The sequence below is a fragment of the Lactuca serriola genome, chromosome 4, assembly GCF_051521515.1.
Source record: "Lactuca serriola cultivar US96UC23 chromosome 4, Lser_US96UC23_V15, whole genome shotgun sequence".
NCBI classification, from domain to species: domain Eukaryota; kingdom Viridiplantae; phylum Streptophyta; class Magnoliopsida; order Asterales; family Asteraceae; genus Lactuca; species Lactuca serriola.
The window spans coordinates 6716454-6860632 of NC_136411.1; the positions used below are offsets into that span (position 1 = coordinate 6716454).

Sequence of the window (144179 nt, forward strand, 5' to 3'; positions counted from 1 at the left end):
TTCCTTGAGTTGTTTCGCTCCATTATTGCAGAATCATCCAACCCAAATCATTGATGAGTCAAGGTATCAATATCATGAATTTCTATCTTTAATCCTTGATTTTAAAATAAATTACAAAGTTGATTTGATTTATATTGTACTTCTATTTTGTGTTTGTATTATTGATTCAAAGCGAGTTTCAGGGTAGTGTTTTTTTAGTAGTATTTTCTCTTTTTAGTTCTATCACCATGATTTGGGAAAAAAAGTGTAATTGTGGATTATTGGCATAAGACACATCAAGGAAGTCTATACATGGAGATTCCAGAAATACGGTGAGTGATGGCTTTCAAGTTTTTTTGGTGGAATTTCTGTTTTGGGGGTTAATAAGACTTTCCCATAGTTTTGCTATTTAGGATTTTGATTTTGATATGAGTTACAAAGTGTCATCATATTTCATTATTTCAAGCTATATATATATATATATATATATATATATATATATATATATATATATATATATATATATATATATATATATATATATATACCAATTCAACCCTCAAAATGTTAGTTTCTAATTCTCTGTTGATAATTACCCAAAATTTTTTTTGCATTTAACTTAGTGTTCTGTAATTAAATCCAAATAAACTCAGGTTCAAGGATGAAAATACCCTTCTTAATCATAACAAATTTGTTGTTTTTCAAAATTTGGTTAACTAATGAAGGTGTAATAGTGAGATTAGAGAGGATTGAAAGTAGAAGGATGCTCTGTATGACTACATGTAAATCTCAATGACATCTTGTGTTTGTAGATTAAATATTTGGCAACCACGATTTGACTATTTTCCAGATGTTCAAGTATTATGAAGGGAATTAACTTCGAGTTTCATAGAGGGTTGACAAGTTTCTAAATCACTGATGATCATGTGATAGGTTTTCAAGATTGGTTTCTTTCACACTAATGTGATCTTTGTTTAAATAAAGATAAAAGAAAATTCAAGCCATATCTTTATTGATTTCCAAGATAGATAGAGTGTTTGGACTCTGTCATAATGGATACTCATGAATTGAAACCTCTTTGCCTAGACATATTTTTTTGTTGAGAGAAAGACTCTAAATGAGGCCATGGAAGGGAAAAAAACATGTATATAAAAACCTTGACCAATAGGGTATAGTGTTTTTATATTTTTTTTTGTATCTATGAGTGGGAGAAGGATTGAATATATGTGAAAGGAAGCAATTTTTTGTGTTTTTATTATTGTTTGTTGTGTATTTGTTCGTTCTACAAAAGCTTTTTTTTCCTAAATTTTGAAGGTTTTGATCTCAATTACCATGATTTAATGTCGCAAGATTTTTACTTAAATTTGAAATTACTTTTTTTTTCTAAATTTTGATGGTTGTATTAGTTCGTTCTGCAATAGTTTTGTTTCACGTTATGTATGTTGTTATCATCTTAAAGTTGATCGTTAAGTTTGAAGTAAAAAATGACTATTTGATGTACAATGCATTCATAGAACTCTTTCAATGTTGTAAGAATATACATAAGCTTTGGGGAATATTGAAGATAGTTTTTTTTTCAACATGCTAAAAGGGATGAGGAAATTCTTAATAATTATTGATTATTGATCGTAATTTACTAGCACACCAAAATAAACTTTCTTTTTTTCATGATAATGATTGTGAAACGGGAAAGGTATTTGACTTTAGTTTTATTATTAGTATTATAATATTTATCTGCGATAATATCTGTTATATATCATAGCTTCACTTATGAAGAACTTGTGGCGACTACTAATCAAATGTGAACCTTTCGTCTTTCATATAAAAACTCTTCTCTCCCATGTTGCACCAGTAGCCAAGGAAGAGGATAGGGTTTCTTATTGGAAATGTTCAACAAACAAATTTCAATATATGGAATTTATTGTACTTTTATTTTTCGCTTAAGTTTTCAAATAGATAATTGATTCCAATGAGAAAATAATAAAATTTCGGCAAGAAAAATGTCAATTTTCCGTAAAGAAAACCAGTTAACATGATCGGACGTGAGAGAATTTAGTATCCCATGGAATTCTTGGACACGCTTAGTGTTAGTTGTTTTTCCCCTCACTACCTAAGACTGAAAGTTGGATGCCCGATAATACTCTTACGGAAGCCCGACCCATCAAATGGATTGTGTAACGGCACCCTATTGATATGTAAAAGTTTTTAGCACAATGTCATTTATGCCGAAATAGTTGTTGGTCAACATGCTAAAAAGAGGGTATTTTTGTCAAGGATTCCTCTAAGTCAGTCTGAAAATGACATATACCCGTCCAAGCCGAAGAGAAAAAGAATTTCCAATTCAATTATGGTTTGTGATGACAATTAATAAAGCTAATGGACAAATGATAACAAATGTAGGAATTTATCTTCCAAAATTGGTTTTCTTGCATGGACAACTTGATATCGCATTATCCAAAGGGATATCACGTGTCAATACAAAGTATTGGTGAAGCCTGATGAAGAATTCAATGACAGTGAAGACTATGCATTAAATGTGGTGTATAAAGAAGTGTTGCAAGATTCATAATGATCAACCACTCATGTGTTCATGTGCATTTGTAAAGAATCCAACTTTTCATTTTTAATTATTTCTGAATATGTTTCTGATAGCATGACTATTATTGATAATTGTTTATATGTAGTAAACTATTTGCGCAAAAACACTAATCCCCCATACGAACTAATTTCTGGAAAAAAAATCGCACCCGACGCTTGGCGCGGGTAAAAGACTAGTGTGTGTGTGTGTATATATATATATATATATATATATATATATATATATGAGATTGAAGAAGACAATATGAGATTGAAGAAGACAAGTCAAAGTTCTGAATCCTTCCAGTATGTTCATTACTTTCATTTTAAAATTTACAAAATCACATCATATGTAAGGTAATACAAAGATTTGAAATCAGGATTAAATAAATCTGGTATCATGTTGCAATATGTTATGTTGTTCCCTTCATGCAAACGGAATCCACTCTAACTTAACTTAACCCTTTGTTCCCTTTGATGCCTTCTTGTAGTTTGACAATTATATTCTTATGCACTCCAGATGTTTGTGAAATTGCTAAATTTTTTAACTTTATAGGTTATGAGATTCTTAAAGCTTGGATGTTTGGTTAATTGAAATGTACTTGAACTGATATAACATTTTTGGGACCATATTTTGATGGGTTTCGAGCCTCAATAGATCAAACATAGGGCAACTGAAAAGATAAACAAATATGATCTAGCACTCGAAACATATGGATCTAAAATCAACTAATCTATGCAACTTATTAGAACTCAATAGATAGAAAATATACCATAGATTTCTTGTAGATTTCTTCTTTTGACGATCCAATTGATTGGACTAGAGAACCCAATGCAAAGTTCCTCTCTTGTAATCGCACCCAATACACAAATCTCTAGTAGATCTGAACAAAACACCACAAAACAATCTCAAATCGATGATATTGTTCATCGTCACGTCGTGACAGAAGAGATTTCACGACATAGCATTGAGACTTCTGGTTTTCTAAGGTTTTCTTAAGTGTTTCGACTTTTAGTGTTACTTTAGAGTGTAGTCAAGACTGTGAGAATGCGTTTTCTGAAGTTGCTAATGAAAGAGTGCTTGATGAAACGGTGAAGATGATTGATGATCCCCAAATTGTTGTAAACAACCGAAAAAAGTTGTAATTTTAATTGAAGCATGGGGAGATTCTATTGAAGAGCTCAGTCATCTTCCTTATCCCATTTTTCCTCCACAACAAATTCCTCAAGAGATTCTAATTCAAAGCATGTGTGTGAAGACGAACTTCCACATATGAAGTCTGCAATAAAATTTGCCAAAATTAAAAAAGAATAAAAAACAAATTTTGGAATACAACAATTTAAAGAAGGATATAAATATATTCAAATCTTACAACGCATTGGCTCTCCAAATCTGCTCCTCTATTAAAAAAAAAAAAAAAAAAAAAAAAAAAAAAAAAAAAAAAAAAAAAAAAAAAACTTCATTCTATAGATTTGGTTAAGTCGGGCATTTCATCGAACGCTTGTTGTGCAAAATGAAAAACAATTACAAGTACTTTAATGATGTATACTGAAAATAAACCAATCTTCCCAAGTTTGAAATCCCTCGACTCCAGCTCCAATTCGGACTATAAGAATAAGGACGTCTTTGTTGATGCAGTCAAACTCGTTAGAGTTGGATGACATCGGGACTGCGATGTTGGTGACCGAATCAAAAGGCGTTTTGGATCTGAAAATAAGAAAGGATTGACAAGAGAGGTAAGCGCTGGAAGGTGGATAGATTTGGCAGAGAAAAATTGATCCGCCTGAAAACGGAATAAATGAGCGGTGGAAGAATTAGAAAAAGGTAGAGGTGAGATATTCGGTGGAGAGGAATGGCGGTGAGTTGTCTATTAGAGAAGTTGAGACATCTTATTAGATGTCGTTGGAGGTGATTGCCAGCAATCTGGCAGAAACAATGCGGTGCAAGCTTTGTGGAAGCAATCTGGCAAAGCAATTAATGGAGTGATAAAGGAAAAAAAAACTCATTGACCACCAAAAATAACTTGTACAAAATTTAAAAAATTAAAAACAAAATTTTTTTTGGACCAATGAACAAATAGAACTGTTGATAGAGGAACAAAGAATTAATATTATTAAGAATAATTACATTAAACCTAATATTTAAATAAGTAGAAAATTAAAAAAAAACACAAACAAAAAATCAAACAAACCACAACATAGAAAACATAATTAATATCCTAATTAAAAAAAACCAAAATATGTCACTCGGAATCATCGTCCTCGTCATCGACCTCATCATCTTCATCATTCTCCTGAACGTCACTCTCATCATCGAAATCTTCGCTCTTGACGAACATATCAAAATCCTCGTCTGATGCGTCAAACAAATCATCATGACAATACTCTATCGGCGGCTGAATATGAGCCCTATAAACGTGCTCCACCAAATCAGCATGAAGGGCATGATGAATGTCGCGATTGTGTACTTCTCTTCTATTTTCCATATACTCTTGTGTACCAACGGTTACTCCTTCGACATTTGACAAAACTTCATTTTTGTTGTACCGAAATATCGCTCTTCCTTCGTCTTCAAGAATTATATTATGCAATATGATACATGCATACATTACGTGTTGTAACCTTCTCACTTCATATGACCTTGCCCCGACTGCTAGTACTTGCCAACGCCTCTTAAGTATACCAAATGTTCGCTCCACATGGACCACATCCTTCCTAGTTGACTCTTGCGCCTCTTTAAAATTTTTCTTTTTCGGGTCGTTAGGACATGTAAACGATTTCACAAAAACAGACAAGGGAGGATATATACCGTCAGTAAGATAATATCCACTCTTATATGCTACCTCATTTGCTTGAAGAGGTACATCGTGCGACTTTCCAAGATAGATATCGTTGAATATTGGCGACTGGTCTAACACATTGATGTCATTGTTTGCACAAGCTAGACCATAGAATGCATGTCATATCCAAAGATCATGTGATGATATAGCCTTAGAATGATCGTCGACTCTTTGTGGTCGCCATGTACCGGCCATGTCATGCGTTGGGGCATAATGACCAAATCCAATGCATGTAATCGATACTACCTAACATTCCAGGGAATCCATGCTTGCCTTCATGCATTGTGTACAATTGGTGGATATCGTTCATAGTTGGTTTGCGCAAATATCGTTGCCCATAAACCAAACAGATCGCTTTGCAGAACTTGTACACACACTCCCGCACGGTACGCTTTGACGTCCTAAAATACTCATCCCATTTGTCTGCACCTATGTCGTATGCTAATTGACGAATTGCAACCGTGCATTTTTGAATTGGAGAGAAACCTTTTATCCGTCTCGCATCCATTTTCCATTGGAAATATGGAAAACGACCTTCCAAATGGCCAACAATACGTAAGAATAGTTTCATCCTCATTCGGAACCAACGTCAAAACTTTACAACATAGATGACGTCATCTGCAAAGTAGTCTTCTATAAGTCGATCGTGTCCGGCTTCACAATTTCTACGCAACGACGAGTTTCTTGGTTTAGATCGTGCACGTGATGTTTCGCCTAGTCGGTCATGAAAGTATGCAACCGTTTTCGTCATGACGGAACCGATAAGCTTAGCCTCCTCTTGAGTAGTCGAATCGGATGATGAAGATGATGACATTTTGATTAATATTTTTTGGAGAGAGTAAGAAGGTATGAGTTGAAAAATGTTGGTGCTGTGGTATTTATAGTGGGGGAATAGAATATATATATATATATATATATATATATATATATATATATATATATATATATATATATATATATATATATATATATATACACACACAAGTAGGTTCATGCAAAAACATAAATATCTTGTGAAAACGCGAAAACAAATTTTATCTTATAAAACTCAAACACAAGTACTATAAAAATTAAATTTATTAGCAATAAATTAAAAATAATAAGTTCACATTGGATTGTGTTATGATAATATAGATTTAAAGACGGTTTTAACAACTATTTTTTTTCACGTCCTTAACCAATGTTAAATTCATTTTTTCATAATAAAAATGTCAAAAATCATGTTTTGCTACTATGAAACAATTTCTCATGTATCATCGATTATCATCATGTAGTTCAAATTTTGGATAAATTATTGTCAAAAATATAAGGTTAAGGTGGCACAATCTCATAGTTTTCTCTTGTTTTCGCGATTTCGCAAATTATTTGTATTTTCGCATTATATATATATATATATATATATATATATATATATATATATATATATATATATATATATATATATATATATATATATATATAACTGTTGGAACAAAAAAGATATTGAACAACTCAATCAAAAGTGGAGTGAGAATGTTGCAACCCCTCCACCCACCTCCTCCCCGCGCCTCCTATCCCGCACCCGTGGTGTGGTGTTCATCGGAGCAGGAAACGTCTCGTCCCTCCTTCCTGCACCGGCTCCGTCCGGCCAAATAGAGAACCATGTTATTCCCACCATGGGTTCGTTTGGACTTAAATGGATACAACCATGACATGAACCTATTCAAACAAACCACACAACCTCCTTTTGGATATTCTTCCACGAACACAGGGATAGTATTCACACCTAACCCATGCCTTTTATTTGCATATTGAAACAAACAAATTTATAAAGCAACTCCAAACGGTTTCTTGTAAAATAGAATTTCTTCAAATGTCGAATTTTAATCACAAATTTATAAAGCAACCCCAAGTGGTTTCCTATAAAAATAAGTATCACCAAATGTGAAGCAACAAAATGTCTTATTTCAAAAAGTAATTTATAATTTTAACCATTTGATTATTAAACTTCTATGGTTTATGTATGGTTATTGTATTGGAAAAATATCAGTTATAGACATTTTTTGGGGTTGAAATCCAAAAAATAGATAAAAAAATCGGATTTCCGGGTATAGACATGAATTTCGCGGAGGTGAGCTCTGAGGACTCAACGGAATCCATTGTAACTCTGCGGAATGACAAAATCATAATTATATCAGGGGTATCAATGGAAAAAGGAAAAATCTCTATGAACAGTTCCGCGGGGTGCCTTCGTGGACCTCGTTAGCAGCTCCGCGAAACTGTTCATCGAGTTTTTTTTATTTTATTTGATTTTTTTTATGTTAATAGCCCTGATTAATCGTATAGGTTATAATTATTACAATTATCCTCATTATACCAAAAGAGGGAATAATCTCATTATAATCATCCGATATCAATAAGCGATAAACCTCCTCGTTATATTAATCTGTTTTATAATTATTACAAAGAAAATAATAATAATAAGATATGTTGACTTAGTGGGACCAAAAGAGGGAATAATCCTCCGATCTTAATAATATATCTCATTATAATCCTCTAATCTTAATCTGGGTACTTATGAAAAAAAATCAAAAATTAAAAAAAAAAAAAAAAAAAAAAAAAAAAAAAAAAAAGACTCAATGAACAGTTCCACGGAGAAAAAAAATACCCCTGAATTATTTACGATTTTGCCATTCCGCAGAACTACAGTGGATTCCACGGAGACCTCAGAGTTCATCTCCACGAAATCCATGTCTATACCCGGAAATCCAATTTTTTGTGTCTATTTTTTTCGAATTCAACCCTAAAAAATGTCTATAACCGATATTTTACCTATTATATTTTGACTTTTTATACCCTTGAGCTTATTATAAAATATGATTAATATTTTTTTTTTGAAAATTGTCATTTGTAATTTGAATTAAATTCTTAAAAATGATTTGGATTATGTTCAAAGGAAGGGCATACAAAAGAGTGTTACAATACAAGAACAAGGCCTAAGTCCATGAGTTTCTCCAAACTTCGCATAACCCCTCTTCATTTCTCTTCACATTCATGAAGCCCCATTCTCACCAACGATCCATCTGCTACCCTGTCTCCCTCCTCATTGGTATCATCCTTTATTTCTGGCTCCTCTCGCTTATGGCTCCAAACATCTTGGCATAAGCTATCACACCGACAACAAACCTTGTACACGACCCAATCCAACAGATGACATCATCCATTTAGAGTTGGCAATTGTTTAAAATTAGATTGAGTTCAAATTATTATATATACTAATTGCAAAGCGTAAACAAACAATGTATTTTTGCATTTCAGATTTTTATCATAAATATTTTGGTTATTGAAAGATTTAGTCACTATAATTTTGTAATTTACAGAAAAAATCTTTGTAATTTTTTTACAGAAACAATCTATACGTTTAAAATTTTTGTATGTTTATATGTTTTGCTCCTATATAGAAAATAAATTAAAAAAACTATCCATGTAATTTACACAAACATCCTTGTCCGGTTTTATTTTATAGAAATGGTCTATATATTTTCAAAAATTTCAAAAATAGTCCCTATCTAATATAAAATTTGCAATTACTCCCTCCGTGTCCCCTTCAATGTATTGCTATGTTTCGTCCTTACAAATTTTTAGTTTCACATTTTGGCCAAAAGACTTTTGTATATTTAAAGGTTTTCTTCGACACTTTTATAGTTAGACAAGTTTGGTCCCCGTGAAAGGATGTAGTAATTAACTAGTAACTAACTAGTTCAACTTAAATAGGTTGAGAATTTTAACTCAACCTAATCTTTTTAAATAAGGAACGCCACCAGATCCTTGCTTTGCTTTTCTAGTGAGTGTGTGTGTTTTGGTTGAAACAAAGAACCAAGATTCATACCTGATCATCTTTCCATGGCTACGTGCAGGTCTGATCACACATGCCCAGCACATTCTTTTTTCTAAAATTCTGGCGGGAAAGAATTACCGATGAACAGCTCCCCTTTTTCTTACTATGGAATTTTGACTTGCAGGTATAATCTACGTGGAAGAAATCGAGAGCAGGTGTGGAGATGATGGGTTGCGATGTTGGTAGGAGCGGCGATGGTAATGTTGGTTGAGATCATGAAGATGATGGTGAAGCCGATAGGGCTGTCAACAGTGGTGGACGCATACAGTTTTAGTAGGGGTGTTCATCGCACTTCAAGTTTGTGCACCTAATAGGAAAAAAAATTACACTACGTGCCGAAAATTGAGCAGTGGCCCGAGACCCCTAATGCTCCACTAAGGTCCGCCATTGGCTGTCAAGATGAAGGCATGTACAAAGCCAAAAACAAGAAAAGGTCAAAAGAAATCCCATATATTTCTACAATTCAATTTTCTTTTTATGTCGACCTCTTTTCACTTTTGCAGTTGGCTACGTTTCTTTTGGTTCAACATGGGCTGAAAATTTGGATCCACAAGGCCAAGAAATATTTTGGGCGTCTCTATCTTACAACCTGATAAGTTGCTCGCTTCTCGTTTTCTTTGCATGCATTGTTGAAAGGCTTCAGGCTTCAAATCATATTCCACATCTCCACCTTTGTCCCCCCCCCCTTAAAAAAGTAAATTGATATAAACGTTTATGTAAACACCAAAAATTGTATTTTTAGATTCTTTTACTAGGTGTGAGATCTAGGTATTAAACGAGTTGATTAAGAAAAGTTGTATGAAGATATTAATATTAAATATTTTTTAAAGAAAATGTTAAATATCAAGGTGTAAATATTAAGTTTTTTAAAAGTAAAATTTCAAAATATATAAAAACAAAATGATGAATAATAAATAATTTAATTTATACTAATAAAGCAAACTACGGAGAAATAATTATATTTGCACCATATAACTTTTTTTTTTGTAGTTTTATCAATGAAAAACAACATAGCTCGATTATTTTTCGTGTGTGGACCATTTTGCCTAAAATGACAATGAACTTTGAGAGAAAACATGTCAATTTTAAATTATATATATATATATATATATATATATATATATATATATATATATATATATATATATATATATATATATATTAAGGAAACATATTAAAATTTGAAAATATAAGGAAAAAAAAATAGAATAGTTAATTAAGAAAATCGAAAATTACCACAAAATAACAATTGTAAATTAATTTTGTAATAACTAACCACAAAATTACATGTGTCAAAATGCATGAACATGTGACAAGTGGTAGAAATGATTTTTCTTTATTAGAGTACAGAAGATGTCCAAAACATTATTGTTTAGCAATACGTCAATTTATGTTTAATATTGATTTAAAAGTTAAAATTTCAGGATAAAAATTAGCATTTTTGAGCACTTAAGATTTAAATGCGTGTTTGGAGCATATTTTCTGATTTTCATGTACTTTTAGCATTCAGGTATTTTTTTTTAATAGAAAAAGTTCAATTTAAACGAAAACTCAGTTTGAAACTATGATCTTTTAACTTTTAGTTTAGAACTTACTTCATGTAACGTTTAAGAAAGAACTATTATGCTTTTTTTAAACAATTTTTATAATTGCCTATAATATTAATAGGCATTATGAATCTTATTCTAGACAGGTTTCTTTAATGTAATTCTACATATTTAAAAAACTTCCAACTAGTTTTACCAAACACTCATATAACAAATAAAAGATACAACTTTCAACAACCAACCACCAACTTTCTACTACCAGTTAGTTTTGCAAAACAGGTATGTTATTGTGCAAAATAACAACAATATTTCCCAATATAAACACTCTACTTTTATTGAATAGATCAGTTCTTTTGACAACTTGTACACATAAACCTCACTACATAAAACCTATATACTCTCTTCTAATCTACACTCAGAAAGTGACGAACAAGTACAGATTAACACTGCAATAACAAGAAACTTAGATCGTACATGAAACCCTTGAAGAGAGGAAGAGACGTTTCTAAGGAGCGTGTGTTATGTGACAGCACCTATCACATCCACTTTATATATGATCTAAGATACAAATGAATCAACCATTGGCATACTTAAACCAACTCAAACTGTAGCACTCAACGGAACCCACACCTTTATAAACATAATATATACAAATACCCAAATAAAAAAAGACCTTTTTTATAAACCAATTTATATAAAAACTTTAATAAATATAAAAAACATATATATATATATATATATATATATATATATATATATATATCAACTTTCAGTTTGAAATACAAACATGTTATTCAACGCCTCCTCTCAGACTGAAAGTTGGTATTACCAAACTAAGTAAAAACTTGAAAAGGATCTGTAACACCCCAAAATTTTCAAACTTTAAAATGCTATGGTTTTAAAATCTTTTTGGGTAATAAGTCATTTAACAAAATAACCGGTCCCACAAAAACATTTGCAAACATTGGGCGTTACCATTAAGCACCATGCAAACCATAGCAAGCAAATGAGGATTACATCAATACAATAAATAAGGAACCTAAGATGTTCCACTCCATTCTCTATCTCTTGACTTCTAATATTCACCTATCATCCTCTCTCCTTAAATGAAACCTAAAATACATAGCATTTAAAGAGATACGTAAGACAATAATATCTCATGAGCTACGTGGGTTTGTGACCATAAAATATAGTTTTAGACCATAAAATATTTTCTAGGAAAACTCCTTTCATACGCATCATAAATATCATTTCATATCTTATCATTTCATTTCAAAAGACATCTTTCTACATTTCTTTCTCTTTTATCAAGGGCTAATACCAATATTAAACCGTTGCCAATTTTTAAACTTAGGGTACCCCTAAGTCTAGACCAAGGAGAAAAGAACAAATCAATCAACCAAGGCATCATGCTAACTAGGACATATACTTCACGAAGGGGAGGTGTCACCCAATAGATTCTCTAGACCTCTTACGAGGCATCATGGCTCGGATAACTTTCATTCTTTCTTCACTTTCCAATTCTTGTCATTACTTTCGTCTCTTATCACTATTTCCCATGATTTACACATTTCATACTTTAGCATCACAATACTCATTTCAAAAGTATAAAACATCTATACTTCAAACATTTCAAACACACTATCAACACATTCTTTCTTTCAAAAACATTCTTTGCTCTTAAAACGTTCTTTCTTTCAAAAACGTTCTGAAACATCCCAAAATATGGTCCCAAAATTTTCATTTTTAAAAATAGATAAAATAGTATTTTCCAAACATCATTCATACATATCAAAATAACCAATGTATCAAATGTCATAAAAATCAGAGTAAAATATTATACGCGGAAACCCAATGGTGTGCACGATGCAGTCAACCCGAGCTCTTCCCTTTGCAACCGGAAGTACCTGAAACATAAACTGAAAACCGTAAGCAAAAATCTTAGTGAGTTCTCCAAACTAGCTCATAATAATAAATCATACAGTGGGACCCACCCGACATCGAGCCCCGCTCGGTATATAGATCTTTTATTCTCAGGCATCGCCTGTCACTAGGCCTCGCCCGCTATACACATACAATCAATATCACATAATCATGATAACACATATAATGATCATAACACTAGCATATGTTCCGGTCCTTAGGCCTCGCCTGGCATCGAACCCCCCGGTATACATAGCAACACATAACACATGCAAGGGTCACACAGACTCCAAGCATCCTAACATAATCAATATGGGCCTGCATTGGTGCCTTAGACCCGCTAAACCCAATGAGGAAACTCGCCTCAAAATACGAAGGATAGCTGAATAGGTCCCGACTCCGAATATCAACTCTACCTGCCACCTAATAAACAACCAATGACCAATCCTTAGATACACCTCAGATTACCTCAAGTACCCCTTACGTCAATACTTAGATACAACCCTAGAGCTGGAAGACCACGTAAAGTTGCCAACTTTACGTTCATGCATGCCAAAGAGAAGCTCTAAAGCTCAAGAAGGGCTTAATGCATGCATGTGACCTAGAATCTTACAAAGCCTGCAGCTTTAAGCCAAAGGAGGTCACAAAATGCTCGAATCTAACAATACAACCCATGAAACAACTTAACTTCTTAGACAACCCAACAATGAGCCAAAAATCATAGCAAAACCCTAAAAGAGAAGATCTAATCAACAACAAAACATCATATGAAATTGATACCTCAAGGAGACTGCAACAAGTGGTAAGATTTTGGATCTATGGCCTTCCTTCCAAGCTAGGCACCTTCAAAATCCAAAGTTCCTTCAAATGAACACGAAAATCCACAAGAATCCACTCAAAACCTCAAGAACACCACCAAGAAAGCTCAATACTCGACTTAGGGTTTTTGATAATAAAGGAGGCTGGTAAGGAGGTTGGTCAAGGGGACACAAGGCCTTTAAATAGGGTGCAACACCCTAAAAATTAGGGTTTCCTTCCCAACTGCCAACACGCCATGTTGGTTCATTAAAATTTATGGCCAAATACATCTTGAAACGCCGTGTTGGGGCTCCAACACGTCGTGTCCCAAAGAGTAAAAATAAATAACTTGGAATTAAAATCATAACGGAAAATCAGGCGTTACAATTCTCCCCCACTTGAATCAGACTTCGTCCTCGAAGTCCGTCAAATCAAATAACTTTGGATAATGCTCTCTCATCTCCTCCTCGGGCTCCCAAGTCCATTCCGACCCCTTGTGGTGCTGCTACTGCACCTTCACTAGCACTACAACCTTGTTCCTCATGGTTTTCGTCTTTCGATCTAAAATTGACACCGGTCTCTCAGTATAATTTAGGCGGTCATCCACCTGAATATCCTCTAATGGTGTAACTGCGAAATCATCCACTAAGCACTTACGAAGCTGAGAGACATGAAATTTACTATGAATCTGATTGAGTTCGGCTGGAAGATAAAGACGGTATGCAACCTGGCCCACCCGAGCCAACACCTTGAATGAACCAATATGCCTGGGGCCCAACTTTCCCTACTTCCTGAACCCGATAACACCTTTCCAAGGTGACATCTTCAGGAGGACCATATCTCCCACCTGGAACTCCAAGTCTGAACGGCGTCTGTTAGCATAACTCGTCTGCTCTGAGCTGCTTGAAGCCTGCTCCGAACCTGCTAAATTAGCTCAATGGTCTTGAGTACCACCTCCGTACTCCCCATGACTTGTTGACAACCTCGCCCCAACAAATCAGGGTCCTGTAATTCCTCCCATAGAGAATCTCAAAAGGAGGTCGATCAATCCTAGCGTGGTAACTATTGTTATACGAAAATTCCGCTAACGAAAGATACGTATCCCAACTCCCACTAAAATCCAATACACACTCACGCAACATATCCTCAAGAGTCTGAATAGTCCACTCACTCTGACCATCGGTCTGCGAATGAAATGTTATACTGAAAAGTAGACAAGTGCTCATCTTGTCATGAAACCGCTTCCAAAATCTAGAAGTGAAACTAACATCCTTATATAAAACCACTGATACCAGCACCCCATGATGTGCCACCACCTCCCGGACATAAATCTTAGCCAACTTTTCTGTAGAAATACTCTCCTAGATAGGAATGAAATGCTTGCTCTTGGTCAAACGATCCACGATGACCCAAATGAAATCCACTCCACGCGCGGTCCTGTGAAGCTTCATGATGAAATCCAAGGTGATGTCTTCCCACTTCAATACGGGAATCTCCAACGATTGCATCTTGTCGTGAGGTCGCTGATGTTCAGCCTTGACATTCCTGCACGTCAAGCACCGCTCCACATACCCTGCCACGTCCTGCTTCATATAGGGCCACCAAAAATCAGGAGAAAGATCCCTATACATCTTCGTCACCCCAAGATGGATGGAGAACCTCGAATTGTGGGCCTTATCATCAAAACCTGGCGTACACCACCCCAATAAGGAACCCAAACCCGTTGATGCAGCGTCAACAATCCACTGCTATCAAAATCAAAGGAAGCTACCTAAACCACAATGCGCTCAATCTTCCGGTGCTCTTCCTTCATAGCCTCAACTTGAGCCTCGCAGATCTGCTCCAATTATGGAGTAATCACTGTCATCCTCAAGCATATATCTCTGATCGGAGCCGTGACCGCCTTGCGGCTGAGAGCATCGGCCACCACATTGGGCTTCCCTGTGTGATAAAGGATCTCACAATCATAATCCTTCACCACATCCAACCAATGATGCTGCCTCGTATTCAGGTTCAACTGATCCATCAAATACCTTAGGCTCTTGTGGTCCGTGTAAATACCCGACGTAAGATTTGGAGTTGGTGGCCATTGTTTTCGCCCTCAAGATTTGGCGGCATTACCTTTATGGGGTTTGTTGTGCTATTTACACGGACCACAAGAGGCTTCAGTTTCCTCGAATCGTAAGCGATCACGCGACCCCACTACATCAACACTGCCCCCAAACCCGTGATCGAGGCATCACAATAAACCAAAAAATCATCAACATCCTCTGGCAAGGTCAGAATCGGCGCCTCACACAACCGTCGTCTAAGAGTCTCAAAAGATCCATGCTGCTCAATCCCCTAACGAAATGTCACCGACTTCTTAGTTAGTCGGGTCAATGGAACATCGATCTTGGAGAAATCCAGGATGAATCTCCGATAATAACTAGATAAACCAAGAAAGCTTTGAATCTCAGATGGATACCTCGGGACCTCCCACTGCGTCACGGCCTCGACCTTGGCTGGATCAACAAGAATGCCCTTTTGGTTGACAAGGTACCCTAGAAACTGCACCTCGTGCTACCAAAACTCGCACTTGGAGAACTTCATGAAAAGTCTCTCCCTCTTCAATGTCTCCGGCACTTCCCTCAAGTGCTCCTCATGTTGCTCCTGAGTCTTGGAATAAACCAAGATCTCATCAATAAATACTATCACAGACAGATCCAACATCGGTCTGCACACCCGCATGTTGCTCTTGAGTCTTGAGATCCATGAATGCGACCAGAGCATTGGGGAGCCCAAAAGTCATCACCACGAACTCATAATGACCATATCGAGTCTGAAAAGTTGTCTTCTGCACATCCTCATCCCTGACCCTCATATGATGATAACCTGATCTCAAATCATCAATCCTCGGGAGGGGATAATGATTATTCACTATTACCTTATTCAACTCCCGGTAGTCGATACACATCTGATGAGACCTGTCCTTTTTCTTCACAAACAGAATCGGGGATCCCTAAGGAGAACTGCTCGACCTAATGAATCCCTTATCTAACAGCTCGTGTAGCTGTGTAGACAACTCCTGCATCTCGGGAAGAGCCAGCCGATATGGTGCTTTGGCTATCGGAGCCACACCTGGAACCAAATCAATCCTGAACTCCACCTGCCTCTCTGGAGGTACCCGCAATAAATCCTCCGGGAACACATCCTAATAATCCAACATGATCAGCACATCATCCACGGTCGCATTACCCTTATCCCGAGTATCCATGACAAAAGCGATCAAACTCGAACAACCCTTATGAAGATAACGTCTAGACCTCGCTGCAGAACACATAACCGGCCCACGTTGTGGTCTCTCACCCTGAATCCCTAACTCTCCCCCACTTGGGGTCCGAACCCACACTAACTGTTGTTCACAGTCGATCACTGGCCCATTAGGGCTCAACCAATCCATGTCCACGATGACCTTGTTCCCACGCAGAGGGACGGGAACCAGATCAACCGGATACTGCTCGTTGAATAACTAGAGAGTACAACCCCGATGAACCCTCGCAACCCTAACCGTCCTATCATCAACAATCTCAATATCAAGAGGACAATCCAGCTCCCCCGGAGCTCCAGCAAATCTCTTGCTAAGCGCATGCAATATAAAAGTTCGAGTAACTCCAAATCGAATAATACCCTAGAAAAGATATCGTTTACAAAGAACGATCCTAAAAGAAAACACATAAACATAAGTGACAATTCAATATAAATAAAGAGATAATGGCAAGATACATATCCGTCACAACATCAGGAGCTGCATGTGTCTCCTCTTCCGTCAGCCGGAGAGCCCTACTCTTCGCTGTAGGCACGTCTGCCTGGCCCTGAAGGCCGTCAATAATCCTCACAGTCGTAGGAGTGGGTGCTAAAACCGATCCTACTGCAACTAAATTTAGACATTGGGCCTTCTTGTGGACCCTCTAATTGTAATGAAAGCCAATCAAATATGATCCCTGGTTGGTGGAAGCAGTACAATCCCTGCTATAATGACCAATCCAGCCACACTTAAAGTAGCCAGAACCACCATCACTACTACTCTTGGACGAACCCTTGTGCTTCCTGCCGCACTTGCCACAGCGGCTACGACATTGATGGCCCTCGATCTAGAATCTGATACCTTGGGCCTCTTGCCTGAACCCCCCGGATGTCTGAACCTTATCTAGCTTCCTCTTCATCTCCATCTCTAGGTCAATCTCCCTCTCTCTAGCTCGAGCGATCATGTCCTCCAGCGTCTTGCAGTTGGATCGACTCACAAACTGCCGGATGTCACTCCTCAACATCTCATGATAACGGGCCTTCTTCATCTCCTCGTCCGCCAGATATGGCAGAACCAGAAGCACTCTCTCCCTAAACATAGTGGGGATCTCAGCCACCGTCTTAGTAGTCTGGAGGAGATCCTGGAACTCGCACACCAACTGCTGCACCTCAAGAATCGATGCAAACTTAGCTAGAAACTTGGTTGAAAAATCATCCCATGTCATCCCATCAACCGCATTATCAGCCACAACACTACCTACCTCCTCCCACTAGTCTCGAGTCTTGTCCTTCAAAAGGCAGGAAGTTAGTCTGACCTTGTCCCCCTTGGGACAACGACTGGTGTGGAAAGCGTTAGCAACATCTGCTAACTAACGCCTGTTCACAATGGGGTCCTTCTCCTCATGATAGTGTGGAGCTCCACAAGCCCGGAATTCCCCGAATGTCAAAGATCGAGCTCCTGCTATAGCCATCATCTCAGAATGAAACGAGCTCAATCGCTCCTCCAAAACCTCCAAGATACCCTCCTTGACTGATCTGAAGATCACAAGAGTTTAATCGAGCATGCAACGAGTAATCTTTGACGAGAGAAACTCCCTAGTCTGCTCATCGAGTTGCTCGACTCCAGATCCTGAGCCTGATCCCTCTCCAGCACCTGAACTGCCGACTGGTCTGCCCTGCAATACCACTATACTAAAAATAGACCACAAAACTATCAGAATACACATCAAAGTATAATGGGGAATTACAACCTTACAAGCTTCCTAATTTTATCGCAGCCCTCCTCGAATCGAGTACGGATCCTTTACTTCCAGTAGTACGGGCCCATACTACCTTCCACATCTATCCGTACTTTCCTCAAGAATTGATTTGACTCAACCACGTTACTCTAAATCCATCTATCCATTCCTCACAAATAAGGCCCCGACACTAGATCTCATCCTAGGTTTTCCTAAGGCAAACTCCACACCACTCTCCACCATCAGCTGTAAAAGGAACTCCTGCTAACTTCCTCTAAATAGCTCACAAATACAATTACATATTACTACAACCAGATAATTTCGAAATATTTAGTTCCCATAATATGTAACTTAACATATTTGTTTACCGGTTAGCTGAAACTAGTTAGAACTCCTAAAAGCACAAAGCAAGCAACATTCGAACATCACGTAACTAGAACCAAGCATAACCTAATCAGGCCATCTTATCTTGACTGATTGGTACTAGCATGCAAGTCTACAAGCTCATACAATAGGCATACAAAGGCATATTTCTTAGCATTCTATCATGCAAAAACTGAGCAGATCCTTAGCCCTAACTAGCATGTTATTCACAGTCTCACAAGTTCAAGCATATCAAATAACATGTATGGGTAATTTGGAAACACTTACTTGAGCTCGGCCGATTGCATGCACCACACCCTTTCTTATTTTAGAAAATCCCCCTTTTTCTTAGAAATATTTTTCTTTTGGAAAGACTTTACCAAACCCTCAGTTTGAGTTTAGACACACTCGATAGTGTGCCCAAATCCCTCAAACCAAGGCTCTGATACCAACTTGAAACATCCTAAAATATGGTCCTAAAAATTTCATTTTTAAAAAGATAAATAGTATTTTCCAAACATCATTCATAAGATGCAGTCCCAATGGTGTGTGCAATGCAGTCAACCCAAGCTCTTCCCTTTGCAACCGGAAGTACCTTAAAACATAAACTGAATACCGTAAGTACAAAGCTTAGTGAGTTCCCCAAACTACCCCATACCATACATAATAAATCATACAGTGGGCCCCTCCCGGCATCGGGCCTCGCCCGACATCGAGCCTCACTCATTATATAGATCTGTTATTATCAGGCCTCGCCTGTCACTGGGCCTCGCCCGCTATACACATATAATCAATATCACATAATCAAGCTAACACATATAATGATCATAACACTAGCATATGTTCCAATCCTCATGCCTCGCCTGGCATCGATCCCCGCCCGGTATACATAGCAACACATAACACATGCAAGGGTCACACAGACTCCAAACATCCTAACATAATCAATAAGGGCCTGCATTGGTGCCTTAGACCCGCTAAACCCAGTGAGGAAACTCACCTCAAAATACGAATGATAGTTGAATAGATCCCGACTCCAAATATCAACTCTATCTGCCACCTAATAAACAACCAGTGACCAATCCTTAGATACATCTTAGATTACCTCAAGCGCCCCTTAGGTCGTACTTGGTCAAAGACAAAGGTCAAAAGTCAAGGTCAACAGTGCGTGTTGACCCAACATGCCGTGTTGTCCTTCAACACGTCGGGTTTCTCCATCATCTACAAAGTCAGAGAAAACCAAGCCAACATGTTGTGTTTACCATTAAACACGTCGTGTTCGACTGAAATCCAACAACTTAATACATTAAGTTTTCTTCATCGAATCTAAGAGCTCCACAGCTCAGATCTCGACCAAAATGATATCTAGAAGGGTAAAGTTTCCAACTTTAACCCTTGGGACCAACAAAATGGGTCCAAAACCTAAACCTTAGGCTTAATAGAGTGAGGACTTAACCATTAAGCACTTAATCTTCAAGACATAGCCCCAAACGCAGATCTAACACCCTAGAGCTAGAAGACAACGTAAAGTTGCTAGATTTATGTTCATGCATTCCAAAGAGAAGCTCTAAAGCTCAAGAAGGACTTAATAAAAAGCATATTGCATGCATGAGACCTAGAATCTTTTAAAGCTTGCACCTCTAATCCAAAGGAGGTCATAAAATGCTTAGATCTAACAAGACAAACCATGAAACAACTTAAATCCTTAGACAACCCAACAATGAGCCAAAAATCATAGCAAAACCCCAAAAGAGAAGATCTAATCAACAACAAAGCAAGGTATGAACTTGATACCTCAAGGAGACTGCAACAAGTGGTGAGATTCTGGATCTATGGCCTTCCTTCCAAGCTAGGCACCTTCAAACTCCAAAGCTCCTTCAAATGAACAAGAAAATCCACAAGAATCCACTCAAAACCTCAAGAACACCACCAAGAAAGCTCAAGACTCAACTTAGGGTTTTTTGTAATAAAGGAGGCTGGTAAGGAGGCTGATAAGGAGGTCGGTCAAGGGGACATAAGGCCTTTAAATAGGGTGCAACACCCTAAAAATTAGGGTTTCCTTCCCAGCTGCCAACACGCGATGTTGAGGCACCTCAACATGCCGTGTTGAGGCACCTCAACACGCCGTGTTGGTTCATTAAAATCTGCGGCCAAATACATCTCGATACGCCGTGTTGGGGCTCCAACACGCCGTATCCCAAAGAATGAAATTCTCTTTAATCAAAGGGAATTTTCTTCCAAATCCCTTCATTCTAGGCATCTGGAATGTTACCTGATTAACCAACTATTGATTAATTCACATTCAACCCTTCTATTAATTAAACTGTTAATTAATTCCCAAATTGTTTTCTAATTAATTATTAAACCATAATAATTAATTAACTAATTGCTCCTATTATTTATTCTACTCAATTTTGATTCTTGAGGGCAACCCAAGAGGACCCTGCTATTATTAGAAATATCACCAACTACTTAATGACCTTGGACACACTTCCAACAGTCTCCCACTTGGAGAAGCCATTAACTAGGTATATATATATATATATATATATATATATATATATATATATATATATGGTTCTATATTTCTCTAATAATCAACAGAGAGAATGTCATCCAATGCATCTGCCGAACTCTGATCTAATCAGTTTCAGCCCTCAAATAAGTGACCAACTATTCCTTCATCCTCATGATATATGTATGAATTCGAGACATGGATAATGGTCAATCTCATAATTCAATATTATGTTTCTCGATATAGATTTGTAACGACTATATTTGACTACTAAATCGAACACATCAATTCTAGTCAGCACCTGGCCAGGCTTTTAAGATGTCAGCACCAAATCATCGAGGGGCCCATAGATATCGCTTCTCCTATTAAGAAAGAAGGGATGAATAAACTTTGACTACATAGTCTTTGTCTATTTCATCATGTCACACATGAATACACCCGTTACAGCCACCAGTTACGGATAGCATTGGAGTATACCAATGCATAACAGAATCTTAGAGCAAAGCCCCACATGTATCTTGGTTTGAAGAATAGAAGATATTATCATCTTAGAATTATTCTTGACTTAATCCATGAAGTAATCTCTAAGTGGGGGTTGATCCAATACTTAAATCACTATTAAGTACTCATAATTGTTGACACAATCACTATGTTATGCTCAATCAAAATGGTCAATCCATCAACACTCATGATAGTCTAGAATCACTACTTACTTCCAAGAGTATGACCGACTGTGGAGGTTTGAGTAAATTAATGCTCGGGAAGTGGGTTCTAAATATGCAAAAGCGAAACACAGTATTAAATTAATAGAAATGATAGAAACACCAGCACTTTATTAAGTCTCCACAAAATAAACACCAATTCTATTACAAATTCGTACTGCTAAGTGTTTCAATATTTTATCAAACTAAACAACTAAACAATTACACCATATCTTCAGCAAATTTAATGCCTATAGATCTAGTATGACTATCATGCTTGATCCTTGATAATCGTTTAGTGAACGGATCGATTGGATTCTCCTCCGACGACACTCTGCTCACGACAATATCCCCATCCTCGACTGGATGTTTCACATATTGGAACTTTCTAAGTATATGTCTTTAGTTACCATGGTCTTTGAGTTCTTTAGTCAAAGCGACTGCGCCCTCATTGTCACAGAAGATTTCCAAGGGATCCTTGATGCTTGGAACGACACCAAGATCATCAATGAAATTCTTCAGCCATGTAGCTTCTTTCACAGCTTCACTACCCGCTATATACTCTGACTCGCACGTAGAGTTTGCCACTGTCGACTGCTTGGAACTTTTCCAAGTGACCGCTCCTCCATTGAGCAAGAATACCCATCCCGACTGTGAACATGAGTTGTCCCTATCAGTCTGGAAACTGGCATCTGTATAACCTGTGAATCTCAACTCATCGTTACCCCTATATACCAAGAACATATCCTTTGTTCTTCTTAGGTATTTCAAAATGTTCTTTACTGCCGTTCAATGACTTTCTCCTGGGTTGTCTTGAAAACGACTCACCATGCTCAGAGCAAATGAGACGTCAGGATGAGTACATGTCATGGCATACATGATCGATCCTATAACAGAAGCATACGTGACTTGAATCATTCTTTCTTGTTCATCACTAGAACTAGGACATTGAGTCTTACTCAATTTCGTGCCATGTTGCATAGGTAGATAACCTTTCTTGGAGTCATGCATCTTGAATTTCTTCAAGATCTTATCCAAGTATGTACTTTGGCTCAGTCCTATTAGATGTTTTGATCTATCTCTATAGATCCTTATACCAAGTATGTATGCATCTTCTTCTAGATCTTTCATAGCGAAACAACTCCCAAGCCACGTCTTAACACCTTGCAATGTCGGGATATCGTTTCCTATAAGGAGTATGTCATCCACATACAACACTAGGAAGACTACATTACTCCCACTAGCTTTGATATATACGCATGAATCTCCTTCACTTCTTGAAAAAACAAACTCCTTGATCTTTTCATGAAAGCAAAGGCTCCAGCTATGAGACGCTTGTTTTATTCCATATATAGACCTTTCAAGCTTTCACACTCTATTTGGATATTTTGGATCTATGAAATCCTCAGGTTGTGCCATGTACATTTACTCTGTGAGTTTTCCATTAAGGAAAGCGGTCTTCACATCCATTTTCCATACTTCATAATCATGAAAAGTTGCTATGGCAAGTAATATCCTAATAGACTTGATCTTGGCTACTGGTGAAAAAGTTTCCTCATAATCAAATCCTTGAGTCTGAGTGTAACCCTTTGCTACTAACCTAGCCTTGAACGTGTGCACATTCCCATCCATTCCTGTCTTCTTCTTGAAGATCCATTTGCACCCAACAATTTTAGTGCCAGGTGCAGGATCAACCAAATTCCAAACTAGGTTGTCATGCATAGACTGAATCTCCCTCTCCATGCTTTCCTTCCACTTAGCAGCCTTAGTGCCTGCCATCGCTTCCTTATAGTTGGATGGTTCATCCATATAAACCAGTGTACGATCACTGATCAATACGTCTCCTTCTGTGCTCATACGGAAACCATAGAACTCAAGAGGATAACGAACTCTATTGGATCTGCAAAGGGGAGGTGGAGATATATCATTTTGCTCAACAGGTTGCTCAGCCCCGGGTTGAGGTTCCTCAATGGGTTGTTGCACCTCAGGTTGAGTGCTAGTGTCTACTAAAGGTTCTTCTTCATTTGTCTCTAGAAGCTCTTCAAGGTCTAGGTGGCTCCCACTGTCCTTTTTGGAAATGAGATCCCTCTCAAGGAAGAATACCCTTCGAGCAATAAACACTTTGTTTTCCGAAGGCTTGTAGAACAAGTATCCAAATGACTTTTATGGATAACCAATGAAGTAACACTTCTATGACCGGGGTTCAAGCTTGTCATTCGCCTCGCGACGAACAAAAGCTTCGCATCCCCAAACCTTTATATGTGCTAGAGAAGGACGTGGCCCACTTCACATTTCAGATGGTGTTTTAGCAACCTTCTTAGTAGGTATGAAGTTTAGGATATAGGTGATTGACTCTAAGGCATACCCCCAAAAAGATAACGGAAGTGTAGCTCGACTCATCATAGATCAAACCATGTCTAACAAAGTTCGATTTCTCCTTTCAGCCACACCATTCAACTGTGGTGTTCAGGGAGGAGATTATTGTGAAACTATTCCATAATTCTTTAGATGATCGTAGAATTCAAGACTTAAATATTCTCCACCATGTCGGATCGGAGCATCTTGATCTTTCTGCCCAATTCGTTCTCTACTTCATTTTGAAACTCTTTGAACACTTAAAACGTTTCTGACTTATGCTTGATTAGATAGATATATCAAAATCTACTAAAATCGTCAGTAAAAGTCTCGAAGTATCTTTCTCCATGTCTTGTGGCAGATTTGAAGGGTCCACAAACATCTGTGTGGATAAGGTCCAACAAATCCTTGCCTCTTTCACAGTGACATGTGAATGGTGCTTTTGTCATCTTGCCAAATAAGCAAGATTCGCATACATTGTAACACCTAAATTTTCAAAACAAAATTTTCATTTAAAATACTTTATCTCTTTAACACTTTTCATAAAAATCTCCCTTTTGTTTTAATTACAATACATGACTCTTTTGTTCAATCAATTAATAAACTAGGATCCTCAAAACAAACGCTTCCTCTGGTGTGTACAATCGAGCCGGTGCCATCACATGATCCTTAGAAAACCTGAAACATATAACACAAAACACCGTAATCACGAAGCTTAGTGAGTTCCCCAAAATACCACTCTAACACATATTAGCCACTCAATGCTATAACTCTGTTGACCCTCTGGTCAGTGTGTCTAAGTGGGATCCTCCAGTCCCAACTCTCTGTGGACCTTCCGGTCCTAACTCTATGGACCCAAAGGTCCAAACTCTGATAACTCTAAATCATGCATATCACATATCACAATAAATCTCATAAAATAAATAGCATACAAATACACTGGCACATAACTTTAAACCTAACTTTGTGGACCCTATGGTACTAGCTTTGTGGACCTTCCGGTCCTAACTCTGATATACACACAACATAAATCACATAGAAATAATGCAGTGCCACACATCGCATAGATAGCATATAATAACTCTGTCACATAACTCTGTACCACTCTAGGTAAGGTATAGTGAGAAGACCCACCTCAAATGTCCCAATAGATCTCTGACTCGGTAGAAATATGGTCTAGCCTATGCCTAATCACATAAAGTAAATACTCTCATAAATATAACTCTCGAGACTAGGCTCAACCCTCTCTTAGCATCCTCGGAAGGGTAAAAGACCATTTTACCCCTCTCATAACTCAAAGGCTCCATTGTTGACCAAACCCTAAAAGTCAACAAAAGTCAACGTCAAACTTTGACCTGACTCGTCGAGTGCACTTGGGCGACTCGGCGAGTCTACACGTGTCCACTATCTCTTTAGTCTCGCATGACACGTCGAGTCTTTCCCCTGCTCGACGAGTTACACCTGGCATGAATCGCGGGGCTACCTCGACTCAACTCGTTGAGTCCCATGATGAACTCGGCGAGTTCCGCCTGAAACTCTAGTCCTCTAACTCCCTCTGACTCACCGAGTCATTCTCCCAACTCGGAAAGTTACTCACTGAGTGAACTACGAGAAACCCTAGACCTACTCGTCGAGTCTGCTCTTGGGACTCGGCGAGTTCATGCCATGCTTCAACATAAATGACCTCCTAAGGTCAGATCTACTCCTCTAACCCATAGATCTGCTCTCCTTGATCATAATAAACATGTAAAGTTTGGATCTTGACGCCCATGCAAAGACCCAATGGCTCTATTTGAAGAAATGGCCTCAATATGCCATCCAAAACTCATATCTCTCAATGACACTAAAAAAAGAACAAGGATTTAAGGTCTCTGGACCTCTTTGGATCCAGATTCAATGCCTCAACACAAGAAGGGATCATTTGCTTCACAAATCATACTCAAAAAGGGGCTAAAAACCCTAACTCTCAAAGCTTACACCAAAACTAAAAGAGGGTCAAATATTTACCTCAAGATGAAGTCCCTAAGCTCTGAAATCCACAGATTAGCACCCTCTTCAGTTTCCTCTTGCCTTGGACACCTTCTCCTTGCAAAAACACCCACACATGGATCAAAAATGGCTTCCTTTCTCTTTCAAAACGTTCACACACTCTGGGGTTTCTCTCTATCAACTGGTAGCTACAAATGAAGGCCATAAGGGCCTTTAAATAGGTCTCAATCCACGAGAATTAGGGTTTCATTAAACAGGGCGGACTCGCCGAGTCCACTAATCGACTCGCCGAGTCCGGTCATTAACCCGGATGGAAAATCGGGACTCTACTCGGTGAGTCTAAGCATCAACTCGCCGAGTCTCTCCAAAATCTTCAAAATAAACGAATAATTAATGTAGCTGGGAATCCGGATGTTACAGTTCTCCTCCACTAGAATCAGACTTCACCCTCGAAGTCTTACTCCGCAAACAACTCTGGATACGGCTTATGCACCTCTCGCTTCGGGTCCCAAGTCAACTCGGACCCTTTCCGATGTTGCCACTGGACCTGCACCAGGGGCACTTCCTTGTTCCTCACAACCTTGATCTTCTGATCCATAATCGCAACTGGTCTCTCAACATAGTTCAGGTTCGCATCCACCTGAATATCCTCTAATGGTACCACTGCCGACTCGTCAGCGATACACTTCCTCAGCTGTGATACATGAAAGGTGCCATAAATCTGACCCAACTCTGCAGGTAGCTCCAAATCCAGTAGGCTACCCTGCCTACCCTCACAATCACTTGGAATGGACCAATATATCGGAGTCCCATCTTGCCCTTCTTCCTGAACCAGATCACTCCTTTCCAAGGAGTTACCTTCAGGAGTACGAAGTCACCGACCTGGAACTCGAGCTTTGACCGCCGTCTATCCGCATAACTCTTTTGACGGCCTTGGGTCGTCAGCAACCTCTGTCTGACCTGCTGAATTTGCTCGGTCGCCTGAAGCACAATCTCGGTACTACCCATCACACGCTGCCCTACCTCTTCCCAGCAAATGGGAGTCCGACACCTCCTCCCATACAACAGCTCAAAGGGTGGCATACCGATGCTCGAATGATGGCTGTTGATATGGGAAAACTCAACCAAGGGTAAATACGTGCCAAAACTCCCTATGAAATCTAATACACATGCCCAAAGCATGTCCTCGAGCGTCTGAATCGCTCGCTCGCTCTGAAGTGTCCTCAGACATCACCATGATAAGCTCTAGCTCATTTCTCATATCCCTCTTCGATACTGAGCACCAGGTCAGCTTTTGACTCCACAGCTGAACCTCCAAAGGTCACCCATAACATGATCCAAAATATCTCGCTAACTTCCTCCCCTGTCCACTATCCCGACCGAGTGATACGAAAGTCACGAAATTCTCTTTTCCTCATACGAAAAATACAATCCAACCAAGGATCGACTCAACTCTAACCTCTGGTGTCTGCTACGCATATCTTCTGCGCATCTCGCTGAATCTCCCGACAGATACGGAGACCCCAGTCTCACCCCCGGTTCAACCACCAGGCTCCAAAAACTCAATACTAGGGCTTCTCAAGCCCATAACTCTTCCGCATCATACACTGATCGGAGAACACCCCATCATCACACTCTCTTGCTGTCTAGCGAGTACTATGGCTCCCGCAACATCACGATAACCTCTTGATGAATAGTGAGTACTACGGCTCCCCGTAGTATCACAACACCCTCTGACTAGTGAGTACTATGGCTCCCCGCAGTATCACAACACCCTCTGACTAGTGAGTACTACGGCTCCCCGCAGTATCACAACACCCTCTGACTAGTGAGTACTATGGCTCCCCGCAGTATCACAACACCCTCTACGTCCACTAACTCATGCTTTGAAGACTATCATAGATAGCTACACATACTCGACCCGAATATGCATCACAGACTCTGGCGGCAACCATCATAACAAAATACCTACCTCTGCGGAGATCCACTTTCTTAAATAATCCCTCTTGATGCCAATACTCGAAGGGCTCCCACTGGAACCATAGATACATGATACACCACTAGTCGGTTCAAACTCAAGATTCAAAATAACTCTGAAATCGGGACATTATACCCGGGTATCACGGAACACCAATACAGAACATCACAATGTCCTATCTAAACCACTAATTTCCTACTCCCAGCACCATACATATACAACAGTACATTTCCTCATAACCCCATAATTAATTCCTCATTTTACCCAATGCGCAACTTCGGTGTATCCAAACACTCCATTTGGAATACAAACAAAGCGCTATCTCTTCAAAACACGCTGATGATCCTCTGAACCCTTCTACTGCTCAAAATCCAAGCAAGAATACACATACCGGCCCTGACCGCCACCAGATTCCTGAACATTGACCACCTGCCGTGGAGACACTCATCCTTTCTCAGACACGTACCACATGCATTATCTCGCTCTGCACCTCTCCTTGATCACTAATGACCATGGTCTCATGAATTCGAGTCGTAGGTCTCTGAATCCAACCCCTATCCGTTCTTGCACAATTCTATGGTTCTCTCAAATAAATACCCAGTTCTCCCCCCACTTAGGTTTCGAACCATCACTAATTGATGTATCAACAATCTACCCCACAGACAATTTCCACCGGAAACATCGCACCTACGCTTGGAAGGTGCCACACAACGTCCAATGATCTCCCCGCATAGGGATCAAGAAACCTCAAATACCCTAAATCTCCGATGAAATCCTTAGGAACTTCTCATCACGACTGCCTCTAGCCATTCGAAGTCTCATACCATCCTAATACTGAACATCCCAACTGTCCGGTACAATCACTGTCTCTTAGATTGAAATGATAACTCATCATACTCCTCATCCTCGACTTCTCAACCCCCGCTCCAACACGTGAATCATCACGAGAATAGGGACTCCACTGCCATACTCAGTACCCATCATAGACAGAAGAGCCACCGCTCTGATATACTCGACTAGATTACCCGCTGATACCTCTACCACACGCCCTACTATACTCAATTAGGGTGTGATGTGGTCCTTGACCATCCCAGTCCCCACTGACTACCTGCTCATGGTAGATCATTTCCTTACGGCAAACATGCTGCCTGATACTCTGGTGGAAAAATCGTCATCAATGTCAACCCGTAAGGTTTACTCCTAAACCCAAAACTGAAATCTCACGCCTCTCTTACTTCCCATAGGAAACATAAATAGCACCCATCAGGTCACAGAAGGTGACATCTCCTCCATCGGCTGATTGCTCACTCAGACCGCAATCCGCCATAAATGCCTTCTCTACTAATCCCTGAGTCTTGCGACTACAAGTGACATCTTACCAAAATACTCTGAAATGCTCTCGACCTCCCTCGCAAGGGATGCCTCTTCGGACTCAATCATGGCCCTCAGGCCTAAAACCCCTTCGCGTCCAAATTCCACCAATCAATCCTGACCGGACAACCAAAGAATCCCAAGCATCATTTGCTAAGAACCATGTTACTCAGCCCATGACATCTCTTCTCAATCTGCTACAATATATGGTCCTCGAACCATAACATCACTCCTCAATCTGCTCTGATGCATGTTACTCGAACCATAACATCACTCCTCAATCCGCTTCGATGCATGGTACACAAACCATAACATCACTCCTCAATCTGCTCCGATGTATGGTACTCGAACCATAACATCACTCCTCAATCTGCTCCGATGTATGGTACTCGAACCATAACATCACTCCTCAATCTGCTCCGATGTATGGTACTCAAACCATAACATCACTCCTCAATCTGCTACTTAGAATCTTCAGAATACTCCCTGTGTCGAGTATAGGTCCTCTGCTTTCGGTAGTACGGGCCCATACTACCTGCCACATCTACCCATACTTTCCACACGGACCATCCCGGAGCTCCTAAGTAGCTGCTCAACCTTCTCGTTCACCAATTCCGTCACGCGTGCTCGCTCCTCAGCGAAATGCTCTACTCTGCCAGCGTACTCATCTGGCTAAGGTTACTCCCTAGGCCCTTCCTTGGTCCTCCCACTTCTCCGCCACCAGCCGCTGAAGAGCTCCTAATGATGCCAACCATCTACCTCCTGAATATCGTTATATTCACTTGGTAGCTGACCCCCATCATCGAGAGTTCCACAAAGCACGAAGCAAGCAACATTCGGGCATCAAAGAATACATAGAACTCACTCTGGGCGATAACTCCGCTTGCTCTGCTCATTCTCAAAAGTACCACCAAACTCTACAACTCTACCCCTCGTGGGTTCTAACTATTCTCTCGATAAGCACCACAATACTCATCTAGGCGTCACTCCTAGATTACTCCTCTACTCAAATCCCCTAACAGGACTCCAACTGAATACTCTTACTCATACTCAAAAGCGCATCACATATAACAGCAACTCCTAGGCTAAGGCAGCACAAATTAGGCCACTCTAGTCCTAAGATAAGAAATACCTAGCCTGTCTCTAGCATGCATAATATCTCATAAGATGTATCATAAATATCTCATAACACAAAATAAGGGAATTTTGGGAAATCACCGTTCGGGCTCTGGCTGATTGTACACACTGCTCTTTCTCGCTTCCTCTTTGAACTCTTGTTCACTTTTAGAAAATCATTTCTTTGAAAACTTTTCTTACTTCCTCAGTTTGAGTCCATATTTACCCGAAGGTGCATCCGAATCCCTCAAACCAAGGCTCTGATACCAACTTGTAACACCGAAAATTTCAAAACAAAATTTTCATTTAAAATAGTTTATCTCTTTAACACTTTTCATAAAAATCTCCTTTTTGTTTTAATTACAATACATGACTCTTTTGTTCAATCAATTAATAAACCAGGATCCTCAAAATAAATGCTTCCTCTGGTGTGTACAATCGAGCCGGTGCCGTCCCGTGATCCTTAGAAAACCTGAAACATATAACACAAAACACTGTAAGCACGAAGCTTAATGAGTTCCCCAAAATACCACTCTAACACATATTAGCCACTCAAGGCTATAACTCTGTTGACCCTTTGGTCAGTGTGTCTCAGTGGGACCCTCCAGTCCCAACTCTTTGTGGACCTTCCGGTCCTAACTCTATGGACCCAAAGGTCCTAACTCTGATAACTCTGAATCATGCATATCACATATCACAATAAATCTCATAAAATAAATAGCATACAAATACACTGGAACATAACTCTAAACCTAACTCTGTGGACCCTCTGGTCCTAGCTCTGTGCACCTTCCGGTCCTAACTCTGATATACACACATCATAAATCACATAGAAATAATGCAGTGCCACACATCACATAGATAGAATACAATAACTCTGTCACATAACTCTGTTACCACTCTAGGTAAGGTATAGTGAGAAGACTCACCTCAAATGTCCCAATAGATCTCTGACTCGGTAGAAGTATGGTCTAGCCTCCGCCTAATCACATAAAGTAAATACTCTCATAAATATAACTCTCGAGACTAGGCTCAACCCTCTCTTGGCACCCTCGGAAGGGTAAAAGACCATTTTACCCCTCTCAGAACTCAAAGGCTCCATTGTTGACCAAACCCTAAAAGTCAACAAAAGTCAACGTCAAACTTTGACCCGAATCGTCGAGTGCACTTGGGCGACTCGGCGAGTTTACACGTGTCCACTATCTCTCTAGTCTCGCATGACACGTCGAGTCTTTCCCCTGCTCGACGAGTTACATCTGGCATGAATCGCGGGGCTACCCCGACTCAACTCGTCGAGTCCCATGATGAACTCGGCGAGTTCCGCCTGAAACTCTAGTCCTCTAACTCCCTCTGACTCACCGAGTCATTCCCCCAGCTCGGAAAGTTACTCACTGAGTGAACTACGGGAAACCCTAGCCCTACTCGTCGAGTCTGCTCTTGGGACTCGGCGAGTTCATGCCATGCTTCAACAGAAATCACCTCCTGAGGTCAGATCTGCTCCTCTAACCCATAGATCTGCTCTCCTTGATCATAATAAACATGTAAAGTTTGGATCTTGATGCCCATGCAAAGACCCAATGGCTCTATTTGAAGAAATGGCCTCAATATGCCATCCAAAACTCATATCTCTCAATGACACTCAAAAAGAACAAGGATTTAAGGTCTGTGGACCTCTTTGGATCCAGATTCGATGCCTCAACACAAGAGGGGACCATTTGCTTCACAAATCATACTCAAAAAGGGGCTAAAAACCCTAACTCTCAAAGGTTACACCAAAACTGAAAGAGGGTCGAATATTTACCTCAAGATGAAGTCCCTAAGCTCTGAAATCCACAGATTAGCACCCTCTTCAGTTTCCTCTTGCCTTGGACACCTTCTCCTTGCAAAAACACCCACACAAGGATCAAAAATGGCTTCCTTTCTCTCTCAAAATGTTCACACACTCTGGGGTTTCTCTCTATCAACTGGTAGCTGCAAATGAAGGCCATAAGGGCCTTTAAATAGGTCTCAATCCCCGAGAATTAGGGTTTCATTAAACAGCGCAGACTTGCCGAGTCCACTAATCGACTCGCCGAGTCCGATCATTAACCCGGATGGAAAATCGCGACTCTACTCGGCGAGTCTAAGCATCAACTCGCCGAGTCTCTCCAAAATCTTCAAAATAAACGAATAATTAATGTAGCTGGGAATCCGGATGTTACATACATCATCCGATTTGAGGTCGAATGATTCCAAGATTCCATCAAATTGGAGCTTGACAATGCGTTTCTTGTTTATATGGCCAAGTCGACAATGCCACAAACATGATTTATCTAATTCACTATTAGACGAACCAACATTCATTATTAGTTTATCAACATCAGGATCACAAACAATACTTTCATACACACCTTTACAAGGACTAACTTTAAAAATATAACAACCATTCTTATAAACCAAAATGTCACCATTGTCATTAGCAAAAGAAAAACGACAACCACCTTATAAAGTGCATGAAAGGAAATAATGTTTCGTGCCATATAAGGCGAGTAGCAACAATTTAATAAACTAAGATAAACACCACCACTAAGCATGAGCTCATAGTTCCAAATCCTTGTAACAACTGACTTGTGCCTGTTTCCCATGATTCGTTTGAGCTCACCATGCTTCAACTTCTTACTTTGTCTTAGTCCCTACATATCATAGCAAATGTGAGTACCACACCTTGTATCAAGAATCCAAGAACTAGAAGTAGATGTACTACGGAGTTGTATCATGAACATACCTGAGGTGTCAGCCACCTTGACTTTTCCCTTCTTAAGGTCCTCGAGGTATTTAGGGCAGCTACGGTTCCAGTGTTCCTTTTCCTGACAGTAAAAACAAATGGCTTCACTTGGATCAGCAGAAGGACCTATTTCAGCTTGAGCCCTTTTCTTGGGAGCAGGTTCAGACTGCCCGACCTTACCCTTACCCTTGCCTTTGGGTTGAGGCGCCCTTTTTCTTTTAGCAGAACTACGATCAACAGCCAATACTGGAGCAGTAGGGTTAGAATTGTTGGGTTTCTTCATGCTCGCTTCAGCAGTTTTGAGCATGCCATGCAACTCCATCAAGGTCTTGTCAAGGCCATTCATATTGAAGTTCATGATGAACTGTGAATATGAACTAGTAAGCGAGTTCAAAACCATGTCTATGGCCAACTCCTTAGGCAACTCGACACCTAGATTCCCAAGTCTGTCTATGTACGACTTCATATTTTGGACGTGCGCACACACAGAAGCTCCCTCTTGTAGTTTACATGCCATGAGGGACATAACGATCTCGAATCGTTCTTGCCTAGCTTTCTCTTGGAACATCTCCTCGAGTTGCTGGTTTATGTCAAATGCCCCGCACGTTTCAAAGTTCTTTTGGAGACTAGAAGCCATGGTCGGTAACATAAGGCAAGCCACTTTAGTTGATTCATCGTAATGCTTGTTGTAGGCAGTGACTTCTTCTAGGGCAGGGTTCTCTGCAACTATGGGAACATCTTCGTCGAGAACATACTCTTTGTTCCCATATCTTAACGTGATCCTCAAGGTCCCGATCTAATCAAGATAGTTGGATCCATCCTCCTCGAGTTTCTCCCTCTTAAGAACCGGCATTAGAGAGAAGTTTAAGTTTTGAGTTAGAGGAGGAGGAGGAGGAGGAAGTTTGTTGTTGTTGTTACTTCGTTCGACATCTACAAAAGACAAGATTCCAATTAGTTTGATATAAATCCTTAATTAGCAATTACCCTAAAACAAATTACTAGAATAAGGCTAAGATCCATATTTGGCTTCATGATGTGTAAAGGGATGCCGTAAACACACCATGAAGTTATTTAGGTAGACAAAGCTCTTTCTCAATTTCAATCACTATGAAATTCCTACATCTTTAAGATTCGTTGACTATCAACGACATGTTAATCTCGGATTATGTTCATCTCAAATTCAATGACGGGGATGCCGCGGATCATTGAATAGATGGTGAATCACCCATACAAAATTGTGTGGTCCCCGACTTAAGTTACGCTTGAGATTCATGAGTCTCACATCATTCTCTACCTATACTCTCAAATTGACGTGTCGGTTAACCACGTGAGCTCCATCAACAAGTTATAAAGAGAATGTATAATTTTTATGGATAACATAAGATTCAATTTTATTTAAATAAAACGGGATTTTGTTTTATACTTGTATTTAGAATACTTTTAGATTGACCATCATCACTATCAAACCCTTTCAGTAACTCCATTCTCAAAATGCAATAGGGCGGTGAGGGTGGTAAGCGCGAAGCATATTAAAAACCGACCTCATTAGGAATCATAGAGACCTCCTTAAACCCCTACATTAGAACGGGTGCGCCTAGTCGAGGTAAGACTGACAATGTCAATATTTAAAATATGCAAGGATGCATATTGCAATTCTCAACATATAATAGAAATGGATCTTACATATTACAAGGATTAAATTTAAAACCTTTAAATTTAGTTGTCTATTTATTAATTCAAATTAATTACAAGGATGCAATTTAATAATTAATAAAACATGAGGGGTTAATATTCAAATTTATAAAACTCTATTATAAATAATATTATAATATTTAAATCCCTATTTAAATAATAAATAAACATTCAAATTCAAATAAACATATTTAAATGATATTTATCTATTTTCAGACTTACATAATTAAAATTTGACATTTATCCATATTTATCAAAACTTCAAATTCAAAAAATGAAGAAAAATTTGAAAATCCCGAATCTGCTGAGTTCACGTCGTGACCTACGATTAGTGTTTTTTTTCACATTACGAATTTTTCAATTACTCTTTCATCATTCAGTTCCAAACAATTATTTTCAGAAAATATGGATGTAGGGTGATAGTAACCATGAACCAATGGCTCTGATACCACTGTTGGGTAATACATGCATCAAATACACTTAACAACTAGGCATCGGAAGAATCGAAACAACAAAACGGTTTACCTAAGTTTACATGCAACCTATGGATCTATGTCTTCATACTATTACTTCTACCTTATGAAATCCGAAAATACAAGGAAGAATACTAACCTCTTTAGCAGCTAATGATCTTCGAGCTTAACTCCTTGTGCGTGCCGCCTTGTTTGGATGATGAGGATCCAAACTGGAATCCCTCTCTTGGTTCACACCCAATGAACTCAAAAGAGTATAAACAAATATTAAACTAGGAGGGATGAACTAAAAGAAAGTTCTTCCACAATGAGGGATAAAGAAGGTGGCGAATACTCAAGCCAAATGAGCAAGGAGGAATGAATCCCTAAGGCCCTATTTATAGCCTTGGATACCTCCTAGGGTTTTATCCTTCCATCCATGTGGGATAGGATAGGCTAAGAACGAAATTCCCTTTATCCAAAGGGAATTTTCGTACAACCCCCTTCATTCTAGGGTTCTGGAATGTCCCTGATTAACCAACTATTGATTAATTCACATTCAACCCTTCTATTAATTAAACTGTTAATTAATTCCCAAATTGTTTTCTAATTAGTTTCTAATTAATTATTAAACCATAATAATAAATAAACTAATTACTCATATTATTTATTCTACTCAATTTTGAGTCTTGAGGGCAACCTAAGAGGACCCTGTTATTATCAGAAATATCACCAACTAGTTAATAACCTTGGACACACTTCCAACATCTTTCCAAAACATTTACCACTTTCTTTTCAAAACATTTCATATATCATAAAACTGCATTTCATTATCATAAAATCATTTTTCCATATACCTCGAAGTGGAAAAATGCCAACACATACTCACCTAAATCACACGTAGGCTAGCTAGTCTTCTTCTAGTTCCTTTCCTTAGAGAAACACTCTTAAACAACACCTATATAACATGGACATAAGTCAATAAAATGACCAAAATAACCCTCATATATTCCATTAATAAGTTTTATTGTTTCATCGTAGTCCTTATGCAAAAATATGAACATAGGCGAAAACCGCATGCAAAACCGAGTTTATATGCAAAAGTTACGAAAAAATTGCATGTCATTGATCAGGGCATTCCACGCCCCTGGAATGATTTTCCTTGCTATTTCACGTTCGTGGAATGAGTTTTGTACACATAAAATTCTTGAATTTTCTCAATATAACACCCTACTTTTCATAGTTCTTGAAGACCTTTTTCCCATTAACTTTGTACCATTTATTTAGGTTCTCACACATGTTTAGGAGGTGTTTTATCATCTTAAAACACTCCACTTAATCCATTAAGTGCTCATTGAAACCTTTAATATCATATAAATCCTCAAATCCCATAAGACAGACTAACTTATCCATTGTTCACTTGAGCATTAAAATCATTCTAATTGTATCAGATCATATGTATGAGTATCATGCACTCATCAAATGCTCACATACCAAGAATTTCATTGTTTTCATCATAATTTCTTCCAAAACCATCTAAAACCCTACTTATGCGTGATTCTACCATCATGCATGATATTGAGTATTCCAATTGGATTCATTGTCATCACACATCATCTAGGTCATAGAATACAAACCAATTTCATCACCACTTGACTATCCTTAATTTGGGTTTTCTAAAGTTCATGGAGTTTTTTACCCAAATCATCAAATCCATCAATAGGATGATTGGATTGAGATTAGAACCACAAAAACCAGTTAATGGGGGTTAGAAAACCAAGCCCCAATCATTTATTGAAGTTAAATTCGACATTGGATTTCAACCCAAAACAATGAACTCAAAAATAGAGCTAGAGGGGAAGGATTTATACATTCTTAGCCTTTGATTACTTCTCTTTTTTGCTTGAATGCTTCACAACTCCACTTGAGTCAAACCCTATATGCCCAAGAGTGAATAAATTGCCATTTCTCTCTCCTTTTCTCTTAATCACGTTCTTCTCAAGAAAATGGGAGAGAAAAACCATTAGTTGCTTTAAACTTTCCCAACTGGCCACTTTTGGTCCCTCATTGCAAAAACTCTTTCAAAATAACTCCAAACTAACTTAGAAGCTTCAATTAACTTCCAAAATGGTCCTTCTCCATCTTAATCTTCACAAAATTAATACATGATATTAAGTTGGTCAAAGCTCTAGTGGAACCTAAGTCTCACCCAATTGTCACACATGGCCCTTTAACTTTTAAGATGTTATAATTTTCACTTTTAACCTTCTAAACTTCATATGACTAAGGATATGATTAATCGTTGATGATTTATTCATATAAATCATTTCTCATTTATTACTTTATTAACAACTAGCATACCAAATACCACACAATCAACTAGCATACCACATATATAACTACTTTCCATGGGAATCCCCGCATGGTCTTCACATAAATACATAATGTATCAATAGCACATCCGCAATAATCATTACAACTAGATAAATGGGCCGACCTTGGTGCCTTATACCCATTGGTATGGTGAGGAGACTCGCCTGGAACTACTGAGGTCCCACGGATAAAACTCCAATTACTGGTTGGATTAGGTCAATTAGGGTTTCATTATGTCAATTAAGGTCCATTAAGCCGGACACAACCCATTGCCACCTCGGGCGGTGGTGGGCGGCGGCGGCTCACAGCGGTAGCCACCACCTCACGGTGGTGGTGGTTATGATATTAGGCCAAAACACATCAAAATATCCAGAATAGCAGTCCAATTCACACCCAAGTGCACACAGCCACCCAAGGTGGCGGCTGGTGGCGGCAGAATGGTGGCGTGAGGTGGCAGCCACCACCTCACGGTGGTGGTGGCGGGTTTTTCCGGCCAAACTACATACGTACAACATAATATCACCAACACACACCTAAAGTACACAGTAAAACACGCACACAGCCACCGTCCACGGTGGCTGGTGGCGAAGGAAGTTGGCAGCAGACAGCGGCCACCATAGCTGGCGGCCATGGTGGTTATTTTCCTCAGTTTCCGGCCAACAACACTCGCACAACACTTCTTGGGTTCGACAACATCACATATACATACTGAAACACACATACATATACGAGTGAGAACACACACCGAGTCGATGCATCTGATTCATGGAGGTGGGTGACGGCGGAGTGATGTTGACTGGCGGCAGAACTTCACTACGAAAATGGCGGCGCCAACGGACGACACTAACAACTGCAGAGTCATCGACTGGCAATGTCGATGGCATGGCAGACGGCGAGTCAGAAGGAGAAGATGTTGCGCGACCGAGAACAACTGTAGCGGCAATCGACACATTTTCCTCGGCATCTATCTTCGTCAGCAGCTTGGAGCAACAATGGAGCTGGATGTTCTGGTGCTTCTCGGTGGTTTATGACGGTGCTCCGACTTCAACAAGTAGGGAGGCGACGCTGGAGATCATAGGAAGCAGGTTGGCGGCTAGATGAACCTCATAGGGTTAGGGTTAGTATGGTTAAGCAAGGTGACGGGTTTAATACCCGCTCATATAAAATTCTTGTCCAATGTACACCTTTGGTCCCTCCTTCCCAATTTCTTTTCGAATCAGTTCCATAAGTTACCATATAGCCCCTCCATGACAAATTCTTTTCAACTTAGGTACATAATTTACCATTCGGCCCTCCGCATTCTAAAATCTATTCAATTTAAGTCCAAATGATACCAAACACCCCATGACTTCTGAGAATCTTTACATAATAAATCCAGAACTTACACTTTTAACCCCCAAAATCCAAAATTATGACATTTAACTCCCCGAAACCAACACCCCGCTAAATATTATTGATTTTGGCTACAACAATATAAAATAATAATAAAAATTACATCTCAGAGATTTAGAGTTTATTATTTATTTAATTAACGTTAAACAGATTGTTACACTTTTCCAACTTAATCCATTAAGTCCAAGTCTCAAGCTTTTAGATCTGAATTAATATGATGTTTAGATGGATAAAGTTTCCAACTTTATCCATAACACGGTCACAAACTTTCAAGATCTAAACTTTATACACTAAAGTGACCAAGAGCACATAACACCCAAGAGTAGCTAGATCTATCAAATACATAATCAAGATTCAAACTTTATACCTTTAGAAGAAATATCAAGGTGAACAAAGTTTGGATCTACAAGCTCTAATGCAACCAACACTTCTCCAATGAGCTCTATCTTCTCCAAGATGCACCAAGAACACTACAAAGCACTTAAAAATACCTTCTTTTTGCTCACAATGATCAAACTAGGGTTAGGGTTTCAAGGAAGGTTGTTGGATAGGTGGAGGCTAAGAATGGAATGGGTTTGGGGAAGTTAAGGAGTTTAAATAGGGATCAAACCTCGAAAATAGGGTTTGGGCACTGATCGTGTACACCTAGCGTATTCCGGGTATGCGTAACATACTCCATGAATGCCTAGTATGTCCAACATACTCTAGGTACCTCCAATGTACTATACTAAGCCCCAAAACTCTCTTAACTTCAAACAGTCATAACTTCTTCGTTCCAACTCCGTTCTTGATGATCTTTATATCCACAGAAAGGTAATGAGAAGCTCTACAATCGTATCAACTCTCCTTTGCCTTAAAAATTTCCAAACTTAAATAAAAAAGTCATAAAATGCCCGAACTATCACTTTACGATTATAACCATTTTCTTTGATGTAAATATAATACGACAACGTATTTTTTCAAGAATAACAATTTGTACACTTATAGCTTATGTTGTATTATTTGAAGAATGTTGTTTGTTACTTCAAAAAAAGTATAATATTTATATTTTGTCAAGAATGTGTTTTTTTAATTCTCCTAGAATGTTAGTGTAACAACCTAGATATCAGTTAATTTCCTTTTGACTCAAAAGATGAATTATGTTTCATTTTGGTCCTTACGCCATGCGTACTTGGGACGTACGCATGGCGTATCTCTTTAAAAAAGGACGCACACTTAAGTGAATATGTTGGGCGTACTCATTGGCACGTTGGACGTATGTGGCAGGTGAGCAAACCCTGCTTTTTAAGGTTTAAGCACTATTTAAGCATCCTTATCCCCTCAAAACCCTTTCCTTCATTAGCCTTCATCTCCTAAAAACGTCCCTTGCAAACCCGAGTTCTTTGTGTGTGATTTTGAGCTTGGTAAGAGTGTATTCTTATGCTTATGACCGAGAAAGAATATGGTAGATCATCTTTGAAGCTCAAGGCAACTTAGATCTAGAAGTATCTTACCCTCAAGCATCCATTGAAGGTGATCGGTAGAGTTAGCAGTTGGAGCAGTCATCTGTTCAACTACATTTCAAATTGTGAGGTGAGTTTTCCTCACTGTACTTGTGGGTCGAAGGCACCAATGTCGACCCACTGGATCATGTATCTTGGTATATTAGATAGGGATGAGCATATAGACCGGGGAACCGACCGGAACCGGCACCCGATGGAACCGGTCGGGCTGGGACCGATACTAAAATTTCATCAATTTTTGGAACGGAGACCCGGTAAGAACCAGTCGTTGGAACCGGCCCAAAACCGGGAACCAGACCGGATAGAGTTTAAAAAAAAAACCTTGGCTTTAATTAGGTTAATGTCAATTTTTTACATAATATATCAAAGAGATCTAGTAGGAACAATAACTTAGCTCTTTAGGTATGCATGTGTTTGTGAATCTTACACTAAATAAGTTTGTGTGCCATATACATATGCGTAACAAAGCAAAATACACCAAAGAGCTATATAGAGTAATGGTGTAGGAAAGGAACTGGACAACTGGTCTTATGGAATCATAAAAAGCCAATTGTTAATCCAAACATGAATCTTTCATGTACATTATTTCAATATTATAATAGTGCATGGGCCATGTTCTTGATAGAAGCAATTCATCCTTATAATAACTAAAGTTAAAATTATAAAATATGCGGGCAAGCCATTATTCTTTATGTATATGTATATAAAAAACATAATAGTTATACATTAATGCTATTGATCTTCGAGCTTATAATCACATTCAATAACTGGGCATAAACCGAAACCGTAACCCCAAAATACGTTGCTATTTCTCGAAGACCGGTTCCGAAATCGAAAAACCGGCAAAAATCAGAACCGGAACCGGTAGAATCGCCGGGTCGGTTCAGCTCTTGATTTTGGCCGAAGCCAGTTCCCGGGTCGGGTCCGGTTCCGGCCGGTTCGGTCCGTTTGCTCATGCCTAATATTGGATGAAGTTATGTTGGTTATATGATAGACTGGTAGATCTGTATGATTACATATGTTACTGGATATGTGATAGATAGGTAAATATGTATGATTACCAATGTTATAGGATATGTGATAGATTGGTAGATCTGTATGATTGTCTGTATTTGTTGGCTATTGAATGTTACTGTATATGTCGACATGTTATTGTGATTGTTGGATTGAGGTGACCCTTCTTTGTGTTGAAGGCCAAGATACTCGAGGCGGTCCGGATAGACTGTAGACCCTGTGTGGCGGTCTAGTTAGGCCAAAGGCCCGAAGAGTGGTCCAGATAAGTTGTAGGCCCTGCGAGGCAGTCCAATTAGGTCGAAGGCTCAGAGAGCGGTCCAAATAGGCCGTTGACTTGGTGAGGCGGTACAGTCATGCTAAAGGCTCATATATGCATGTTGTTATCTATTTGGTTATGTGTGGTATTTTGGGGGAATTCACTAAGCTTTGGCTTACAATTTAAGTGTTATTTTTCAGGTACTTCTGATGATCGGGGCAAAACGAATGCTTGATCGTACACATCCTTCAGTGACATGTTTTGGAAATTTTATGATACTCTGAAATTGGGATATATATGTATTTGGAAATTTGGTTCTTATGACTTTGGTTTTGGGATTGAAACAATGATTTTTATTAAATTGAAAAATAAAAATTTTATTGTAATTTTTGGGATGTTACAGTTACTACAATATGTATATCTTGTTAAATGCTAAAAATCCATATTTCTAAAAATGTATCATACAAAAGATTTTTTTTTCATTCTTTCATAATGGAATACGATACATGATTAAGAATGAAAATTTAGCAATTTAAAAATTTTCCTCTTTCTAGAATGAAAAAAATCTTGAAATTATTTATTTCTTAAATTTTTTAAATAAATAATACTATTTTCCCCTTAAAATCTAGAATTTTCCATATATAACTTGATGGGGTTGATGAACTAGAAAGGTAACGAACTTTGGTCTTTGTTCACATTAAGGTAATCATATTTTTTTCGTACACATTTGACCATTGAACTTGTTTGACCTGTTCATAATAAGGTAATATGACTGATAATTAGCGGTAACATCACCCTATTATGAACAGGTCAGAAAAGTTTACTGGGCAAATGTGTACGAAAAAAACATTGTTACCTAAATATGGACAAAAACCAAAGTTTCTTACCAATTTTGGTAATATTGGATTCTTTATGTTAAGTGCAATTAGTCATAAGATCCATTGATGTGACATGAAATTGTGTTGTCCGATCTTTGTGTATGAAGAGATAGTCAAGTCTTGGGCCAACCCAATTTAGGCCCAGCTAGTTAGGGTTTAGGTTGTATACGCTTAGGGGGCTAGACTGTATGTGCTTTAAAGACCTAGCAACACAACCTAGACCATGACTAGTCGTGACTGAACTGGGTTAGACCAAGCCTAACCTAATTGTTCATTGAGTGTCGGATCATGGTTCCAGGGCACAGTCCCTGAGACGGTTCTTGTCTGGTATTACCAAAACGAGTAATAAACTTCGGTTTTTGTCCATATTTAGGTAACCATGTTTTTTTTCGTACACATTTGACTAATAAAATTGTTTTACATGTTCATAATAAGGTAATATTACCTTATTTTGAACAGGTCAAACAAGTTTAATGGTTAAATGTGAACGAAAAAAACATGATTACTTAAATGTGAACCAAGACAAAAGTTGGTTACTTTATTAGGTCATTAATCCAACTAGATATTAATTGACTAAAATACCCTTAAAATGAATTTTATGATATTATACGGTGTGCATGTTAATCCATTATAATAAAATACCCCTTAAGATCATAACATTTAATTCTTTTCATCTAATGGTCAAAATTTAGTTACATAGTAACAAAGTATTTATCATTTACATTTGACCTAATATATATGGGTCAATTTTTTATAATTCGTTCTACACATTTGAGTACGTCGACATAAGATAGACCTTTGAAATAGTTAAAACGAAGTTGTTTTCAAATTTCAAAATAAAATCGTCTATTTCATAAGCCAACAGATATTTGTAGATACAAATTTAGTGCTTTAATTTTTAATTTTATATATGAGTTATCAAAAAACTTTATTTTTTTACATACGTTTGCTTTTTTTTTTTTCTTCTAATCCATGACAAATTTATTAGACCATTTCCAACGGATCGGCAAATATGTGTTTTGCCGGCCAAAAATAGTCCAACCGACCACTATCTTCAACACAAAAATGGTGAGATTGTATAATAACACAAAAAAATGATGAGATATTGTTCACTACCAGCAAATATAATATTTAATATAATAATTATCTTAAACATAAATAACTAATTTAAAAACAAAAAAGAATAGTTTCAAGACTTCTACGCTTCGTTTCGATCCATTCTATCAACAGGAATGTGACTTTTCGAGATAATAGGGGCCGAAAACGATTTTTCGACAAAATATTATTTAAAATAAATAATCTTAACCAAGTTGTAGAATATGTCTCAAGGGTTCCATACATATAAAGAGCGCCGAAATCTGAGTTATAACGAAAAAGTTATGGCCCGTCGAATTTTTACGGCAAAACCGGCACAGCACTGGGAGACGTAAATAGTGAATTTACAATGGAGGACTTTTTAGCCTTAGTAATCTAAACAAAAGTCATAGAATATGTTAAAATGAGAGCGTCCATAAAAAGAACGCCCAAATCTGACTTCGTATGAGGAAGTTATGATTTTTCTAAGATTTAGCATAGTAGTGCACGACCCGAAAATTCGAATTTTAGATGGGTCGATTTTCAGCCAAAATAATCTAAACGAGAAATGAAGATATCGTTAATAGGATTTAAACGATAAAAAGACAGTAAAAAATGGAGCTCGTATGCGAAAGTTATGGACGAAGCTTAGTCTCTACTTTTCAAGCGCGGCAAATTCGATACAGTTTTGTAAATCCGAGATAGATTGAGAATTAGCCAACGAGGTCTAAATGAAAGTTGTAGTACTCGTAAATACCCACGCATGGATATACATAAGGTCGGAAACGGAGCTCGTATGCGAAAGATATGGACGAAGCTTAGTCGCTACTCTTCGAGCGCGATAAATTCGATACAATTTTATAAATCTGAGATAGAATGAGAATTAGCCAATGGGGTCTAAATGAAAGTTGTAGTACTCGTAAATACCAAAGCATGGATATAAATAAAGTCGGAAACGAAGCTCGTATGCGAAAGATATGGACGAAGCTTAGTCGCTACTCTTCGAGCGCGATAAATACGATACAGTTTTTGTAAATCTGAGATAGAAGGAGAATTAGCCGACGAGGTCTAAATGAAAGTTGTAGTCCTCGTAAATACCAACGCGTGGATATAAATAGCGTAGAAAACGGAGCCCGTACGCGGAAGATATGGACGAAACTTAGCGGCTACTTTACTATAAAATCCCTATAAATAAAGGGTGAACCCTTCATTATTTCTTCACACCATAAGCATTTATTTCTCTCTCTAACTTCTCTCTAGCCTCCCTAAATCCCTCCCAAGTCTAGGGAACCTCCCTAGCACGAGAAGAAAGCCCCGGAGCGCCCGACGGCTCCGAGAAGAAAAGCTTTCGGCTCGGAAACGCTGCTCCAGCGAAGCACGGTTTTTAATAAAAACCCGTTGTTTTGTCGAGGAAAATTATTTTGAGATAACGAAGTGCTGTCTGAGTTCGCAATCACCACCTAATCAAGTGAGTGCATGGTCCCTTTCATCTTACACATAAATATGAAGTATTTATATATATTACGTGTTGTAAGTGCATAGTTACTTTTATCTTACACATAGATATGCAGTATTTTATATAAATTACGTGCTATGTGTGCATATTATCTGAGTACTTGCTGTCTATGATAAATGAATGATTGTATACATGTTTTAAATGATTTAAACTGTATATGTATTTTATATCTACAATAATGTTGGGGTAAAATATGGGTAGATGTAATAGATGGAATATGAGTTGGATGATGAGTTGAGAGGTGTTATAGACCACGAGATGAGGGTGAGAGGTGGACGATGTGAGAAGACTTTTCCCAGACGATGGCCCCGTCATTCAGCAGAGTATGGATGACAACCATGGACTATTCTAGACAGTCCAGTGGAACACTAGCAGGCTCGCAACCTGTAGGTGTTATGAACGATGTGTTCACCCGGTGTACTCTAAACCCTGGTGATCATGAAGACTTGATGCCTAAACCCTGGTGATCATGCAGACTTGATGCCTAAACCTTGGTGATCATGCAGACTTGATACCTAAACCTTGGTGATCATGCAGACTTGATACCTAAACTCTGGCGACTATGCAGACTTATTGCCTAAACCCTGGCGACTATGTAGACTTAGTGCCCGTCGTATAAACCGTGGCAACGAAGGACTTCGTGCCGATTCCGTAGGATGATCCTTAGGAATAAATGAACGAGGAATAACTGATTCTTAGGGTAGATCCTTAAGAATAATGAAGATAATGGGGATGGGTAATTGGGTTGATTGTTTAATTGTTTAAACATAATAATTATATTATTGTGGGTTGAAAACCCTATGTACTCACCAGGTTTCCCAACCTGACCCACTCAGTTTATTTATATCACAGGTGTTGAGAAGAAGTCACATTACACTGAGAGATTTAAAAGAGATGTAGATCACTAACGATAATGAATGTAAGTTCTGTTTATGCTTATGTTTTTGTATTGACGATGACATCCCAAATGTTTTAAAATGAATAAAAATACTTTTCTTCGGAAATGCTTTGATAATGTACTTATCATGTTTTACTGGGAACAATTTCCGCAACATTTTTATTAAAAGAGGTACTTTGATTTTTATAAAGCATAAACAAAATCGGTCTTTTCTGGGCGTGAAAAATGGGGATGTCACAGTTGGTATCAGAGCATTAGTTTAAGCGAACTAGGAATTTATAGGAAATTTCTAGACTTAAATTTAGAATGCTAAGCGATGATTATGAGATGAGTGTCTACTATATTTTAAACACAAGCACTAGTTTATTTTAGGAAAAATGCCTAAAATGTTTTATGTGCTAAATGTTTTATGTTATAGCTATAAAGATGTCATATATGCTATTATTTGTTCGGATCTATGGTCTGTTGCCGACCGGATCTGGAATTTTATGTGTTCAGATTTTTAAACGTTTGATTACGGTATTAGAACTGGCATATAACTTTTCGATGTCACAAGAAGATCTATACGTCTATCGTAAATAAAATCTTTCCTATCTTAAAATTCTCGCCTCGGTACACCGAACGTCTGCTTGGGTGTACAAAACGTAATGGTGAAGACATACTAGGAAATATCCGAGGAAGATGACAACCTGAACCTAAGAATGTGATGGGTCATGCATCGGTCGTTGTGCCTGCACCTGAACCTAGCACAATGGTAGAAGTTTAGGAAGTGATGCGAACCATGATAGACTGATAAAATAGAGGAAATGAGATGGCTTACGATAGTGAATGATACCTATCGGAAGATATCATAAGAGAGGTATCTTGCCTTTAGAATACGTCTGATAAAATAGTAGTACGTCTAGAGAAGTACGGTACATCTGAATGTACAGATTTGATTGGCGGGATGATAGAACGATTGGTGTAATTCCTAAAGTTTTCCTATCATCTGGAATTTCCATCACCAACCGAGTTGAAGCAGAATTGATGATTGAAGATATGCATGGAAGAAGTCCTAGTAGAGTCTAGGGAAATTTTTTTGATTATTTGGACACACTCGTATGTGTTAAATTGTTTTGTGATTTTAGGACTTGGGGACTGCGAGACAGTACTTGGGACGAGTATGAGTAGGTGTGAAAGGTAGTAGATGCATATACTACCGGAAGCACAGGACTCACGCTTGGATCAGGGAGAGTCACAAGGTGACCAAGAAGCCAACAATTGAGTCCGTTTTATTCAAGCATGTCGTTACCATCGTTTCGGTAATGACTAAGAAGATTGTTTTTATTCTGACCCTAGATGTCATATCAAATTGAGTCCGAATACGATGAGTATGATACGTGGTTCAGAGAACCAAGTTCGATGTAACATCTGACTTAAGTCGGAAGATTGAAATAAAAGATAATCAAAGCGATCATTAGAGGTATCGTCATAGTTGCTTGTAGCTAGAAATGCTACCTTTTAAGATGTGGTTAGAACATGAAGGAAGGTATAGTTTGTTCTGTAAATTTGACTCTAAAAGACCCGAGTCTAAACGTTGCAACATACGATGGTAGGTCATTACAATACGACACATCGGTCCATGGTAGTAATCCTAAGATTGTTAAGAGGAAGAAGCAGTCTCCAGTAAGGATCGAGATTGTGACTTGAAGGTCATAATTGGGAGTCTAACGTGAGATAGGGAGCGGGTCCAAGATCGGGCAACGCCTGTAGTCAGGAAATCTTAGAGTTAGATACTCGTTTGAAGAAACATCAAAGTTACGGTTGTAACATAGGATGAAGAGATAGCGTATGGATTCATCATGTGAGCCCTGTTTCTTTGATGATTCCGGGACGTAATCATCCTAAGGGGAGATAATTGTAACGCCCGTAGATCCGGACTAGTCAATTCAGAGATAATAGGGACCGAAAATGACTTTTCAACAAAATATTATTTAGAATAAATAATCTTAACCATGTTCTAGAATATGTATCAAGGGTTCCGTACATATAAAGAGCGCCGAAATCCGAGTTATAACGAAAAAGTTATGGCCCGTCGAAGTTTTACGGCAAAACCGACACAACACCGGGAGACATAAATAGTGAATTTACAATGGAGGACTTTTTAGCCTTAGTAATCTAAACAAGAGTCATAGAATATGTTAAACTGAGAGCGTCCATAAAAAGAACGCCCAAATCTGACTTCGTATGAGGAAGTTATGATTTTTCTAAGATTTAGCATAGTAGTGCACGACCCGAAAATTCGAATTTTAGATCGGTCGATTTTTAGCCAAAATAATCTAAACGAGAAATGAAGATATTGTTAATAGGATTTAAACGATAAAAATACAGTAAAAAATGGAGCTCGTATGCGAAAGTTATGGACGAAGCTTAGTCTCTACTTTTCAAGCGCGGCAAATTCGATACAGTTTTGTAAATCCGAGAAAGATTGAGAATTAGCCAACGAGGTCTAAATGAAAGTTGTATTAATCATAAATACCAATGCATGGATATAAATAACGTCGGAAACGGAGCTCGTATGCGAAAGATATGGACGAAGCTTAGTCGCTACTCTTCGAGCGCGATAAATTCGATACAATTTTATTAATCCGAGATAGAATGAGAATTAGCCAATGGGGTCTAAAGGAAAGTTGTAGTACTCGTAAATACCAAAGCGCGGATATAAATAAAGTCGGAAACAAAGCTCGTATGCGAAAGATATGGACGGAGCTTAGTCGCTACTCTTCGAGCGCGATAAATACGATACAATTTTTGTAAATCTGAGATAGAAGGAGAATTAGCCGACGAGGTCTAAATGAAAATTGTAGTCCTCGTAAATACCAACGCGTGGATATAGAGAACGTAGAAAACGGAGCCCGTACGCGGAAGATATGGACGAAACTTAGCGGCTACTTTACTATAAAATCCCTATAAATAAAGGGTGAACCCTTCATTATTTCTTCACACCATAAGCATTTATTTCTCTCTCTAACTTCTCTCTAGCCTCCCTAAACCCCTCCCAAGTCTAGGGTACCTCCCTAGCAGGAGAAGAAAGCCCCGGAGCGCCCGACGGCTCCGAGAAGAAAAGCTTTCGGCTCGGAAACGCTGCTCCAGTGAAGCACGGTTTTTAATAAAAACCCGTTGTTTTGTCGAGGAAAATTATTTTGAGATAACGAAGTGCTGTCTGAGTTCAGAATCACCACCTAATCAAGTGAGTGCATGGTCCTTTTCATCTTACACATAAATATGAAGTATTTATATATATTACGTGTTGTGAGTGCATAGTTACTTTTATCTTACACATAGATATGAAGTATTTTATATAAATTACATGCTATGTGTGCATATTATCTGAGTACTTGCTGTCTGTGCTAAATGAACGATTGTATACATGTTTTAAATGATTTAAACTGTATATGTATTTTATATCTACAATAATGTTGGGGTAAAATATGGGTAGATGTAATAGATGGAATATGAGTTGGATGATGAGTTGAGAGGTGTTATAGACCACGAGGTGAGGGTGAGAGGTGGACGATGTGAGAAGACTTTTCCCAGACGATGGCCCCGTCATTCAGCAGAGTATGGATGACAACCATGGACTATTCTAGACAGTCCAGTGGAACACTAGTAGGCTCGCAACCTGTAGGTGTTATGAACGATGTGTTCACCCTGTGTACTCTAAACCCTGGTGATCATGCAGACTTGATGCCTAAACCCTGGTGATCATGCAGACTTGATGCCTAAACCCTGGTGATCATGCAGACTTGATGCCTAAACCTTGGTGATCATGCAGACTTGATACCTAAACCTTGGTGATCATGCAGACTTGATGCCTAAAATTTGGCGACTATGCAAACCTAGTGCCTAAACCCTGGCGACTATGTAGACTTAGTGCCCGGCGTATAAACCGTGGCAACGATGGACTTCGTGCCGATTCCTTAGGATGATCCTTAGGAATAAATGAACGATGAATAGCTGATTCTTAGGGTAGATCCTTAAGAATAATGAAGATAATGGGGATGGGTAATTGGGTTGATTATTTAATTGTTTAAACATAATAATTATATTATTGTAGGTTGAAAACCCTATGTACTCACCAGGTTTCCCAACCTGACCCACTCAGTTTATTTATATCACAGGTGTTGAGAAGAAGTCACATTACACTGAGATATTTAAAAGAGATTTAGATCACTAATGATAATGAATGTAAGTTCTGTTTATGCTTATGTTTCTGTATTGACGATGACATCCCAAATGTTTTAAAATGAATAAAAATAGTTTTCTTCGGAAACGCTTTGATAACGTACTTATCATGTTTTACTGGGAACAAATTCCGCAACATTTTTATTAAAAGAGGTACTCTGATTTTTATAAAGCATAAACAAAATCGGTCTTTTCTGGCCGTGAAAAATGGGGATGTCACACCCAGGAATCAGGCTCCGACACTCAATGAACAATTAGGTTAGGCTTGGTCTAACCCAGTTCGGTCGCGACTAGTCATGGGCTAGGCGGTGTTGCTAGGTCTTTAAAGCACATACATTCTAGCCCCTTAAGCTGTTACACCCCCAAACCACGACGACAAAAACATCCGGGGGCGGATGACGTCATTGTATAGTATCATCACAATTGAATATAAATTGACATAATAACCCACACAACATACATTAAGAGATACCAATATACATTGTTTACATATTGTATTTGTTCATCAATTACACAAAAGTGACATAAAGTAAGAAATTCCAAAATGCAACAAATTTGGTTCTTAGATACCTGGTTCCCTGAGAATACAAGTCATTTTGAAAATCGTCAACATTGAATGTTGGTGAGTTCATAAGCGTATTTGTATGAAAAGATTTGTAACATCTTTTTTGTAATAATTTGTATGACTCCAGAAAATCCGATATTTTCTATGAAAATTGTTTGTAAGTCTCGTTCCAAAACTGTGAATATATGCATGCATGTCCTTTGTTTTCTTTTGTTTGTAAATGTAAAGCGTATGTTCCCAGAAAAACCAATATTTTCTATCGTATGAAAAACTGTGGTCTTAAACCCTAGACCAGTAGTGGAAACAATAGTGTACCGAGAGGAAAAATGTCGTTTTATTTTATGAAACCGATGAAGTATAAGCTTCCCGTAAATCAAGACATTATTGTTAATCCCTAAGTGAGTTATTATAACCATGTTTGATGTGACTGTTATGCCTATACGACATTCTTCAGACATTAGAATAGGCAAGATATTTGTCACCCTAGACTGGCCCCATCTAGCTGTAGCGAACAACTTAGGTGTGGGGGTCAATCCCCGTATAGATCTATACACAACTATCTTGCTCTCCCTCCAGGAGACTTTGGTTATAATGCAGGACTTAGAATGTACACTAGATATGTACGGTGAAGACTGTGTCTCACTAGAGCCTTAACAGATTTACGCGAACTTTGACTCCCATTATTGAATAATGAAAACAACATTACTAGTGTGAATTTATTATTGAAGTTTTATGACACGCGTTTTACAGCTTTCATGACATACATTTTATTACTCATGCTTTAAAAGCATTATGATAGGCAGATTATGACATGCAGATTTTTCTGTCATAAATTCTATTTTGCATACCACTTTGGTTAAATTATTTATAATACTTTTTATAAATAATCATTAGTGAACATGTCTAATTGTAACATATGTTGTGAAAATAACATAATATCTTAGGTTTTAAGCCATCAAAATAGTGACAACATAGTTACGACTATTTTACTAATAAAATTATTTTTAGCAAAATATCAAGCTTTGTAGTTTGTTTAACACACCATAACCTGTTTGAAAGTTTTGTAACACAAAATATTCTAGTTTTTCTTGACTCTAATAAGTCACGATTTTTACAAAACACATATAATAACCTTGAGATTTATTATATTCAAATATTTGTGTAAAATATAAAAGTTGAAAATGCATGTCCAAGAGTTAAGCATGTTTGGGCATAACACTCATGTTTTCGCCATTTTTGAGTGTAGAATCATGACCACGAAAATTTTATATCACAAAGATGTTATCAACATTCATTTCACGATTTTAACACATGTTAAGAACCTAAGAACTTGTTCCATTTTCAACCCATAACTATGATGCATGAAATTATCAAAAGGGTAAACGAGACTTGACTTGTCCCCCCCCCCCCCCCCCCCCGCGCGCGCGAAAAGTATGAAAAACACGAAAAGATGGGGGTATGAAGCTCACCTTATTGATTTTGTGAGTTGTAGGAAGGAGACGAAGGAAGTTTCGAGCCTAACTTGAGTATTGGAGAGATTCTCGAAAAGGTTGATGTTTCTAAGAAGCACACACGAAAGTGTTGTGTAAACATGGAGTTTTAGCTTGAAGTGGTGCAAAAATACTTGAAGTTTACAAGAATACTTACCAAGTTCTTATGAGTTTTTGGAGAAAAACCTTTGAAGGTGGCACACACGAAATGAGAGAGAGAGAGAGAGAGAGAGAGAAAGATAAGATGAATTCTTAAGAGTTACTTTTGAGTGTGTGTGTGGGTGTTAGCGGCCGAACACACCTTAAATAGGGGTATTGGTTGACTTTTTGTTATTTGGTGGGTAATTAACCTAGAAGTATGGTGGTCATTAGTACCATTGCATGGATATGATGGTTAATTACATTGAGGTTTGTGGGATATAAGTGAGGTGTCACCCTTTTTGGTATTTCCTTTTTTTTTTTTGTCTTGGATCCCAACCGAAATTCCTAGGAGGTTTTCGGCCTTAGAGGCTTCTTAAGGGGTTTTTGGTTTTAGGGTGGCCGAAAACACCCTATGTCCTTAATTGGGTTTTCGGTTTGGAGTATGTATGAGCTTTTGGACTTAATTGGGCCGAATAAGAGAGTTTTCGGTCCAATAAGGCCCAAAGGAAATGGGTTTTCGGCCTAGAGTGTTTGGGCTGCGAATTCTTGGGTCAAGACCCAAAATTGATTGGGCTTAGCTATTGGATCAAAATTTTGGGCTTGCATAAGGCTATTTCAGCTTGATTCTAAATGTACTCTCATAAGTATTCAAATAACATTGTAGTTTGACTTTCACTAATTTGATGTTGCAAGGTTACATAGAGGAAATTTTTGTACATGAATCACCATCTCAACCCTAATTTTACTAGTTGTGACATAAGCATATACAACCTAAACCCTAACTAGCTGGGCCTAAACTGGGTTGTCCCAAGACTTGACTATCTCCTCATACACAAAGACCGGACAACCCAATTTCATGTCATATCAATGGATCTTATAACTACTTGCACTTAACATAAAGAACCCAATATTACCAAAATAGGTAAGAAACTTTGGTTTTTGTCCATTTTTAAGTAACCATGTTTTTTTCGTACACATCTGACTAGTAAACTTAGTTGACCTGTTCATAATATGGTAATGTTACTGCTAATTACCAGTCATATTATCTTATTATGAACATGTCAAACAAGTTCAATGGTCAAATGTGTACGAAAAAAACATAATTACCTTAATGCGAACAAAGACCAAAGTTTATTACCTTTCTAGTTCATTAACATTTTTTATTCATACGAAACAATTTAATTTTTGTAGGTCATCTCTACAAATTTAGTGCTTATTTTTAGAAACAGTTTAATTTTTAAGTTTTGAGTTATCAAAAAACTTAGGGATTGTTTTTTTGGATATATTTGCTTTTTTTTTTTTTTTTTTTCATCTTCTAATACATGACAAACTTATTATCATATGGGAGTCCTTTTGTCGAAAATAATAACATATTTTTCGACATCACTGTTTGTGTCAAAAGTTTTCTTTTCTCCCCCGTTTCCACTTCTTGTCTGTTTCTCCCACTAAATAAATATATCTTTATTCATAGGAAACATTATTTTAGAGAGGGAAGCATATAGATACATATACATACGTATAGAGCGAGAAAGAGAGATTTTGCTGTATGTCAGTGGAGTGAGTACTACCACAGTGGTGACCAAGAATACGGCGCTTACAGACTTACAGTGAGCTTCATAATCCTCAACAATGGCCTCAACTTCGGAAAAACCGACGCCTCTTCTCCTACGAGACGTTACTTCATCCTCTGCCGCCGATGTCGTCCAGGGTTGGACATCTGATCCCTCCGTCGGCGATCAGATTCGCCACCGCGGCACAGCTACTTCTGTCGGTGACTTGATTGGTCCTGTGGTTACTCAAACCTCGGCTGCTGCTGCTGCTGCTAAAGGTAGTCACGGAATTTAAATGATCTGTGTGGAAATTTTAATTTGATTACTCCAGCTTCTTAATGTCAATCACGATCTCTGATTTGTTCGTAAGAGTTAGGTGAAAGTGGAACCGGTTTAATATGTGATCAAATTATTTTTCAATTCATATTTGTTAGCTATAGTTACAGATCTACAGATTGCGATTGTGGAATTGACTTAACAGACTCAAACATTTTTTTTTTTACTATATATACTCTAATTTAGGGGGAAATATCCTTATCCTTGAGACAAAACGGGTCATATGCAGCCCTAATCATTTTGTTTGAGATATGACGTCGACAAAACGTGACATACAGTAAATTTGACTATGATATGGTTTATTTGATCGTTTAATATCATCACATCATGCCACAAGTTAGTTAGTTTCCAAGCATATATAGCTAGATCATAATATCACCTATTATGTGTCATACATTTTAGTACATAAAAATGCAGTTACATTGTGTTTGAGATACTGGAATTTGAGGTTTTGAATTGGAATTCATGATCAATCCGTTCAAATCCGAAGAGATGGTTTCTCTCCTTTACCAATTTCAATTCCAAGCTATGAAGATGGAAATCAATGATTTCCTTAGTTTTAGCAAGTATTATTTAATGCATTCATTAACTGAAACTTGTCCATTCAGGAACTGGACCAACAAGTATGGTGAGGATGCAGACTCGACATCCACTTGATCCTCTAGCTGCTGCTGAAATCTCCATAGCTGTGGCAACTGTTAGGGCTGCTGGAGCAACTCCTGAGGTCAATAATTCCCACACATTCATATAAAAATCCTCAACATGTGTAAACCTAACATGAAATCTAAATTGTAAACACAGGTGAGAGATAGCATGAGGTTTATAGAAGTAGTTCTTGTTGAACCATCAAAAAGTGTAGTTGCATTAGCAGATGCATATTTTTTCCCTCCTTTTCAACCATCATTGTTACCCAGAACAAAAGGAGGACCCATAATCCCAACAAAACTCCCCCCTCGACAAGCCAGACTCATTGTCTACAACAAGAAATCAAACGAAACCAGCATATGGATTGTTGAGTTATCAGAAGTTCATGCTTTAACACGAGGTGGACACCATAGAGGGAAAGTCATTTCATCTAAAGTAGTCCCTGATGTCCAACCTCCAATGGTATAAAAACCTTGTTTAACTCAATAGTCAATAGTCAATACCTTGTTTTGTTTCTCTTCTTGAATCCTTACCATTACCAATTATCATCTGTTTCAAAATTCAAACAGGATGCTGTTGAATATGCTGAATGTGAAGCCATTGTGAAGGAGTTTCCACCATTTCGTGAGGCCATGAAGAGAAGAGGGATTGAAGATATGGATCTTGTGATGGTGGATCCATGGTGTGTTGGGTACCACAGTGAAGCTGATGCACCAAACCGTAGGCTAGCAAAACCACTTATATTTTGTAGGACAGAAAGTGATTGTCCCATGGAAAATGGATATGCACGTCCAGTTGAAGGAATTGATGTTTTAGTTGATATGCAAAACATGGTTGTGATTGAGTTTAAAGACAGAAAACTTGTTCCTTTACCCCCAGCTGATCCTTTGAGAAATTACACAGCTGGTGAAACAAGAGGAGGTGTTGACCGAAGTGATGTCAAACCACTCAACATTGTTCAGCCTGATGGTCCGAGTTTTCGTGTTAATGGCCATTTTGTTCAATGGCAAAAGGTATGTAATATGTATGTCTTCTTTTTCCATCTTTTTCAATAATAATGAAGTTGAGGCTAAGTTTTTGAATTGTATATGGCAGTGGAATTTTCGAATTGGGTTTACTCCAAGGGAGGGTTTGATCATATATTCTGTTGCATATGTTGATGGAAGCCGGGGTCGTAGGCCTGTGGCCCACAGATTAAGCTTTGTAGAAATGGTGGTTCCTTATGGTGATCCAAATGATCCACATTACAGAAAGAATGCTTTTGATGCAGGGGAAGATGGATTAGGGAAAAACGCTCATTCTCTTAAAAAGGTAATCAATCTTTTTTTGAATTTCAATAATGTATTCCTTTTTCTAAATTCTAATATATGATGTGTGGATATGACAGGGTTCGGATTGTTTGGGGTATGTGAAGTATTTTGATGCACACCTGACAAATTTCACTGGTGGTGTTGAAACAATTGAAGATTGTGTTTGCTTACATGAAGAAGATCATGGAATCTTATGGAAGCATCAGGATTGGAGAACAGGTTTAGCTGAAGTACGAAGGTCAAGAAGGCTAGTTGTGTCTTTTATATGTACTGTTGCCAATTATGAGTATGGATTTTACTGGTATTTTTATCAGGCAAGTTATAGCATAACCCTTTGTCCCATTATTATTTACTTATTTAGTAAAATAGTAACATCTTTTTGAGTTGTAGGAATACAATAATTTTATATTTTGTGGTTACATTACAGGATGGAAAAATAGAAGCTGAAATAAAGTTAACTGGGATTTTAAGCTTAGGAGCTTTACAACCTGGTGAAGTTAGGAAATATGGGACAATGATAGCTCCTGGACTTTATGCACCAGTTCATCAACACTTTTTTGTTGCTCGAATGGATATGTCTGTTGACTGTAAGCCCGGTGAATCCCACAATCAGGTCAACATTCTCAAATACCTGCAACTGCTTACTTAAAATGTGGTTAGGATTTTTTTTTTCTTTTATATATTATTAATAAATAAATAGAGTGGTTTGAATAATTAAAACAGGTGGTTGAGTTGGATGTGAAAGTTGAAGGACCAGGAGACGCGAATGTACACAACAATGCTTTCTATGCTGAAGAGAAGCTTTTGAAGTCCGAATTAGAAGCAATGCGCGATTGTAATCCTTCATCTGCACGACATTGGGTTGTAAGTTTTTTTTTTCATTTGATTTCCTGAAATAACTTGAATATATATATATATATATATATATATATATATATATATATATATATATATATATATATATATATATTATATGTATTGTAATTTATAAACAACGATTCGATTCGATTCAGATCAGGAACACGAGAACAGTGAACCGAACGGGTCAGTTGACCGGGTACAAACTAGTACCCGGATCAAATTGTTTACCGTTAGGTGGGGCCCAGGCTAAGTTTTTAAGAAGAGCCGCTTTTTTGATGCATAATTTGTGGGTGACGCCGTATGAACCGGAAGAAATGTTCCCGGGTGGGGAGTTTCCTAATCAGAATCCACGTGTCGGCGAGGGATTGGCTACTTGGGTTAAAAAGAATCGCTCTCTAGAAGAAACCGACCTCGTTCTCTGGTATGTAAATTGCATTTTTGCCCCCCAAAACATAGCTGATTTTTTAATTTTTCTCTTGCAATTTTGGTCCTTTTTTGAACTATATTTTTTTGGACCAAATTTGCAAAAATAAGCTATACTTAAAGACCACAAATAGTCATTTTACTATTTGTTGTCTATAGACGCCAAAATTGCAAGAGAACTATTTGGAGAGCAAAACGGTAATTATTGTGCAAACTCATGGACCAAAAATGTAATTTTGACAGGTATGTATTTGGAATTACACACGTGCCTCGACTGGAAGATTGGCCTGTTATGCCGGTGGAACATATTGGATTTGTTCTCATGGTAATAGATACTTTAATTTGTAGGCCTTTTTTATTTAGTTTTGAGATATAATTAAGAAAATGGTTATCTGAAGATTAATAATGATTATAATATATGATTTGTCAGCCACATGGATTTTTTAACTGCTCGCCGGCGGTGGATGTTCCTCCAAGCTCATTGGCTGATTTGGAAATGAAGGAAAATGGAATGGTGGTGGAGAAGACATCATGTCATAATCATAATGCTCTTGTTTCAAAGATGTGAATGAACTTAACTATTAAAACCACATTAGTGTCCTCCATATAATTAATATGTTTGTATAATATCTTCAATGCTTCCATAAACTAAATCGACCACGATTAAACTCTGTCATCACGTTTTCTTGCAAAAATCAAAAAAAAAAAAAAACGGAATTTAATTAACTCGACCCAAATATAATAATTATTCGTTGTATGTTACTGGTTTTTGTTGAATGGTACTAAATTATATGTATTAAACCTTGTTGACTTAGTATACTGATTTTTCGTTTTATGATCTTCATTTTTTTTTTTAAAATCTGTAAATATACTAGTAATCTATTTTGATTTAAATGGTGGTGTAAATAACTAAATATACTTTAATTTGGTAGGAGATGGAGGAAGAATATGTCTAAAAGGTGTTCTCTTTTTTTTCCATTGGAAATTTTTATCCATTAGAAATGGCATGGAAAATTAAGTAAACTAACCCTTAAACGAGTAATTTGTTACTAATAATTAATTTTTATAAAATTTGAAAAAAATGATAATTTTCTTCGGAGATTTTTTATCCATTAGAGATGGCATGGGAAATCAATGAGGCTTTTCCATAGTTTTAATTATTAATACTATTGACGACGGTGAGTGGAAAAACCGTCGTACAAATCCTAACCCTACAACTTTCAATCAGAGCCGCATAAACTCCAATTCGACGGTTGTTTGCAGTTCATTCGATCGGTTACTGCTTCTTCTACCCACGATTGCGTCCATACCTTAATAATTACGGCTAATCAGGTTCAGTTGCTCCCCACGTTGTCTTCTTCCCATGTTCTACAACCTTCGTGAAGACCGAAGCCAGAAACTCCAAATCAGTTTTATTAAACAGACAGTTTTCGCTACATGTCCCAGCTATATAAGAGTTTGCTTCAATCGATTCTCCCTTATGTGACCTCGAATCCAGGTACAATTCTCTCCCTTTTGTGAAAGTACTTGCATTCCTGATAATTGTCCTTCCAGATTTTAATTCGTTTCTTCAACCCTAATTTTTGTCATAATTGATTGAATCGCTCAATAACTTTGTTATGTTAGGTTTCAATTTTTGTTTATGTATCTCAATACATTTATGAATAGAACATTGAAGAGTTTGATTGAGAAACCAGGTTGCGATTTGGAGTGATGTCACATCTTGCTATCCATGGCCATTACCAACAATGCTCTGATCATCTAAATACATAAATCAAAGCTTCATCTCATCTACTTCTTATTCCTCTTACTTAAATCCTTTCATTCTCCTATAATCAACGATCAACCAAAAATCGACCAAACAGATGGATGTCGAAGAACATCCATCCCAGGTATTTTTTCAATTTTGGTGATTAAGATTCTTTGATTTATGATTTATTAGTCTTCATTTATACATTTGTATAGACTGCATTGTTTGGTTTTTATTCTTCCCTGATGTATGCATTTATTGTTATAAACTTCAATTTTAAACTTGCATAGAATTTGCTTTTTTGTCATTATAACTTTTTCCTTCAGGTATATAATAGGTTGTCGCTGTTATCAAGTCTTGTACTTCAAATGAGCTAGGAGATCTCATAGTAACACTTAAAGTAAGGATCTTAATATGCCATATTATGATTATGTAAGTATGTTGAGTTAAATTTTAGTTACTTATTTGTTTGGTTTAAGCTTTAGGATCCTACAGGTGTAGTTTCTGGTACTATTCATCATAAAGTGTTAACATAGGGGGAGTTTGGAAAGGGTATTTTTGTAGGATCTGTTTTGATACTTCATAAGGTATGTTGTTATGTTTATAACTATCCATATCTTCATGTACAAAATCAAATTCTGGTTTTTGGAATCTTCTTAAATTTACACCAGTTTTTTGTTATCTCGGTTTCTGTGTTTTCTCCTTCACGTTCATCTCATTATCTTAACATTACAAACAGGAATATCACGAAAACTGTTATTGTAAGCAAGAAAGTTTTAAATCAATGCCAACAAAAGGTTAGTTTTTTGTTCTTGCGTGTGGGTTTTTACTTTTGGTTATTTTGTGTTTAACATAAAATTGATTTTGGAATGTTGATTACATAGGGATGTGGACTTATTGGTTTAAGAATAAAGGGGGTAATGGTCTTTTTTTATTTGACTTTGAATTTGAGTTCTTTAGGCACAAAAAATGGTTCAATAAGAATGAAGGGTATTTTGGTCCATTCAATATGTTATGGCATCTGGTAAAAAAATAAATATAAAATAAGATCTTAGATATGAGAAGGCCAATTTTTACTTTGAGTCTGGTGAAAAACCAACAAAAAAAACATTTGAGTGTTAGGTCAACTTAATTGAAGATTGTATAGCTAACTGGAGTTCAATTCACAAAATTTTGGGGTTTAATTCACTATACAGGTACCTTTCCATGGTTTTGATTCCATTTATATGTCTTATCTTTCATATTTGTATTTTTTATTTTCCTTATATGATCGGTTGTGTATCTGTCATATTTTTAATAAAAATATAAAGATTTAGATTAATGTTGTGCTAATTGATTATCTTTTTGTTGTTTTTTCATCATACCTTATCTTTATTATATGTTTTGTAGGATGAAGGTTCAAATCTTGAAGCTTTTGCAACCAAGAGCTTCTACCCTTCTTTTTTTGGAAGGTTTAGTTTGATTAAAACCACCTAAAATTCAATGTATTTTGATATAATCACTTAGGAAGCATAAGTATTCATAATTTTTTTTTGCAGGACATTGCTTGGTTAAAGTCAATTTCAAAGTTGTCAGTTTTGATAAAGGGTGTATTGACAAGTGAAGATGAAAGACTGTAAGTTTATCATGTTTATGGGAAAAAGGGGATTTTAGCAAAGCTAAACAGGTTTTTAGTTATATAAACAAAAGGAGTTATCCACCAACTGTTATATCTAATACTACCCTTAAGGAGATTGATAAAGATCATCAAGTGATTCTCAATAATGAGATGATTGTTCTTCAGGTATAAGTTTATTTTTATTTTTCTTTGCTTTTATTTTGTTTGAAACATTAATTTATTCTTATTTTTTGCAATTTCTTGGATTTGATCTTATTGTCTATTCTTCACACCTCTCAATTGATGGTTTTATCGATGATATGAAGATTAAATTTTATTTTTTTAGCATTTTTATAGCTCTGCAAATATTTTCTTGATTTTCGTTTCTTCTACTTCTTATTTGGATTTTATTTATTCAAATAATGGTCAACTTTAACATTTGAAGGTGCTTCTTACCTCTATCCTCTTAAATATATTGTAAATTTATCCAATCTTTATTTTTTGATAAATAATGTTTGTGTCATTTTATAGGATTTACACGAGACAACAAAAATGGTTGCAGATAGAATGATGTTTTCAGAGGCACCTCTTTTATTTTCTCCTTGACAGATATTATTTTTCTATGTATTATTTTTATTAAATTGGAGATAATTTGAACTTACGATCAATATATAATCTAAACTTATGAAAATGAATGTTGTAGCTTACATTGGCTACTTTGTGTATATCTAATGAGGAGCATCAAGTTGTTGACTTTGAAAGGTTTAAATAGTTTCTATTTGTTAGCAAATTCATCATCTCTTATTTTTGTTATAATATATTTTTTTTGTTTTTTTAATTATATTATACAGATATTTGAACAACATATTTTCTATTCAACATCCAGCATGACCTGTTTATGAACTTAAGGTTTATCTTAATGCTATTCATCATCTGCTAAATATTCAACTATTTAATATTATTTAGTTTATTACTCAACATGTTTAACACATATAAGATGCATCTTTAGTGGTTACTGTGATACATGTGAAAATTAATTAAAGTTTGAAACCTTAATAAATAAATAAAGAAACTTTTCTATATGACTATAAATCTAAGTTTATCGATCTATGTTAAATTAATTTTTCAAAATTATATTGGTATAATGTTGTGAATGTGTAACTAAATTGGAATTAAAAAAAAAAAGATAAACAAAAATAAAAAACTTTTTAAATTTAAGCAATTTGTAATATTTTAGACGTTCACTCTTTTCCATTTATTATGATTTTACAAGTTTACCCAAGAAGCTTTGAACTACCTGTTCTTGAAGAGAAACAGCGGACAGTTTCCTCTTCTAAAAATGTCATATTTCATTGGGTGGTGCAGAAGCACCTTTGCTGGACATTGTTGATGCCATGGATTTGTCTCTGTATGAGAATCTTTTTGGTGAAAACAGTGAAACATGCCCTTTTTCTAGATGTTAGAAGTTTCGATTCCAGTAGGCATCATTATTTTATCTTTTTATTGCGTTAGAATAGTTACTTCTCTTTGTTTGGCTAGGAAATATTATCGGTTTTTATAACAATGCTTATTTTTTCCAAAATATCATCTTACTCTCATTATTTGTTTTAATTTTAACACATAGCAATGTAATTTCATGTAATTCATCATCAACTATATAGATAGCGCACTTATATAAACAATGAATAATAATTGATTGTTGGGTTTTCATTTTGAAGATAAATAAGATGAACTTCGATGTTGATGAAGGGATGATGGTAAAATTCTTAATCAACATGTTAAAAAATCAGGTTTGTTTATTGTTTTCTATTTCTCTACTCGAACAGGTTTCATTGGTACCAGATACAAATTTTAATTGCTTTTTGTTTTACAATATTTTTAATAACTATGGTTTATCTACTATTAGTTATCAACAAGATTTTGACAAGGTTGTCTGGTCATCCTTCCATGATCTAGGGTTAACAGAACCAATTTTTGTATACAGTCAACTACACATTTTTTTCTTGACAGTCTTCAAGTTTTTTTCCTATTAGCCATGTTGACTGTTGATGTCATCACTCAGCTTTGGCATTGTCTAATGCTATTATGAATCTATCAGGTATAACGTTTTTTTTATCATCTATTAATCTTTTTTTTTGGTGTTTTCATGTAGGAAATTAAATGAAACAATGATAATAGGCTTTAAAGATTTTGTGTTATATAATTTTTTGAATGGGCAAAATGTGAGAATTAGCAATGTATTTTCATTAGTTTATCAAATCAGAGCAACTTACTTTCATTTTATTTCTAAGCTATTTTTAATTTAATTTAGTTTAAGTTTTTGTTTTTGTGTTCATATTTAAGTATTGTAAATTGAAAGTATAATGGTTTAATAAGAAAAAAAGATTAAAAGAAAATTCTAAAAAATCTAGAAAGGAAAGTGTAATGATATATTACACAAACAAATGTAAGCACATTGCTATATCTTGCATTTACCATGGATTTGGCTAAATGCATGAAATAACAATGTAGTTTCATTGTTTGCCTACGATCACATGTATTCATTTCTATATTAAAAAAAAAAAATAAAACTATATTGCTATTTATTGATTTTAGCTCTTAAAATAAATGTATATATTTAATTTTCTTTTACGAATTTGAACTCTATCGCCTTATCGATTTCTTCCCCTAGATGGCGTTTTTACCCCTACACCATGCATCCCCTATTTATGTCAATAAAACATGGTTCTTCATGGGTTGGCTATGTTTTGGAATCAAGAAAACAAGTTGGCGGCTAGATCTGAATACTCCAAGTCCAAAGGGAATATCAATCTAACTTAGCACATGCAAGATGTCAAAGATCAAGTCTAATTTAGCCCTTGGAAGTTGTTAAAAAGTTCATGTTGATGCTCAGTTTTAGAGAAGTACTCTGCTATTTCAGTTGTTCTCAAGCCCTCTCACCTTCAAGCACTTTCTGTAACACCTGGAATTTCAGGTATTATATTTATTCATTTTATTTTGAGTTTTGTGGAAGAACTCGGCGAGTTGGTGCGAAGACTCGCCGAGTAGAGACGCGATTTCTCACCTGGATTAATGACCGGACTCGGCGAGTCACATTGGTGGACTCGACAAGTCTGCACTGTTTAATGAAACCCTAATTTCTCAGGTTTGGGGCCTATTTAAAGGGCCTTATGGCCGTCATTTGTGCTCACCAGTCCCCAGAGTGAAAACCTAGTGAGCTTGAGCGTTTGGAGTGAGATAAGGAGCCATTGTTGACCTTGGAGGTGTTATCTAGCAAGGGAAAGGAAGCAATAGCCAAGGGGAAACAAGAGGATCAACTTCCTGAAGATCTGAGGTCCAGAACATCACGTTTGAGGTACTACTTTTCGATCCATTTCTGTTAAGGTGATGTTCATGTTGATTTAGGGCATATTGAGCCCTTTTGTGGCTAGATCTAGTGCTTCCTTGGTCCCTTAAGCGAATTAGGTCTTGGATCTGGACCCTTGGAGGTCCAGAGTGTCCCCTTGTCCAAGCTTTTTATGAATCCATGGAGGTATTGAGTTGGGATCTTTGTGCTTGAGGTCAAAACACCATTTATGAGTCATTAGGTGTGTTATGAACGCCAAGACTTGAACTTTACATGATGAATAAGCTTGGAAGGACTGGATCTATGAGTTAGTGGAGCGGATCTTACCTTAGAAGGTCATTTGGGGTTGTGCATGGAATGCACTCGCCGAGTCCATTCCCAGACTCGGCGAGTTGGTGCGGGTTGTTCAGTGATTTCGAACCAGGGGTTGAGTAACCGAGTCGGGTGAGTGACTCAGTGAGTCGGAAGGGACTCAGAGGAATCGGGTCCCCGTAGAGACTCGGCGAGTCCACGCCAGACTCGGCGAGTTGAGTTGACCGTTGACTGTTGACCGGAGTTGACCAGTGTTGACTTGATAGGGTTAGTCAACCTTAGTTGGGAAAGTGTTAATTAGAGATGTATTGTGTTATAGGAGGACTATAGCTCGGGAGATCGAGCACTAGTGATTTCAGGGATTTGCGAGTTATCGAGATACGCGAGGTGAGTCTTCTCACTATACTATACCTTGAGTAGGTAATCAGAGTTATGTGACAGAGTATTTGTATGCTATATGTATGTTATGTGTTGTACTTCATTATTTCTATGTGATTTATGTTGTGCATGTTTATAGAGTTGGAACCGGAAGGTTCACAGAGTTAGAACCAGAGGGTTCACAGAGTAGGGTCCACGGACCTACAGAGTTATAGCCTCGAGTGGCTAATATGTGCTACGTGTGGTATTTTGGGAAACTCACTAAACTTTGTGCTTACAGTGTTTGGTGTTATTTGTTTCAGGTACTAGTGATGACCGCGGGAAGGCGCCGGCCTGATCAGTATACACACGAGATTTTTATGTTATGAGATCTTGGGATTTTTATATGTTATGGATTTGAGTTTCAAACACTGATGTTTTTATGAATGCTAAATGAATTATGCTTTTATAAAATGCGAAAAATTGTTTTGAAATTTACGGTGTTACACTTTCATCAAATGGCATAGAAAATCTGACTTAGTATGAAGGGTGGTGTCTAAAGAAATCTCCTTATAGTTTACACCTTTAAGTCTATTAGATATTGTTCACCCGAAGATATGATGTGTGTTTCTTTTCACATGTATTTACCTTAACTATAGTGTCCATATACTTTAACTATTCCACCTCTCAATTGGTCTTTTCTAATAACTATATATTCAGTTGTTAAAAAAACATTATAAGTTGCAAGTTACTTATTGTTTCTTTGGGTAAAATGAAAGTTACTTATTGTTTCTTTCGGTAAATAAATGAAAGTATGTTGCTATTATGATAAATAAATGTAAGTCTATGCTATTATGGATTAAAAAAAGTATGTTGCTTATTTTTATTTTATTTATTATTATTATTATTATTATTTGCAATTTCATCTTATTTTTATCATATGATAAATTATTGTGTATCTTCTGAATTGTTGGAATTTATGTTGATTTTGAGCATTTTGGTAAATTGTTATCGGTGACTGAAGACAAGTAGCAAGAACAACACCAGATTCTCATAATGGGCAAGTTCGGTTTGATATCGAACTTTCAAAAAGTGAAAGTGGGTCGCACAAATTCTATAGATATCATATATTCTTGATTATAGACAGTGACTTTAAACGGAAAATAAGAATTACACTTAGTATGTAAACTTCTCATTTCGTGATTTATTTCCTTTTTGCATATACATATTCGGTGTAAATGCAAGAAAGAGCCATTTATTTGTCTATTATAACATCCTATTTTTATATATTTCTATTACGTTATTGTACATCCTCCCATTTTCTTTCCTCAAATTTTCAGTAGGAAAATAGAATGAGTTGTAAATACCTTAAAAGGACTAGAATCGCAAAAGATAAGAAAGACAATGATGTAAGATACAACGTATTGTTTAAATTATCTAATTTCCTTATGATACAAAAATATTTTTCCATTCAACTTTTATTGATGAGTATTTTGTTAATTTATATTTATTTGTTATGTTTATTATTATCATTTTTTGATTTTTACAATTAGGATGTTTGTGCTAATATAGAAGTTGATCATTCAAAAAATCGGATACCACGGTCTTAACAATGCCACACATAAAAATTCGACGCAAGCGAGTTCTCCTGTTACAATACGACCGTGACATTCCAAGTTGCCTTTAACTTGATTTTAATATGTTTTAAGACATTCTTTTGGACCTTGCATTTTTTGCTAAATATTTTCTCTTAGAAAAACAATAATCCAATCATGCAACACGTATCTGAGTTGAACAATGATGCACAATCACATACATGGTGGATTACATATTCTTTTTAACACATAATGGCAAAATATATTTTATTTTTAAAGTAAGATTATATACAAAAAAACACATTAATTCATGCCCGGTCAACCCGTCCACTGGACGAGTATAACACTAGTTTATCATGGTATCAAGTTATCAAGTTAGGGTTTTTAACATATCCCTATGTAACATACAAGTCAAAAAAAATCTTCCACTGGTCGATTTTTTTCCACTATCTTCCACTGCCCTTCACTAGAACGACCTCCTTCCACCGGTCATTTCCTCCCTGCTCCGGTTCAGCGTTGTCGTCGCCTTCTTGCAGTTCCCTATTGATGGAATAATTCAGAAATAGATTTATTTGTTTTTATGTCATGTTTTTATTGTGTGTTGAATAATTCAAGCCATGTTGGCTATTGAAGTCCGGTTCTTAAGGCAGTAGGGGTAGTTGCAGAAATTTTAGCATTTTTTTTGTTTAAATAGGTGGATAGTATGAACGTTGATTGTATCCCCTTTTTTACTTTCAAATCAGTGAATAAAAAAGGCTTCTTTCCTTCTTTGCCCCTGTTACTGTTCTATTGTTAATCACAGATTGCAGGCTTGTACAAAGCCAACAATTGGTATCAGAGCACACCTGGTACATGCCCAAGTATCAACCTAGAGAAGAAGAGATGGCAGGTAGTGGCAGTAATGGGAATGGTGACAAAGACGGGCAAATCACCCTGCACTACCCGATGTTGACAAGAAGCAATTACAGTGCATGGGCAATCAAGATGAGGGTCTTTATGTTGGCCCAGGGTGTTTGGGATGCAGTAGAACCCAGAACTACTAACACACTTGTTGAAGCAAAGAAGGACAATATGGCTTTGGCTGCCATTTATCAGGGGATACCTGAGGATTTGCTGATGACATTGGCGGAGAAGAAGACTGCCAAAGAAGCTTGGGAAGCCCTAAAAGTCATGTTTGTAGGGGCAGATAGAGTGAAGGTTGCAAGGATCCAAACACTCAAAGCTGAACTTGAAGCCATGAGTATGAAGGAAACGGAGAGTGTTGATGATTTCACCGGAAAAGTCATCAACACAGTCAGCACATTACGAACCTTGGGAGACAAGGTAGAAGAATCTCAAGTTGTGAAGAAACTATTGAGGGCAATTTCGTCCAAATTTCTTCAGATTGCCTCGACACTCGAGCAATTTGGAGACTTGGAATCGATGTCTGTTGAGGAGGTGATCGGGAGACTTAAGGCGTATGAAGAACGGATGAAGAGCTCATGCGAAAGTGATGATCGGAAACTCTTGTTGACTCACAAGGAGTGGTCCGATAGAAACAAAAAGAAATCAGAAGGTGACTCAAAACAAAGAGCAAGTCGAGGTGGTTTTAGTGGTTCTCGTGGCGGTCGTGGTAGAGGAAGAGGAAGAAACGGAGGAGGCCGTGGTGGTCGCGGGGGCAAAAGCGGAACACATCACCAAAAGGAGAACAATTCCGGTGCATCGAGTAGTCATGACAAGAGTAACATTCAGTGCTATAATTGCCAAGAGCATGGGCATTATGCATCTGAATGTAAGAATCCTCGAAAGGAACGAAGCCACGAGAGTAATCTGGTCCATGAGCATCATGAAGATGAACCTGCCCTGCTGCTGGCAACACACGAAGATGAAAAATTTGTCTTCTTGAACGAAGAAAATCTTAGCCCACAATTGAGAACCCATGGAAATCCAAAGAAGTTATCCAGCACATGGTACCTGGACACAGGTGCCAGTAATCACATGACTGGAGACAAGACTAAATTTAGAAGCTTGAATGAATCGATTCATGGTTTTGTAAAGTTCGGGAATGAATCGAAAGTGAGGATTAAAGGAAAGGGGTCTATAGTCTTTAAATGCAAGAATGGTGGGCATCGAAAATTGAATGATGTATACTACATACCTGACTTATGTAGTAACATCATCAGTTTGGGTCAATTAGCAGAGGGGGGAGATGAGATCAAGATCAAAGACCCATTCTTGTGGGTACATGACTCAACTGGAAAACTACTCATGAAGGTTAGAAGGTCAATGAATAGACTCTACAAGATTGAATTAGAAGAAGATGTTGAAATATGCTTTATCGGAGAAATAGAAGACTCAACGTGGCTGTGGCACAAACGCTTGGGGCACATAAATTTCAATTCACTAAAACAAATGGTTGATAATAGCATGATCGAAGGAATGCCACAGATAACAACTCCCACACAACTCTGTGAAGGTTGCTTAGTGGGAAAACAAACAAGGGAACCATTTCCAAATCAAACGAGTTTCAAGGCAAAGAAAAAACTTGAATTAATCCTTGGTGATTTATGTGGTCCAATAACTCCTCCAAAACCCTCTGGGAACAAATACTTCATGTTGATGGTTGATGATTTCAGTAGAGTGATGTGGGCATATCTACTGAAATCAAAGGATGAAGCCTTACAAGTGTTCAAGACTTTTAGAAGCAAAGTAGAGACTGAAACAGGGAGAAGATTAAAGTATTCAGAACCGACCGCGGAGGAGAATTTCTCTCAAACAAGTTCACTCAGTACTGTGAAGAAACCGGATTAGAAGGCATTACACGTCTCCCTACTCTCCACAGCAAAATGGAGTAGTAGAGAGATGTAATCGAACTATATTGGAGATGGTGAGATGCAATTTGAAGACGATGTCCATGCCTGATGTATTGTGGGGAGAAGCTGTTTCGCACTCTGTGTATGTTCTAAACAAAGCTCAAACTAAAGCCTTGAAAGAAGTAACTCCGTATGAAAAGTGGACTGGAAGAAAGCCACATATAGCACATCTCAGGGTATTTGGTTGCGTAGCCCATATGAAAGTCGTTAAAGGGAATTTGAGGAAACTTGAAGATAGGAGCATGCCCCTGGTTCGTCTCGGTGTAGAAAAAGGGACGAAAGCTTATAGGCTCCTAGACCCAGACACTGGGAAGTTGTATGTAAGTCGTGATGTCGTATTCGAAGAAAATCGAATTTGGAAATGGGAAGAGAGTGTCAAGATCAGGGCGACTCCAGGAGTAACCTTTACCATCGAAGGATTTGATCTTGACGGGATTATTGATGATGGAGAATGGAGGTCGGACGCTCAAAATCAAGCAACATGATCAGATCAAATAAGTGGGTCTTTTTCTAATTGGCCCAATAGTGAGCGGTCATATATGTCGGGTCACCCACACTCAAGCCCACTGGATAGTCCGATATCGTCAAATACCCCATATACTCCAGTCGCACATGGTGACCACATTACGATCGAATCATCATCTCAGGAAACGACTCCGAGCACTGCTTCTCGCTCTACGGGCGGTGGAGCTCCCAAAAGGTTCAGGCTTCTTACCGATTTGTACGATAGCACTCAGGAAATTCATATACCCCCTGAAGAATTGATATTGATTCGAAACAATGAAGAACCCACATCATACCTTGAGGCTAGTAAGAAGAAGGAGTGGCGAGAGGCGATGGATGCTGAGTTAGCATCCATCGAAAAAAATAACACCTGGAAGTTGGTTAATCTCCCAAAGAATCGCAAGGCCATCGGATTGAAGTGGGTTTATAAACTGAAGAAGGATCCAAGTAGGAAGATCGTCAAGCATAAAGCCAGAATTGTAGCGAAGGGGTATGTACAATGGCATGGGATCGACTATGATGAGGTATTTGCCCCCGTGGCCAGAATTGACACAATTCGCCTAATCTTAGCCCTAGCAGGTTCAAATGGTTGGAAGGTTCACCATCTGGATGTCAAATCGGCATTCCTGAATGGAAACCTAGAAGAGGAAGTTTACGTGAGTCAACCGGATGGCTATCAGAAAAGAGGCCAAGCTCACAAGGTGTACAAACTTTCCAAAGCCCTTTACGGGCTCAAACAAGCTCCCAGGGCTTGGAATGCTTGCTTGGATCGACATCTGAAGAACATTGGATTTACAAGGTGTGCCCATGAATACTCTGTCTACATCAAAAGGTATGATAATCATGTCCTGATCATAGGAGTGTATGTAGATGACTTAATTGTCACAGGGAGCTGCCCCAAAAGTGCTCAGAAGTTTAAGAAGGAGATGAACACAAAGTTTGAAATGAGTGATTTGGGATTCCTAACTCATTATTTGGGAATTGAAGTAAGCCAAAATGACGAGGGAATTTCACTAAAACAGGAGTCCTATGCCAAGAACCTGCTTGCCAAGACAGGTATGCAGGATTGTAATCCCACAAAAACCCCCATGGAACACAAGCTTAGGCTCAAGAAAGAAGACGAATCTGAATTGGTGAATCCCACAGAGTATCGAAGCATAGTGGGTGGACTGAGATATCTGACCCATACAAGGCCAGACATATCTTTTGCTGTGGGAATCGTGAGTCGATTCATGGAAAAGCCAACTGTGAATCACTTACAAGCAGTGAAGGGTATTTTGAGGTACGTAAAGGGCACTCTGAATTTTGGTTTAAAGTACACAAAAGGGAAGGAGAATGTCACACTAAAAGGGTACACAGATAGTGATTTGGCAAATGACCTCAATGATCGTAGAAGCACACGAGGCATGGTATTCTACATGAAGGAGAAATTGATCACATGGGCTTCACAAAAGCAGAGGTGTGTGGCACTCTCCACCTGTGAAGCAGAATTTATGGCTGCCACCATGGCAGCCTGTCAAGGAATTTGGCTCAGGAGATTGCTCAGTGAGATAACCGGACAGAAGTTGCCACCTGTTGAACTGAAAGTTGACAACAAATCCTCACTAGCTCTAATGAAGAACCCTGTCTTCCATGGCAGAAGCAAGCACATAGACATCCGGTTCCACTTCATCCGAGAATGTGTTGAGAATGGGGACATTATGGTCTCTCATATCTGCAGCAAGGAGCAGAAAGCAGATGTCCTGACCAAGTCATTGGGAAGATTGAAGTTTGAGGAGATGCGAAGTCTCCTTGGAGTGGTGAAGGTATGATTTCTGAATTAAGGAGGAGAATGATGGAATAATTCAGAAATAGATTTATTTGTTTTTATGTCATGTTTGTATTGTGTGTTGAATAATTCAAGCCATGTTGGCTATTGAAGTCCGGTTCTTAAGGCAGGAGGGGTAGTTGCAGAAATTTTAGCATTTTTTTTTGTTTAAATAGGTGGATAGTATGAAGTATGAACGTTGATTGTATCCCTTTTTTTACTTTCAAATCGGTGAATAAAAAAGGCTTCCAGCTTTGAAGCATTGTGCTGTGTTTTTTTTTTCTTTCCTTCTTTGCCCCTGTTACTGTTCTATTGTTAATCACAGATTGCAGGCTTGTAAAAAGCCAACAACTATCACAGGTGTTGATCACCCCATGTTCTGCCATCACATGTATCCTTTTTCTTTTCTCTCTGGCGATTGCATCATCTGTTTTTTGCTCGATTGGTTTTGTATTGGGTGTATTGTTGCAACCTCACATCTCAATCCTACTCATCTTGATCGATTATCATGTGAGGTAATCAATTATGTCCACATGTTCTGTCTCATCCTCTACCACAAAATTGTCTACATTAACACTTGTATGCTCCCTTACGAATTTAGAATCAGTTTAGTTTTAAACTGAATGTCGATGGGTCTCGGTACAATCTATGGCGTCAAATTTTCTCCAACATGTGTAGATAGACTATAAGATATCGTCACATCTCGGGTAAATCTCCCTCACTGGAGATGATGATGAGGAATGGTATCATATGATGCTCGGATAAAGTCTTGATTTATATCACATGTGATCCCAGTCCGCTTCAATTTATTTCAAGTGACGATTGTACGTACTGCAAAAGATCTTGGTGACAAGCTTGAGAATTCTTTCGGAATAATAAGATGTATCGGATGTTGCAACTTCATGATCAATCTCTAACACCAAAAAGGGTTCCAACTCCATTATTAAGTTTTGTCACACTCTTAAGAACTTTATAGACGATCTTAAAGATACGGAATCACCTATCACTGACATTGAATTAGTGATGTAGATTCCCTGGCAATTACCTCCCTCGTATCACAATATCGTTGATGTGATAACTAATACCAAGTCATTTCCTTCTTAGAAGAAAAAAATATGCTTCTTTTGCATGAATCCCATGAAGTTGCGACCGACTCCATTCTTGATCCAACCGTATCTCAAAGCTCGTCTCTTTTTTCAATCTCCACCAACTCGGGAAAATCTAAAAACCAGTAGTCTAAAGGTCGAAATAATAAAAAATATGGCACCAAAAATACTTCACAAGGTGGATATATGGATCAACAACAACAGTTTTCAGGTCTCTTGTGTCACGGATCGACTCTGGGTCACTCTAGCTCTACAGGTGCAGTCCTCTCCGACTTAGCAACTGATTTCAACGCCTTTCTTCATTTAGCTCCATCCACGTGTTTATACCATGTGGCTACTGTAGTGATGCTTGACAAAAAGAAATAGCCATAATCATGTAAATACATAAAAATAGAGTAGATCGACTAGCTTTAAACTTTTATTTGCAACCCATAATGACCGAAATTCCCATGCTTTTTCATGTACACTCAATTGGAATAAAATAATCTTTATCTTGACTGATCTACACACAACTGTCCAAGAAAATGACAAAATGCCCTGTTTATGTTCTCTAAAACTCGGAAGGACGCAACAAGGGTAAAATTGCAACTTTTATTTCATGGAAGCCAAGTGACATAACTCCATTTTTATTGCTTTTCTTTTTCTTTTTCTTTCATAAAACATGACCACGTGGATGACACAAAATTCGACCATTTCTTTGATTTTCTTGTATTTTATTATTATTCTTTTTAAACTTTTTAACTAGAAAATGAAATAAACTATTGAAAAACTTTAAAAAAATTACAACAATAATTTACATCACACATTTCTTTAGCGAGAGAGACAACTAATGTAGACTTTTAAAAGTTCACTCTCACTTTCTCATAAACTAACAAACTTTAGGAACCCATTACAGAATGGGTTTTGGAACATACCTTACTTTTGAAAGATTCTGATAAGATTAAGGGACATTTGCTCTAGGATTATGAACTTTTCTCTTCTTTCCAAGAGACTTTTAATTCCGATGTGTCTTTCTAACTCTATCTCTTGGCTTTGTTTCATCATCAGGAGATATATTCTTGGGAATCCACACTTGCTTCATCTTTTGGTTCTGGAGATGACTTCTTTAGAGTTAAACCACGTATCTTATTCAATTTCAATTGATATTACATCAGATCACTTTATATATAATAGAATATTACATTTAGGTACCCTCTACTTATTATAAATTTAAAACACAGTCTAACATTTAGAATCCAAATCTTATTTGTTTGTTTTTCCTTGTAAGAAATGTCATTAAAACAAGAACATACATTAGAGAATTTACCATCCTATGTGTCTTCTGATGTTTGGAGTTGAAGATGGCTCTTAAGTCTTGACATGGTGAGATGGAGTCTTCACAACTTGAGATCTTGGTAGTGTCAAAGGTCTTGTCAGCTTGAACAAACTTATCAGTGTGAACTGATTTGTCAGCATGTGCTCAAGCTTTTTCAGATATGAGCAGCTTGTGGTTTCTCAACATGAAGCTTATCAGCGTAAGGGTTGTCAATGCAAGAGCTATACTTATATTCATCAGGGTGAAAACATGGGTTTGTTGATGATGAATTCTCTTCAGGTGTATCTTATGTTTGAACACTAACAGATGAAAACCTTTTCTTTTTCACATCTTTTTCTTTGATCTTCTCTTTTAAATCTAACACCTTTTTCTCCCTTTCAACCAGTTTCTTCTTTAAGTCTTCTATATCTTCTTGTGTCTGATTGATGATTTTGTGTTTCAGATCAAGTTCAACAATGAAAAACATAAATATAGGAGCCTTTGGATCATATATGAATTGATCTCAAAAAATCCCTCGTTACTGCTCAAAGGAGCAGTAATAGGTAGGGATGACAGGATTTGAAGATCAGATCTGTAAAACATGATAAAGGGCTTGCATCGATTTTTCTTTTATTTTTTTCGAACCATTATGTTTTTCTTCATCAAGAACGTTGTATCTTTTTTTATTCTTCCACTTATGAATTCGTTTCTCATCTGAGAAACATTATAAGGACCAAATGTATTAGATGCAGTTAGATAGTATCAAAGATAAGGGAAAATACCATATACATGAATATATACTAATCTATTCTACTGAATCCCTTCAATCATTGGATTGTATCTAATCTACATATAACTTAATCTGGTATATAAGGAATGGAATAGATAAGATCTTCTCCAGATTCGAATATCAGCACCAACACATCAAATGTTGATCAAAACATCAACATGAGCGTCAAGGAGATCAGCTTTAGCATCAACTCCAGCTTTAGTTGGGTATAACCATCAGCGTGTGTCATCAGTGTATTACTAGATTAGTGTGTCATCAATGTATAACCATTAGGGTATGGAGTCTTCAGTGAATGGTGTCTCCGTGCCTTTTGCGCTGATAGAGTCTTTAAGGTCTTTTGCTCATCAGGGGATGATCTTCATTCTTCGACATATAAACTTCCATTGGCATATCAGATACTATAACTATAATGCATATATTTTGCATCATCAAATCTATACAAATGAGTGGCCCAACATGCTTATTTAGGTTTTGAGGGAAACTTAAAAGGACTCTGGTTATTATAATGAATATTACCAATTTGCTCATGACATTGGACACTATTTCCAACATAAGCCACTTATTACCTATCAACTTTGTATTCAAGTTTATTCTTTTCAAGACATCAATGACATACTCGGAACATCAACGTTTGACATTAGTAGATTCTTCTGGAGACATCTCATCAATCAACTTGTCTACGGAAAATGGAAGTGGATCTACATATTCCATGGTTACTGATTAGTGTTGCTAATGAACGGATGAGAGCTGATTGGAAATGAAGTGGGGGAGGATGAAGGTTTGAAGGGTTGCGTGAAGTTCCCAATGTGACCGTGTTTGCATTTTTCGGTTCAGGGTCAAGCAGTGTGGGAATTATTTGTTTGTACTTTTCCATAATGATTTTAGTTTTTAAATAGAAAAGAATCCCAAGTTGGGATTCATAAGTCAAATACAAATCCTTTTGGGGGATGAGTAAATAATTTTAGTAATCTGAAATGAAAAAACATCCTTAAAGTGTGAGAAAAGGATTGAGTAAATAAGTTATTAATCTGAATTGGAAAAAAATCCTTAGAGAATGAGAAAAGGGTGTACTTCGAGGAATGGAAGAGAACGAAGAAGGCGAAGATGGATATTGACACGACAAACAAATGATCTCATCATCACAATAAGAAGAATGTATCCATTCAAATTCAAATTACCTATCAGATTTGTAGTTGAGCTTATTCTTTTCAAGATATCAATGGTAGACTCTTCGGTGATCTTTGAAACTAACTAAATTGTCTATGTTTATTAATTGCATATTTAGGTTTCGAGGTAACCCAAAAGGACTTTGATTATTATAGTGAATATGACCAATTTGTTTATGACCGTGAACACTATTTCTAACAGAAGCCACTGATCTGTATGTCTTCACCATGTAAACAATGTATCTATTCAAATTACCTATCAGCTTTGTACTCGGGGTTATTCTTTTCAAGACATCAATGGCAGACTCATCAGTGATCTTCGAAAAAATCCTCCGAACAATGATGTCTGGCATTAATAGATTCTTCTAGAGACATTTATCTTCATAAACTGTAACAACCCATTATTTCAAGTAAAAAAAAGTCAATATAAGTCAAACTTATTAAATAAAAATCAAATATTCTAACAAAAGTCAAATAATTAAATAGCTAAGGATTTAATTTATATAATAAGTGATTTATACCCCTAATAAAATGGTTTTCGATATTTGGAATCAAATTCCAAACGAAAACCGAAAACCTTATGCGAAACCCCACTTTTCGAACCGAAAACTACGTAGAACGCAAACCACTTGGACCGAAAACTCTAGCTTTCGGTTGGAACTAGGCCAAATCAAGGATTTCGGTTGAATGGATAGGCCGAAATCTCATTCCTAGGCAGTGACACGCAATCCAAGGTGATAAAATACACCTTCCAATGCACTTGTCAAATCATATATAAATATATATGACCGAAATCTCTACCCCATTCTCACATTGATTTCACTACGAAATCCTTCCATTTTGCTCTCAAAATTCATAAGGCAATCTTCATATCTTCAAACAATTTCCCAGAAAACCTTCAAGTCTTCAAACCTTCATAAGAATATCGTCAAACGCCCAAACCATTTCCCAGGAACTCTTTTACATTTTGTAAGTATTTTATACAAACTAATGTTATTTAACTCTTTAAATCATTAGTTTATCTAACTTACACATATTATTATATGTTTAATATAATTAGGATACGACTATTATCATGCGTTCTAACGCGAAGAACATCGTCACCCTCTTCGTTATCAAACCGCGAATACACACTCGAGGTGAGTTCATACCCCTACGTTTTCATGATTTTTCATTGTTTTAGTGGGGGGGGGGGGATACAAGTAAAACACAAGAAATCTTGTGTTAATATGTAAACTATTTCGAATTTATCTCAACTGTTGTTTTTACCAATATATATATATATATATATATATATATATATATATAATTAAGATTCTATAAGCTTAGAAGGTGATTTCGCCTTATTTCTTGTTCCTTGTTTGGTTGTGGGCTTAGGGTAGAATCATTTATTCGACTATCTTTTCAATCTTATTTATATATACCTTATATATAAGTATAAAAGTTATTTCAACACGTTAAACAAAAAGAATATTTTCATAACTTATTTTATTACCATTTGTACAAAAACATCTAAATTTCATGGAATATCTTTATCACGGATTTACGATTATAAACATTCAAAATAGTTAAAAATACAAATGTTTTCATTTCAACAGAACATACAAGTTAAACTATAATAGGTATAGTTTATGAAACATACATACAATTTCACTAAGTTCGTGATACAATACGGAAACAAACATATAAACTATAACAGGTATAGTTTATGAGATGTACATACAATTATTCATTACAAAAAGGGCTTTTCATTATTCTACATGTAACCGTTAATATAGATTTGTGAGACACACATCAAGTACTTATCCAAGTACCAACGAAAGACCTAAAATTATAACTAGAATCTCCTGGAGGGAGAGCGTGACACTTGGGTATAGATATATACGGGACTGACAATCACGCACCTAAACTGTTAGCTACAGTTAGGCCGGCAGGCTTAAGATGACAAATGTCGTACCAATTCTGACGCCTGAAGAACATCATATTTAGGTCATCTTAGGTCATTAAGGATGGTTATAATAACTCATAATTTGGTATTAATAATACGATTAGTGTATGAATACATAAACAACTTCATATAGTTTTATTTAATAATAAAACTACAATACAAAATTTTACAGCACAGCTGGTGGATCTAGACACATACATTTACAGAGTTTCATATAAGTACAACTACATTATAGTATTTTCCAATATAAGAGCAACTTACATTTCTGGAAACGTTCATTTTATGATTTTATGTGAATTAAAACTACATCATATTATATCAGAGTACAACTACATTTACATGTTTTGGTCTTAGGGTATTACGACTACAATTCATATACAACAGAAAATATAGGATTTTCTGGAAGAACATACTAACGTTTTTAAGGAACAAATCACAGTCTTCTAATACTAACATGCTTATGAACTCACCTACTTAATTGTTGACACTCTTTTCAAAACCACTTGAATTTTCAGAAAATCAGTAAACAGGTACACAGGTTTTGAGAAGACGGAGCTTTATAGAGTCACGTCTTTTAGTTTTTTCTATACATTTTGGTGTCAAGTATACATTGATTTGAACACAAATGTAAAAACTATATATTATCAATATCATGGTTGTTGTACTTTGATTCCTATTATTCAATTGTTGTGATACTATACATGACGTCATCCGCCCCAAAAGTTTTCGCCATTTCGGTTTGAGGGTGTGACATCAACCTGTCTATGGAAAACAGAAATGGATCTACAACATCCATGGTTACTGATCAGTGTCGCCAATGAATGGATGATAGTTGTTGGGAACTGAAGCTGAGGAGAATCCTTAGAGACTAAGAAAAGGGTGTACTCCGTGCAATGGAATATATGGAAGGAAGTGAAGATGGATATTGAGACGACAAACAAATGCTCTCATCATCACCATGAGAAGTGTGTGAGAGGATACAATTCCTTGCCTCCATTGATAATACCGAAACATATATATATATATATATATATATATATATATATATATATATATATACACACAAAATAACAATAATCAAGCCTAACTAATAGCCTGACAAATAGGAGGTAATTATCTATCCTAAAAATATAAGATATGTACAATATTTACCATATAACAATATATACTAATACTAATAGTCCCCCGCAGTTGAAGCGGGAGCTTTGTAGACGCTTAAATTGGATCGGAAGCTCTCAACAAGTTACGTGGAAGGCCCTTAGTAAATATTTCTGTGTATTGGTAAGCGGAGGGTACATGGAGAACACGTATATCCCCGACCCGCACTTTCTCTCTAACAAAGTGAATGTCCATTTCTACGTGTTTTGTTCGGTGATGCTGGACGAGATTACCTGAAAGGTAAACTGCTGAGATGTTATCACAATATATCATAGTAGATTGTCGAACCGGAACATATAGCTCAAGTAGCAGATTATGAATCCAGCAGGTTTCAACCACTGCGTTAGCGACCCCTCTATATTCAGACTCGAAACTGGATCTGGAGATGGTCGGTTGTCTTTTAGAGGACCATGAAACCAAATTATCGCCAAGAAAGACGCAATAACCTAATATGGATCGACGAGAATTAGGGCATCCCCCCAAGTCAGTGTCAGAGTAAGATGTGAGATTATAGCATGGAGAACTTTGGATGTTGAGACCGAAATCAATAGTTCCCTTGGTATAGTGAAGAATACGCTTCATGAAGTGAAAGTGTGGTTCTCGTGGAGCATGCATGAAGAGACAAACTTGTTGGACGGCATATGCGATATCCAGTCGAGTAAAAGTGAGATATTGGAGGGCACCGGCTAAGCGACGGTAGAGATTTCCGTCTGGAAGAGGCTCACCAGTCGTGGCACTCAATTTGGAAGACGTATCAACTGGCGTGGTGGACAGATTACAAGTGTCCATGGAAGCTCGTTTCAGAATTTCTCGAGCATACTGTGCTTGGGATAAGAACAACCCCTGAAAGGTGCGAGTGACTGAAATACCCAAAAAATGGTGTAGGGCCTCGAGATCCGACATTGCAAATTCCCGAGATAAAGTGGTAATTATGGACTTGAGAAATCCTGGATCAGATGCAGTTAAAACTATGTCGTCAACATATAAAAGTAGATAAGCAGTGTGTGCCCCATGACGATATACAAATAATGAGTTATCACATACGCTGCTGCGAAAACCATTGGCAATAATAAACGTAGCAAAGCGATGGTACCAGGCGCGCAGAGCTTGTTTTAGGCCGTATAGAGACTTACGAAGACGACACACATGATGTGGGGCAGTAGTGTCAACAAATCCCGGTGGTTGGTGCATATAGACAGTTTCATGAAGATCCGCATGTAGAAATGCATTCTTAACATCTAATTGGTGGATCGGCCATGCTCGGGAAACAGCTAGGCTTAAGACGGTGTGAATGGTGGTTGGTTTAACAACCGGGCTAAATGTCTCGTCACAATCAATACTAACCGTTTTTGATTTACCGTTGACCACGAGGCGAGCTTTGTATCGTTGTAAGGTACCATCAGCGTGAAATTTGTGGCGAAAAAGCCACATGCATCGTATAATTGGCCAATCTGTAGGTCGTGGAACTAACTCCCATGTATCATTTTATTTTAACACATTAAATTCATTTTTCATGGCATCTAACCAGTTAGGATCCGAGAGGGCTTTAGTGTAGGAAGAGGGTATGGGTGAAATAGTTTTAGAGGATTGAGTATGGAGGTTAAGCAATTGTCTAGGTTTGACAATGCCAAGCTGGGATCGAGTGGTCATAGGGTGTTGATGGGTACTGGGTGGAGGAGGTGGGATGGGCGGTGATGGTGGTGGTGGTGTGGGTGGTGTCGTTGTGGTAATTGGCGGTGTAGGAGGTGTGGGGTTGGAGGATAAGTGCGGGAATAGGGATGTCGGGAGGGAGGAATCGATGTCAAGGAATTTATACGAGGAAGAAGATACGACATTAGCAAAGGGAAAATAGTGTTCGTCGAACACAACATGGCGGGATATGAGGACTTTACCGGTAGTGGGATCATAACAACGATATCCTCGAAAGTTGGTAGGGTAACCAAGGAAGACACAATGGATGGATCGAGTGTCTAGGTTGTTTTTTTGAGTAACGGAAGTATTAGGGTAGAATGTGCAACCAAAGACCCGTAAGTGATCATAAGTAGGGTGGCGGAGGTAGAGGGCATATGTAGGGGTATAGAAGTTTAATGTTTTAGTGGGTGTGATGTTATGAATGTAGGTGGCTATATGTAAGGCTTCGACCCAAAAGGATGGGGGAAGATGGGCATGAGCTAATAGTGATCGAACGATGTCATTTAGACGACGAATCATACGCTCAGCCTTACCGTTTTGTTGGGAAGTCTGAGGACAAGAGAAGCAAAATGTCAGACCATGTTGAGAGGCAAAGTTTTTAAACTCGGTATTGTCAAATTCTCCCCCTAAATCACATTGAAACGATTTTATTTTCCGGCTAAATTGAGTGTGTATGAGGGTATGGAATTTGGTAAAGTTGGTAAAGGTGTCTGATTTAAACTTTAGCGGGTAAATCCACACATATTGTGTGTGGCTATCGATGAGCACCATGTAATATTTTTAACCAGATTTGCTAAGAACAGGTGAGGTCCATAGATCACAATGGATTATATTAAATGGTGAAAAAGTAATAGAATAGGAATCCATAAAAGGTAAACGTTTGTTCTTAGAAATTTGACAAGAATGACAAATAGGTGTCATTTTATGTTTATTAAAAGAAATAAAGGAACGAGTACGAAGGAAATCTAAAGTTGCAGTGCCGGGATGTCCAAGACAGTTGTGCCAAACATCCCAAGAGAAGCCCGCAACCAGAGCAGTATGATAAGATCTAGGCGTGGTGAGTGGATAAAGGTCACCAGAGCTATTGTGGCGTGAAAGCATCCTCCCAGTCTTGAGTTCCTTCACAGAGAAACCATAAGGGTCAAATTCAACTGAGACATTATTGTCCCGTGTAAATTGACGAACGGATAGTAAGTTTTTGATGATATGGGGGGGGGGGTATAACAAATATTTTTAAGAGCATATGTATGGTTTGGGATTTTGAAATGGGTGTGCCTGGATCCTAATACAGGAATATGATTACCATTTCCAACGAAAATAACTTTGTTAGAAGAAGATGCAGAAGGATACAAGATTTTACCAGATTCGGCTGTCAAGTGAGAGGAAGCTCCTGTATCCATATACCATGAGGGGTCTGGTTTGTTGAGGTGCATTGCTTGAAATGCATGATGGAGCTCTGTAGGTTTTAAGGCATCGTAAGAGGGTTGGTGGTTCTAAGCAGTGGGCTGGGGCGATGGGTCAGTGGAATAAGCAACATGGGCCGCCTGTGGATTGTAATTCGTTGTTGTACCGGAGGTTGGAGGGTTTGACCAAGGTGTGGACCAAGGTGTCTGCTGAGTCGTGAGGTGCGGGCAGGGAGGAGGAGCCCACCAGGCCCAAGGAGGGTATGATGGACCAAGGTATCATTGAGGGGATTGGGTTACAGTAGGGTAAAATTGTTAAGGATGACCACGGTTGGAGGAACCACGTCCCCCGCGACTGGAACGACCCGATTGGGTGTTACGACCACAACCCAGACCAGGAGGGCGATAGGAAGCAGCTTGAGAATTGGTAAGCGGATGTTCATCAAGGGCTTAAGAAGAAACCACAGCGCTTGGGGCAGAGATGTTATGTCGAGCCGATTGGCGGTGTTGTTCTAATTGCAACATGCTGCATGCGGTATCCCATGACGGGAGGCTTTGATTGATGAAGGAGGCAACCGTGTCGTATTCTGGTGGTAACCCACGGACAAGTTGTAGGACGAGGCGATTTTCAGTGACGGGGCTTTTAACGTCCGAGAGTTGGTCCACTAGGTCCTTGAGTTTTTGGCAATACTCGTACAAGGAGGAGGCCGACTGTAAGGTGAGATTGGTAATTCGTGTTCGAGAGTTGCTGCACGAGATCCTTTGTTGTTGGTGAAGATCTCTTGAATTCGTAGCCATGCTTTATATGCAGTTGTATCTGTGTCCAGAACTCGAACGAGGAGGTCATCGGAAAGTGTGCCATATATCCATTGAAGGACGATGGCATCAATTTCAACCCAAGAATCATAAGTGTCGCTGGTTTTAGCAGGTGGCGCCGTACCGTCAATGTGATGAAGGACCTTATACCCACGAGCATGGAGCTTAAAAATCTTGACCCAGGAATTGTAGGTGACCTTGGTACCATCAAGAACTCTAATTTTGTGTTGAATATTAGTGACAGTATAGACCGGATGTAGGGGAGGTTTAGGTGGTTGTTCATTGGGAGCCATGGGGAAGGCCGTAGCACTTGGCTGCAGGAAGAAAAGAAAGAAAATTAAATAGCTAGAAACCTAGGCTTTTGATACCATGTGTGAGAGGATAGAATTCCTTGCCTCCATTGATAATACCGAAACATATATATATATATATATATATATATATATATATATATATATATATATATATATATATATATATAATAACAATAATCAAGCCTAACTAATAGCCTAACAAATAGGAGGTAATTATCTATCCTGGAAATATAAGATATGTACAATATTTACCATATAACAATATATACCAATACTAATAAGAAGAAGTAGAAGCCACTAATTTGTATGTCTTCACCTTGTACACAATGTATCCATTTAAATTACCTATCAGCTTTGTAGTCGGGCTTATTTTTTTCACGACATCAATGACATACTTTTCGGTGATCTTCAACAAACTAAATTGTCTCTATCTAATAACTGCTTAGTTAGGTTTTGAGGGCATCCCAAAATGATGTGCTTATTATAATGAATATTACCAATTGTTTCATGACCTTTGACACTATTTCCAATAAAAACCATTTATTCGTATGTCTTCACCATGTAAACGACATATCCATTCAAATTACCCATCGACTTTGTAGTCTAGCTTACTCTTTTCAAGACATCAATGGAAAACTCATCGGTGATCTTCGAAAAAGTCCTCCGAACAGCGACGTCCGACATAGGTAGATTCTTCTAGAGACATATCTCTTCAATCAACTCATTGCCATAACTTCTTTAGGGATAGGGGATGTGCCCCCCCTCGCCCTTATTTTTTTTTTAGAATTAGTCCTCTATTATTAAAAAATTTACATATTAGGCCTAAGACTATAAAATTAGACTTTGCCCCCCATCGTTTCCAGTTTTTATACACATTATACTTTCGGCCCATTGGATTGATATCCTAGTTTTACCGTATGTGGCTATGCTGTGGTGATATGTTAGATCTGTATCCTGGTATATAGGATGTCGCTATGTTGTTTTGATGCGTTAGATCCGTATGATTATCTGTAGTTGTTGGCTTTGTGTTCATGTTTCTTGTTGCATATGTCGACATGTTGGTTTGGGTTGAGGTGGTCCTACTTTGTGTTGTAGGCCAGGACACCCGGGGAAAACTGGATAGGCTATAGGCCTTGCGAGGAGGTCTAGTCAGGTCAACGACCCGTAGAGCGGTTTGAATATGCTGTAGGCCCTATGATGCGGTCCAGTCAGGCCGGTTGCTTGTGGAACGGTCCAGATAGGCTATAGGCCCTACGAGGCGGTCCAATCATGCTGGCTACTCATGTTTGCATGCTTCCTTGTTATGTGGTGTGTTGGTACTTTGGGGGAACTCACTAAGTGTTGGGTTACCGTTTTAGTTTTATTTCAGGTACTTTAGAGAACCATGGCAAGGCGAAGGCATGACCGTACACATCCTTGGTTTTATGATTCATTGGATATTGGGAGACTCTAATTTTAAAGAATGTTTTAGAAACAATGGTTTTGTAAACATTTCTTTATAGTAAATTGGTTGTTTTGAAAAGTTTAAATTTATTATGATTTTTGGGATGTTACATCAGACATGCCTTGAAAACTCATTAGGCCGAGTCGAAGGTGCCAAAGATAGGACTAATCTGGATCAGAAAGAGACTTTGAAAAAACTACAACATCACTCGAAATTGTTTGCCTGTCAAGAAAATAGAGATATGAGGTTTTGTGATTGACTCTCAGTTTGTCAGAACCATCTTTGAATACCCTGAGAACTCCACCTTTACCAGAAAACTTGTATCCCCTTTTATCAAAGGAGCTGAGAGATAATAAGTTTCTTCTGAGGTCAGGAACATATCTAACTTCCCCAATGGTTCTGATAAACTCGTCAAACATACGGATTCTGACTGAGCCATGTCCAACAACTGGACATGTAGAATTTTTACCCATCAGAACATAGCCTTGTTTAACATTTTCAAATGTGTAAAACCAACTTATGCTGTGACACATATGAAAAGTACAACCAGAATCGAGTATCTATTCACCACTGAATCAAGTTTATCTAAATAAACCGTGAGAAGTTCTTCAATACAACCGACCTCTTCTACATCGGCTTCACCTGAAGTGCTACCTTGTTTACCATTTGCTGTTACTTTCTCTTTATTCTTCAACTTGAAGCATTCATCAATCGTATGTACCTTCTTGCGATAGTAATTACAAAACTTTCGTTTGCTTTTAGACTTGGAACTGGTCCTGTTGGAAGATTGAGGATTTTTAACCCTAACTGTTGTTCTTCCTCGGGGATTTAAACCTTTGACTTTCGCATCACTTGAACCACTACTGGTAATATGCTTCATCTTCTATTTTGAATCCAAAGCTGTAAAAACTTCATCTAAGACAAGAGTATCACGACTATAGATGATAGTATCACGAAAATGGTTGTAGCATTCAGGCAACGAAGATAACAAGAATAAAGTTAAATCTTCATCTTCATATTGGACATCCATATTCTCTAAGTTACTTACTAACTCTTCGAATATGGATAAATGTTCAGCTAAAGAGCCTCCTGCAATCATTTTAAGATTGAACAAACGCTCCTTTAAATGCATCTTGTTTGGCAGGCTCTTCAACATCAATAATTGCTCAAATTTTAACCACAAAGCAACCGTTGAAGTTTCTTTCAAAACATCTTGCAAAACATCATTTGACAAATGCAAAGGAATCTGGGATTGAGCTTTTAAATACTTCATCTCTTTTTCTTCTTCTGTCAACGAAGCGAGCTCTTCTCGGAATCTAGAAGCGCCTTGTGTAAATCCATCTGAATAAGAACATCTTTCATCTTAACTTCCCACAGGGGAAATCTGGTGTTTCGGTCCAACAACGAAATATCGTACTTCATTGAAGACATGATCAATCACTTGATAAAATGATCCCAATAAACTAATATTAAAACCCGAAAACTGTGATACCAATTGTAGTAAACAAAGAGAGTAAGATGCACTAAAACGAAAAAGCCCTAATGTATCAAACAACCAAGAAATCCGAATAACGAGAACAATATTAGTTCAAGCGGAATAGGACTAAGATATCAAACCATTATCAATTACATGCAATGAAAAATACCAAGAAAAAGTAAATCAAAAGAGACACATAGATTTACTTGGAAAACCTAAATCGGGAAAAACTACGGGCAGAGGAAGTCAATAACCAATCCACTAAAATATTGCAGTGTTTACAGAGCAAGAAAGGAAGAAGAAGTAGAAGTCTTCAAAACTCTCTCTCTATCTCTCCTTTGTCTCTCCTCAAAGAAATCTGCGTTTAATGAGATTAAAAAAGGGAAAAGGTTTGATCAATTTGGCTAATTTGGTTCTTTAGTAAAGTAATATATGCATTTCAGAAACAAGCCATTTTTAGACATGAAGACACCCCTTTTAGACTATGGTGCCCCTTTTAGACCTGAACAATGGTGCCCTTTTTAGACCCAAAACAACCAAATTAGACCTGAAAAAAGATAAAATTACCCTTAAACTAAACAAAACTTGTTAATTTTGGAAAACATATTGTTGGATATAGTGTCTAAGTCCATAACTATATTTGGTATGTACTTGACCCGACCCGGCATGGTCCATTTGGGTTGCACTTCACCCGAACAATTTATGGATAATCTGTTGAGAATAGTACAAGTTATGATTTATTAATACATTATAAGTTCTAATATATTAATATAAGATCATATTATTTAATTAGTATTGATCTATAATTAATCTAGGATTAATTTAGAGATCAAAGATATTACTAATTAAATATGGGCTTCTATATTTATATAGTGTGTGTTAAGGCTTATTTGGAATGGGCTAGGCTTGCAAGGAAAAGTCCATGGATACTTCATGGAGCTTTAACCCATGGATCTCATGGAAATGAAGAGACATGGGTATTAGGGTTTACATGGATGTAACCCTAATCCACCACACTATATAAAGGAGGCTTTGGTTCTTGAAATCACACTAGTTGACTCTTGTTGAGGTGAGGGCCGATTTCAAGATAGTAGTGACTATTCTCTCAAAGTTCCAAGTTTGTGGTGATTTGTGATTTCCATTTGAGGCATCCACATTATTGGTGCTAGGCTCTAAAACTCCAAGGAATCAACTACAACTACAAGGTAAGTATTTCTACTAGCTTTATTTGATTCAAGTTCCCCATGCCATGCTAGTTAGGATATGAAACTTGGAAAAATAATTATTTGCATGTATCTTAGACAAACATAGTGATGAGTTTTTGTCATAAGACATCCTATGTGCTCATACAAACCCTAATGCTTGGATCTAGGTTTCTCTATTGTACATGCTTTGAATCCAAGACTATAAACCCTAATTCTAGCATATGGAAATCAATATTAACATATAATTAGGTTTAAGATATTACCTTGATTGTTATGTAGCAATAACAATCCCAATTCCTCCTTGAATTGACTTTGGAAGGCTTAGAGTCACAAGTGTCACTCCTCTAATGGCTCACAAACACCATAAGCAAGAGGATGAAGAGGAGAGAGGATAGAGGCTGCCAAAAACGTGTTCTAACCCTAGAAAAGAAGTTCCCTACGTTTTTGAGCCTTAAGGGTTCTATATATAGTGAGGCTATTAGGGTTATCTAACAAGGAAACCCTAATTTGGTTGCTCAAGCCCTAAGCAACCCATAGACTCCTTTAATCAAGCCCTTGGACGATTTCCTTATGGGCTTCCCATAAGAATTCGTCCACCTCTTGATTTAAGACAATCCATGGCCCAAATTGCAATTATCTTATAATTACAATTCCAGTCCCTTAAGTTTAATTAATCTCTTTTAGTCACAAAACTAATTACCAATTAATTATTGACTAATATTAATTAAACAATATGATTTCTCCTTTAATATATTATTCCCATAATATATTAATAAATCATATTTAATCCTTTTTCTCCATAATTCATCCTATCAAGTTGCTTTGGTGAAGGCAACCCAAAAGGACCATGCACCATCGGGTCAAGTACAAACCAAAATAGTTATGGACTTAGACACTAATCCAACACATAGATCCAAGGTTTATTAGGGTTGCATGTACACTTAGGAAGTGTTAGAATGCTCAAAACCCATCAGTGGTATCAGAGCCTAGGCTTGTTTGTTTGATACTTGATGCAAAATAATTGAAAAGGTCGAAAAACTTGTTGTCTGCCTGATGAACTCGCCGAGTCCATGGGGGGACTCGCCGAGTTCATGTGTATCTTCAACCTACTCGCCGAGTAGGTTCATGCACTTGGCGAGTAGAAGCCACAGAGTGCAGATTTTCGACTTTAGTTGCTGGAAATGGACTAGAAACATTATCTTAAACTGTTTTGGTACTTGAAAACTTGTTTTAGATGGTGTAATGTCTTTGTTAATCCATTTACAACAACTTGTTATCAAAATTACAAAGTTTTATGTGTAATTTTTGATTCATGAAAGTGTTCATATTCATGTTCTTGATGTTATGATGTTTAGATGATCATAGGAATTATTTGTAACCTATGTGGTAGTTTAATTCTTGATCATAATGTGTTTTAATGGAGTCCATAACTTGTCCTCAAGTTATGGAAAACGAAAAGTCACTTGAATTAAAAACCATTAAAAGAACACAAGAGTTAGAAAAATCAAGAGTCTTCATTTTTATTACTCTAATAAACTCATAAGTTACAAGAAATGAAAAGTTTTGAAAGTTTACAAAACTTGCCCTCAAGTTTTGGAACAAGTAAAGTCATATTAAAAACTTTAGTTCCAACCCTTAGAATTTTAAAAGTTAAAATTCAACCCTTATACTTATAATATTATAAGTTAATATATATATATATATATATATATATATATATATATATATATATATATATATATATATATATGTATAAGATTAAAGTCGTCTTACCGCTAGTACCCCTCATTCACGAAGCCGGTCTATAAGGTGGGTATAAGGTTGTTGCCTATAAAATGGCAACTTAATGGGTGTCCACTCTCACCCACCGCTTGCTTGACTGGTGGAGGGTCGTTAGCCGAACGGGTAAGACAAGGACTTATAAATTCTCATTAAAAGTATGATGAATATTATAAAGTAACTAAATGTTTTTATTAAATTCCCAATCTTAGTTACTTTAGGAAAAATGTGAATAAGGTGCTAATCCATGAAATTACACTTTACACTTTGTCTAAGTCGTTAGTGGAGCGTGTGTGGTTAACCGACACACTAACTTGGACTTAACAAGGTAGGTAAAGGGTGACTTAATATTTATCATAGTATCGATGGAGCGTGTGTGGTTAACCGACACATCGATTGAGGGGTAATTTATTAAGGGTACCAGGTAATTTGCATGGTTACTTCACACCTCGTTTTGTGATCCTCGGCATCCCAGTCACAAAACTTGGAGGGCACACTCGAGATTGAAACATGCCTTTGAAAAGTTCATTGAATCTCAAAAGAATCTAGGAGTTTCTAAGAACCAAATTAAATATTTTAATATTTCGACTTTGGTGGAAATTGGTGAATCGTCATTCACCTACCTTTCAAATATGTTATTACTTAGATTACGGCATACCTCTTCTAAGTATAATATATTGTGATTGGGTCCTAGCCTTAATATTACATTTGGGTGTTTTATTAAGGACTATCTCTATATCTAAACTAATTCTTTCTTTCTTCTCTTACTAGATGTCTGCTGCAAACAACGCTGCTTCTGGCTCTAATCCTAATGGCTCCTTTTCTCTTATGAACTTGTGTGGGAAAGTCACTTTTGATGGATCCAACTTTAATGAATGGATCAGAAACATCAGAATGATTACTCGCTACGAGGACAAGGAATATGTCCTCTATAAGGAGCTTAAGGAGATTGATGAGACGGTTGCTACTCCTCAAGAGATCGCTGAGTTTAGGGCACATGAAAGGGATGCCACCAAAGTGGCATGCATCATGATGGCCACTATGACCGCGGATCTCCAAAAATCCTATGAAGATTTCTACCCCTATGAGATGCACCAAGACTTGATGGAAAGATACCATCAAAGTGCTCGTCAAGAGAGGTATGAAATCATCTCCTCCATGATAACAACTCGCATGAAGGATGGTGAACCCATCACGGGCCACATGCAGAAAATGCAAAGATTTGTGGACCGTTTGTTGAAGCTAAATGTGAACTTCCCTGAGGAGCTTGCAATAGATATCATTTTTCACTTCTTACCTTCATGTTATGATCAATTCCGCATGACATACCACATGAACAAGGAAAATGTCACACTCAACAAACTTCAAGGACTCTTAAAGACCGCGGAAAGTGGTCTTAAGGGTAAGGCGATTGTTACTCCTACCAACTCCGCCCCTGTCTTGGCAATCGGGAAAGGACGAGGGAAGAAGAGAAAGAGTTCTTCGAAGGGTACCAAGGTTAGGACCCTTGATGGCTCTTCTTCAAGTGGAACCAAGAAAGGTTTCATCACTCCTTCTTCTGACCCAAAAGAGGCTGAATGCTTCTATTGCCATGAAAAGGCACATTGGAAGCGGAACTGCCCAAAGTACCAGCAAGATGTGAAGGATGGGAAAGTTAAACCCAACCATGCATGTATTTACACGATCTTATCTAATAACTCACCCCATTCTAATTCTTGGGTCCTTGATATCGGTTGTGGTATTCATATCTGTTCTGATTTATAGGGACTAAGAAGAAGTGAGAATGTGGAGCAAGGAAGAATAAACTTGATCATGGGAAACAGGAAAGCTTCACCTGTCACCAAGATTGGAGTTTATACTTTATCGCTAAGTAGTGGGTTTAGTTTAGATTTGAATAAATGTTGTTATTCGCCAAAAATGGCAAGAAATATTATTTCCTTTCATGCATTGTATAAACAAGGTTTCACCTTTTCATTTGATAATGAAGTTGGTTCGATTAATGCTTTCTTTAATAATGTTCTTTATTTTAAAGCATTACCTTGTGATGGCGTGTATGAAACAGTATCTGTGGTTGATAACTTAGGAAATAATGTATTGTGTATTGATTCTGTTAATAATAATAACTTGGATAAAGCATCATTATGGCATTGTCGTCTTGGACATATAAGCAAGAAACGCATAGGCCAACTCTAAAAGGATGGAGTCTTGGAGTCGTTTGACCTAAAGTCAGATGATAGTTGCGAATCATGCTTACTTGGAAAAATGAAAAAGTCACCCTTCACAGGCTCTTGTGAGAGGGGTGAAGGTTTGTTGGACCTTGTACACACGGATGTGTGTGGACCTTTCAAACATGCCACAAAGGATGCTAATCGTTATTATTTGACTTTTACTGATGATTACAGTAGATATGGATATGTGTACTTGATCAAGCATAAGTCAGAGACTTTCGAAAGGTTTAAGGAATTTAAACAGGAAGTCGAGAATCAATTGGGCAGGAACATTAAGATGCTTCGATCCGATCGAGGTGGTGAGTATCTTAGTTCAGAGTTCCTCGACTATCTTAGGGAATGTGGGATTGTCTCACAATTGACACCTCCCAGGACACCGCGGTTGAATGGTGTAGCTGAGAGGCATAATCGAACCTTGTTGGATATGGTTCGTTCCATGATGAGTCGAGCTTCACTACCAATCTCATTCTGGGGGTATGCCTTAGAGACCGCCGCCCATATTCTTAATCTAGTCCCTACAAAGAAAGTTGCCAAAACTCCTCACAAGATGTGGACTGGTAAAGTACCCAACCTAGACCACATCAAGATTTGGGGTTGCGAGGCTTTTGTGAGGCGCGAGACTCATGACAAGCTAGAACCCCGAAGCGAGAGGTGTATTTTCATCGGCTACCCACAAAGATCCTTTGGTTACCTCTTCTACAGACCTAGTGATAATATGGTCTTTGTAGCAAGAAGAGGAGTCTTTCGAGAGAGAGAGAGTTTATAAGCCAAGGAGACAGTGGGAGGCAAATTGATCTTGAAGAAATTCAAGAGTCAAGCGGTGAAGGAACTTCAAACCCTAGCCCTCAACTTGAGGAGGAAACTCCTGTTGAGCCAATTGGCGAATATGTACCTCTGAGGCGTTCCACAAGAGTTAGGAATGCACCTGAGCATTACTATGGTTTCCATATTACTGCGGAAGGTGAGACACTTATTAGTGATGAGACACTAGTAGGTTTGGATGAACCTAACAGTTACGCGGAAGCCATGGCAGGCTCCGAGTCTGCGAAATGGAAAGAGACTATGGATAGCGAGATACAATCCATGTATGACAATCAAGTTTGGAACTTGATTGAGAATGTACCAGGTCGTAAGACTGTAGGGTGCAAATCGATCTTCAAGAAGAAGACCGACATGGATGGTAATGTACACACTTATAAGGCACGACTGGTTGCAAAGGGTTATTCTCAAACTCCGGGAGTTGATTATGATGAAATTTTTTCACCAGTGGCCAAGATAAAGTCTATTAGGGTTCTGTTAGCCATTGCTGCATTTCATGACTATGAAATATGGCAAATGGATGTCAAAACCGCTTTTCTTAATGGAAAGTTGGCTGAAGATGTTTACATGGTTCAGCCAGAGGGTTTTGTCAGTACAGAGTACCCCAATAGAGTGTGTAAACTCGAGAAATCCATTTATGGATTGAAACAGGCACCTCGCAGATGGAATCTTTGCTTTGATGAGAAAGTCAAGGAATTTGGCTTTTCAAGGAGTGAAGATGAATCTTGTGTCTATGTCAAGGCTAGTGGGAGCATAGTCAGCTTTTTGGTACTGTATGTGGATGACATACTACTCATAGGAAATGACATCCCAACCCTGCAGGAAGTAAAGTCCTGGCTTGGGAAGTGTTTCGCTATGAAGGACCTTGGTGAAGCTGCCTATATCCTAGGGATAAGGATTTTGAGAAACAGGAGTAAAAGACTAATTGGACTTAGTCAAAGCACCTATGTGGAAAAAGTGTTGAAAAGATTCAACATGCATAATTCCAAGAAAGGTGAGTTACCCATTCAGAGTAACGCCAGATTGAGTAAGACACAAAGCCTTAGTACTGAGGCTGAGATAGCAGAAATGAGTCGACTACCTTATGCTTCAGCTGTAGGATCTATCATGTATGCTATGACGTGTACTCGACCTGATGTAGCCTTTGCTTTGAGCATGGTTAGCAGGTATCAGGGGAACCCTGGCAAGGCACACTGGACTGCAGTAAAGAATATCCTCAAGTACCTGCGAAGGACTAAGGACTGGGTCCTTACCCTTGGTGGGAGTGATGACTTGAGAGTTGTAGGGTATAGTGATGCTAGCTTCCAGACTGATAGGGATAATTTCCGCTCTCAGTCAGGCTGGGTCTTTACCTTAAACGGAGGAGCAATCACTTGGAAGAGTTCCAAGCAGGAGACAGTGGCTGATTCCACTTGTGAATTAGAGTATATAGCAGCAAGCGAGGCAGTAAAGGAGGCTATATGGCTAAAGAACTTCATCGGAGACCTTGGAGTTGTACCAGCTATAAAAGAGCCAATGGAGATTTTCTGTGACAACAATAGTGCGGTTGCCTTAGCCAAGGAACCAAGAGATCATGGGAGATCCAGGCACATTGACAGAAAATATCACTTCATCAGACATCGAATAGAAGAAGGAATCCTCGTGGCAAAGAGGGTATCATCGGATGAGAACCCAGCAGATCCCCTCACGAAGGGACTGAGTAGGGTTAAGCATCTCCAGCATGCTCGGAGCATAGGGCTAAAGGATGATATAAGCTTTAGTAGTTAGATAAATTATGAAATTTGTAAAGTGTAATTGTCATTAGATGATGAATAAAAGGTGTTTTATTTATGAGTAAAGTGTTGCTATCTCTTGTCGATCGTTTACTATATTTCGTTTGCATGTTTTGACTTCCAGAATAATTATGATTGGTATATCATATTATTCAAACCTCCACAGTCGGTCATATGTCGGAAGTAGGTATGAATCAATACTGTCATGATTGGTTGCAGAGGTCTAAGGTGCTGGACATGGCTACAACAATCATGAGTGCTCATAAGTTATGAGCATTGGACTCAACCCACGCTCACTGGAATCACTTCATGGAATTTTATCTCGAGTGATCGTGAGACGGTAATATCATATAAGTCTTCAAACCTAGAGATATGACTTGTTACTTACGAGTTGGTTATGCATTGATTGTACGAAAACGCATTTGTAACTCGATGTTATAAAACGTGCCTTTGTGTATAATTCAATGAGTGGTAGAACAAACATATGAGTCGAAGTTTATCTGTTCCTTCTTGGATTAGAAGCTGATATCTGGGCCCCTCGATGATTTTGTTTTGACCTATGTACCGGGCCCGGTCAGAACTAAATTGATGTGTTCAGTTAAGTTCTATGTCAAACAAATCGGAAATAGGGAAACAAATGTTGGGCAGTAAGTAAGACCATGTTCCATGTATTTGTCCGGCTGATATCTAGAACAGAGGATTATATGATCACTTATCTAAAATGGCATGTTCTAGTTCAACAGAGTTTAAAGAGCTACGATTGCTTATCGGTTCCTGAAGTCATACTTGCAACTATAGTTATTAGACTTATCCAAGTGGGAGACTGTCGGATATAGTGTCTAAGTCCATAACTATATTTGGTATGTACTTGACCCGACCCGGCATGGTCCATTTGGGTTGCACTTCACCCGAACAATTTATGGATAATCTGTTGAGAATAGTACAAGTTATGATTTATTAATATATTATAAGTTCTAATATATTAATATAAGATCATATTATTTAATTAGTATTGATCTATAATTAATCTAGGATTAATTTAGAGATCAAAGATATTACTAATTAAATATGGGCTTCTATATTTATATAGTGTGTGTTAAGGCTTATTTGGAATGGGCTAGGCTTGCATGGAAAAGTCCATGGATACTCCATGGAGCTTTAACCCATGGATCTCATGGAAATGAAGAGACATGGGTATTAGGGTTTACATGGATGTAACTCTAATCCACCACACTATATAAAGGAGGCTTTGGTTCTTGAAATCACACTAGTTGACTCTTGTTGAGGTGAGGGCCGATTTCAAGATAGTAGTGACTATTCTCTCAAAGTTCCAAGTTTGTGGTGATTTGTGATTTCCATTTGAGGCATCCACACTATTGGTGCTAGGCTCTAAAACTCCAAGGAATCAACTACAACTACAAGGTAAGTATTTCTACTAGCTTTATTTGATTCAAGTTCCCCATGTCATGCTAGTTAGGATATGAACCTTGGAAAAATAATTATTTGCATGTATCTTAGACAAACATAGATCCAAGGTTTATTAGGGTTGCATGTACACTTAGGAAGTGTTAGAATGCTCAAAACCCATCACATATTTCCACACATCTTAAACAAATAAAGTAATGGGCACATGGGTGGTGAAGCACCCGCAATCGATATCGACTTAGTAATAACATACTCATTTGTTGTTGTATCAAAACCTTTCATAGACGGAAATAAAGGTCCTTACGAGTAGAAATTATAACTCTAGTGTACATGGTTGAAGATGATGTTGGGAACAAGCACAACATAATACATGTTAGAGAAATACTTTATTGTGAACAAATATCAAGCCTTGTATTGGTTTATAAATATTACCCACGAATAAACCATGACTATGAAAATTTAATAAAATATCTTTTATAATGTTCTCAAAATTCAAAAATAAAGATTATAATAATATAAAAGACAGGTATTTTAATGCTAGTGGATGTCATGTCATAGTTATTTAAGGCAAAGACTTTACATCTTAGCTTTCTCCACCTTCATCTTATTTTACTTTACCACAATGATCGTCACATACATAGAGAGAGAGTCACATATATATATATATATATATATATATAGAGAGAGAGAGAGAGAGAGAGAGAGAGAGAGAGAGAGAGAGAGAGAGAGAGCAAATCCAACATAGTGTTTGCCGTAGATGAGGTGGTAATCCATGATACCTACCAACGGCAGCCACACCCTTTGGCCTAAATAATAACTCTAAACAAATAGATGAAAATATTGAGTTATTTAAAAGAAATTAAATTAAATTAAATTAAATTATCTCTTACATTTTATGTCTATAATTATTCTTATCTATTATAATTATGACAAATTACTATTTAATTTTATTTTATTTGATATATTCTTAATATATCAATTAAAAAAATATAGAATAATAATATTTGTTATAATTTTATGTCTAGTTATTTAATAATATACAGTGTCGACATTAAATAATGTAATTCCCAGAGAATTTGAGGAGTCATTCTCTGTAATTAACATGTAAAAACCGCACAATTTCCTAGAACTTCCGCGGAATCCGAAAACATCCTCAACAAAACCAAACTACACTCCGAGAAAGCGCAGACCATTGACCATTTTCTTCGTGATAACGTAAAAACTAAAAACCTCGCCGTGTTTTGAACACCAGGATTCCACCCAACCAACTTCAGTTTCAAACTCCAATTTTCCAACTTCCATTCCATCTCTTCCATTAACCAATGGACTTCGCCGCCGGCGAAGACCCACAACAACAACAACCGATCGAACACATCTTATCGTTCCCAATAATTCTATCTGATCGAATCCGTCAAGCCGTCGACGAATCAAAATCCTACAAACTCGAATGTACCGAAGTCGGAAAACTCGTCGACCGTCTCTCTCAGATGCTCCGGTCTTTCGTCCGGTTCACCAACACCGCGCCTTCCCTCTACGACCGCCCCGTCCGCCGTGTCTTCACCGACGTTACCAGAACTCTAAAACGTGCCCTAGTTCTTGTACGGAAGTGCCGCCGTCGAAGTGTGTTTCTCCGTGTCGTCACTATCGTAGGCGCCGCTGATTTCAGGAAACTTTTTAACCTTCTTGATGCATCAATTGGTGACATGAAATGGTTGCTTAGCATATTCGACACCGGCGGAGATTTCGGTGTTGTTCTATCTTTACCCCCAATTGCGAGTAATGATCCTATTTTGGCATGGGTTTGGTCTTATATATCTTCACTTTATTTATGTCCTTTAAATGTTAAAATCGAAGTCGCAAATGGGTTATGTTCATTAGCACATGATAACGATAGAAACAAAAAAATCATAGTAGCAGAAGGTGGAATTCCGCCATTGTTAAAGCTTCTGAAAGAAGATACATCACCGGAAGCCCAAATTACGGCCTCCAACACACTCTTTAACCTGGCAAACAATCAAGACAGGGCTAGGTTAATCACAAACGAGCTTGGTGTCCCAATTATAGTACAATCTTTTCAGAAATCTCCAATTAGGGTTCAGATATCGATCGTGAAATTAATTTCCAGAATGGCGGAAAACGATGAAGTTTCACAAGAGGCATTTGCTAGAGAGAATGTGATCAGACCACTCGTTACATTGTTATCATTTGAAACATTCGTAGGCAATGATTCCCAGAAGCAAAGTATTCATTCGATTGTCCAGTTTAACAAACAAGATACAAGAAATTACACTTCATCTTCTTCAATGTGGTCGATTAACAGAAAAGAGAGACAAAACGAGCCATCTGAATTGAAACTGGAATTGAAAACTAATTGTGCGAAAGCCTTATGGATGCTTGCAAGAGGTAATCTTGCAAACAGTAGGATAATAACAGACACAAAAGGGTTACTCTGTTTAGCTAAAATTATCGAGACAGAAAAAGGTGAATTGCAGATCAACTGTTTGATGAATGTCATGGAAATCACAGCTGCAGCCGAATCAAATCCCGATCTCAGACGCGCAGCTTTCAAGACAAATTCCCCCGCCGCAAAAGCCGTAATCGACCAACTCTTGAGACTAATTCACGATTCCGATTCCGGTTCTGATTCCGATTCCGACGACTCTCCAATCAAGATTCCGGCGATCAGAGCAATCGGTTATCTGGCTCGAACTTTCCCCGCTAGAGAAACCCGCATCATCGGTCCGCTCGTGAAACAACTCGGTCACTGGAATCCAGACGTTGGAACGGAATCAGCCATGGCCCTCGGGAAATTCGCTTGCCCAGAGAATTTTCTATGCACAGAGCATTCAAAGACTATAATTGAATTTGATGGGGTGATGCCTTTGATGAGATTGTTGAGAGGGAGTGAGAAGACAAAGTATCATGCGTTAGTGCTTTTGTGTTACCTTGCTATGAATGTTGGAAACAGTGAGGCTCTTGTACATGCGAGAGTGTTGACAGCTTTAGAAGGGGCTGATAAAGGCATTGTGGGTCAGCATTCGGAGTTGAAAGATTTGGTGGTTCAAGCTATTTATCATCTAAATATGTATCATGCTGCTGTTGTTCCTTAAAGACACTAAGTATATTCGCATTTAAGAATTTTGAGGTGGCAACTATGCATTTTAGGCTAACAATTAATTATTTACACTTGTAAATGTATAGCAACTACTACTAGTATTAAATTGGTGACTTTGGTGGTTGATGTAAATCTTTGTTATATCTTATATGTGATGGGACTGGACCAACTTTCGAGGGTTCTTTTGGTTAAGGACATTAACTTCTTTTCAGTAGAACAGAGATGTGAGTTATTCTTTTTCCCACATTTCACTAAACCACTCAGGTTCTTTTCTGATGCATTTCAGAGATTTCCATGGCAATCAATCTTTCTTTTGGGTACCATGATTCCATAACTTAGGCTTACTACGTACCAGAGGCATTCCGATATGTTTTTTTAGACTGATTGTAATGCTGATTTTTACAGCTTTGAACGATTTTTTTTTACCTAATTAAAAATATAATCCATTTATAGTTATTAGGTTTTAAATATAATTAACATTAATATGATTATTATATATAGAGGTAATTACTAATCTAGCCAAATTAAGGGGGTAATTAGCAATTTTTAGCCAAAAATTAGTAGATAGCCAAAAATAGCCCACGAAACCGTAGGTTTCGAGATTCGCCTACTGTTTCGCCATTTCGTCTACTGTTTCGCGTTTTGTATAAAAAAAAAAATCATTTTTCACATACAAAACCGTAGGTAATATATAACTTACGGTTTTCTCTCTAATACCTACGGTTTCCCAAACCGTAGGCTACTGTTTTGGCGAAAAAAACTATTTTTTTATCTACTATTTTGGGGGTTTATCTACTATTTTGTCCAAAAAAAGTACTGTTTTTTTATCTACTATTTTGGGGGTTTTATTTAAAAAAAATGGTGTGACATTAGTTATTTTAAAAAAAATAGTTATTTTAAAAAAAATGTTTATTAGTTATTTTATAAAAAAATGTTTATTAGTTATTTAAAGAAATTTTATTAGTTATTTAAAAAAAATTACAAAACCGTAGGCATTATGGAAACCTACGGGGTTTTTTTTTTTTTTTTTTTTAAATACACGATTACAAAATTAACATAATTCCGATCCCATTGAATCGATTTAAAAAAAAACGAAAAAAAAAAATTTAATTTCCGTACGGTTCATACGAAACCGTAGGTGTACAAGTTGACAATGCACAATCTGTGCATTGGGAACTTGTACACCGTAGGTTTCGTATGAAACCTACGGTTTTATATTTTTTTTTTTTCGTTTTTTTTCAAAAAAAATTTAACCACATATATAAAAGCTACTCCTAATCACAAATACGGTAAAATTTTGATGAAAAATAGACAAATCTGGTTGTTCTTCGGGTGCTCCATTGAGAAAAAAAAATAGGCAAAACAAAGAAAACAATAAACAAAATGACATAATCTGAAAAAAAAAATTATATACTTTGGGCTAATGGCCCTCGAAAAAGTAAACGGGCCGATGAAATAGTAGCCCATTAGCACAAACAGTAGTTTTCTCAATAAAACATCAGTCAAAAGCGTTGACCGTAGTCAACCCTAAGTTGACTACAGTTTTGAAGGCTATTTTTGGCTAATTGGTATATTTTAGCTATTTTTTGATAAATGTTTAAGAAAAATGGCTAAATTAGTAATTAGCCCTTATATATATATATATATATATATATATATATATATATATATATATATATATATATATATATATATATATATATATATATATATAAAACCTTAGGCTACAGGATTGTTTCTTCTCTTTCTTAATCACACACAGAAGTTTCCCTCTTTCTTTTTCAGACACGGAATTTTCATTGTGCTTCTTTTCTCTACTCCTCTCCGATGTTTTCTTCTTCTTATCTTAAAATTGGCATTCACACACAGAAGTTGATAGTTAACTTTATCATAATTATTAATAAATTTTATTGTTGTCAACGCTGTCTTCAATTCGTTATTTTCATACATTAGTTTTTATCATTTTATGTTAAAGTGAATAAACTTTAGATGCGTATATTTATTTTTTATATTAAATTACATATACTACGTACCAACCGTTTTTATATAACTTATTAATTAAACTTAATAATCATAATTTATTTATACTTTACGTTTTATGTATTAGTAAAACATCATATATTAGTATCGTTTACAAATCTTTTACAACCCAATGTAGCAACAACATAAACATACACGTCCAACTCTACTATTATTTTATCAACTAGAGGCTATGATAGCTTGGACAACTAAGAAACAAGGCCGGTCCAAACATATATGAGGCATGGGGCGAAAAAAAAAAAAAAAGACCCCTCAAATACAAATATAATAAAGATTAAAAAAAAATATCATTTATTCTTCAATATAGACGTGTTTAATTAGCAATAATAAACAAACTAAATTGTTTATCGCAGGCTATGTAACTAGGAAGCACTTGTACTATTAGTATATAATAGTTTTAATATCTGTAATTAAATAAAATAAACGTCATATGTAACAAATATCATGTATGAAATAATATAATCGTGTGTGTTATTAGAAAAACAAATTTTTTTAATAAACAAAAACATAAGTGAATAGCCGTTACAAAAGAAATTACATTTCAGTATATTTTCCAACCATTTACAATTAATTAATTGACAGTTACTAACCTTCAACGGTTCCAAAGCATTTACAATTAATAACTGGTCAGCTACTAACCTTCAAGGCTTCAACTGTTCATTAACACTACACAATAACCTAAGAATCTTACCCTCACACGCTAAACATATACAATACCACCATACAACAAATGTAAACACATATGTACAACACGTGTCAACTAACAACACACCTACTAATACTCCCATGTGAAGGCTTCAACTGTTCATTAACACTACACAATAACCCAAGAATCTTACCCTCACACGCTAAACATATACAATGCCACCATACAACAAATGTAAACACATATGTACAACACGTGTCAACTAACAACACAACTACTAATGCCCCCATGCAACCAAAAAATTGCCAGCATTGCCATAAATACCAAAGCTAACTACAAAAAAAACTCATGATTATCAAAAAATTAAAAACAGAGATCAAACAACTCCCAGAAGATATCCATCTGTATGTTTAATGCATGAACCTCCACAGAAAACATCTTTTGCTAATTATATATTTTCCTTATGTAATCATCTTTTGCAACGTCCGTTTCGTTCATGTACAACCATCTCATAAAAATTATAATATGTTTTGTTATGAACACTCTCAAAGAATCAAATAAAACAAACAACACAGCGCCAAAGGCGCATGAAATTCCCTCTAGTTGTTATAAAAAAATAAATCAACAAGATCTATTAATATAAGTAAGTTAACAACAATATGGAACATTTACTTTCTTACAAATAAATTATTATAAAATTTATATATTTTTTTTAAACTACATAAATGAAACTATAACTTTATACTTATGTAAACAAACATATATTGTGTAACTATAAAACTCATTCATGTCCAATCAACATATAATCTTTTTTTTATTTAAATTTAATTAATAAAGGGTTTTGTAGTTGTAAGATTGTAAATTTTTAAATAAGATTTTCATTTTTAAAACACATAAAAACTCATGTCACATTTCTCAAAACCATAATTGTCTCAAATGTCAAACACAAATCTACAAAGTAACTAATAGTATCCCAGAATCCTTAAACATAATTTCGAACAAATGTGTACCATCAAGCTGACGTCTTCCTGCGATCCTAAGAAGTACCTGAAACACATATCACATAACACGGTAAGCACGAAGCTTAGTGAGTTCCCCAAAATACCACATACACAAATAATAAGCCTCTCATGGCTATAACTCGGCATGGACCCTCCCGTATCATGCGTCTCGGTAAGTGTTGGATTAGTGTCTAAGCCGTAACTATATTTGGTAAGTACTTGACCCGGTTGTGCATGATCCTTTTGGGTTGCCTTCACCAGAGCAACTTGACATGGTGATTTATGAAGAGAGAGGTTATTATGGTTTATTAATATATTATCTGAATAATATATTAAAGGAGAAATCATATAGTTTAATTAATATTACACAAGAATTATTTAAGAATTAATTATATGGCTAAAATACATTAATAAATAACGGGGACTTAAACTGTCAAATGTGTGATAGTTGAATATTGGGTTGAGAAGGCTTATGGACCAGGCATGGACTAAATTAGGGTTGTGTCCATCTTAATTTCGTCCACAAGGGCCCTATTCCAGAACTTTCCTTGGATTGTTTAAGGCCTAAGCTGCCCATTAGGATTTTGACTGAAACCCTAGCAACACAAGTATAAATAGAACCCCTAGGGCATCATATTTCAGCACTTGAAACCTATAACGCCCACAGATCCTAGCTAGTCAATTTAGAGACAATGAGCATCAAAAATGAGTTTTGATGAAAGATTATTTAGAAGGTGTTGGGTGTATGGTGTTGCGTCTTGGGCTCGGCTCTTAGCCCTGTTTTGTATCCGGATTGGGCCTGTCCACCCGTGATTTATTTGTTAGGGTTTGAGTATATCTAGGTGCTTGCATGCATCTTAGTACGTAAGATTCAGGAGTAGATTTGATATCGTTTTATTGTTATCGATTGTAAACCCTAAAGCCTCTACAACGGAAGTTCTTTGTCGAACTCTGCTGAGGCTTGAATCATTTGAATCATTAAGCATACTGTTGATTCCATCTCTTGTTTATTACTTTGTTTGAATCGTTTTGCCAAACCTGTGTAAGATCTAAATGATCTAAGAGATTTATATCTCATCAATTGGTATCAGAGCGGGAGGCTGTGTAATTCATACACATCTCTTCTGCATAGAAGTGATTAGGGTTTATTCCGCATGCATTGATATTTATTGAGCCGTCACTCCATTATTGACGTATCTCATTAATTATTAAATCTGCCCTAATATTACGTATTACAAAGTCTGATCTTATAACAGGTTAAACGATCAAGCATGGACGATTCTCAATCCAATCCAATCAACATTTCTAACAGCATCGGATCAACAACCAAGATTCCAATCCTCTACACTCAAGATTATGAAGTGTGGATGCATCATTTTGAAGACTACGTTATTGGATCGGAGGACAAAGGGTATCTTATATGGGAAGCAATCATAAATGGCCCATTTGCTCATTCAAAGACTTCAAAAATCATTAAAACTCAAAAGGAGTACAATGATTTGTTGAAAGATGTAAATGACGTCGCTCAGGACGAAAAAGAGAAGTTTCAATGCAACATTAAGGCATTGAGACTAATTCGGTTTGCTCTTCAATCCGACACGTTTCGTTCGGTTAGTTCATGCAGTACAGCGGAAGAAATCTGGGATAGGCTGAGAGAACTGTATTCGACAGATGAAGACCTGGAGCACTCGATTCAGACCCTTATTCTCTCTGAATTTGGAGAGTTCAAGCAAAAGCCAGAGGAGTTAGTTATACAAACATTCGATAGGTTCAATCATCTTCTCAGTAAAATGATCAAACATGACATTGAAAGAAAGCTGATCGAACAGAAGGTTACTTTTTTAAATGGTCTAAGATCTGAATGGCGGGCGGTCGTATCAACAGTTAAAGCACATGAACAGTTTAAATCTTATTCACTGGCGAAACTAGTAGGAATTCTGAAATCCTAGGAAAAGACGGTGTTGCAAGAAAAGAGTGTGGTCACAAACTTGGGATCTTTGACCCTTCTGTCTAAAAATAAGAATGTAGTAGAAGACAAAGATCTGGACCTAGGGGACTACGATCTAACTTCAGAGGATTATGCAATGATGGTGTCCAATCCCTAAAGGTTCATCAAGAAGAAGTTCCCTACCAATAAGAACCGAAATTGGCAGGGAAGCTACAATTCTGAAAAGGTGAAGGAGGAGTCGAAGACTGAAGAACCTAAGAAAGAGGTGAAGGTGGAAGCTGATTCTGGTGTCAACTGTTATTACTGTGGAGGAAAGAATCATTACGCCAAAGATTGTGTTTTGAAGAAAATGACGGAAAAAGATGAGGAGAAAGATGAAGAAGCAATTCTCCTGAAAAAGCTGGAGGAGATTAAAAGGAAGAAAGTTGCTACTAATCCCTCTATGAATGCTCTTATTGTGCAGGGTTCAGCAGATGATGATGAATTCGGGGGCGTTCAAGTTTGGTCAACTGACTCAGAGGATGATGAAGTGAGAAAGCCTTCTCATGGAAAGGCTTGTGTTGCGAAGAGTGATGATGTTAGTGGAAGATGTTTCATGGTGACGGATGTATCTTAGATGAGGGGATACAACACGGATGGTGGAAATGATGCAACCAAGGAACAAGAGGACGTATGCTAAATAGCAAAGCCTCTCAGTGTGCAGTTCAATGAGCTTGACGAATTGATCAAGAAGGTACAATCCATTTTTATTTCGTTTAAAGTTCCACAAGTATCATACGAAAAAGAATTAATAAACTTGAACTAAAGAATTTCGAGTCTAGATAGTTGTCTAACTCAAACACGGGTCACAAATTCTAATATGACTGACCAAATGAGCAGGGTGTCACCCAAAAGTGAGGAGCGAAGGATGTGGATTGAGCAGAAGGAGTCGGAGCTAATTAAGTCTAGGGATGAAAACATTTATTTGCAAAGAGACAATTTGAAATTGTTGAAACAAAGGAATGTGTTTTGTTTGATTGCTAAAAGACTTTATGCTAACATTACTCAACTGCATCTAAATTGTGAAATAGGGAAGAAGATACATCGCATGATTCTACCCTTCCTTGAGTTTAAGGAGGATGAAATCGATGCCGAAGCATACAACTGTGAAAGTGTTGTATCTTCCGATGATGTCAATCCCACTTATATGTACGGTATGGATAAAATAGAATCTTTTATAAAGTTCAAAGACCATAAGGACATGCTTAAAAATCTTTTGGATGAAAACGATAAGCTGAAACTCAGGACCGAAACCATACAAAAATTCGACTCATTGAGTGCCAATTTAAGTTCAGAAAATAAAATTGTTGTTGAAAACGCATCTGAACTTGATGAGGACGATGATATGAGTGAAATTTCTATAGAGGTTGAAGTCGACTGTTTTGAGTTTGTCAAGAGCGAACCCGAAAACCACAAAAATCTGATTTCTGAAAATTCTGTGGAATTCGTTCGTTTGTCCAAAAATAAGTCCCCAACCCTTAAAGAAAAGGCTGTTGTGTACCAAAAGGTGAGAACCACACCGAATCAAGTGTATAAGGTCACAGGAGTAACCGAACATCAAACAGCCGAACTCACTGCCATAGTGAACGAAGATAACGCAGATGGCTGTGATGAGTTTTTCTGGTCAGCACCCACAGACAATGCAGACGAAACAGTTGGTCTGTCAGAGCGAACTTCATGGAAAACCAAAGGCAGATATGTGCTTGAACCGCTGAATAAGCCTACCAATTTTGACGTACCAAGTACAAGCGGCACAAAAGAAACTCCTATAGAAGAAGTCACCTCCACAAGCGAAACTTCACCTATGAAGAGTGAACTTGTTGTTCAGAAGCCGAAACAGAAGGCGAATATTCACAGACAGCCCAAACAGGTGAAAAATCAAAAGCAGCAGAGGAATCTGAGGTATAAGAAAAACCTCTCAGAGTGAAAACAATTTTGGAGATCCCAAAACCCTCACTACGCTCACTTCGAGGGAAACTCCAAGGCCAAAGAAGAAGAAAAACAGGATAAAGGAAGCTTCAATCCTATGGACCAAAAGAATCAAAAGAACACATCTGGATCACAGAAAGAACAAGACCAAGAGGACAGGTTCGGTCCTGAAAGAAACAACAACCCAAAGTCTTGTTTCGGTCCTCCGAATAACAACAGACAAAAACCAGGGTTTAGTCCATCCAGCTTTTATAGCAGGAAACCCAGTGTTGGTTCAGAGACCCACAACAACCGAAAAGTCGGCTTCGGTCCTTCCTCAAACAAGAACCGAAGGTCAAGGTTCGGTCCCTCAAATGATTACAACGGAAAGGGTCATTTCAAATATGAAAACAGGAGAGATTCCAATTCTAATTCTTATAATTCTTCTCATTCTCCTTCTTCATCTAAATCTAATTCTCGTCCTTCACCATGCTCTCAATCGTCAAAGGATTTGAAAGGAAAGACTAAAGTTTCCTCAGCAAAAGAAGACCGAAAGCAAGCTAGTAACAAAATCCCTGAACCTAAAGTGTTCACAATTAAGAGGAAAGATGAAACAACCTTAATAAAACGATCATATCTTGTTGATGTTTCTCTTACTATTCCTGTTCCTGTGAAAGGCTCACGTGGACCCAAGAAGCTTTAGGTTCCTAAATCTGCTTAATTTTTTCAGGTTATTAGTGACGAGCAGTTTGACAAAGAATGGTACATTGACAGTGGCTGCTCACGTCACATGACAGGAAGGAAGGAAGAGATAAGGGAGTTTCGATCCCTTCATAATGGAGGCAACGTTAAGTTCGGTAACAATTCCTATGGAACGATAAAGGGCTATGGGATGATAACCAATGGAGACTTCACAATACGAAAGGTGGCGTACGTAGAAGGGTTGCAGCATAATCTCATCAGTGTATCTCAACTGGTTGGAGGTACCGGTCTTAAAGTTTCATTTGATGATGAAAGTTCAGAAATCATAGAGAAGAAATCTAAAAGGGTTATTCTCAAGTCAAAACTAAAAGGCGAGATGTTTTCGTTAAATCTCAACCCAATCAAAGGGAATCCTGCCATCTGTCTCCTGTCCAAAGCTCATTCAGACGAAACTTGGTTATGGCACCGAAGGCTTTCACATCTCAACTTCAAAGACATCAATAAGCTAGTCATCGGTGATCATGTTCGAGGTCTTCCATTGCTCAAGTTTGATCGAAAACACTTATGTGATGCTTGTGAAATAGGGAAACAAAGTCGCAAAAGTCACCCAACCATTATAAATACCAAAGTTGTTGAACCACTTGAGTTACTTCACATCGACCTATGCGGTCCATCATCCATCGAGAGCATTGGCAGTAATAAGTATATTCTTGTTATTGTTGATGATTTCTCACGGTTTACATGGGTGTTCTTTCTAAAGCATAAATCAGAGGCAACTCCTAAGTTGAAACTCTTTATCAAGCATGTCGAAGTGCAATTGAGAAAAATCGTTTGAAACATCAGGAGCGATAATGGATTAGAATTCAAGAATAAAGAATTCGAAGACTTCTTGGCAGATAAGGGCACCAGTCACAATTTCTTAGCCCCATATACTCCTCAACAGAACGGGATTGTCGAAAGGCGAAACAGATCTCTGTGTGAGGCAGCCAGAACCATGCTGAGTTTCGCCTCACTACCACTGTACTTTTGGGTAGACGCCATTGCTGCAGCCTGTTTCACTCAAAATAGGAGTTTTCTCAACAAACGTTTCTCTGTCACCCCCTATGAAATTCTTAACAATAGGAAGCCGAATGTCAAGTTCTTTCATGTGTTCAGCTCAAGGTGCTTTATTTTCAATTCCAAAGAACATCACAACAAATTTGATGTTAAAGCAGACGAAGGCATTTTTCTGGGATACTCTCTTACTTCAAAGGCGTACAGGGTTCTGAATAAACGTTCCAAACGTATTGAAGAAACCTATTATGTAACATTTGATGATACCTATGTCAAGAAGTTGTAGTCTATTGACGACAAAATGGGAGAGATATTTTCTCAATCTGGTCAAGTCACAGCCACTGTCGCTAATTTGTTTGATCAATTCATGGATTTTTTTGATGAACCAGAGAAAGCTATTCACTCTGAAGCCCAGGCAGCAGACAACAAGGTGGATCATCTTAAGAAGATTGTCGAAGACTCCGCCAAATAGATGGATGAAGAAGAACCAGTTCGAAGCGAACCTCCTCAGAGCAATACTTCAGTCGAGGGGGAGAAACACTTCTCTTCAGAACGACAGGATTCACATATCCAGGGGGAGAGTCCATCATTTTCAATCGATGATAATACTCATGACCAAAGGGAAACTCCAATCTTTGAAGGAACCGAAAGCCCTCCCAGATCCGGCAGTCCGGTTGCACCCGAAAGTCCTGTAGCAACCGGAAGTCCAAAATCAACCAAAAGCCCTGCCAGACCCGAAAGTCCAATAGCAACCGAAAGTCCGGAATCGCCTAGAAGCCTAGTAGCAGAAGAATTTTTTGGTTCACCTCCAAATGATTTGTCATCTATCGAGGTGGAGAATTCCACTTTGCTTTATGATGATGATATTCTATCTAAGTTGGAAGAAGAGGTAAATGCTGAATTGGATCCCACTTATGATCCAAATTATCCTCCTCTCATCAAATGGACCAGAGATCACCCTGTGTCTCAAATCGTGGGTGATGCATCTGAAAAGGTTCTGACTCGATCACAACTGAAGGCGAAGCAAACTGCTTTATTCTCGAATGTAGAATTTTGTATGTTTAACTCTTTTGTTTCAAAAATAGAGCCTAAAACCGTCAATACTGCTCTCGATCACTCTGATTGGGTTCAAGCAATGCAAGATGAACTCAATGAGTTCGAAAGAAATAAGGCGTGGAGACTTATTCCAACACCAAAAGATGCCTTAGTTGTTGGTCTCAAATGGGTGTTCAGAAACAAAATGGACAAGGAGAGTAACGTAATCAGGAACAAGGCACGGTTAGTAGTGAAGGGATACTGCCAGGAAGAAGGAATAGATTACGAAGAGACATTCGCTCCGGTTGCAAGGATGGAATTTATTCACATATTTCTTGCCTATGTTGCACACAAGAACTTTGAAGTCTACCAAATGGACGTGAAGTGTGCCTTTCTGAATGGGGATCTTAAAGAAACTGTGTACGTGGAGCAACTTCCTATTTTGTAAACGAAAAGCATCCTAATCACTGCTATATCTTGGATAAAGCAGTTTATGGTCTGAAACAAGCTCCTAGGGCATGGTATGAAACTTTAACTAAATTTTTAAAGATGTCTAAATTCAAACAAGGTTCGGTTGACCCAACCTTCTTTCGTAAAAAGGAAGGTAACCACCTTATGATCGTTCAAATCTATGTCGATGATATCATCTTCGGCTCAACGAATCCTAACTTAACAGCTGAATTCAGAAAGCTGATGGAGACTAAATTTGAAATGAGCTCAATGGGTCCGATTAACTTTTTCCTTGGTTTAAACATTAGACAGGGACCAGAAGGCATCTTTATCAACCAAGAAGCATACACAAAGACTCTTCTTGCTAAATTTGGCATGTTGGGAGAATCAAAAGTCAAAGTCCCTATGGCGTTCGGCACCAAGCTCACACCTTCTTTAGAAAAACCGGCAGTCGACATCACTTTATATCGACAAATGATTGGTTCCTTGATGTATCTCATGGCTAGCAGGCCCGATATAATGTTTTCAGTATGCTATTGTGCCATGTTTCAAGCAAATCCTCGTGAACCACACATGCTAGCAGTAAAGAATATATTCAGGTATTTGAAGCGAACCACCTCTCTCGGTCTCTGGTATCCCTCAAACTCAGGTTTCTTCATTCAAGCCTACTTAGATGCAGAGTTAGGAGGATGTGGTCTAGATCGAAAAAGCACTACAGGAGGCTGCCAATTCCTAGACGGGAAGTTGGTTAGCTTGCAATCAAAGAAACAAACATGTGTTTCTCTGTCTACAGCCGAAGCAGAGTACATTGTCGCTGCCTCCTGTACATCTCAAGTGATTTGGATCCAAAGCCAGCTCCGTGATTATGGACTCAATATGAAAAAGATCCTACTATATTGCGATTCAGAAAGTGCAATTAGGATCTGTCATAACCCAGTGCAACACTCCAAGACCAAGCATATAGCACTGAGGTATCACTTTATTAAGGATCATGTGGAAGATGGAAACGTCGGAATTCACTTTGTTCGAACCACTGATCAACTGGCCGATATCTTCACCAAAGCCCTACCTGAAGCTAGTTTCAATAAAATCCTCCAAGGTCTAGGCATGATGGAATCGGAGTCAGTTCCAAAAACACCATCTTAAAACTAAAAGTTAGAAGTGAAATGAACCGAACGCTCGGTCTATTTCGGGTTCGGTTCACATGGGAACCGAAATGAACCGAACGCTCAGTCTATTTCGGGTTCGGTCCCATTGCACTTGTTTTCGCTCAATCTCAAAAAGGTATTGTCTATTGTTGTATACTTATGTACAGTTGTTTTCCAATATATATATATATATATATATATATATATATATATATATATATATATATATATATATATTTGAACTGAAATGAACCGAGCGTTCGATCCATTTCGGGTTCGGTTCAAATTTTTTTTTTCTCTTCCTTTTGGTTTGGTTTTTCTCTTTACAAAAATATCAAATCTCCAAAAATATTTTCTTTCTTTAGTTTCTATTTTTGTTTATCATTCCTGGACTATCGATGGGGCAGGTACCATTCTCACACTTTATACTAGTTAAGCGTCCCTAGAAGCATGTTGCTGTATGTGTCCAAAGCCTCATCCGATTCTGAATAATAGCCTTACTGACTTGGTATATACAAACCTTGTCTTCCCAATTAGGCTTTTCTATTTATTCTAATCATGAGCTACCTTACTCTCTTCTTACTTAAGATAAGAGTTTTCTGCTTTGTCACTAATTTTTTAGCAGAGGTACTTTGGTTTCTTTTCACCACCTCAAATATTTTTCTCCATCATATTTTGATCCCATATAGTAACACTTGAGACTCTCAGAAATAACCACTGAGATTTATGGTTACACAATCTCTGTGTATATGATCTTAGCCTCGTGTCACTACGTGCTAAGTGAAACCCTAAATTCAATACCTACCATGAATTGACGGTAAACCATTACATTTGTAGTTGTATCATGAAATATCTTTCTTTTGTGTGATTCTTATGAAATTGTTACTCACCATGACGTTTCTTCCCATAGAATCCAGTTTTAATATTTTGATATTTCACAAACAAACATTTCCAACAAGTCACCACAAATACATCCCAACCTACTTGTTCAAAAGACCACATCGGTCTCACAGGTACTTCGTTTGGTTTCGGTCTTATGTCAAGGTCCGGGATTCAAAACTGAAGTGAAAGCCACCCTTTTAAGCCTTATTAAAAGATGCCTTTCAACACTTCTTAACAAGTGTTTGATGGTAATTCAACGGGAATCCATGCAGACACTTTAAAGTCTCTCTTGACTTTGAAGGAAGAGATTCGTGCCCAGGATCCACCGTTTTATGTCTACATTGACATCACATATTCCCTCATAGATATTGTTTTCTCTCTTTATCTTTTGACACTCTATGCACGAAAATCTTTTGATTTTCCAAAAGTCTGGTTCGGTTCGATACATGCTATTTACTCTTGAATAGCCTTGGGTCTCAAAGATATACTTAATCAAAGACTGACGTGGCTCTTCTAATATCTTTGATTCTATCTCATGATGAGTTGATGACAGCTATGTTAAAAGATATGATGATGACTCAGCCGGAAGATCAATAGTTCAAAAGGTGATATAATGGAAAGGCGTGTTTGACAGCACAATATTTCTCTCTCATGCGTAATCATCGGGGTTGCTAACAGTCACAAATCAGTCAATTCAGGAAACGTTTCACATTTCGAGAGGATTTGGGGGTTGATTCTTCTCTTTCCTCTACTCGGTATAAAGGGATCATTCCAAAATCCTTTACCACTTTACAGCAATCCAAAATCAGAGAGCAATCTAAGGCGATTTATCCTTTACTGTTCATCTTCTTCAACCTAGTTTTCAACAATGGCGGATTCTTCGTTTGTTCATGAAACTTCTTCTCGCACCCACATTCTCCCTATTCGACCTCAACAAAGCCTGTTGATTGACCTAAACCCTCTTGTCTACGATCATTACATGTATCCCATCGTGGAGTGTCTCAAATACTCTCCACTGGTTCTCGTCTTGTCGAAGGTAGAAATCGTACCCATGGAGTGTCTTTCCCAGGTATTCTCCACTGCTCATTATGAAAAATCAGTGGATAGAATCTACTTCGACATTCTTTCCAACAAGACCTCCATATCCAAGCAACGTTTTTGCTGGCTTCTAGGGTTTGAACCTGATGAATCAAGGGTTAACCCTGACTCAATCTCCGTGGGACAGTTATTCTCAATGTTCTACAACATGGGCTACACAGAAATTCTCACTACAGTAATGAAGTTTAAAAAGTCGTGTCTTCCTCCTCAATGGAACGGCTTCTTCACCCTTCTATTCAAGGGATTATCTGAGAGAAGTGCTGGTTCTGATGGGGCCAGTAAATTGTTCATGACCATTCTCTACGGGTTGTACAATGGGATCAACCTAGATTATGGCTCGGCTCTCTGGCAACAGCTAATTCAAAGCCTCGCCTCCTCATCCCGTCCTACTGAAGTATCCTATGCCAGATTTTGGACGCTCATCACCAAATGGGCAATGGACAAGCTTCATTTTCCAATTATAGCCGATTCCCCCTCTCCTCGATCAGTGTCTTCCAGACCACCAAGATAATTGTCACTGATCCCACCAAGTTCTCTTTCATTGGATCCATTCCGGAGTCTATGTACGCCGGTGTGTCAAAGGCGAGCATTATCATGAAGACCTACAAGGAATTTCATCCTTCGGGTCCAAGGGAGCTGACTGCAGAGATGGTTCAATCCATCAATGACGCAGCTAAACCACCTGCCAGGGGAAAGAAACCAGATAAAGGGAAAGTTAAGAAACAAGCTCAAGGGGCGAAGGGTCCTTCTCCTAAGAAGCGGAAACCCTCAAAGACAGATCAATCCCCCCCACCGAAATGGAAGAAAAACCAGCCAAGGAGGAAACTAATTCTCGCTTCTTCCTCAAGCGATTCAGAGGCTGACAAGTCTGACTCAGAGGAATCAGCTCGAGGTGAAACTCCTCCCTATTCGCCTTCACATGAGGTACCAGTTTCATCCAAATCTATTTCTCCTCCTCCTACCACCATACCTATTTCCATTCCACCCATAACTACCACTATTTCCATTCCCTCTAACCATACCTATTTCCATTCCCCCCATAACCTTTTTTATTCCTATACCACCACCCATTTTCACTGAAGCCACCAAAACAACTATCAGTGAGGTTCGAACCAACGTATCCGATACGGGGGATCGAACTTCAGCACCCAAAACCACCTTCACCACAGAGCCATCTTTTACACCTGAACCTACCCCTACCTCTGAACCTCCCACTTCACCCTTATCTCCCACTCCCTCAGCAGAAACCGAGACATTTTTAGGTGGGGAGGATATGACCTTTGATTCCATATACTACAGTCCTTACTGGATCCAAAGCGATGATGATGATGATGCTCCTGTCACCAGATAGCACATCAAAGAACTTCATGAGAAAATTGACAATCTCATTGCCTCTTCCTCTTCCTCTCGGTCCCACGTGACAGAGGTTGCTATTCAGAAAATGGTGGATGACTTCACCAACAAACACGAAGCTTCCATCACCTCTGCCACTGCTGCCATTGATGCATCCTCAAAGGCATGCATTGCTGCGACCAAAAAAGTCGAAAAACTATTCAAAGATGCTAACATTTTTCTGGAGTCTTTGCAGGGGGCTACCGAAACCAATGCAGAGAAGGTCAATTCTGCCATTACGAAGTTGGCCACTTTGTTTGCCACTGAACAGAAGAACTTTGCTAGTCTTCGACAGACTCTTGAAGCAGACCATAAATCCTTCCAATCCAGCATTGACGAGCGTCTCTCCAAACTCCAACAGGATCTGGCCACAGAAAATTTTGTGATGGATGCCCTTGCTCGCAAAACCTCTGCACTAATAGCCAAGAACCTTCTTCTTTCTCAATCTAGGAAGGAGGTTGATACTCTTCTGTCAGAGCAAGCAGTGATTAAAAGTTGTGTTTCGGATGTCCACAGCGCGATTTCCAACATCCTTGAAGCGCATGACCCGATTCTCAACTACTCGGTGAGGCGAAACCTGCATGAGAAGCTGGCTCCTATGCTTGCCATACTCAGCCGAATTGAGGGGATTCCTGATCCTGTGGCCTATCCAAAACAAGGGGGAGAAGACAGTTCAAAGGGAAGTGATCAATCTCAACCTCCTCCTGTTTCCACTGCTCAAACCCAACCGCCTCCCATCTCTTTATCTAATCCAACCAAAGCAACCGAACCACCAACTGGTCATGCATCAGGTTCGGGTGCTAAAGATAAAGGCAAGAAGGTTACTGGTGATAGTGATGAAGATGAAGATAAAGAAACGATTGCAGAGATCTTGAAGAAACAGGCCAGGGACAATGAACTGAATCTGAATGCTCGGGTTGCTAAAGAGGCCGAGGTGAATGAAAGGAGGATGAAGGAGGCTCATGATCTCCTTGAAAGTCGAAAAACCCTGTTCCCTCCTTGGACTCTTGAAAAGCTTATCAAAGAAGCAATCGAGTCTCCAAGTCTTCTCTGGCTAGAACCTGTGATCTCACTGGATCGAGATAACTCTGTCGACTCACAGTTTGACATGCCCCTGACTCGAAAGGCCTTCATCTTTCATGCTTTCGACCACATTGCTAAAATTCCTCATCCGCACCCAAAGGTTGACAGGGAGTTGATTGATTTCTACCTGAGGTATGCTCAGCCTCAGTATAAAACATGGAGTGCACAGAAAATTATCAACGTTCGGGTTCTCAAACCTGCAAAAGAGGGCAACTTCATCAATGTTCGATTCAAAATCTTGAGGGGATCAGAGAAAACCGAACATGCCATTTCTCTTGCTGATCTACCCAACTTAAATCCTCATGATTGGATCATTCTGCACAATATCCTCCTCACCAATGAAAACGAATATGAGTCGATCATAGATCACTTAAAAAGGATGTTGGGCTGCTATGTCATGGAGGTTGCCAAGCTGGATCAAGAAATCGCAAGTGTCCTAAAAAAGAAGCCTACCGTCGCCCGATTCGGTTCTGCAAGTGATTTGAACAAGATGCAGATGGGAAGGATTGACTCGAAGCAAAACTCGGTCATGTTCACAAGAGGAGAAGGCTAGAAGTGTTTGTTTGCCTTAGCAGATAAACATCTTTATTCTACAACCTGTCTGGAGCATGTTCTGGGGATCATCCATTGATGCAGGCAAAACTCTGACAATGACAAGAAATACTTCAACGACATGATCTAGTGGTATATTCGGTTCAGGGTAACTCTTCTCACCATCATTCCTTGCTTATTCAATGTTACAAAGAAGGTTGATGCTGCTGGGTCTAGTAAGCCGAAGTAGAGTCTCGCCCCATTTGACGCAAAGGGGGAGATTGTTGGGTGTATGGTGTTGCGTCTTGGGCTCGGCTCTTAGCCCTGTTTTCTATCCGGATTGGGTCTGTCCATCCATGATTTATTTGTTAGGGTTTGAGTATATCTAGGTGCTTGCATGCATCTTAGTGCGAAAGATTCAGGAGTAGATTTGATATCGTTTTATTGTTATCGATTGTAAACCCTAAAGCCTCTACAGCGGAAGTTCTTTGTCGAGCTCTGCTGAGGCTTGAATCATTTGAATCATTAAGCATACTGTTGATTCCATCTCTTGTTTATTACTTTGTTTGAATCGTTTTGCCAAACATGTGTAAGATCTAAACGATCTAATAGATTTATATCTCATCAGAAGGATTAATCTTAACCAAGTTTTAGTATATGTTACAAGGGTTCTGTACATATAACGAAGAAGTTATGGCCCGTCAAAGTTTTACGGCAAAATCGACACGGCACCGGGAGACGTAAATAGTGAATTTATGATAGAGGACTTTTTAGCCTTAGTGATCTAAACAAAATTTATAGTATACGTTAAACCGAGAACATACAAAAAAAGAACGCACAAATCTGACTTCGTATGAGGAAGTTTTGAATTTTCTAAGATTTGGCTAAGCAGTACACAGCCCGAAATTCGAATTTTAGATCGAGCGGTTTTTGGCCTACACGACCTAAATGAGAATTGAAGATCTCATTAATAGGAACTCAAAGGTAAAAAGACAGACGAAAACGGAGTTCGTATGTAGAAGTTATGAATTTTACGGGGACATTTAACAGTATAATCTATTCGTATTGTTAAATTTAAGATCGGTCGAGAATTAGCCGACGGAGTCAAAGTTAAAGTTGTAGATCTTATTTTTACCTACGCATGGATATAAGGAACGTCAAAAACGGAGCTCGTATGTGAAAGTTACGGATTTTAGAAGTCGGAAGTGTGTTGTGCGAAAATGGGTGACGTGACACAATATTGGTCATTGCTTTCTCCCCAAGTCTTGCCACCAGATGGTGACATGTGGCACCAAGTTTAGCCATATTTAATCCTATAAATAGAACCTCTCCCACCCTAATTTTCTTTACACCTTTCCCATTCCTTCTTCTCTTTTCTCTCTCTCTCTCTAGAACCTCACTCTAGCCCCGAAACCCCCGAAAAGCCTAGGGAACCTTCCTAGCATGAGGCGGAAGCCCCGGAGTGCTCGATGGTTCCGAGAAGAAGAGCTTTTTGGCTCGGAAACGCTGCTCCAAGCAAAGCCCGGTTTTCAATAAAACCCTCTGTAAGTGAGCTACGCATACACTATTTTTATTATAGCTTTTATTTAATTATAGTAACGTTATTAGGAACTTATAATAAGTACTTGGGCTATTATTATGGGTTATATAAGTATTCTTTAACGCTTATATAATAGTAATAATATCTAGACTATTAATTAGTCTCGACGAATAATAGACTAAACTCTAGTGGTAATAATACTAGGTTTCGTCGAAGAAAATTATTTTTAAGAAACGAAACGCTGTCTGAGTTCGGAATCACCACCTTTTCAAGTGAGTGCATGGTCCCTTTCATCTTACACATAGATATGAAGTATTTAATATAAATTACGTGCTATGTGTGCATATTGTCTGAATACTTGCTGTCTATGCTGGGTGAAATATTTTTATATACATTTTAAATGATTTAAACTGTATATGTATTTTATGTCTACAAAATGTGTTGGGTAAAACATGGGTAGATATAATAGTTGCTATGTGACCAAATAAAATAATGAGAGGCCTCGATATAGATGTTATTGATGATCCAGTCATCTAGCGGAGTATAGATGACGACCACAGACTATTATAGACAGTCCAGTGGAATGCTAGTAGACTCGCAACCTGTAGGTGTTTATTTGAACTATGTGCTCACCAGCAGTACTCCATCCTCCACATCGTTGCCTTATTTGACATGAACTGTTGAGGAACCCCCGAAGCATGTGTTGTCACCCCGATGGAAGTCCTTAGACTAGGTCCCTTGTGTTAGATGTTTTAGCGACGTAAAGTGAGGATAACGCGAACGGGTAATAGGGTTTGTTTGGTTTGATAAAGTTAATAAACTTATTTATTGTGGGTTGAAAACCCTATGTACTCACCAGGTTTCCCAACCTGACCCACTCAGTTTATTTATATCACAGGTGTTGATATGAAGTCACATTACACTGAGAGATTAAGGAGATATAAATCACTAGTGGTAATGGATGTAAGTTCTGTTTATGCTTATGTTTCTGTATTGACGATGACATCGCAAATGTTTTAAAATGAGTAAAAATATTTTTCTTCGGAAATGCTTAGATAATATATTTATCATGTTTTACTGGGAACAAATTTCGCAACATTTTTATTAAAAGAGGTACTCTGATTTTTATAAAGCATAAACAAAATTGGTCTTTTCTGGCTGTGAAAATAGGGATGTCACAAAACCCTAGGAGTCTTCATAGCCGAAATTTTGCCTTTCCCCTCTCTCTCAATTAGCATCCTCTTGCTTGTGGTGTTTGTAAGCCATTAGAGGAGTGACATTTGTGACTCTAAGCTCCATGACAAGAAGATTCAAGACATTGTAGAAGAGGTAATCATCTAGATTTGATTTCTTATGTTAATTTCGAAATATGTATGCTAGATCTAGGGTTCACAAGTCTTGGATGAATTTCCTGTACAATAGAGAAACCTAGATCCAAGCTTTAGGGTTTGCATGAGCACATACGATGTTCCTATGGCTCAAACCCATCAGTGGTATCAAAGCCTTGATTGGTTTCTATTGTATTTGATGCCTAGTATTTCATTCATGCTTAGAAAATTCATTTTTTGGCTCTCTGACTGATGAATTCGTCGAGTCTCAATGAGGAACTCGACGAGTTGGTTGAAATCTACGAGTCCACACTGGGAACTCGGCGAGTTTAGCTGTTAGGCAGAGGATATCTCGGGATTTCTTGTTGTTTTGCTGAAGGATAATTACTAAAATTGTTTTTAACTAATAAAATCCGATTATTTTTATTATTATATGATTATCCTTACCAAAACAAAAGATAATTACCATTTAATTGAATAATAAATTCCTTATGTGATAAAATTTGATTATTTGTTTTATTTGATGAATTATCTTGTTATTAAAATAGAATACATCAAATCTAGATAATCATTAAATTAAATGTTTAATTTAAATTATTTTCTATTTGATCCTATGTGTTTTGAAAAGTTCAAAACTTGCCCTCAAGTTTTGAAATTTGAATTTTTGATTAAAAGTTTAATTTAAACTATTTAAATTTCAAACCCTAGAATTTTACAAGTTTAAAATTCAACCTTATACTTTATAATATTATAATATATATATATATATATATATATATATATATATATATATATATATATATATATATATATATATATATATATATATATATATATACGCTCGTCTTACCGTTAGTAGTCCTCATTCACGAAGCCGATATATAAGGGGGGGGGGGGGGGATAAGGTTATGGCCTATAAAATGGTCGTTTAATGGGTGTCCACTCTCACCCACCGCTTCCTTGATTGGTGGAGGGTCGTCAGCCGAATGGGTAGGATGTGGCAACCCTTTCCTCATTAAAAGTATAATGAATTTACAAAGTAACTAAATGTTTTTACAAAATTCCCAATCTTAGTTACTTTAGGAAAAAGTGAATTGATGCAATTCCATGAAATTACACTTTGTACCCTTGCTAAGACATTAGTGGAGCGTGTGTGGTTAACCGGCACACTAATTGGGCTCTAAGCAAAGGTGGCAAAGGTTGAATCAATGTTTGTTTAGTTCGATGGAGCATGTATGGTTAACCGAAACATCAAATAGGTGACTGTAACATTGAGGGCACCATGTACATTTGCATGGTTATTCACACCCGCTTTGTGATCCTCGGCATCCCAGTCACAAACTTAAGGGGCATATCGAGATTTAAACATGCCATTGAAAAGTTCAATGAATCTCAAAAGATCTAGGAGTTTTCAATACATTTAAAACTTAATCTCTTTTTCGTTTTTCATGGTGGAAAATTAGTGAATCGTCATTCACTTATCTTCAAATTATTTGCATGTTAGATTACGACACCCTCTTCTAATTTGTAAATAATGTTGTTGGATCCTAGCCCTAATTTCTCATTTGGGTGTTTAATTAGGGATTCATTTCCAATCAAACTTTGTTCTTTTTCCTTTTCTGATGTCGAACGTCAACAACAACGCTTCCGGCTCAAATTCCTCCGGCTCGTTCTCACTCATGAACTTGTGTGGGAGAGTGATCTTTGACGGGTCCAATTTCAATGATTGGATCCGCAACATCTGAATGGTCACTCGTTACGAGGACAAAGAGTATGTCCTCGATGAGAAGCTGAAAGAAATCAACAGCAACATTGCCTCTGCTGAAGAGATTGTGACCTTTGAGGCCCATAGGCATGATGCTACGAGAGTCCATTGCATCATGCTGGTGACTATGAATATAGAACTCCGGAAGTCCTATGAGGACATGTATCCCTATGAGATGCATCAAGATCTGCTGGACCGGTACCACCAGAGCGCTAGGCAAGAAAGGTACGGGATCATCACCTCGATGATCACTGCCAAAATGGGTAATGGAGAGTACCTTACCGCTCATCTGCAAAAAGATGCAGAGATATGTCGATCGCCTGCTAAAGTTGAATGTGAAATTTGATGAAGAGACCATTTTACCCCTCCACGATGTCTAAAGTCCACAGTTGACCAAACCCTAAAAGTCAACGAAAGTCAATGCTCAAGTCAACAATCCATGTTGACTAAACTCGTCGAGTGCATCCACACGACTCATCGAGTTCTTCTGTTTTTCTCAGAAGTATCGGGAAAATCCAATTCAACTCGTCGAGTTGTCTCATCAACTGGGCGAGTTACAACATGTCCAGACTCATCGGAGAAAACCCTAACCAATTCATCGAGTTAGCTCACTGACTCGTTGAGTCCATTCAGTCCATTTTCTCATTCAGACGTTTTTAGGTGGAAATGATCTCTCATACTCTGGATCTAACCTTCTAAGGCACACTTATCACGTAAAGCTTCAAGCTTTACGTTCATGCATGGAATCTAGGGCTCAAAATGCCGAAAGAAGCTCCATAAAGGGTTTCATGCATGGAGACTTGCCCAAAGCTTGGTAAAGCTTGGATCTTTGGGCTCATGGGACCTCCTTTTTTCCAAATCTGGAGTCACAACTCCATTACAAGCTCCAACAACTCAAGAACCACAAGATAAGGGGGAAAAGCCCTAAAACTCCATAGAAGGAGATCTATCAAAAGAAATGCTCAAGGTGGTAGCTTTTTACCTCCAAACTGAAGCTAGCACAAAAAAACACATGATCCAAAAGCCTCTTCTCGTTCCAAGGCTTGATGCTCTTCAATCCTCTTCCAAATATGCACTAGAACACCCAAAGTTAGCTTCTCTCTCTCTCTCTCTCTCTCACACACACACACAAGCAAATACACACGGTTAAGGTTTCTCACAGGGTATCAGGGTGACAAGGGTGGCAGAAATGAAGGCTTAAGGTCCTTTAAATAGGACACAAACCCTAAAAATTAGGGTTTTCTTACTCAGCTCCTACTCGTCGAGTAGACTCTAGAAATCACGCGGTCATTAACTCCTCTACTCAGCAAGTTGGGGCATCCAACTCGTCGAGTTGCTCTGACATTATGAGTGTAAAATAATTAAATAGTATACATAGGAGTCGGGATATTATAATTATGCCTTACTAGAATCATACTTTGCCCTCGAAGTCATCCTCTAGAAGCAACTCTGGGTACTGCTCCCGCATCTCGAACTCCGACTCCCAAGTACACTCGGATCCCTTCTGATGTTGCCACTGAGCCTGAACCAAGGACACCTCTTTATTCCTCAATACCTTCACCTTCGTATCCAAGATCACTATCAGCCTCTTAATGTAGTTCAAGCTCGCATCTACCTGAATGTCCAATAAAGGGACCACTGCCGTCTCATCAGCTACACACTTCCTTAGCTGGGACATGTGGAAGGTGTTATAAATCTGGCTTAACTCTGCAAGTAGCTCCAACCGATAAGCTACCTTACCCACTTGGGCGATCACTATGAAAGGACCAATGTATCTAGGGCCCAGCTTGCCCCGTTTCCTGAATTGGATCACCCCTTTCCATGGGGATACCTTCAGGAGGACAAAATCTCCGATCTGAAACTCTAGATTTGAACGGCGCCGGTTGGCGTAACTCTTCTGAAGACGGCCTTCAGTAACCTCTGTCTGACCTGTTGGATCTGCTCTATCATCTTGAGCACTATCTCAGTGCCCCCATGTCACACCCCAAAACCGGAACGGCGGAAACGTTCAGGGGTGGAGGACGTCGTGTTTAGTATCATGAGATATGTATATGGTAAGCAAGTAATGAACAACCATTTCATTTAGAAAAGAAAGTTTTTACAATGTGTGTGTTCACAAAACATAGAATTCATAAACAAATAACAAAACAAGACTTGAAGCCATAATGCTCCATCTTCTGATTTCCCAGCACGAGCACCTGTCTAATAGTCTCCTGAGAATACAAGTTATTTGAGAGAGTTGATCAACAATTAAGCTGGTGAGTTCATAAGATTTTAGTGATGTGAGTAAGCTGTAAAATGTGGTTGAAAATGTATATGTAAAAGTGATGTAAGCTGTAAGTTCTGTTTTGAAAAGTTCGCCTGTTCCTCTAGAAAATCCTATATTTCCTACTTGAATGAAAGTCAAGTAAATTGACACTACAAGCCTTTCTATGGGTACTAAGTGGGTACAAGTTATATAAGTCTCGGAGTAAGCAAACAATCGATTGTGTGTATCTGCCCTAAGTTCTCAACCCAACGAGGAACAGAAAGTAAGGCGGATAGAACACATCCCATTGGTTGTTAGATCGTTGTCATATATAACCCTGGTGTATTCACTTGTTACTCATGGAGTTAGTTGTAATGATCGTTGTCATAATGTGAAGGCTAGAACCCCTACTAACCGCTATCCCTGTCAAGAGATTAAGGGAACCAAACGCGACCCCTGCAAATTCTTGCAAGCCGTGTAATTCACATTAAAGTTATATGATCATGTATACCCAATATAACTATCACCTTTTGTTTAAAACAATGAGTTAGTGATTCATTGGTATAATTAGATCTTGTTTGTGTGTTCTCATGCTATAGCAATCTAACTTGTTTGTTCTGTATGGTATTGTTTGATTCTCTTCACTGATTGTTTGATTCTTGCATGAACTGACTCTTTGTGTGCTTCATTGTACTAGAAGTAACGAATATCATTCTCCTAAACTATACCTATTATAGTTTACTAATGTTCTACTTGGACTGTTACTGAAAAGACTCATTTATCTACTAAGTTATGCTTATACTTTAAAAACGGAGTTTTGTGTAACTATAAAGTAACATAACTTTAAAGAGTTTTGAAATGTTTTGACAACTTATAAATAACATAAGTAACATTTTGAAAGATGTTTAACAACAAAAATTTACACAATTATCATTGTGTTCAACTTGTATCCCCCCTTAAACAGTTAAAATATTCATTATGGGGTATGAACTCACCTGATGTGGGTGATTCAATCGGATATGCATGTAAGGATGAGAAGTTCCACAAATGAACTCCCGAGACACAACAAGTCCTAAATGACATATAGGGACACATATTGACATGAATATAGTGTTTATAAACAACTATGTGAAAGGAAACATCTTTCGGGACTAGGAAACACTTTGATTAAGTTTTGGAATCACATGTGATTCATCAAAGGGAAGTGAAATGGCATCTAAGGGTGTTTACGGTTTTGTAACCAACTCCACTTGAGTTTACGGTCGTAAACCCATGAGTTTATGGCCGTAAACTCATGGTACTTTGACCATTTTGTGATTTGAAGTCTTACAAGTCATTCTAAGCATTCCTACTTCATGTTTAAGCCTTAGGAAATGATTAGGGCAACATATCACCCCTTTATGGGGTTTACGGTTTTTGGACCATTTGCCTTTGGGTTTACGGTCGTAAACCCAAATGGTTTACGGTCATATGATGTTTTGAAGTACTTAGCACATCAAGGTAAGGTTCTAGGCTAGTTTCCAAGGCTTGGCAAGAGAATATGGACACTTTGGCAACCCTTTTAGGGTTTACGGTCCAAGAACATCTTGGACCGTAAACACCTTTGATCTTGTCTTTCTTGGGTGTTTTCTTGATGTTTAGAAGTGTAAGAAGGCTTATAATACTCTAGGATAGAAGTACTTACAAGGTAGAAGCTTGCAAAGGTGCTAAAAGTCCATGAACACTAGTGTGTGTTCTTGGTGAAACTTGAAGATCTACACTGTTGGAATGATTTTACGGATAGAAGTGTGTTAGATCACTAGATTAGGGTAGATATCAACTTAATAGGGCTTAGAAATACTTACAAGTTGAAGATCTTGAAGAAACCTTGGATGATACTTGAGAGAGAAATGGGTTTGGATCTTGAACTTGTGAAAAATGGCTAAAATATCTAAGTCTTACTTATATAGTCATTAGGGTTTACGGTCCAAATACCATTTGGGACGTAAACTCAAAATCTTTGAGTTTTTGGAACCTAATTGATGCAGAATAAACACTAGGGCATCCTCTCTCCTCAGTTAACTTCTGAAGCACTAACTTTAAAACACTCAAACTTATTTCAAAAAGCTTGAAAGTTAGCAGACACAGTTTCGACTTCTGTTGAAATGGATGGTTATACAGAATAGAAATTTTTGGGTTGTCACATCACCCCCCCGTTAGAATGAATTTCGTCCCGAAATTAGCTTTCTTAGCATTACTACTGGGGTTGCTCTCTTCTTATTGGCAGAATACTCATTCGTAGACTTGGCAACCTTGCCCTTCCATTCATGATAAGATTCATACCTGGTCCATCTATCATTACCTCGTGTATACAATTCGTATATAATTAGGGTTAGTAAGACGTTCGGATGTGTGACTCTGCCCCAGGTCCACAACCCAACGAGGAACAGGAGAAAGGGCGGAAACACACATACTAAGTCTGCGTAATCATAATCATATACCACCCTCGCGTATACACCATATAGTAATAGGTGGGCTGTATTCGTCCATAGCCTCTGTGCTCTAACTTGGTCTGCTGGACGAGTGGTATTTCGTGACGGTCTGCGGACATCTGACGATAAGGCTTCGGAGAACAAAGTACTCTTCGCACGAGTACTGCGGGGTTTAGAATACGAAAGATAAAACTGAGGTTTAGGTCGGACTTTCGATATGAAGGACGAAAGTTTTGAGAACTTGCCGATCGAGGCGATAGAAACATATGAACTCAGTATGGTGAGGACCACACCAACTCATGACGAATGAAAACCACAGACTCTATACTGAACAAAGTTTTGGTCAAATGAAAGAAACGTCTGATAAACGACGATGTATCCATGGTATGCTCGATACTGTACTCCTAGTATGTTCAACAATGTACTCCTCGTAACTGTTCTCGTGTTTCCTATTTTCTAATTGAAGTTAACACTCCTACGTATCATAACGCTATGTGCGCATACATACGAACAAAAGTGTTCTACCAACTGGTGGGGATACTTTATACCATAATCCTCCCTGGTACCACTACTATCACCCGTCATATATACGTTATGAATATTTAGGATGAACCAGGCAGTCGACTGAGTATTTCTGCCTCAAATCCTCAACCAATTAAGGAAAGGGGGCCTAAGCGGTGTCACTCACTCTTAGTCTGCAACACCTTAGTTGTGCACAACCCTGACGTATATGGTGAGCCATAATAGCTTCTCTGTGGGATCTTTTAGTTCTCTAGAATATTGTGACCTATTTTAACATGTGAGTTGTTATGGTTACTTTTAAGTGTTATCCCCAAATTTTAATCTTATATGAATATAAATTAATTTTAAAAGTAATTACCATTTTGAAAACGTACCACTACTCGTCGACGACTCCGGGGTAGATTCTCCTGCGGTGATCATCAGAATGCGTCCATCCGCGCCTGAGTTCCTGATTATCGGGCAGTTCCTCTGATTGTGTCCAGACTCCCCACAACCATAGCGGGCTTGGTTTTCTTCAACTCCGGGGACATGGGAGATAGGTTGAGCTGGTGCCCTGCAGTAACGGACTGTGTGTCCCTTTCTGTGGCAGTTTAGACACTGCATTTCCCAGCACACTCCAGTGTGGTGAAAGTTGCATTTTCCACACTGCGGAAGGTTTCCCGCATATCGACTGGCAGTTGTTGAAGCAGTAGGTGTCGTAGCGGCGTACATAGTACTCGCTCATTGTTCTTGTGGGGTGTCTTGTGTTGTTCGCTTCTTCTTTCTCTTGTTCCCTGACTTCTGATTATATTCCTCTTCCCTTGATGGCTCGGGAATAGGGACTTTTACACCATGGCAGACTCCATGGTCGATGAGTCGCTGAGCCAGGCGTTTAGCACTATCGAACGTGGTTGGGTTAGTAGACAACACATTTCCTTGGGTCTGAGCAGTCAGACCCCAAATGTATCTTTCTATCTTCTTGATCTCTGAGGTAATCATCTCGGGGTATAGAGCTGCTAGCTCATTGAACCGGTCAATGTAGGTCACTATGTCGGAGCCGACCATAGTGATATCCCACAGCTCTTGTTCTAGTTTTTGAATCTCGCCTAACGGGCAATATTCCTCCCGCATTAACTCTTTTAGGTTTTCCCAACCTATTGAGTTTGCCACCGATAGGGTCAGTGACTTAACATGACTGTTCCACCATGTTAGGGCCTTGCCAGAGAAGGTGCAGGCAGCAAACTTCACTTTGCTTCCTTCTGGGCATAAACAGATTGCGAAGATCGACTCTATTTTCTCGAACCATTGCATGCGGGCAATGACTCCTTCAGTCCCTTTAAAGGACAATGGTTGGCATCTGGTGAAGTCCTTGTAGGAGAACTCTCCGTGGTGCACAGGGACTTCACCTTGAGTAGAATCAATAGGCATTTCACCTCCACCTATACTGATGGGGTGATATTGAGCCATGGCTGTTGCCACATCCGCGGCCACTGCAGCGTTCAGAGTTGCTGCATCGATTTGTGGAGAAGGTGATGGGGTTTGAGCATTCTAACACTTCCTAAGTGTACATGCAACCCTAATAACCTTGGATCTATGTTTGTCTAATTATCATGCAAAGTTGAATTTCCAAGGTTATATTCCTATCTAGCATACATGGGGAACAATTTTAACTTGAATGAAAGATAGAATAACTTACCTTGTTCTTGCTTATGTTCCTTGAAACCTTGTGAGCCTAGCACCCCAAGTGTGATGCCTCAAATGCTTCACACAACACCAAATGCTCTTGGAAAGACTTTTGAGAGAATACACACTTCTTAAAATCGGCCAAGCCCTCTAGTTTCTTATGTGTAGCCGATTTTGGTGGAGAATGGGACTCTTATATAGTGTTGACACATCTAAGGTTACACCATGTAAACCCTAATGTGTCATGACTCTTCATTTCCATGACCCATGGGTTTGTAACTCCCAATGGAGCATCCATGAAGCATCCTATGGGTGGAACCCAACTTGATAATCCATGGAGCCTCTTAGCCCACTATACAAGATATGAATGATTTACATAATCAACCCATATATTTAATTAGTTATCCTTTGATCACTTAATTAATTCTAAATTAATTCTTGATCAAACTAATCAAATAATATTATTAATATATTAGAACTTATAATATATTAATAATCTCCAAGTGTTATTACTTTCATTTAGTCTATCCAATTTCATGGTGCCATGCAACCCAAATGGACCATGCCGGGTCGGGTCAAGTACTGACCCGAAATAGTTATGGACTTAGACACCTTATCCAACAGTCTCCCACTTGGATAAGTCTAATAACTATAACTCCAGTACTTCAGGAACCGACCGACAATCGTAGCTCTTTCAAGGTCTCTCGGAACTGAGAAGATGATGGTACGCCATTTAAGATAAGGGATCATATAATCCTCTGTTCTAGATATCAGCCGGACAAATACATGGAACAATGTCTTACTTATTGTCCAGCAGTTTGTTTCTCGATTTCCGATTTATTTGACAGAGAACTTAATTGAACACATCAACTTAGTTCTGACCGGGCCCGGTACATAGGTCAAAAAAAAATCATCGAGGGGCCCAGATATCAGCTTCTAATCCAAGAAGGAACAGATAAACTTCGACTCATATGTTTGTTCTACCACTCATTGAATTACACACAAAAGCACGTTTTATAACATCGAGTTACCAATGCGTTTTCGTACAATCAATGCATAACCAACTTGTAAGTAACAAATCATATATCTAGGTTTGAAGACTTATATGATATTACCGTCTCACGATCACTCGAGATAGAATTCCATGAAGTGATTCCAGTGAGCGTGGGTTGAGTCCAATGCTCAGAACTTATGAGCACTCATGATTGTTGTAGCCTTGTCCAACACCTTAGACCTCTGCAACCAATCATGACAGTCTTGATTTATAGCTACTTCCGACATATGACCGACTGTGGAGGTTTGAATAATATGTTATACCAAACAAAATTATTCTGGAAGTCAAAACATGCAAAAGAAATATAGTAAATGATCGACAAGAGATAGCAACACTTTACTCATAAATAAAACACCTTTTATTCATCATCTAATGTCAATTACACTTTACAAATTTCTGGGTTATCTAACTACTAAATCTAATATCATCCTTCAGCCCTATCCTCCGAGCATGCTGGAGATGCTTAACCCAAGTCAGTTCCTTCGTGAGGGGATCTGCTGGGTTCTCATCCGATGATACCCTCTTTGCCACGAGGAGTCCTTCTTCTATTCGATGTCTGATAAAATGGTATTTTCTGTCAATGTGTCTGGATCTCCCGTGATCCGTTGGTTCCTTGGCTAAGGCAACAGCACTTTAACTATCACAGAAAATTTCCGTTGGCTCTTTAATAGCTGGTACAACTCCAAGGTCTCCAATGAAGTTCTTTATCCATATCTCCTCCTTTGCCGCCTCGCTAGCTGCAATATACTATGATTCACAAGTTGAATCAGCCACTGTCTCTTGCTTGGAACTCTTCCAAGAAATTGCTCCTCCATTTAGGGTAAAGACCCAGCCCGACTGAGAGCGGAAATTATCCCTATCAATCTGAAAGCTAGCATCACTATACCCTACAACTCTCAAGTCATCACTCCCACCGAGGGTAAGGACCCAGTCCTTAGTCCTCCGTAGGTACTTGAGGATATTCTTTACCGCAGTCCAGTGTGCCTTGCCATGGTTTGCCTGATACCTGCTAACCATGCTCAGGGCAAAGGCTACATCAGGTCGAGTACACGTCATAGCATACATGATCGATCCTACTGCCGAAGCATAAGGTATTCGACTCATTTCTGCTATCTCAGCCTCAGTGCTAGGGCTTTGTGTCTTACTCAATCTGGTGTTACTCTGGATGGGTAACTCTCCTTTCTTGGAGTCCTGTATGCTGAATCTCTTCAGCACCTTATCCAAGTAGGTACTCTGACTAAGTCCAATTAGTCTTTTACTCCGATCTCTCAAGATCCTTATCCCTAGAATATAGGTAGCTTCTCCTAGGTCCTTCATAGAGAAACACTTCCCAAGCTAGGACTTAACTTCCTGCAGAGTTGGGATGTCATTTCCTATGAGTAGTATGTCATCCACATACAACCACCAAAAAACTAACTATACTCCCACTAGCCATGACATACACACAAGACTCATCTTCACTCCTAGAAAAGCCAAATTACTTGACCTTTTCATCAAAGCAAAGATTCCATCTGCGAGGTGCTTGCTTCAATCCATAAATGGATTTCTCAAGCTTACACACTCTATTAGGGTACTCGTTGCTGACAAAACCCTCTGGCTGACTCATGTAAACATCTTCAGCCAACTTTCCATTAAGGAAAGCGATTTTGACATCCATTTGCCATATTTCATAGTCATGAAATGCAGCTATGGCCAACAGAACCCGGATAGACTTAATCTTGGCTACTGGAGAAAAGGTCTCATCATAGTCCACTCCAGGAATTTGAGAGAAGCCCTTTGCAACCAGTCTAGCCTTATAAGTGTGTACTTTACCATCCATGTTGGTCTTCTTCTTAAAGACCCATTTGCACCCTACTGTCTTACGACCTGGTACATTCTCAACCAAGTTCCAAACTTGATTGTCATACATGGACTGTATTTCGCTGTCCATTGCCTCTTTCCACTTGGCTGACTCAGGGCCTGCCATGGCTTCCGCGTAACTGTTAGTTTCATCCAGACCTATCAGTGTCTCATAACTGATAAGTATATCTCCTTATGCAGTAATATGGAATCCATAGTAATGCTCAGGAGCATTCCTAACCCTTGTGGAATGCCTCAGAGGTACAGACTTGTCAATTGGCTCAACAGAAGTTTCCTCCTCAAGTTGAGTGCTAGAGTTTGAAGTTCCTTCACCGCTTGACTCTTGAATTTCTTCAAGATCAACCTGCCTCCCACTGTTTCCTTGGCTTATGAACTCTCTCTCTCTCTAAAGAAAGCCCTCCTAGCTACAAAGACCACATTTTCACTAGGTCTGTAGAAGAGGTAACCAAAGGATTGCTGTGGGTAGCCGATGAAAATACACCTCTCGCTTCGGGGTTCGAGCTTATCATGAGTCTCGCGTGTCACGAAAGCCTCGCAACCCCAAATCTTGATGTGGTCTAGTTTAGGTACTTTACCAGTCCACATCTCGTGAGGAGTTTTGGCAACTTTCTTTGTAGGGACTAGATTAAGGATATGGGCGGCAGTCTCTAAGGCATACCCCCAGAATGAGATTGGTAGCGAAGCTCGACTCATCATGGAACGAACCATATCCAACAAGGTTCGATTTCGCCTCTCAGCCACACCATTCAATTGTGGTGTCCTGGGAGGTGTCAATTGTGAGACTATCCCACATTCCCTTAAATAGTCAAGGAACTCTGAACTAAGATACTCACCACCACGATCGGATCGAAGTATCTTAATGTTCCTGCCCAATTGATTTTCGACTTCCTGTTTAAATTCCTTAAACCTTTCGAAAGTCTCTGACTTATGCTTGATCAAGTAGACATATCCATATCTACTGTAATCATCAGTAAAAGTCAAATAATAACGATTAGCATCCCTTGTGGCATGTTTGAATGGTCCACACACATCCGTGTGTACAAGGTCCAACAAACCTTCACCCCTTTCACACGAGCCTGTGAAGGGTGACTTTGTTATTTTTACAAGTAAGCATGATTTGCAACTATCATCTGATTTTAGGTCAAATGACTCCAAGACTCCATCCTTTTGGAGTTGGCCTATGCGTTTCTTGCTTATATGTCCAAGACGACAATGCCATAATGATGCTTTATCCAAGTTATTATTATTAACAGAATCAATACACAATACATTATTTCCTAAGTTATCAACCACAGATATTGTTTCATACACGCCATCACAAGGTAATGCTTTGAAATAAAGAACATTATTAAAGAAAGCATTAATCGAACCAACTTCATTATCAAATGAAAAGGTGAAACCTTGTTTATACAATGCATGAAAGGAAATAATATTTCTTGCCATTTCTGGCGAATAACAAGACTTATTCAAATCTAAACTAAACCCACTACTTAGCGATAAAGTATAAACTCCAATCTTGGTGACAGGTAAAGCTTTCCTATTCCCCATGATTAAGTTTATTCTTCCTTGCTCCACATTCTCACTTCTTCTTAGTCCCTGCAAGTCACAACAAATATAAATACCACAACCGGTATCAAGGACCCAAGATTTAGAATGGGGCGAGTTATTAGAAATGATAGTGTAAATACTTGCATGGTTGGGTTTAACTTTCCCATCCTTCACATCTTGCTGGTATTTTGGGCAGTTCCGCTTCCAATGTGATTTTTCATGGCAATAGAAGCATTCAGCCTCTTTTGGGTCAGAAGAAGGAGTGACGAAACCTTTCTTGGCTCCACTTGAAGAAGAGCCATCAAGGGTCCGAGACTTGGTACCCTTAGAAGAGCTCTTTATCTTCTTCCCTTGACTTTTCCCGATTGCCAAAACCGGAGTAGAGTTTGGAGTAGGAGTGTTAACAACCGACTTCCCCTTAAGACTTGTTTCTGTGGTCTTGAGAAGTCCCTGAAGTTTGCTGAGTGTGACCTCTTCCTTATTCATGTGATATGTCATGCGGAATTGATCATAGCACGATGGTAAGGAGTGCAAAATGATATCTATCTCAAGCTCCTCAGGGAAGTTCACATTAAGCTTCAGCAAACGATCCACATACCTTTGCATTTTCTGCATGTGGCTCGTGACGGATTCCCCGTCCTTCATCATGGCTGTTATCATGGAGCAGATGATTTCATACCTCTCTTGTCGTGCACTTTGATGGTATCTTTCCATCAAATCCTGGTGCATTTCATAAGGGTAGAAATCCTCATAAGACTTTTGGAGTTCCGCTGTCATCGTGGCCATCATGATGCATGCCACTTTCATAGCATCCCTTTCATGTGCCTGGAAGTCAGCGATCTCTTGAGGAGTTGCAGTGGTCTCATCAATCTCCTTAAGCTCCTTGTCAAGGACATATTCTTTGTCCTCGTAGCGGGTAATCATCCTGATGTTTCTGATCCACTCATTGAAGTTGGATCCATCAAAAGTGACTTTCCCACACAAGTTCATAAGGGTAAAGGAGCCATTAGGATTAGAGCCAGAAGCAGAATTGTTTGAAGACATCTGAAGGAAGAGGACAAGATTAGTTTAGATGTTAAGAGAGTCCTTAATAAAACACCCAAATGTAATATTAAGGCTAGGATCCAATCACAATATATTATAACTTAGAAGAGGTATGCGGTAATCCAAGCTATAACATATTTGAAAGGTAGGTGAATGACGATTCACCAATTTCCACCACGAAAACCGAAATATTAAATATTAGGTTTTTGATTGGTTCATAGAAATTCCTAGATTCTTTGAGATTCAATGAACTTTTCAAAGGCATGTTTCAATCTCGAGTGCTCCCTCCAAGTTTTGTGACTGGGATACCGAGAATCACAAAACGAGGTGTGAAGTAACCATGCGAATCACTTGGTACCCTTAAAGTTTATAACTCAATCGATGTGCCGGTAAACCACACACACTCCACCGATACTATAATAAACCTTAAGTCACCCTTTACCTACCTTGTTAAGTCCAAGTTAGTGTGCCGGTTAACCACACACGCTCCACCAACGACTTACACAAAGTGTAAAGTGTAATTTCATGGATTAGCACCTTATTCACATTTTTCCTAAAGTAACTAAGATTGAGAATTTAATAAAACATTTAGTTACTTTATAATATTCATCATACTTGTAATGAGAATTTATAAGTCCTTGTCTTACCCGTTCGGCTAACGACCCTCCACCGGTCAAGCAAGCGGTGGGTGAGAGTGGACACCCATTAAGTTGCCATTTTATAGGCAACAACCTTATACCCACCTTATAGACCGGTTTCGTGAATGAGGCGTACTAGCGGTAAGACGACTTTGTTCTTATACATATATATATATATATATATATATATATATATATATATAATTATTAAATCATAATAATATAAGTATAAGGGTTGAATTTTAACTTTTAAAATTCTAAGGGTTGGAACTAAAGTTTTAACTTGACTTTACTTGTTCCAAAACTTGAGGGCAAGTTTTTTAAACTTTCAAAACCCTTCATTTCTTGTAACTTATGAGTTTAATAGAGTAATAAAATGAAGACTCTTCATTTTTCTAACTCTTGTGTTCTTTTAATGGTTTTTAACTCAAGTGACTTTTGGTTTTCCATAACTTGAGGACAAGTTATGGATACCATTAAAACACATTATGATCAAGAATTAAACTACCACATAGGTTACAAATAATTCCTATGATCATCTAAACATCATAAGATCAAGAACATGAACATAAGCACTTTCATGAATCAAAACTACACTTAAAACTTTGTAATTTTGATAACTAGTTGTTGTAAATGAATTAGCAAGACATTGCACCATCTAAAAAAAAGTTTTCAAGTACCAAAACAGTTTAGGGTAATGTTTCTAATCCATTTCCAGCAACTAAAGTCGAAAATCTGCACTCTGTCGACCCTACTCGCCGAGTGCATTAACCTACTCGACGAGTAGGTTGAAGATACAAGTGAACTCGACGAGTCCCCCCAGGGACTCGACGAGTCCAACAGTCAGACAGCAAGTTTTTCGACTTTCTTCAACTTTTTAGCACAAATAACAAACAAACAAGCCTAGGCTCTGATACCACTAATGGGTTTTGAGCATTCTAACACTTCTTAAGTGTACATGCAACCCTAATAACCTTGGATCTATGTTTGTCTAATTATCATGCAAAGTTGAATTTCCAAGGTTATATTCCTATCTAGCATACATGGGGAACAATTTTAACTTGAATGAAAGATAGAATAACTTACCTTGTTCTTGCTTATGTTCCTTGAAACCTTGTGAGCCTAGCACCCCAAGTGTGATGCCTCAAATGCTTCACACAACACCAAATGCTCTTGGAAAGACTTTTGAGAGAATACACACTTCTTAAAATCGGCCAAGCCCTCTAGTTTCTTATGTGTAGCCGATTTTGGTGGAGAATGGGACTCTTATATAATGTTGACACATCTAGGGTTACACCATGTAAACCCTAATGTGTCATGACTCTTCATTTCCATGACCCATGGGTTTGTAACTCCCAATGGAGCATCCATGGAGCATCCTATGGGTGGAACCCAACTTGATAATCCATGGAGCCTCTTAGCCCACTATACAAGATATGAATGATTTACATAATCAACCCATATATTTAATTAGTTATCCTTTGATCACTTAATTAATTCTAAATTAATTCTTGATCAAACTAATCAAATAATATTATTAATATATTAGAACTTATAATATATTAATAATCTCCAAGTGTTATTACTCTCATTTAGTCTATCCAATTGCATGGTGCCATGCAACCCAAATGGACCATGCCGGGTCGGGTCAAGTACTGACCCGAATTAGTTATGGACTTAGACACCTTATCCAATAGAAGGTATGGGAGTTATCGGGGTAGCGTGTCTGGGTGATCTGCGAGGAGGCATCTTTGCTAAAAGAAAACAAAGATGAGATGGAATAAGTCTATAGCAATGGGTACAAGCCAAAAGCCGAAAAGACAAGGTTATCCTAATTCTGATGTATCGGGTCTTGACTTCCACATGGTTCTAGAAACAATTCATAAACGAGTCTATACCTAATAAACTCTATGAATTTGAAATAACTATCCTCGAATGAATATCTATTTCCTGAATAATTGTTACCAGCTGCATGTAAGAAAATAATCCTAACACATGTAATGTGAGTAGTGTTTCCACTCGCTCGACAAATTAACATGATTAATATTTATTAGTGTGATGTGTAATACGTTTTGGTTACTCCGGCTGATCTTTCCTTGAAAACTTCTCATGAACCTGTCCTTGTTCCTCCTGGACTCTTCTGTTGTATACTATGAGGGAGTGGTTACGTTTATCTGGGCTTGTCGTGTGAGAATGGAAGTGACTAAAGAACCTATGAGCTTTAAGGTAACTTTATGGGATGATCCTTACGAAATCCTCCTATAATTGTACACGGTACACAATTTTGTATATAATTGAAGATCAAATAGACTTTCGAATAATTGATCCCACCTCAACACTAAACCCTTAAGAGGAATGGATAGCGAAGCGTAGGCCATAGATTCTATGTCTATAAGATCCTGATTATATATAAAACTTTAGGAATGTACCTTGAAAGATTATAGACTTATCCATAAGAGTCCTTTAAATTCTCACATAAGTTATTTATCTGGACTAAAATACTCCTATAGTATTCTAACTCTGAATGTACTTGTTCTGGCGTTCTGGTAAGTTTTAACACTGTTGCAACACCACATCATTCCCAAACACATGTCGGTCACGTCTCGAATGAATATAGTTGATCAGGCTATATTGATCCTAGCTATGATTACATAACTGTTCTGGTTGACGACAGTGCCCAACCTTTAAATACTTTAGTTTTGTTCTCCTCATGACACTAGTTCTATTATGTACATGTATGAGCAAGTAGGTATATTTTTATAACTTGTAGTTATACTCTAAAATATATCATTATCCAGAGCACTTAAGCCCCATTGCATTTATAGTTATATATCTTTTATTGGTTGATATACTTAGTTCACTATAAACAATGCTCTGATACCAATCTGTCACACCCCAAAACCGGAACGACGGAAACGTTCAGGGGTGGAGGATGTCATGTTTAGTATCACGAGATATGTATATGGTAAGAAAGTAATGAACAACCATTTCATTTAGAAAAGAAAGTGTTTACAATGTGTGTGTTCACAAAACATAGAATTCATAAACAAATAACAAAACAAGACTTGAAGCTATAATGCTCCATCTTCTGATTTCCCAGCACGAGCACATGTCTAATAGTCTGCTGAGAATACAAGTTATTTGAAAGAGTTGATCAGCAATTAAGATGGTGAGTTCATAAGATTTTAGTGATGTGAGTAAGCTGTAAAATGTGGTTGAAAATGTATATGTAAAAGTGATGTAAGTTGTAAGTTCTGTTTTGAAAAGTTTGCCTGTTCCTCTAGAAAATCCTATATTTCCTACTTGAATGAAAGTTAAGTAAATTGACACTACAAGCCTTTCTATGGGTACTAAGTGGGTACAAGTTATATAAGTCTCAGAGTAAACAAACAATCGATTGTGCGTATCTGCCCTAAGTTCACAACCCAATGAGGAACATAAAGTAAGGCAGATAGCACACATCCCATTGGTTGTTAGATCGTTGTCATACATAACCCTAGTGTATTCACTTGTTACTCATGGAGTTAGTTGTAATGATTCCTTTATATCTAATGAAAAGTTCTTTAAGAAAACCTATATTTCTTATAGTAAAAATAATGACCACAGTGACTACTTTCATAATAGCTTAGTTTATTCTGCTATATATATAATCTAATATCGATTAGAAAGATAATTGGGTGAATCTGACCTAAGCCCACAACCCAACAAGGAACAGGAAGTAAGGCAGAAAACACACATTTAACTGCCTATTGGGTATTAGTTTTATATATAAACATGGTGTATAAACTAAGGTATTATAGAGTCACTCACCTAAAGTCTTTAAAATTGTACCGATTTAATAAAATGGATTAAACCCTTTACTAGGAAGTTTCTAGTTTTGAATACTCAAAAGTACCGACTTTGGAAAGTATGTTTTGTACTAGAAAACCGTGCTCTGACTCTGTGTCCTATAACCTGACCCATACCTGGTACTCTTATGATGACTTAATGTATAGTAAGCATACGTATATATAGAATCAGATAGATAATAGATTGGGTGAATCTGTTCCAAGCCCACAACCCAACGAGGAACAGGAAATGAAGCGAAGAACACACATCCTATTAGCTATCGGAACCTATTGGTATATATGTATCCTGTGATGTATACATTAAGGAATCATAAGACTAGCATTATGGTCCTATCCTTTAATCGTAGCCTTCTACCAAGGCATCTTCTGTTCTGTGCTAGACCCGACTGTTCCTTTGTCGATTTGTAAAAAGTATATTTTTCCTAGTTTATAACCATCTTGACTAGAAAATAGTTCAACTTTCAAGTGGTACTGTCACTTTATGAAAGTAATGGGAAAAGTAAGTACACAGATGTCGTTTATAATGACATACGGATGTACTAAATAACCTAAAAACATATTTGTTTATGGTCATATGATGTTTTCAAGTACTTAGCACATCAAGGTAAGGTTCTAGGCTAGTTTCCAAGGCTTGGCAAGATAATAGGGACACTTTGGCAACCTTTTTAGGGTTTACGGTCCAAGAACATCTTGGACCGTAAACACCTTTGATCTTGGCTTTCTTGGGTGTTTTCTTGATGTTTAGAAGTGTAAGAAGGCTTATAATACTCTAAGATAGAAGTACTTACAAGGTAGAAGCTTGAAAAGGTGCTAAAAGTCCAAGAACACTAGTGTGTGTTCTTGGTGTTCTTGGTGAAACTTGAAGATCTACACTGTTGGAATGATTTTATGGATAGAAGTGTGTTAGATCACTAGATTAGGGTAGATATCAACTTAGTAGGGCTTAGAAATACTTACAAGTTGAAGATCTTGAAGAAACCTTGGATGATACTTGAGAGAGAAATGGGTTTGGATCTTGAACTTGTGAAAAATGGCTAAAATATCTAAGTCTCACTTATATAGTCATTAGGGTTTACGGTCCAAATACCATTTGGGCTGTAAACTTAAACTCTTGGAGTTTTTGGAACCTAATTGATGCACAATTAACACTAGCGCATCCTCTCTCCAGTTAATTTCTGAAGCACTAACTTTAAAACACTCAAACTTATTCCAAAAAGCTTGAAAGTTAGCAGATACAGTTTTGACTTCTGTTGAAGTGGATGGTTATATAGAAAAGAAATTTTTGGGTTGTCACACCACATCACTCTTTGCCCTACCTCTCCCCAATAGATGAGAGTCCAACACTTCTTCCCATATAAGAACTCAAAGGGAGGCATACCGATACTTGAATGATGACTGTTGTTGTATGAAAACTCAGCCAAGGGCAAATAAGTGTCCCAAATTCCACCGAAGTCCATAACACATGCACGTAGCATGTCCTCGAGCGACTGAATCGTCCGCTCACTCTACCCGTCTGTCTGTGGGTGATATGCGCTACTGAAGTGCAACCGGGTACCCAACTCCTCATGAAACTTCTTCCAGAACCTGGAAGTAAAACATACATCTCAATCTAACACTATCGATGTCGGCACTCCATGTCGTGCCACCACGTCTCGCACATAGATCTCGGCCAATTTCTCCGTAGAAGAGCTCTCACTGATAGCCAGAAAGTGAGCAGTCTTTTCCAACCTGTCTAAAATCACCCATATCGCATCGACACCTCGCACGGTCCTTGGTAATTTAGTGATAAAATCCATGGAAATTTGTTACCACTTCCACTGGGGAATCTCTAGAGGCTGTAACGGGTCATGTGGATGCTGGTGCTCCGCCTTGACCCGACGACAAGTCAAGCATCTCTTAACTACCCATGCCACATCTCTCTTCATGTAGGGCCACCAATAATCCTTCTTCAAATTCAAATACATCTTGGTGGCTCCCTGATAGATCGTGAATCTCGACCTATGGGCCTCCTCCGTCAAAATATGTCGAGCTTCGCACGTATATGGCACCCAAATCCGTCCACGTAAGGTCATAAGCCCCCAACTATCCATCCTAAACTCAAAAATCTGCCCGATTACCCGCTCTCTCTTATGGTTCTTTGGTCTCACGGCCACCACTTGGGCCTCTCGGATGGTATCTAATATTGGATTCATCACTGTCATCCGCATGCATACATCTCAGATCGGATCACTCACTGCTTTGCGACTCAGGGCATCGACTACCACATTAGCCTTGCCAGGCTGATACAAGATCTCATAGTCATAGTCTTTCACTACATCCAACCGCATCCTCTATCTCATATTCAGGTTGGGATGATCCCACTTCAGGCTCTTATGGTCCATGTATATGGTGCACCGGACACCATAGAGATAGTGGCGCCAGATCTTGAGGGCAAACACCACCGCCCCCAGCTCCAAATCGTGGGTGGGATACCTCGTCTCGTGAGGCTTCAACTGCCTCGATGTGTATGCTGTCACGTGCCCCCTCTACATCGACACACAACACCCATCCCTGATATAAATGCATCACAATAAACTACGAAGTCCTCCACTAGGTTTTGAAAACTAGACCGGAGACCGAACCGGTCGTCTTACTGGTTCGATGGTTCAAGTGATCCAACCGGTCGGACCGGTCTTAAAAACTGGAAAAATCGGATGATGTCATAATTATATTTAATTACATAAAAAATACAAAAAATGAAAAAAAATAAATATTTTTTAAAATTTCCGGTTTTGACCGGTTCAACCGGACCGCTTTTACCGGTTTTCACCGGTTCACACGAATACCGGTTTTTTGGCCTTTAAGAACCAGATCCGAGACTGGTTCCCGGTTGAACCGGTTGAACCAACCGGTCCGGTCCGGTTTTCAAAACTTGGCTCCACTCCCTCGGTAAGGGCTAACAGTGGAGCTTCACACAATCTCTGGCAAAAAGTCTCAAACGAGGCCTGCAGCTCGGGCCCCCAAGCAAAAGTAACACCCTTCCTCGTCAATCCGGTAAGAGGAACGGCAATCTTGGAGAAATCCCTGATAAATCTCCGATATTAGCCTGCCAGGCCAAGAAAACTCCAAATCTCGGACGGGGACCTCGACACCTCCCATCGCATAACTGCCTCAATCTTGGTTGGGTCAACCAAAATTCCATTTTGGTTAATGAGATATCCTAATAATTGGACATCTCGTAACCAGAAATCACACTTGGAGAATTTGGCATAAAGCCTCTCCGTCCTCAATACTCCGAGAATCTCCTGAAGATGCTCCTCGTGCTACTCTCTGGACCTCGAGTATACCAAAATGTCATCGATGAACACGATCACCAAGCGATCCAACATGGGCCTGCACACCCGGTTCATGAGATCCATGAACGCTGCCGGTGCATTGGTGAATCTGAAATGCATCACCACAAACTTGTAGTGCCCATAACGAGTCCTAAAGGCCGTCTTCTGGATATCCTCCTCGCAAAATCTCATCTGATGATACCCAGATCTCAAATCAATCTTGGAAAACCAAGATGCCCCTTGCAACTGATCGAATAAATCATCGATCCTCGGTAGTGGATAACGGTTCTTGACCGTTAGCCTGTTCAACTCTCGGTAGTCGATGCACATCCGGTGTGAACCGTCCTTTTTCTTGACAAAAAGGATCGGTGCTCCCCCACGGCGAGCTACTCGGTCTAATAAAACCCTTTCCCAGCAGCTCCTGTAGTTGTGATGATAACTCCTGCATCTTGGGTGGTGCAAGGTGATAAGGTGCCTTGGCAATAGGCGCCACACACTGAATCAAATCAATCCAGAACTCCACCTGTCTCCAGGGAGGCACTCCGGGTAACTCCTCGGGGAAAACATCCGGGAACTCACACACAATCGGAGCATCACAGATAGAACTTGGCATCTTAGTAGAAACCCTCGTATCCATCACATATGCTAAAAAGTCCATACATCCCTGCTGTAAACTGAAGGGTTTTAAGCATTCTAACACTCCTAAGGTGTATATGCAACCCTAGAAACCTTGGATCTATGTTTTACTAATATACATGCAAATTTGATTTTCCAAGGTTCTTAACCTAACTAGCATGGCATGGGGAACTTTGAAACATAAAATCTAGTAGGATAACATACCTTTCTTGTTGCTTGGATTCCTTGAGAACCTTGTGAGCCTAGCACCTCAAATGTGATGCCTCAAATGTTTCACACAACACCATAACACTTGGAATAACTTTGAGAGAAGTACACTATCACTCAAAATTGGCTAGCCCTCTTGTTCTACACATGGTGTCGATTTTGGTAGCCCATGGGGCCCTTTTGTAGTTGTGTCACAAGTAGGGTTACAACATGTAAACCCTAATTGACAGGGCTTTTCATATTCCATGATCCATGGGTTCATAACCTCCATGGACTATCCATGGAGCACCTTATGGGTTTTATTTAGCCCAATTCAATAAACCATGGATCATTAGCCCACTATAAAAGAATGGATGATTTACACAATCAACCCCATATATTTAAGTAGTCTCCTTTTGATCAACAAATTAATTCTAAATTAATTTTTGATCGATACTAATTAAATAATATTATTAATATATAGAACTTATAATATATTAATAAACCATAAGTGTCCTTTCTCTCATTTAGTCTATCCATGTGTTGCAATGCCATGCAACCCATATGGACCATGCCAACTGGGTTAAGTACATCCCATAAATAGTTATGAACTTAAACACCTAATCCAACAGTCTCCCACTTGGATAAGTCTAATAACTATAACTGCAAGAATGACTTCAGGAACCGATCAACAATCGTAGCTCTTTCAAAGTCTCGCGGAACTGATATGATGATGATACGCCATTTAAGATAAGTGATCATATAATCCTCTGTTCTAGATATTAGCAAGAAAAATATATGGAACAATGTCGTACTTATTGTCCAGCAGTTTGTTTCCCGATTTCCATTTTGTTTGACATAGAACTTAATCGAACACATCAATTTAGTTCTAACCGGGCTCGGTACATAGTTCAACACAAAATCATCGAGGGGCCCAGATACCTGCTACTAATCCTAGAAGGAACAGATAAACTTCGACTCATATGCTTGTTCTACTACTTATTGAATCATACACAAAGGCACATTTTATAACATCGAGTTTCCAATGCGTTTTCGCGCAATCAATGTATAACCAACTCATAGTCAACAACTAATATCTCTAGGTTTAATGACTTATATGATATTACCATCTCACGATCACTCGAGATAAATTCCAAGAAGTGATACAAGTGAGCGTGGTTTGAATCCAATACTCAAAAGTTATGAGCACTCATGAGTGTTGTAGCAACCCTAGTTATGTCCAACATCTTAGAAATCTACAAGCCAACTTCATGACAGTCTTGATTCTTTTCTACTTCCAACATATGACCGACTATGGAGAATTTGAATAATATGATATACCATAACATAATTATTTTGGAAGTCAAAACATGCAAAATGAAATAATAGTAAACGATTGACAGATAGCAACACTTTACTTATAAATAAACGACAACTTTTATTTATCATCAAATGTCAATTACACTTTACAAATTTCAAAATCTATCTAATTTCTAAAACTAGTATCATCCTTTAGCCCTATGCGCCTCACATGCTGAAGATGCTTAACACTACGCAGTCCCTTCGCGAGGGGATCTGTTGGGTTCTTATCCGATGATACCCTCTTTGCCATGAGGAGTCCTTCTTCTATTCAATGTCTTATGAAATGGTATTTTCTGTCGATGTGTCTGGATCTCCTGTGATCCCTTGGTTCCTTGGCTAAGACAACCACACTTTCACTATCACAAAAAATCTCCATAGGCTCTTTTATAGTTGGTACTACTCCAAGGTCTCCAATGAAGTTCTTCAGCCATATAGCCTCCTTTGATGCCTCGCTTTCCGCTATATACTCTGATTCGCAAGTTGAATAAGCCATTGTCTCCTGCTTGGAACTTTCCCAAGTAATTGATCCTCCGTTTAAGGTAAAGACCCAGCCTGACTGTGAGAGGAAATTATCCCTATCAGTCTTGAAGCTAGCATCACTATACCCTACTACTCTCAAGTCATCACTCCCACCGAGGGTAAGGACCCAGTCCTTAGTCCTCCGTAGGTACTTGAGAATGTTCTTTGCTGCAGTCTAGTGAACCTTGCCATGGCTCCCCTGATATCTGCTGACCATGCTCAACGCAAAGGCCACATCAGGACGAGTACAAGTCATAGCATACATGATCGAGCCTACAACGGAAGCATATGATACTTG

General features: G+C 38.1%; 4 protein-coding genes and 1 long non-coding RNA gene across 17 annotated transcripts; 3 read left to right on the forward strand and 2 right to left on the reverse strand.

The window, feature by feature from the left end:
* Positions 1–4799: 4799 nt before the first annotated feature.
* Positions 4800–5904, reverse strand: LOC145098007 (uncharacterized). The gene is made up of 2 exons (XM_079035692.1): positions 5643–5904; positions 4800–5497 (listed from the first exon to the last, which is right to left on the reverse strand). The coding sequence occupies exons 1-2, from the start codon at positions 5902–5904 to the stop codon at positions 4800–4802; spliced, it is 960 nt and encodes a 319-aa protein (XP_078891818.1).
* Positions 5905–54666: 48762 nt separating this feature from the next.
* Positions 54667–58985, forward strand: LOC145100975 (diamine oxidase [copper-containing] 1, peroxisomal-like). The gene is made up of 11 exons (XM_079038126.1): positions 54667–55012; positions 55679–55794; positions 55872–56177; positions 56285–56728; positions 56811–57026; positions 57103–57339; positions 57453–57638; positions 57749–57889; positions 58039–58307; positions 58553–58634; positions 58740–58985. The coding sequence occupies exons 1-11, from the start codon at positions 54814–54816 to the stop codon at positions 58875–58877; spliced, it is 2334 nt and encodes a 777-aa protein (XP_078894252.1). The 5' UTR covers positions 54667–54813; the 3' UTR covers positions 58878–58985.
* Positions 58986–59473: 488 nt separating this feature from the next.
* On the forward strand, positions 59474–66144 carry LOC145100976 (uncharacterized). Of its 13 annotated transcripts, XR_013705386.1 has the most exons (13): positions 59476–60201; positions 60386–60459; positions 60545–60646; positions 60799–60856; positions 61449–61510; positions 61598–61842; positions 62188–62418; positions 62508–62565; positions 63375–63754; positions 64328–64630; positions 64802–65011; positions 65634–65701; positions 65995–66144. It is a non-coding gene; the product is annotated as an uncharacterized LOC145100976 (long non-coding RNA). The 13 variants fall into 13 exon arrangements; XR_013705389.1 differs by having other exon boundaries at positions 59475–60201; positions 60539–60856; XR_013705388.1 differs by having other exon boundaries at positions 59476–60459; positions 60539–60646.
* Positions 66145–83651: 17507 nt separating this feature from the next.
* Positions 83652–84095, reverse strand: LOC145098008 (uncharacterized). The gene has a single exon (XM_079035694.1). It carries the CDS (start codon positions 84093–84095, stop codon positions 83652–83654), a length of 444 nt encoding a protein of 147 aa, XP_078891820.1.
* A 13322-nt stretch (positions 84096–97417) lies between these two features.
* LOC145100977 (uncharacterized) lies at positions 97418–99572 on the forward strand. The gene has a single exon (XM_079038128.1). The coding sequence runs from the start codon at positions 97588–97590 to the stop codon at positions 99373–99375; it is 1788 nt and encodes a 595-aa protein (XP_078894254.1). The 5' UTR covers positions 97418–97587; the 3' UTR covers positions 99376–99572.
* The last annotated feature ends 44607 nt before the right edge of the window (positions 99573–144179 follow it).

Excerpts from the sequence above, each read along its gene's own strand:
- LOC145100975 (XM_079038126.1), top strand. The coding sequence starts at position 54,814 with ATGGCCTCAACTTCGGAAAAACCGACGCCTCTTCTCCTACGAGACGTT. Across the intron at positions 56,729-56,810 it reads ATTTTGTTCAATGGCAAAAG|TGGAATTTTCGAATTGGGTT; the intron begins GTATGTAATATG and ends TGTATATGGCAG. Across the intron at positions 57,027-57,102 it reads ACGCTCATTCTCTTAAAAAG|GGTTCGGATTGTTTGGGGTA; the intron begins GTAATCAATCTT and ends TGGATATGACAG.
- LOC145098007 (XM_079035692.1), bottom strand. The coding sequence starts at position 5,904 with ATGGATGCGAGACGGATAAAAGGTTTCTCTCCAATTCAAAAATGCACG. Across the intron at positions 5,498-5,642 it reads TGGATTCCCTGGAATGTTAG|CTTGTGCAAACAATGACATC; the intron begins GTAGTATCGATT and ends TCTATGGTCTAG.
- LOC145100977 (XM_079038128.1), top strand. The coding sequence starts at position 97,588 with ATGGACTTCGCCGCCGGCGAAGACCCACAACAACAACAACCGATCGAA.
- LOC145098008 (XM_079035694.1), bottom strand. The coding sequence starts at position 84,095 with ATGGCTCCCAATGAACAACCACCTAAACCTCCCCTACATCCGGTCTAT.